This window comes from Clytia hemisphaerica, unplaced genomic scaffold, assembly GCF_902728285.1.
Source record: "Clytia hemisphaerica strain Z4C2 unplaced genomic scaffold, Clytia hemisphaerica genome assembly, whole genome shotgun sequence".
Lineage (NCBI taxonomy): Eukaryota > Metazoa > Cnidaria > Hydrozoa > Leptothecata > Clytiidae > Clytia > Clytia hemisphaerica.
The window spans coordinates 241,926-354,619 of NW_027103289.1; the positions used below are offsets into that span (position 1 = coordinate 241,926).

Here is a 112,694-nt window from a genome sequence, read left to right on the forward strand (position 1 = left end):
GAAGAAAAAGACAAGGATCCTGGTAAGTGGAACTTTTACTATACAAATTTCCAATATTAATTCCCCTTTTTAAAATCACCAACCAAAGAGACATTATGGTTGGTAAGGACAGAATTTTCAATGTTTAATTTAAAGCGGGTATTCAAAAATAGACAATCATACTGGATATCACAAAAAAAACATACCTAGCTGCTGAATTTTTTCATCATTGAAATAATCAGATGAGTTCATGAGTCGATGACAAACACCATAATTATCCATCAATTCTTTAAATCTCTTGCTGATATCACATGCACGTATGTGGGCAGGGGTGTCGATCAAACCAAATTCATCGTAAACTAGTTTAGGAATGCTGTGACATAGCTTGCGAATGTTTTTTTCCTGAAAGATAGAAGTTTTAAACATTGTAAGTTGATTAAATTAAATTTGGTCTTACTTCACATCATGAATTTCTTAGGTACTTGGTAGGATATGGAAATTAGCTCCAAGCAAAATTTTTGATATTTTTCATGAAAAAGGGCATTTTTACGGTCTTTTGCATTTATAAAATTTTCAAAAGGATTTTTATCAATGTATCTTGGACTTTTGATACGTACATGCAACATTTTATGAACATCGTTTCCTATAAATGATCTTCCGTGATATGCCTGTCTTTGAACACCAACCGATTGTAGAACCTCGTCAAGTTTTCTGTAGCAAGGACCACAACTGGCATTGATTGTCAATTCGTTCTCTAACTCGTCAATCTCTGCAAGCTGAAAAGAAAGTTAAAATATACCTTTTTGGAACTAGCTTTTTTAGTGGTTGAAAAGAAAATCAGAAAATTGAATTTCCTAGGAAATAATTTTTTTCAATTTTGACCTTTTTCGGACCAACTTCATTTCCCTAGGGCTTTTGAAGAATTTTCAGAACATTTTATCTGACTGGTTCAAATCTCAAGGTTTTTTTTGGAAAATAAAACTGTGCAAAATGCAAAAATTAATTCCCCAAAAATTGTTTAAAATGTTATAATATAATTATAGCTTTTATTACCTTCTTACAGAGTACTTCATTCAACATGTCTATTCTTTCATTATAAATTGTTCTAATCCTCTCTTCTTCATCAGGGTTATTGCAAATATTTACTCTAATTGCTTCTTGAACAAGACAAATTTTGTCATGACAATCTTGGGCATTAAATTCAAGATTTTGGATTTTCTTAAGGATTTCCACATTTTTCAAAACATCTTCACGTGTGATTTCAGTATTCTCGTCTTTTTCTGCCAGGTCTCCAAGGATCTCCATGTCTAACAGTCTGCACTCATCTTCAAGCATGTTGAAAATTTTAAGATAAGTTCCAAGGCTGATGTGGAGTGCAGGAATGGCAACCTACAAAAAAAGAAAATAATACGTCTATCAATAAACATTGGTTGATCGGTTCCTGCGCTAATAAGTCCAGTCCCACAAATAATAATTATAAAAGATCAGTCTTATAATGAAAATAGAATTATTTGGAATTCTATACCTGATCAAGTGGAATATTTACAATAGGTTCATGAATAACATTGTCAAATTTCTTTGCGTTGCCAATGATCCCACCTGCCGCTTCAAATTCTTCTAATTTTGTTCGCAAGGTCTCAAGTGTTCGTTCTGTAATTAATTTTGATTGATCTGCAGGACATTTTTGAATTTCAGAGTAAGTTGCATTGCAAAACAAACAACAGTGACGCCCTGAAAAAGGATATTAGATGATTAAAAATTTATTGATACTTGCTTTTTCCTTTAGAATTCTGATTTCTTTCATTTAGGGAAAATAATCATAAAATAAACGACAATAACTTTTCACCAAAATTAATGTTGGTACAATTTCTTACCACTGGCTCCAGTAATTCCATAAATTGAGGATAGAAATTCATAGTCTCCAAATAAAAACATGCGGATTTTCCTTCCTCTGAAAATAAATAAAATAAAATAATGTTTAAAAAAATATGAAAATTTATGATCGAAAAAAAATTTCACGTATAAAATTCAAAATGATCTAATTCTTGTTTTTATTTAGGTGTTGAATGATCATACTGATGATGATGATGATTTTGGTTTCAATACACTCAAATAAAGAAAAATCTGGTAAGTCACCTCCATTCCATTTTCTGGATTTCATCTATTGTATCTTTGTAACGATCCATTGATAATTTGATGTTTACACGATAGTCCTTCGCCTCAAAAGTATTGAATACGATTGTATTCTTTCTGCTGTTAGGACAATCAGTATTGCAGCATTGGTAGGAGAATTTGAAGGAACCACCACCATGGTCACCTCCAATTTTTAGGTGAAGCTCATCTTTTATTGTTGGTTTCTCGACGAATAATGATGTACTGTATGGAAGAAAAGAGAAAATAAATTAAATTGAAATAGAATTAGCTAAAAATTTTTTACTTTGGTATTTGTAAAACAAGTAATATTTTTGTACAGCCAAGGTGCACATACCTTACAAGAGATTCAAGGTATGCAAACAAGTGTCCTTTCAGGTCATCAATGTATGCCCATGCAGCTTCCAATTGTTCATATTTGCCTTTTAAAATATTCCCAGTCTTCTTGCATCTTTTTGGAAATTGGAAAGGGGCTAGCTTGCAAATCACTACAGCAGCTACTATTGTGTGCATAATCTCTCTCTGTTTGCGTTCCGATTCAAATGTTATTTTGCTTTCCCTCATCCACCTACAGTATAAAAGCAAAAAAGATAGAAAAATTAATTGTTAAATTGAGAAAATATTTCCAGAATTTTTCAATTCAACAATTTGAAACTTTTATGCACCCATGGGGTAATCTGCTCTATGTTCTAAACATGACTTTAAACAGGGATACTGAAATAATGTGTATATGCTAAAGTAAACTGATAGATTTCTATCCTGGTTGTTTAATGTTACTGATATATAATGCTAATAAACTGGGAAATTCAGTAACCTTGCTAATTTCCTCAGTGTTGCCCATGGTATTTCTAAATCAGCCTTCATAGCAACAATTGTTTTTGCATCAAAAACTCTGTTACCAATGATCTCTTTTTGTTCAAACAACGTTAACGAATTGACAAAATGTGCTGTCTGATTTGTGCTGTCTCCATTGCTGACAAGACTCAGTAAAGTTTTAATTGCTGCATTTCTAAACTGGATTGCACGACGACAAACATTCTTCTTGATTGCTACCGGGGTTGATACAAGAACAAGAGGCTTAAAAAGAAAATAATAATCTATATTAAACAACAATCCACATTGAATAAATTTTTTTACTTTCTCTTAATAAAGCTTGAAATTTTGTCCCCATTTATGTCATGACATGACAAAAATTTTGCAATCAATAGAACTTAAATTATCAAACACATTCTCTTTTTTAGATTGCTTACCCTTGACCCACCAGTGTTGAACGATATTGACTTGTCACATGATTGGGATAGTTTGGTTTTAATTATGTGTACTGCAGCTTCTTCATAATCTCGTGGAACCTTATCACCGGTAGTTAACGAGAATACATCCTTCAGTTTGATTTCAGTAGTTGATGTGGCTGGTTTTAATCTGTTTATGATATCAATTGTTTGTTGAGAAAATATGACACCTGATGGGGAGACCAATGAAGTACATGATTGACATGGACATTTGCATTTTTCAAGTTCATGACCTTCAATGTGACTCAGTAGACACATCAAACATACTACGTGCTGACATGATGATACCAAAACTGGCTTATCAAAGAGTTTTTGACAAACTGGACACTTAACCAAATCTGTGAAGTCATTTTGAAGAAAGGAAGTCAAAGGAATATCATTGTAGTCTGTTTCTTTCAGAGAATCTGGAATCTGCTGGATCAAAGCAAGACTGTTGTTACGTGCCCATATCGTGGGAACTGGCGATTTTGATGGCCGTCCACCCTGCTTTTTGGTCTTCTTTGGGCGACCTGGACTATTTCGTGAAGTATCAGCTCTTGAGCAAACCCAACAACCATCATCAGAGTGCAAGGGCCAATTTATGACTTGATGTTTTACCGTAGAACCCCGCTTTTTGATGGCATTCAGCTGGGCACAGCACTTGAGGCATATATATTTTGGATGTTTACGATCCTCATCTTTTCTAGTTTTAAGGTAGAAACATTCCAAAATATCTTCGGATTTGCTATCCACCAAAACTCCATCATTAAGAATATTTTCCCCACAAATTCTACACAGTCTTTGTAAATTTTCTTGATGAGGATCCACCATTTTTCCGGCAAAACGAAAGTGAAAGTATGGGTTTTGTTTTGGTTGATAACTTGTCTAAAAAAAATGTTAGGAATATAAAATATATATTTTTGAAAAGCCAAGAGGTTGTTCTTTTCATCTCAAAAAAAAATTATACAAGAAAAATTTCCTATCTTTTGTTTTTGAGAGTTGAATAGAGTCAATTTTGGGCTGTCAGAGTAGGTAGAGGAATCAGGCTTGTATTTATGTTTACATAATCTCTAGGATACAAAAAGTTATATAAAAACAAACCTTGGTCAAACTGCTTCAAATAAAACCATTAAGAACTTGAGCTAAAGCTAATAAAAACAAAATCAAGGCTGTGAAACCACAGATGTAAACAAAAAAATCCAGCTCCCCATCGCTTCCGAGAAGGATGAAAACCACTTTCGTTTTCTCGCGCACGCGCAAACTGAGTTTCGTTTTCAGCGCCCAGCTTAACATCCGTGACCGCTGGGGGGGCCCCATCGATATAATATTTGTTTGGTAAGATGTCTAGCTCATAATACAATATTTTATAATTTTCAATCAGCTGAGAAAAATTACTATAAAAATGAAAGATATTTGTTCAAAATTTTACTGGACCCATTCCTAGAAGAAGTGCCCATATCATAGGATTAATTTTAAAACTAACTTGCTGCTTTCACGCCTGTTTATTGAAATGTGTAATCTTTGTTATAATGATACTAAATCGTCAATTTTCAATTTTAATGTTTATGTTATCCATTAATATCGATGAAAACTTTAATGGATATCCAAAATGGTTTGTGTACCAAACAATCGAAACAGAAAGAGAGAAAACACACATTACAGTAAATGACGACCAACAGCCGGATTTAGATATTGACAAAAATTCGACAAAGAAATTGCAGATTTGTTTACCTTACCAAGGAGAAAAGGGTGAACTCGTTACCAAGAAAATGAAAAACTATCTAAAGAACTGTTTACCTAACACAGAAACTCGCGTAACTTTCAAAGGTACACGACTCAGTTCTAATTTTTCTATCAAAGATAGAATTCAAAATCAACACAAACATAACATTGTATATGAGGGCCAATGTCCCGATTGTGACGCCAATTACATTGGAGAAACCGAAAGAAGATTCTTAATTAGAGCAAACGAGCATGCTGAAAAGGACTGCAACTCACATTTGTTACGTCACTCCAAACAAACCGGTCATTCACGCATAAGCATGCAAAATATGAAAATTATTGGCTCGGGCTATAGAAACAATTTTAAAAGAAAACTCTCCGAGGCATTATTTATTAAACAAAAACATCCCAAACTCAATGTTCAAGAGAAATCAGTTCCTTTGTTACTTTTTAAATAGAAACAATTAATATTTTATCGATCATTTAGCACCTTTGTATTTATTTTAATGACTTTTTGATTGACCAGATTTTTTAACCTTTTAATAAAATTTTTTGAAACGAATTTCATTTTAACTGAGGATGATGCTCGGAGAGCATCGAAACGTCTTATAATAAATTTTTAACAAAATTAAAAAATGCTTCTGTTAATTTTTATCATTAAGTTTCTGGCCCGATTGAACATATTTTTACTTATTTTTACTATTTTATAGTATAAATTTACCTTTAGAGAAGAAATTTTCAGGTTTTTTGGTGTCAACAAACACAAAATCAAATTCTGTGAAACATAACGAACTTCCGCTTGGAAATTTTACCCTTTAAAATTTGTATTTTGAGGCCAAATTAGGCAAGATTTTGGACGAAAAATGCCCTCAATCGTGAAATTAAATTCCACGAAATTTTACATTTGGAGGCCTGAACCGCGAAAATCTCTTCCCATGAAAATTTCTTCTCTTAAAAGGTAATTTGTCGAATAGTCTAACTCTACTTTTTTCAATTTTCAATCTGTATAAAATACGATACTAGAAGTTGTAAATTAAACAGCCCATAGGAGTAATTTTCCGTTTCAACGTATCGAGTTCCTTTCTTTCTAACTTTATTGAATTCGGAAATCCATCATTCGAGATGTAGAGGGTTCAGTTGGATTCTGTAACGAATAAAAATGAATACTAATTAGTAAGTAAAACAGGTCCAAAATATAGCCATTTACAGCCTTAAAATAGCCAAATGCGCGGAGCTTTAAGGGGCTTCGCTCCCTGAACCCCCACCAGGGCTCTGCCCTGGACCCGCAGGGGGGCTTACAGCGCCCCCCAGAGCCCCCCTGAACAAAAAACGCCTACGGCGTTTTACACGCCTTCGGCGTGCGGCTGACTTGATGTTTCCTTTGGTTTGGCAAGAGAGATTGATGCAATCTCTTCTTGAAAAACAGGATATTTTATCAACTTCCACAACAAACTAACTTCAATTTTGCCCGTATATTTACACAAATTCTAACAAGGCAGTTGACTGAATATTTGTGGATTAATCTGACCACGCTATATTTGAAAAATTAAATACTTGCGACATCAAAAAAGTTTGAACTCACTTTTTTATGATGGTCAGATGGTAGATGCGTCACTCAAAGATTGTTGTGGTTGGATATGAACTGGTTAGCTTTAATGTAAAAATTTAAACCCAGAGCAAAATTTACTGATTGATGATTTATGTTTTAAAAATGCAACGTGGAAAACTTTTGGTTGTGAATTTGGACATTTTCTTGCACGTGCGTTTAAAATGTGGAAATTTTTGCTGTGAATTTGGACATTTTCTTCTACGTGCGTTTAAAACGTGAAAAACTTTTGGTTGTGAGTTTGGACATTTTCTTGCACGTGCGTTTTTTTAAACGTGGAAACTTTTGCTGTGAATTTGGACATTTTCTTCCACGTGCGTTTAAAATAACGTGGAAAACTTTTGGTTGTGAGTTTGGACATTTTCTTGCACGTGCGTTTTTTAAAACGTGGAAAATTTCCATCATAATTTTCCCTACACTCCAGGTGCACCAATTGAAGCTTGTAAGATAAAAGATCACTTATCCATTTATTATAATGAACGTGGCATATGTGATGAACTCGCCAAGAGAGAAAACCTACAAATTCCACAAATGAAAATATTATGGAATAGCTTCCTTGAGTTTATGACCATCAAAATAATAGGCTGCGATACCGGGCTCAATGGACTGATACGATACTCAACTTGCACTGAGATGCATAAACTATGGGACGCACATGTTTTGAACACGCAACATTACAGAACATTCATAGCATTAATCAATATTTGGACCCTTCTATTGAGCACGCCAATTCGACTGAAGAAACCAAGAAGGGACAAATCCAGAATACGAAAGAAGCTTACAGGTAAAGCTTTTTAAGTCGTTTTGTTCGCAAAAAATGATAACAAATGCAACGGTCTTGAAGAACTACCCCAATATTCACAGTTTCTGTTACCAATTTATCGTTGCATTGCTTCATTTTTCCATTTCTAATCTTTGGGTTGAATACTCTCTGAGAGCTGATTATTAACCTCATTTTCATTTTCAGTGATAATGGAGATTTAACATCCAAAAGTAGCAACCTGACTATGATCCTGCCAATTTTGCCTTGAAATAGAGCATTTTGAATATGATGACTTTGGTTACATCTTTATCATTTGTATGTTGATTTAATAAAGTGAAAACTCTACTATTAGATTTATTTAAGACTATCAAAACTAAAAACAAGGTTACTTGTTCACGACTTTAATCCCCTTCGAAACAGTGATATATATATATATTTGATAAAGCTGCTAATAACGTTGCATTTATTTGTAAACGTTTCTATGTTGAAGTAATTTTGAAGGAGATTGGGATTTTGGGTGCAGGAAATGAAACATACATTAGAGTTAATCAGAATAAAGCAGAAATGGTGAATGAAAATGTTCGTTTTTCTAAACGTTTTGGTCTTGCTGTTTCTGAGAAGGACTTGGTCTCCCATGTATCATTGGACTCCAAAGAAACACAAGACTCCTACTGGTAAACGTTTCATTATCACTTCAAAACATTGTTCCACCAAACTGATTTCTAGATCTGTCAGTCTAGTTTTTAAGCTTGTTTACAGACAAGTTGAAAATTTCCATACAAAAGCAAAGTTTTTGAGCAATTATAATAAATTTTGGGTACTTCAAAATTGTGATCCATTACTAGATTCACTCAACCGAATCAATAAAAAGAAAAACGCCAAATCTATTTCCACCTTTGACTTTAGTACATTGTACACAAAGATTCCTCATGACAAACTGATTAAAGAACTACCAGAGGTCATTGATTTTGTATTTGATGCAGGTAACTGCAAGTTTATCGCTATTTCTAAAAATGATAAAGCGTATTGGTCAAAAACAAAACCCAAATCTTCTGTGTCTTTTACACAGAATTCTTTGAAAACTGCTATGAAACATCTGATAAAAAATTGTTATTTCAATGCAGGTGATATTGTTATACCAATACGAACAAAGGTATATGAGCAGGGTCATTGAGGAAAATAAGGTTAAGGCTCGCCATTTTCATTCGACTAAAAGATTCATTGATGATTTGTGTGCTATCAATGACGGTAACTTGTTTCAGTCTGTGTATGGGAGGTCGTCAGTAGTCCGACACTTTCTAGTCCGACAGTAAAAATGTCCGACGTTGGGTTTGACGAATGCGTCAGTATTCCGACAATAATTTTGTCCGACAACGAGTCAAAAAAAAACATATAAAAAACGTAATATGAATCGCGGAAGAGGAGTCACATCGTTTATAAAAATCCAAAGTTCCAATTTTGAGGTTAGGCCCCTGAACCCGACTTTTCTTAAATTTTGGGAAGCTTGTTAGGATTAGGGTTAGGCTTTCAAGAGTCAAGAAATTGGATTTAGCTGTTTTTACGACCCTTCTTTAGTGATTTACAACCCTGATTGTTCCTTTATTTCTAATTATGTCAAAATTCCGCCAAAACGAACTTTTATTAATATTATCTCAGTGAAAAACCCTTATTCAACATTCGACACTCTAAAATCTTTCGTTTTCGGACAAAAGTGACGTCGGAAAAAAAGACTTCCAAATTTTAAATTTATTTTATAGACTCGGACTATTTTACTGTCGGACTAGAAAGTGTCGGACTAGTGACATGCACCCCTGTGTATAGAGATATCTATCCAGATGAGCTTGAACTCAAAATTGAGCACTCTGGTAATCATGCTTCTTTTTTAAACCTGGATATTACCATCAAAGACGGGATATTTATTTATAAGTTGTTTGATAAACGGGATGCGTTTCCTTTTTCCATAGTCCGAATGCCACATAAAGATAGCAACTTGCCAGAATCGATTTTTTATTCTTCTTTTGTTGGTGAACTTCTCAGGATTGCTCGTTCTACGTTACTTTTCGAGGACTTGAAAGTTAAAGCCAAAGTTTTTATACAAAGAATGCGATGTCAAGGTGCTGAAAACGCAAAGTTAGATTGCAGTCTTCGACGGGTTATAGTTCGTCATTTTTCAGAATTTTCAAGATTTCAACTCTCTCAAGATTCACTCGTTCGCCAGCTCTTGCGGTGAGCGGTCACGGTGTACGGGGCTTCGAACCGGGTTCTAGTCCGATTTTTTAAATTCTCATTCTTTCCCCACTCTTTCCATCTTATTCTTTGAACTGTAAAATGTGTGTGAGAGCCACAGGGTTGGATAGTGGCAATCCAATCCCAGTTCCTTCTCTTCTAGTATGCTTTCTTCAACGTTGTGGCAGAAACGTGTCAAAGGTGTGGCAACTTTGTCTAGTAGAAAGTATACTTCTTTTCTCATTGTTATTTTAGTTTCTTCGACTGGTTCCGTGGATTTTAAGTTTTAGTATATTTTATAATTGCGCGCGTTTCATACTTTCAATAAACACATCTTTTTACATCTTTTTATCTGTGGTGGTGTCTAATTAACACTACTTGGCCTACCTACACAACCCTATTTCCATCATATAGGAGGATATTTTCACAAATGGCCGAAATCCTGTGTAGGTCGAAAACTGAGGAACAGATAATGTGTTTTCTTGAAATATTTTTTGACTCATATTGAGTTACTTCTTTCCATCTTAACTCATATTGAGTTACTTTCTTCCTTAAAGTCATTTTAGATCACTAGTTTTATATTGACGGATTTCTATGTCATCATATTTTCCTTTTTTATTCCAACCTGATTGATTTTCTGTGAATGTTCATTCTAGATGTTTGTTGTATTTGTATTATTGTCTTTTTGTTTTGTGGGTTTTTGTCTTTATTGTTTCCATTTTGAGTAGTTGAAGGTTTTATACTTCTAGACTATATATATAGTATACTATATATATATTGAGTTATCTTGAATCAATTACATGACTGGAAAGAGAATTTAACTTTTGAAAGGTTGTGAGAAAATGAAATTAGACATCATACATGAAAGGATTTTATTGATAAAAATGTAACACAAATTGGAATGTCCCAAAAACAACCTCATATTTTTGAACATGTTTTGAACAGCTTTTCTCAAGATTGGTTCATTTAATTTTTCAGATTTAGTACACAAAGATGAATAAGCATAACTATAAGCTCTTAAAGGTTTTGTTTTTAGATATTAAGTGATGTTGTTTATGCTTGCTCATCAATTTTAATTCACTACACATTAGCGTTTTTACATTGTATTGACACAGATGTGGAGCAAGAGGTTGGTCAGAAAGAGGAAAATTTTTGAAACAATTAAAATTTTTGAAACATTTTTTGCTTATATCAGTATAATAACAATAGGTAGACACTGTCCCGATATGAAATAGGTATGTGTCTGATATACAACGGGAACACTTATGTAAAAATAAAACCTTTAAATTTTAAATGTGACAGAGCCTGATTTTTGAGAAAAAAAGTTTTTAGGCAAATTTTAGTCAAAAAAAGGATTTTTTGATCATTAATAATAAGTAGGGTGCCATCATAGATAAAAGATGGCTCAAGAAGATCTTTGCAAAAAGTTTTTTCAGCCCAAAAAACAGATCTATAAGAATAGGCCCTACTTGGCCAAATAATTAATTACTTAATGTTAATGTTAATGTGTATATTCTTTAAAGTCGAAAAAAATGTACAAATATGTACTAGCTTTAAAGCTAATAGAGTTCGACTGCCTATTTACAAAATGATTCATTCATCATCATCTGTAGACGAATAGTCTACATCATCTGTTGATGCCCAATCGCTGACGATTTCTTCTGTAGTGTATTTTTGTTCATTATAATTTGAAGATATATTTGTTTGATTTTGTAATTTTTTAACGATTCGTAGTTTTGTTCTTGGGCTCTCTCTAACGCGCCAGTTGAAGTCTTTATTCTTATTGTCTTTGTTAAGTTTCTTTGCTTGTTCGTGCATCTCCTTTATCTTTTTCCGTTCGTTAATTGTGAAATCTTCCGTGATACTTACCTGAAAGAAACAAGTTTCTTTCAGCATGTGTAAATTCTTCATGATAAGATCTTTGTCATGCTGACTTTGTAGGGTGACTTTAAGAGGACGGCCGTTTTTTGTTTTTCTGTTTCCTAATCTGTGGTGAGTAACATTTATTTCTGGAACATTGATGTCCTCCAGGAGTTCTCGGAACCGAAATATGTCATATTTTCCCCCATTTTCTTCTTTTTCCTTATCTGGGCCTGAATATTCGAGAAACCCGTGAACGATGATATTCAGTTTTCTAGAGTCTATGTCTTTCTTTTCACTTTCTTCCTTCCGTTTTTGTTGTTCGGCAGATCTTAAGTCTTCTTTGTGCTTCTTAGTAATTCGTGTATGTTTTCTTTGATGTCTCCGTCATTATTTCTGTTGTGTGCTTGATTTCTTCCTTTATCATGGTTCTTGTCTTTTCTTCCATTTCTTGTAGCTTTCCTGCCAGAAAAATTTTGAGATCATTTTTGATGGAATCACGGGTTTTGGTGTTGGTGTTGACCTCGTTGTTCAGTTTTTGTATGACGTCGTCTTTCTTTTTAAGTTCATTTTGCATCATATGTTGAGTGTTTTTTCCCACTTTATTTCTTAGGTTCTTCGTTATTCGGACGCAGTTTGAACATAAGTAATGATCGTTATAGGATGTCACGAATATTTGTAGTTGATACAAAGGTAGCTGCGTACACTCATAATGAACTGATCTTTTACATTTTTTGCATTCCAAGCGATCCAGGTCTTCATCATTGGTACATCTTGACGGCGTGCAAGCTTGAGGTGGTGAGGCTGCTTCGAAAGGCTGATCTTTATCCATTTTGATGTTATTTTCATGAATTTTGATGTTTTTGTTTGTTTTCAGCCATTTTTCCGAAGAGCGTTGCAAAAGCGTCTCATCTAATCAGAGGAATGTAAAGAGATGGAAAAACAGCTTTTCTGATTACTCAAAGTTAAACGATCACTTCTATTGAAAATTCTATTGTAAAAAAGTTGATTAGGTCATTAAATGAAAGTCCAGAAAAGACGGCTCGCCATACAAGTCGGACGGTTTCTACATGATTTGACGATAAAAATGAAAATTTGTTTTTCCTTTTCTACCGATTACTAGTTCAATTTTTAAAAATAAGGACCAATATTTTTACCAATGTATAGCAAAAGAAATTCTTAACGCAATGATATTAAATTGGTTCTTGTAAAACTGTCAGAAGTCGAGTAAAATCAAGATGAAGTTATAATTTTCTCGAGCTCTAGCTTTCCATATTATGGTGCGGTCATGATGCGGTTATATCAGTAGAATCGCTAGGAAATTCTGAGCAAGAAGATATAGGTACCTTTTCGTATAGGAGAGGTGTACCCAAAATATAAGCCCTAAAAGTTTGCGCATAATCAGGCTCGAAACAAAAGAATTTTGTCACGACACGCTAATTATGCAGATTTTTTATAGCGACAACAAAAGAAACCTATTTACTCGACATAAACTCCCTTAAGGGCAAGAGACCTGGTATATGACGAGCCGTTTTTCCATTGTTTTCTAGAAGCTGTTTTTCCATCTCTTTACATTCCTCTGATCTAATTGACGTCGACTTTTGATGATTTTTTCACAAAATTTGGACAGTGACTAAATCATGGATTGACACCTCACAAAATCAAAATTTTGTCATCAAAATTGGACCCCTCTCTAACTTTTATTTAATTTCGCGCTTTAGAAGATATTTGATTTGACATATCTTTTTGGTGCAGAGTATCGATTTTTGCCACCTGTATTTTACAGACCATCCCAAATTTGCTTATTTGGCCTAAATTAGCCCTATACTTTTATATCTTAGGATTGAAAAAAGCTATTGACTTGAAATTTGGACCAATTTCAGCGAAAATTGATGTGTAAGTTATGCAGAAGGTGTGCATGTTAGGTAAAATGCTGGCCATTCAGGTGGCCAACTTGAAATATTACTATCCCATTTATTTGGAACCTAAGCGTAATTTCAACAAAAGTTTAGAGCAAGGTGGCCAATTCATTCTTGCAGCCAATTTGACATTTTTGTCTGTAAAATACCAACCAACCTGAAGTTTTGATATCATTTATCGATATCCGTCACTTGTGAAAATTTCAAGTCCCCAGCATTTTCAATCCCGAGATCCGAGGCTAAATTACAAAGCTTGTAGACAATTGCTGTAAAAATTTTCACTAATTCGCTGGGATTCGCCTAATAAAAAAGATTGGGGTCCAAGATTGGTATAATCTGCTTCCCGAAACTTTTTTTCAGTGTTCTCCTCCCATCTTTTTTTATTATTTTTTTTTCTGTCATATTTTTTTATTTCTTTTTTTCAACTTTTTCAAATTTTTTTCTTTTTTTATGTACTCTGCTGGGAAATGGTGTTGCCCCTGAAAATTATCATTTTCTTCATAAAAAAAATTGTAGCATTAGTATTAATTTTACTTAATCTGCTATTGAGCTGTCAAGACTGGCGTTTTAAATTTCGTTAAGATTTAAGTTTAAAGTGACTTTAAAATTGTCGTGCTAGAAACTATATCAAATTTCTCTATTTTTCTTTAATTAATATTCTTTTAATTATGATGTTTTATTAATAGTAAGTAGGACTAGAAAAAAATCATCAAAAAAATCTAGTTTTAATAACTACTTTTTTTTAATTCCAATATACATATAACTAACTAGACCTCATTGTAGACAAAAATTACACCCTTTTTTCTTTTTCAAGAATACGTTCTACAAGAATGTCTACGTCTACGTCTGTTTCAAGGAGAGTATGATAGTAATGGTTTGATGTATAGAGAACGCTAAGTACGACAAGCACGCATTTTTAAGGTGTCTTTAATCTATATCGTATATATTGATATCATCCAATCAGATTTCAGCTTTATAATGTTCACCACTACTCGATTTTTTTGCGCGCGCGCTTTTGTTTGTTTGCGTTTGTTAGTATCGTATGTTCCGACTGAAATGATATCCCGTAAAGTTGGCTTCCCGGTAAAGTTTCATAGCTTTTCCCTTTTAGCATGCACGGCGGACGCTTTTCCTTGCTTTAACTATTAACTTTCGGTAATTAGTTCTTACAAAATAAACAATGGATGGCGAAGAAGATGATTATATTTATTTTTCTTATTATAAGTATCTACTTTTTAAGAATCAAATCAATAACTCTTTATTGAAGGCAATACATCTTTCGGTAATTAGTTAACTAATAAGGTATATCTATTTCTTTTTTAGCTTTTTTCGGAGATTCGAATACATTTACTTCATCTCAAAACTCATCATACAATTGGCGAAATTTTCGACTTTAAGTCACTTTGTTAAGCTTTGTTTTAAATACGTGATCTTTATGAGAGCGGTGGCAGTTATAGTCTACACAATAGACAGATCCAGGCTTTTAGGCCTTACTCTTGGTCTATATGCACTGCTATAGGCGGCCACTAGTGACCCCCACCGGGAATTGCTTATTAATATGTTAAACATAATAGACAACATTCACAAAAGACGTTTATCAATAGAGATTTTGAATAAAAGAATGTTTAAAAGACAGCTGATTGGCTTAGGCTTCGAAACTTTCTATTGTTTCATTAAAATCTCAGTGCTCATGCGATTTATCTGGAGAATTTCAATATTCAAAACAAGAGCAGTGCTCATAGCCCGAAGAGTAGGAGTTTTACGCTCGTAATGAAGGAAGATATGACGTAGCCTATGGCAGTTAGTGCAAACTATGACCTAGTATAATATACAACTATGTTATATCGTAATATCATAATAATATATTACACAATATGAGGGACCTTTTCTTTGACAGCTGAAAATATTCTTAAAAATTAACAACGGGGGGAGTGGGCGTTTATTTGGCAAAAAATGCAAATTGTTTTAAATTGTTTTGTTACGCAAAGCCAGGTTAATCCCCAGTCCTTTTAGACGAACGCGGTCCTTTACGATTTCGAGATTGCATACTCGTCAGATTGTATGTTTCCACCCACCGCTTCAGCGTGGTTGGCAGAAAACAACCACAATCTGATCTCAGGTTAGGTTAACGATATTCAACTTCAGAATTTGTCAAATAATTCGACAACTTTTGTCGAACAAGTGGGTCGTCGAACAACTATATGATCAGTTGTTCGACAATGTAATTGCTCGACAATACAGTTGTTCGACAATAATTTCGACAATAAATAATTGTCGAACAAGTGGGTTGTCGAACAACTATATGATTAGTTGTTCGACAATACAGTTGTTCGACAATACAGTTGTAAGACAACTTTCGTCGAACAACTGTATTGTCGAACAACTGTATTGTCGAACAATTACATTGTCGAACAACTGATCATATAGTTGTTCGACGACCCACTTGTTCGACAATTATGTATTGTCGAACAAGTGGGATTTCGAACAACTGGGAAGTCTGACAATTGATCTTCCCACTTGTTCGACAATACATTTGGCCGACAATTTTCACGATTTGTCGGCCAAATGTATTGTCGAACAAGTGTACTGTCGAACAAGTGCAGAATCCCCTAATTAGTTAATGCGTAAACTATATAAATATCTTCTTATCATTGTTTTGAGTTAGAATCAGTAGAGTTTTTAATTTCCACTCAACATAACGTCACATCCTCCTACAAATGGTTATCAATTTCATAAGTGAGAGGGGTTCATTTGCATGTATTTTGAGAACACAAAGAGAAATACCACAGGCCATATCACTTTATTTAATTTGACATGACTCTAATCAACACCACAACAAAGAATCTCTGCCTATCCCATACTCTCCTACTTGATACAATTGATAGTAATTGAGAATATCAATTTAATAATTTTTTTTCATCAATTGCCTATTCATTGTGACCATTCGATCATGCATGTTTAAGAGTAAATTTTTAATCAATTAATCAATCAATCAATCAACAAAAGGCAATCAAATCGAATCGAGTCTTCTCAGTCCTGAAAAATATCGATTGTCTATGATATTGATCTATCTATTTGGTTAAGAGTCAATTTTTAATCAATCAATCAATAATAGGCAATCGAATCAAATTGGATTAGGAAGAAGTTATAGGTTGTATTGATTAGGACATTCTCATTCAATCTCTTAGTTGTATTATTGTAAAATTGGCAAAGAAAATTTTACCAGGAATGAGAAATTTTAGCTATCCCCCCAGCAACAGTAGTAGTCTGGGAGGTAGAACCCCAATGGTCAAAATGATACGTTGCTACCAAAATGCTGCTGATGGGCTAGCTACACAGTACAGTAGGTTTGAGCTGCCACATTCACACACTGCTTGCTCTGCCTTGTAATACAGATATGTGACTACTAGTCTAGTACACTTGCATCAGTGGAGGGAAACTTGCATAGCCATCAAATGACTGACCAATCAAAGCAGCAAAACTTCAAAGCAAATGAACTACGCAGCTCCGCTCGCAGATCTACTCTATATACCATTTTTATTTTTATTTAGCCTTGTATTTTAATGACCAGACAGGTAATTCATTTGATCGGGCTATTATGCATGTTTGTCTCCACTGATGCTAGTTACCCGATTTCATGGTAGATAGATATTATACAGGAGATAAACTTTTCTGCATAGCCATTTAATGACTGACCAACCAAAGCAGCAAAAAAAAAAGAACCATACAGCTCCACTCGCAGATCTGCTAGCTCTACCATTTTGTTTAGATTTAACTTCGGATTTTAATGACCAGCCAGGTCATTCATTTAAGGGATACATGCAAGTTCCCCTCCACTCATGCAAGTTACCAAACTCTTAAACCCCTCTTAAAATCCAGTCCATCTGTGAGATCAGAGATTCCGTACTTGTTCGACAGTACATTTGTTCGAATCATGAAAATTGTCGGCCAAATGTATTGTCGTGGGAAGATCAGTTGTCAGACTTCCCAGTTGTTCAAAATCCCAGTTGTTCGACAATACATAATTATGTATAGATCTTTTTTTAAAGAGGCAGCCACGTTGAATAATTATGTACTCCAGCATAAAAACCATGATACAGCCATGCCTAATTTTTAAAATATGCATGATACAGTAATTATGCATGGTTGTATCATTGTTTTTATGCTGGAGTACATAATTATTCAACGTGGCTGCCTCTTTAAAAAAAGGTCTATTGTCGAACAACTGTATTGTCGGGCAATTACATTGTCGATCAACTGATCATATAGTTGTTCGATCCCAGTTGTTCGACTTTTATTATGTCGATATATTGTCGAACAAACTGGGATGTCGAACAAGTAAGCATCGACCAACTGGGAAGTCTAACAACAGATCTTCCCAGTTAGTCGACAGCCCAGTTGTTCGACAATTTTGCTAAAATGTCGAACAACTGAGCTGTCGCCAAAGTGTAACTGTAGTGACCTAGGACCCAATCTGGAAAGTAAGGCATGTACGCCGGATATCTCCGGCACAGACTTTGGATTTCATAGGCTTACACAAAGGCTACGCCAAGAAATCTCTGGCGTAAATATTCTCTTCTTTCCAGACTGGCCTAGGACCGTGGGATCTGTCCATCCATCATCGCTTATCGATAATATAATGGGAATCAATCGATATTATCCAATCCTTAATTGGTTATAGATTGGTCTTTGATTGAAAAAACTTATCAATTGTATTGAGTGGGAGAGTCTGGTCTAGTCTACCTAACCTATTATAATAGTAGTGTAAATAGTAAGAGCATGTCAAAAAGTAAGCATAATAGTGCTAAGTGGGGGGCGTACGAGATTTCGGTATTGCGGAAATGGGCCTATTTTTGTGCGGAATTTCGGTAATCACGTCAAAACACTCCGGTATTTCGGAATCCAAAAGGACTTCGGTTCCGGAAAAATGCATATTTTTACTGCGGAAATTCAGTCTGAAGAGCTTTAGTTTCGGTTTTTCGGTATCCGATTGTGTGCTTCGGAAATAATTTCTATCCACAAAAGACGCTTTTTGAATCAATGACGTCAAGCACAAACGCGCGCTAGAAGCTAGCGGCGTTCGCGCGCACATATGATGGGTATAGGTAGGTATGGATTGCTCCACAGTACAATCTTATTTCTTGCGCGGACCTTTTGTAGCCGTGCTGTCTTTTATAAATTTAGTTGCTCAGGTAAATCATAATTTGAAGCTTTTAACTTTCGAGTCCAGATTGAAAATGAACAAATAAAAACATGCGTGCCTTTTCTATTCAGGAAAAGAAAGGTAAACGAATCTAAATCTTTTGTTTTTTTCAGTTCAAACTTAGCATTTTTATAATAAGGCGTTAATATTTTACTTTTAGTCATATCATCACCTATCATTCGAAACGATTGAAAGTCCAGTTCTATAAGCTATATAGCTTCGGTTTCAAGGTCAAGATTGTTTTTATTGCAGGGGCCTGCCTCAAGGGTCTCTATCTAATTACAATTTTTTACTCTCTTCAATAAAAGGGTGAAGAAGAATAAGAGGGTAGACAAATTATTGAGGCGATCTATTTACATTACCGAGGACAAGTATGAGCTAGATTTTTTCACTTTTCCACAGAAAATTATGAGCTGAAGTCGCTTCCAGAGGCCAGTGCCGTAGCAACTGGGGGGGGGGCAAGGGGTGATATGCCCCCCCCCCCAATAATTTTTTACAAAAATGGTTATTTTGCAAAATGCAAAGTTTTTCTTTTTTAATTTGTCATAATTGGCTTTTATGTGCATGTTTTGAGTGTATTAGTAAGCAATCTAGAGCTCAAATTTTCAAAATTTCCCCCCTCAGGCCAAACCATGGTTGGCCCTCGCGGTGTCACTAAACTTCAGCCCCCCCCCAATATGAAAATGCTTCCTACGGCAGCACATTGGTATCTGCAGCATTAACCTAAAAATTAACATAGAAACCCTGGCTTCCCTAACTGGTGTTCATGGTTTTGTTCCGACCAAATCATTTATCTCACTTCTGAATGGTCTTTAAAAAAACTTAAAGAAAACACCCACATGTTTAATTTTAAAAGCACTACATGTTGAGTATATGATGACGCTTTCGGTAGAACATTTCCACTCAACTACACACACACAAAACAAGTGCTTATGAGCCAGCTACAGTACTCGCGTGAATTTATGAGGCCCGTGAAAGAATCTCTTAAACGTTTGTACCCATGGTCGGCTCACTATTTTACCAGCAGGAAAGGTAGCTGGTATGATCGAAAAGTTCGATAAATTTCAAAGAACTTTTTCGTGTTTTACCACGAAAAAACGATCAAGTCACCCCAATCTCCAAAACCGACGAAAAGAAACTACGAGTCTGGGCAAACAGATATACTTGTGCCGTTCGTCAACGCACAGTCCGCCAAGAGACAACTATGGCTAAGACGGGTACACTTTCCCACTATTTGTATTCGACCAAAATTAGTGAAATTGCAGATACCACTGAACTCAAATCAAGATGATATTTGGTGACAAAGATAAAATGAACCTGAGAAGGAACCCACAAATTTTGCCAAAGACAAAGATGAGAAGGAACACGAAGATTCTTACGATCTTGAGAGTGGAGGCAGTGAAGCTGAGGACGGTCACAAAGATAATTCGGAAATTTGAGGCTTAGACCAAGCGTCATTCTTTATGATTGGTCGATCATCAAGATTCGGTCGTGCAATCAAAAACAACTCAGTTCTTCACCCAATTTTAAATTGATTTGATTTTACTCGATGATTTTAATTAATTTTGTAAAGCGTGTTTAATTTGAAACTAGAATTATGGTGTAATAGTTGTACTGTATCTGGTTTTATGGGGGTATAGCAAAGGTTTTTCTTAGGTGAAAATTATCTACAGAAAAAAAATTCGGTATCGGAATTAGTGAAATATTTTTGCGGAATATCGGGAATCAGGTCAAAAATGCTCGGAATTTCGGAAATCAGAAACCCCGTACGCTCCCCCCTGCTAAGTTGCTGAGTGAGAATCTTACCTGCTGTGATGTGTAGCTGTATTGTATGTCAGCCCCATCCTTGACTGCTTGATGGAAGGTTAATTTCGTTCGTTGGTACAGTACATCATGCCTTCCATTTCTTCCTTTAGGAGAGGAAGAGCTATATCCATATAATAAAACACACAAAAGGACTGAACCTAGCTAAAGCGTAAACAGCTTTTCACAACCTCGGGCAGCTGAGGCTACCATTTTAGCTTTCCATGACCACAGCGAAGCGAGCGCAATCATTTGCGGTTTTAATGTTGTATGGGCATATTCGTGGGCGAAGAAAATATCCGAGCCAAATTATTATTTTTTCTAAGAAAAGTTCCAATTTAAAATTTTTCTTATAAAAAGTTTATGATAACTTTTTAATTTTTTATAAGAAAAACTTTGACTTTTGTGTAAGAATCTTTTTGCTTTCCTATAACTTATTTCTATTACTTGTTACGGAGAAAGAAAAATGAAAAATAGAACATGAAGGCTGGACATTCGTTTCATACTTATATCTAGCTTTTGTGTTTATTTTTTGTAAAATTCGTATTGAAAATAGTAGCATCATTTTTGGTGATGCTGTATTTTAACGTTTAGTAGTAGAAGTAGTTTAAAGTAAAGTTTTTATAGGCAGTCTATTTGTAACATTTTTAGCTATAATTCAAAATTACGTAGTTTATGAAATTTATCAATAGTACACGTGAATTTTTCACTTTGGAATTGATCGCTTATCTGTACATTTAATTAAGTAATTTTAAGACTTGGTGAATCCGTAAAATGGATTAGTTATCTACACCTAATACTGGTAGTTTTTTAGAATATGAAATAAGTTTTAATTATCTACGTTTAAAAAGTGTTATTTCTATTGTATGAGTTCTTTACCGTGAAATTTATCAAGTTAATTGCGTTTTTGATACCATACCTTTACTACTGGTAATATTTTCGCCTTATTTCATTACGTAGATTCAGACATCACGTATTAGCAATAGTTAACTGGTAGTTTTTGAACACGTGTTTTATATAAATTTAGTCACTGTTCCGTGTTCTTTTCCAGAACTTCTCACTCTGAAGAGCTTATCCTTGACCTATAAAATAAATGTAGCCCATTTTTTACTTCTGAAATTTCATCACACACAGCACATTTTTCATAAAACTCATTGCTAAACATTGCTAAGGGTATTTCTCTCCAAGTTCCGAGTGACTGGGAGATGTGCTTAAATTTAACCCAAACACGAACAATTAAAAAATATTTACCCCTACTAGCCTTTTGATGTAAAAATAACTGTTGTTACCTCGTAAAGAGTCTTTCTACAGTGCCAGTCAGCAAACTGAGGTTCGATACCTTCAAGTCGTTCGATGTCGGTGTGCCCGTCTTGTACTGCACGAATGAAATTAACAGCCCGTTCTTCGGTTAGTTGATCTCCCTCAAATCTTATAGGTTTCAATATCTGAAAAAGAAACGAGATAATGTAAGATGTTTAGCATACTCCAGGTCACAATGCTGTTTGTGAAATACCTCCAGTATTAGCTAGAATTACTACATTGTCGATTGTAGCTGTGCGGCCAAATGAAGTTTCATGAGTTTGAAATTAATAATGTAAATGTAAGATTTTGGAATATGAACTACCTTAGAAATACCTTACTTTTTTTTCGTCGTCTTTGACAACCATTGGCACGTACTTTTCTTGGATTTCTCTCAAGATTTTAGCTATACCAGCAGAAGTGTTCTCGTTTTCGAAAATCAAGCCAAGTGGTACAACTGTTGATTTTTGAGACATTTCCTTCACAAATGGATGATGAATATGTCTTGAAATGTGTTTCTTTAGTGGTCCAAAAGCGGGTAAGTATGAGACGATTGACTTTGCAACAAGAAAGATGAATTCGTCTTTGAGTCGCTTGCAGGTGTCTGAGTTTGGTAGTACTCCGAATCGAGTGTAAAATTCTTCGGGTCGAGGATCTAAAAGAAAATGTAAAATAATCCGATTGGGATATAACCAGTCTATTCATACAACCAGACTCCCCTTTAAGTCGATTATAGAATTTCATGTTAACAAAGTATTAAACTTTCAAGTACCTTGTGAAGAGAGAACTCGATCTAAGATAGCATATGATGAAACCAGTGATGATCCTGATTTAATTGATCATTCCCCTGATGCCGTGCCTCTACCTTGATATCAAGATTATCACCAACATCCTATGATATAAAAGTTTTAATTATTTTAACAAATCAACTTTCTAAAAGATGTTCTTACTCTCAGGTTCTTACTGGTTCTTCCAATTCTTAAAGATAAAAACCCCCTCAGTTGAATATGTCATTCAAAAGATTCTTACTGCATATTCTAATGTTGCTGGTTCCTCTTCGGGTATGGTTTCTAGCGTCATTTTCCATTCTTTCACTTCTTCGTCATGGTTTTCTGCTAGTTCTTTGTTTTTTTTCAACGCTGTACGATACGAATTCGTAACGTATAATCTATTAAACCATTTAAAAGATTTTCTTTTGATTCCGGAGGCAAAAAACAGCTGGTCGTTACGGTGACATATTACGTTGGAACGGCAATAAAAAAATCTGGCTTTGAAAAGTATTCCCAGGCATAACGCACGTGCTCCGATATGTCTTAAAAAAACAAGAAACAAAAATTACTAAACTGAAGATTGTCCGGACTAACAAATCCTATACATCGCTCATTACTTTCCCATACTATTTCCGGTATTATCAGAATGAATAAAAGGTCGCGCTCACGAAAAATGAAATAACTAAAATGAAAGAAAACAGAAATAAGAAACATACTTGTAAGGTGCGTCAATGCATTTAATAGCGCCGTTAATTGCATGCGTTAAGGTAGGACATATCTTCTCTACTTCTTTGTAGAAAGCAAGGTCGTTGAATGTTACCAGGGATTCAACAGAAGCATCCTTCATGAATTCGTGTTGTTCGAGTTTTCCAATCTCATATGCGCACAATTCTGCGACTTTTTTATTGAAATCATCTGCTATCTTTGCGTTCGTATTTTCTTGGGTTGCCTGATTTAAAATATCAAAATTTAAACTTACTATAGCTGTAAACTATAAAAATAGATTCTGGAGTTTATAGCTTCGTACGGACTTTGGGCGGGCACAAGCAGAATGTCATACTGTAAAACATGCGTTTTTATATGGGAAAAACGAAGAATTTCCGTTGCTCGTAATTTCCAGTCTTTACCCTTTGAAAATATTTCTGTATATGTAAAAACATACCTGACTCTCCGGGTGATTCTTGTCAGTGGCTGACTCATCAACGTAACAATCATCTGCTGTATCTTCCAAATCAACATGTCTTCTTTTTTGAGAGGTAGAATTTCTCCATTTACTTTTAAGTGAATCCCCTTTTTTAATATTTTTGAGCCCATTAAAACAACTTCGGCAAACTGTCGTTGTTTCATTTAGAGCAGAGTCGGTCTTAAATTTTATTCCGCATGCATCTAAACGTACAATGAAATTATCTGTGATCGCACTTTTTGGATCTTGATTTGTTTTGTACGGATTCAAACAGAATTTACAAAATGAGCCAGGCATTTTTGTAAGTCGCTTATCGTACTTCTTCTCATCGTTAAGTAAGCCAAGCAGAAAATGGGAACGAAAACACATGGCATGGAATTTCATTTTTCCTTCGCATGCAACTTAGTACTCAGTCTTTTTCTTGTGGCTCTCCTGTATTTTTAAATGGTATACCCAGTGAATTCCAGTTACTGTATCAATTAAATTATGAAAAAGACACAAATAAGGAGAGCCATCATTTGACTTCTCACTTATGTATGTTTTTTTTATTTGTCGACCAATTAATTTATTTTTTCACACAAGAAAAAAAGTAGAGAAGCGGGCAAGCGTCGCAGCTTATTTTTTCTCCTCTCTTATTACTCAGCTGCTCCTTTATTTTCACTTGCGCCTTTCCAAGGCGTTTTAATTAAACCTTTACGGAGGAGAGCTTTTTTTCAACAAATACGGCAAAAATCCAGTAAAAAAATATTAAACCTTTCCGTTGGTGAAAAAGTAGAAAGAAAGAAAGAACCTTGGTTACACGCGCAACTCTCATTTTCAAAGGCAGTGAGATATAGTACAGTAAACCAAGGGAATGTAAATAAATCAGTTCTTCAAAAACAGAAATGGTAGACCCGAGCTATGGCGAATAGCTATGGCAGAATCGAAGGTTTTGGTTGTGGCTGAGTTGTGGAATGTAGAAGGAACCCCAGTCTAGAGAGTTTATTCAGTGTTTTTTGGTTGTTTTCAGTGGTATTTTAATATGGATTCTAAAGGGAGAAACTTATTCGGTAAGGACAACTTTTCTTTTGAGAATTTAATTCAAAAAAAGGGGAAATAACTTAAGATTTCTTTTTTAGAAGTTCCTATTTTCTCATTTTTAACATAATACACAGTTTTCAAAAAAAAAAAATTAAATCTTATGTTTACATTTTTTCTGCCATTTTGAAGTGAATAATTAAGGTGTTTGCATCTTTAATTATGTGAACACCATAGTTATAAATTAAAAAAAGAGGGAAGTTTGATTGGTTTTAAATTCAAACTTGGTGTGACAGTTGATAATTTCAGTTACATAATTTGTGGGTTCCACTGGACTCTCTATTTTTTCCACCATCAGATTATCAAAGGCAAAAAATAGTTGAGCTCCAGACCCTGGACTAATCTCAAAGTTGAGTACCATGGAAACCATGCATCGTTTTTAGATTTAGATATCACCGTTGAAAACAATATTTTTAGATACAAACTTTTTGATAAGAGAGATTCCTTTCCCTTCTTCATTGTAAGGATGCCACATGCCTACAGTAACATCCCATCGTGCATTTTTTATGGATCCATCTTTTCAGAAATTTTAAGGATAGCACGTAGCACACTCATGTTTGAAGATCTGACTCCTAGAGTCACAGAGCTTTTCATTCGAATGCGAAACCAGAGAGCTTCAAATGCTTTCTTGAAGAAGCAAGTTGTCAAATGTTTTTCGAGGTTTCCGGATGTGAATTTTTTTTCGTGTTTTTTTTTCTTTTTTTTTTTTTTTAATTTTTGTCTAAGGAATTAGCATCAGCATCGGAGTTATTCATTTCCTACTTTTTCTTACCCCGTGCGGTCGTCCCGACGCCGAACCGGGTTCTTGTCCAACTTTTGATTCTGTATTTTTCAATTTCTGTGTGAGAGGTTGTTTGCGACAAAGGTGAACCGCGACAAATGGTTTTTCACCTGTAGTGTATGTGGGATTGTTATTACTATGTTTTATTGCGCTTTTGTACTGTATTTCGTTGTAGTGTCTGTTTGTTGCTTGTTATTTATTTGGAAGCTGCTGGCCAGTATCTTTTTCTGTTATGTTTCCTGAAGGCGACTGAGTGTGGGCCCTTAAACACGTGGAAAGTCACTATGCCAGTCACAAGTCTGGGACTTTGGGGTTTTGTTTTGTGTTTGTATGTTTTTTGATGTATTTGATGTGTTTGCTTTTGTATTTGTCCCCATTTTCAAAAATTTTTTTTGCAATTCATTGTTTCTCCACTATTACTTTTCTTCTATCTTCATTTGGATTAGGTTTTTCTTTCACATACCACTGTTTAAATTCCCTTTAACTTTTTGCTAAATTACCCTCTGTTTCGGAATGATTAAAAAATTAAAAATACCAAAAAAATCGTAAATATACATAATTAACAAAAATATTCTTAACCTTTATTTTAGAAAAAGAAAAGTATTGATATATAAATAACTAAATTTTTTTTTAGAACAAGGCTTTGCAGACTCTAAAACACCCGATTTTTTAGGAAATTGGACAGGAATGCTCACAAAACATTGAAAATGTTGATAACATTCTTAGGCTTCAAACTCAAAGTTAAGAACATTAATTGAAGGTTTCAACAATTTTGGATGTTCTTATAAAAAAAACGTGTATTACTTACCTCTTCCTTTCATGAACTCGAAATATTCATCCAAAAATACTTTTCGGTCAGGGTCACCATCGATCTCGTATAACTGAAAGTTCAAAGTAAAGATGATCTGTTATTCTGATATTCTTTTCTAAGAGGCTACCTAATTTTCCGTCTTAGCCTGTTTGATTCCTTGGATTTTACTGGTAATATTTAATCTAATATTCTTTCGAAGGCTTTACCTTGATTAGATTGAATTCGGCATGAATTAAAGCTCAACTACTTTAGTTAACCTATATCGCTTTGATATCCATTATTCTTATAAAACTTGGACTTTTTAGAATTGATTGATGATTTATAAATTCTGCACTTATTTTGACCCATGTGGAACAATTTCGTAGGGATTTTAATGTTAGGGCTACTGCAACTAACAGAAATTTTGTTGCTAAGATACTGAAATTACCTAAGTTTAAAGAAACAATTTTCCTTATCAAATTTATATTCATTTATCAAATTAATATCTAGTTTGCACATTTCATTAACTTTATTTGCATGGTGCCGTGTTTGTTTAAAATGACTCCATAATCGAATAAAAATAAAATTCGATATTTAATTATCATTTTTTTGTGAATTTCACATTTATTCGTTGACCGTTTTCTTTATATTATGATATCAAATTTGTTTCAATTTTAATTAGAATCCCAGATATAAAGTTGTGTTGTTAATAATGATAATTTATGTTACGAATTCAATGTCGCAAATCTTGAGAAGTTCGCATCTTTCAGTTATCATGTTAGTCATGAAATTTATTCCAACGCTATGATTTTCAAACACTGTTGGCTTCTAAGCCTCAGATTTATAAAATGACAAGATTATGTTGATTTTAAAGCTTCTTTAAACTAATAAATGACTAAAGTAAGCATAAAAACAATATCAGAACATTTAAAAACCCAACCTCGTCCCCGTGTATCCCAGGCTTTATTTATGTTACTGATTGACGCCAGAGAATATTATCTGGTGCTATCAGTAAGCATAAAAAAGCTGATAATACGCAGGGAACAAGGTTGTTAAAAACCATGGAAAATAAGAAATACTAGCCGGTACCCGACGTCGCACGCCTGTTAAACTGAACGCATTAAAAGTCATTTGGATGTTGAAGCTCGCTTGAAAGCAAGATCAAATAAAAAGAATTAAGGAGACATTCGAGTTATGGAGACTTCACTGTACTATGGATAGTCCATTTGGGCGAGTTTTTTTTGGGAAAAGCTTTAAGTTGTGTCCCCTGTAACTTAATTTTCTTCAAGCCGAAGTGAAGCACGACGTTATTAGAATATCAATCATAAATTTAATGCAAATCTTAAAGGATGGTCAAGCAAAGACCAAATAAAGCGCAAACAAATTATTAAGGGTCAGGCAAATCGGAAAGTTTCTAAAAATACCGAGGACTCTCGGAAATACCAAGTAATCAAGTAATTGCATAATATTAGCTAAGACAGTGTTATATAATCGAAAAATTGAGAAGTTTCGCCGAGATTAAATTATTTGGCATTTTCCCAAAATAACCCCTAAGTTCATCCAAATCCTTTTAAATGAGTGTAAATTTTAAATAACTGTTAGTTCTCAAAGTTAAAAATTTGACCATCGCTTATAATAAGCTCCTAGAACGTTTTAGGTACATTTTAAGAGGCTCATAACAATGATTGGGCAGGTTGTATGTCAAAAGGATAAAATATCATTATCTGTAAGTTAGTAAATCTTCTATCTAGCTTTGGCTGTAAAAATACATTTAAGAAAAAATAAATAAATAAAAATTTAAAAAATTTAAAAAATAAATATATTGTCTGGATAATTTTCTTTTTTACGATGATAATATTAGGAATAAGAATAAAATTTTGATAAAATAGAATTCCTTAAACAACTGTTTATATTCTTAGCAATGATTGAATGTACAATAAATTTAGCCTTGATCTTTAATTTCTATGACTATATGACTATACATTGTTGTGACGTGAAGTCTCCTTTCTACAGAAGACGGGAGAACAGAAATGAATGCAATAATTGATTTTGAAATTCATAAGGGAATGAGTTGAATTGAGCTAAAACAATTGGGGTAGGTTCGTTAAGTAGTTTAGTAAATGCCACCTCAGTGGTTCGAAAAATAATCAATTGAGGAGGAGAGTAAGGCATGATACCGTAACGCAACGCTGTAGATTCTTCAGGAAGAGTATAAAAAATTTATAGAAAAAATAAAAATAAATACATAGAACTCAAAAAGGTATTCTAACATTAAACAAATCAATCCTTTCATACAACTTAAGTGTAACGTTTATAGTTGACAGAAGCTTCATGTTCATTTTGGTTAAATTTATTTCAAGTAGACGTTTCGGCTTCTCAACAGAGAACCATCCTCAGTACAGTAAAATTAAAATGAAAGAAATGCATTCTAGTTACAAATTCTAAAAACAGTTTGAAAAAGAGAGGTAATTACCTTCATAAAATGCATTAATAAAATGTCGTTAAAACAATAAAACATTATCAAATTTCTAAACAAAAAGTATTGACGCTAAAATCTCAAAGGAGAGAATAATTAATTATAACAATTAATATACAAAGACTCTCCAGACCCACTCCACCGTTCAAGTAATGAGATCCTCTTCAGATTAGGAAAAGGATCTCATTACTTAAACAATAGAATAGGTCTAGAAAGTCTTTGCATATTAATTGTTGGCTTTTGTCTTTTGATATAAAATGCCTCACTAATTTTTCTTTGTCCTTCGGTTTTGAAATTCTTTCCCAAGAGAGAAATGTATACATGTATTCTAACATGTACTACAACTATACAAACAATCCAACGAAACGCAACAAACAACCAAACAAATACGACACAAACGATCATTTTCTCTCCTTCACCTTTGTGTATGGCGAGAACCGTGAAGACGACGACGATGAGGCTCGGGCTCTGGAATTGTATGCGCTCACTAAAAGAAAAGTATGGAGTACAGTTTTATTGTTGTAAATTTATCACAAGATACTGTAAAAGCTAATGAAAAAAATGCCAGCAATAAATGAGTTTTTGAACTATTTCATCAATTAGTCAGTGGGCCATTTGGGTCGTTTTTCGATGACTTGTAACAGAAATTTAAAGTTTAAAATTAAACAAATTTTGCAGCGAAAATCAAACTTCAAACTTAAAAGATATCTTGCATCCCTTCTATATGCAATATGCAAACCCACTTTTTCAAACTGCCCCACAACGTCCACTCCCATGTCGCCACGCCACTGTCTGACTGTGCACTGACAAATTAGATAGATATGAACGAAAGAGAAGAAGATCAAAAAGTACCAAAAATGAAAAGATTGATTATATATAATGGAGGAGTCAGCAGAAAGTTTTTTTATATATCATCCGAGACATTACTTATTGAACTAGACCATACGTATGCTAAAGTGGATGAATCAAACATTGATTTTGGTGTTGTAAATAATAAACCCTAGGCTGTCAGACTGAATTTGAAGAAGATATAGAAAGTATATACTTAAACTTGAATTGATTATGTTGAGGAAAGACAAAAGAGATTGAGTTCTTCAGTCAAAATTAAAAAAGTTTAGAGAAACAGGAATCGTTTCAACTCCAGGGCCGCCAAGATTCATCCGAATTTCATTCAACTGATTTCCTCTTTCCTTGTTTCCAAATCTCATCGGTCCTCTTACGAAGTTGAAAGTGCTTTCGCCACCAAGGTGTGCAATTGATGAAAAAAACTCTATGACATCTTTGTCATAAGGATGTTTTGTATCATAGTAAATCTGCGTGACATCGTTCAAATATTTGTAGAGAATTTGGTCTTTAGAAATCCAACCATCTCTAATTAGCTTATCCAATCGCTTACAAACTGGATCAGCTTCGACGTCAGCGATACATAGATATCTCCAGTTTTCGTCAAAGTCACTGGGTTCTATGATTTCAGCCTCAGAATCGCAGATTGTACCAGAATCACTGTCACTCGAAAAGACATAGGCTCCTCATAATCTTGTTTCTCGTAGTCCTCCCAATCTGTCACTTCTAGATCCGAATCTGGCCTGATGAAAGACAAAAATTGTTAAATGTTTTGATGAGTTTATTTCATGAAAGTAGATAACCAGAGTTGACTAAAATGATGTGTCTTACTCTATTTCAATAATATAAATATAAAAACTAGAAGATACAGCTCTCGCTACAAAAATAAGATTCAATATAATAAAAAAGTTTACCAGTTAAGGAAAGGCTATCTGGAAAATGGATAGAAATCTTTTAAATGATCTTTCTCTTGTCCTTTATTCCAAAATTATTGTCCAAAATTAGATTATAGAGCAATGCAGCTGAAATATGAAAAGGGAAGTGGAGGTGCATTAAAATCCAAGTAATCGTATTTATTTACTTTTCAAGGTATTCAGTTTGTTCATCCCCACTACTAACTACTACTAACTACTAACTAAGATTATTGATCATTGACAATATTGATATCTCATGAAAAAATTTAATCAATAACGCCCGTGAAACCGGATTCGAATCTTGTTTTTTTTTATGTAAACCAGTCATTGGCTTTCCCAACACTTCTCTCTCTATACCGTTGTGCGAACGATTACTACCCTAGTCTGAATCGCAGACCTCTACAAAACCGCAGGTAGTATAGGTCTGCTTAATGATCGACAACCAGCTTTCCGATTCGGGTAATTTATCGTGCGTGTATTTCACGGAATGCTGGCGAGTTACAATAGAGAAGCGAGTTGTTCGAGTTGAAAACGTTACGTCATCTTTTATTTGCTCAGTACGTTTGAGGACTATGAGTTTTAAAACAAGGGAGCAAGTTACAAACAAGATGGCGGAGAACTCGCCTGTGCCTGAGGTGGTTGAAGCAATAAAATGCTATTTATGTCTGAAACAGTCAAAAAACACTTGGGACAGAAATAGATTCACTAAAAGCCTTCAAGACACCATCAATCATACAGGGGCCAAATATTTTGTCAAGGTGGCGGAGGAAACTTTTATATGCCAGTCATGTAAAAGAATGATGGAGAAACTCAAAAACCTTCTCAAGTTGAGGGATCGTATTGTTGACATGGTCATGGATGAGCACAAGACTCTGGTATGAATAATAGGCTATTATATCTCATTTAGTACTTTGTCCTGTTCTAAGTTTATTTTGCTGAAACTACTTTTTGACAACATGCTTTTGGAGTTTTTATAATATAGACTGGGGTGAGTGATAGAGCCCATAGAGACTCTCTCGGCTCTTGACTTGATTATTAATCATCAATGACTTTATTCTTCTTTCATCATTTGGCCCAGGCTCTCCCCTACCTGCCCCCACTCATACAATCAATAATTCCGTTAATCAATATCAAATCCATCATTCCTTTATTTCTCAATTGGGGAAGTTATTGGTTTTATCACGTATATAAACAATAATCCTTAGCAGTTCTGTAATTTTACTTTGGCATAGTGTCTAGGAAAAATGTAGATAGCATATCGATACTTGCACATCATTGATTAACGACCAAACTCTCTCACTAATACTATCGATACATTTTTTTCAAGTAATTTGATATCGATGGATTGGATATCGACTGATGATTGAGTATATTCCAGTATATTCCAGAATCTTGAATGATATTAATTGATCATTGATATACCTTTTGCTAAGGATATCATGCTAGACAATTGAAATTTGATAATTATTATTCATTAATTCTTAGCCTATGTCATGTTATAGGCGTTTGTACCTACGTATATACGAGGGATGCGTATATGCGTCCTGAGAGAGAGTCTTCTTTGAGCTCAGATTCCAAGCTATGTTTTGATACTGTAAGGATCAGGTTATGATTTTCGGGAAGAGAATAAAAAGTACTTTCCGTATAGTGGTCATTCTAAGTGGTCATAGGGTTTGGATGTAAGGAAATTTCAAAACAAACGTCTGAAAACAGTAAAAAATGGTGGCAAGGGAGGTTCTTCTATGTGGTTTAGTAAGGAATTGTCTTTCTTTAAGTGTTTTAAAGTATTTTTCTAGTTTTTCTTTTGATATTTCTTGACAACAAAGGTATTTTCTAACTACCCTGTAAGTTTTTACCTTTTGATAACTGATTCAAATCTCCCTTTGATTATTTGGCTAATAATATTGAGTATATAAACCTTTTTTGGTTGGGGGGGGCCGTCCACATAGGAGGGGGGGGTCTTCTCAAAAGCGTATGTTTGCGTACAGGGGGAGGGGAGGGGTCAAAGGAAATGCAGAGAAAATTTTGTTATAGCCACTTTTATGCTTCTTATATGCATCAAGGAAGAAGAAAAAGTTTCTTAATAAACATTGAGTTTCATGTATGAAATAAAGGTCCAAACCAAATAATTTGATTTCGAATTTTTCTTCAACCGATGGGGAGGGGGTGAATGAAAAAGTACGCACTTACCAGGGGGTATAGCCATTTGCGTACAGGGGGAGGTTTTCAACATTTTCAACAGCATACCTTAAGTGGATAAATTTTGGCGGGGATTAAATTTGGCGAATTAAATCCTCACCAAAATTTCCAAATTCAGCAATTCGCCAAATAAAATCCCCGCCAAATTTAACAAAATGAGAATTATGTGAAAAGTCATAACTGTTTAGTATATTTTTGAGTAATTTTCACCCATTTCAGTGTGACAATATTTCCAATTCGCGAAATAAAATCCTCGCCAAATTTTACTAAATTGATCTATCGCCAAATTAAATCCCTGCCAAAAATCGTATTTTGGCCAATCGCCAAATTAAATCCACGCCAAAATTTATCCACTTAAGGTATGTACTATCAGGTACTATGTGGACGACCCCTGGAATAGAAGTTTTAGTAGCTGAAAATTACCAACTAAAACCTTAATTTTACACCCGAAAAAGGGTCAAAATTTTCATTTTTCGCTCAAATGTAAAATGTAATATTTTCAAAAGTAATCATACAATTTGACTGATTTTGGTCTTATTTGAAGCCAGACTATATAAGGAATAATTTTTATATTGCCGCACCATTTTTTAACCAAAATGTTGGACGTGCGATAGAAAAATTGCGAAATTTTATGAGGTTTTTGAAGGATAACAAGAAAATAGATTCATATGGTGTATGCTTAGTTTTTCTTGCACTTTATTACTGCAATATTACAGTTTAAATTCCTAACCATTGTTTCCTTTTTTCCTTTTATTCTTGAATTAGAACTAATATAGTAATAACAACTTTTATGATTGATGGGGGGCAGAGAGATTTTTGGTGGCAAGATGTGGAAAATGAGAAACAGACCCTGATGGGTACTATGGGTAATTGGGCCTTTGGTATAGATTTCTACAAGGTAGTATTTAGTTAGAGAGTTGGGAATGTTATTCACCTGATGGACAATTGTAAAAACTTCACTTTATCTACAACGATTCTAATAGATTGATACCAATGAGGAAGAAGTAGACGAACCAGTGTCTGTCCGATCGTTTGCTTGCCAAACCGAGTTATCTTTTGCTGTTTCGAAATCAGAGGTCACCCGAAGTTTTGTTTATGTCAGCTGGCCAAGTGGATCCAGAATTACAGAGGTAAATTTTACTTATGATCATATAAAAGAAAATGCAATTGTATTCGTAACAAAGAAAAATTATTAGAATCTTTTGGGAAATCGACATTGGTTCTTTGATTCGAAATAGTAGACTGCAAATGATTTTTTTTTGATTTTGATAAGTTTTGATGTTTCATATTATTTTGATGCTGTAAACTGTAGCAAGGTTCTTTTAAAATTCAATTATTTCACACCGCTAGTAAATAACAACCCTGGGTTTACAGACATCTAGAAAACGAAAAAAAATCGTGAAAATGATTAGTTTAGCTTGGATATCCAGGCTAACTGCTTTAGTTTTAACTACAATTTAGACGATTTTTTATTTTATAGCTTAAACCTCAGTTTAATTCATTGGCAGTAAGACTACTCAGAAACAATCCTATCGGGTTCTGTGTCCTACACATGGAAGACACCAGGAAAGAAATTTTGAGTTATTTACAGAAAGACATCAGAAAAGAATGCCAAAGAATATGTCTTGAAAAGGTATGATTTTTTTCTGTGATGTTTTACATTCAGTTTGTTTTAGCCAGATTCTTCAGTTGAAAACATACAGAAACATCAATCCAATTTTGAGGTTTGGAAGCTGCTATTGTATGTGCATCGTCAAATTTACTTTGATTATGTATGTATTGTAGTTGCTTTTTGAATCAGAATCTGGTTTGTGTTTTCTCATGTTATTCAATAATCACGCATGGTTAGAGACAGACAAAATTACAAACATTTTTATCAGGAGAAACTAGATCAAACAGGTCCTAAAGACGTGAAGTAGGGAGTCAATCTTGTCGGTAGTTCTGAAAATTATAAGAACATTGAAGTTCCGTTGTAACTTTAATTTCATTTATCATTCTTTTTTACATTTTGGAGGTTGAATAAATCTTTGAATTTTCAATTTGAACTGTAGTAGTTTGGAGTGAAGTACTCTTGGGTACCTAATAGCCGTCCCCCCCCCGCTAATTAATTTTTCAAAAATTTTCCACCCAGGACATTTTTATTCCAACCCCCCCCCCGCTTATTAAGTTTTGAGATTTTTTCCAACCCCCCCCCCGCTTATTCCAACCCCCCCGGCTATTAGGTACCCGAGAGTACTTTATGATAAATTTTTATTAATATCTAGGTTGACGGTGAATTTTCTCCAACCATTTTCAAAAGTACCCGAAAGGAAGACCTCTTAGGCTTTTCGTTCAAAAAGGCACATAAGGAGCTGAAAACACTGTGTCCTCTTTTGGAGAGTTTTTTGTCTGTTGCTGCCACAAAAGATGTCACCAAGCTATCAACTATGTCAACCACAAATGCAATTGTAATGGCCGCTGCTGTCATGTTTAAAAACAATTCAAGAAGAGTCACTACTGTTCAGCTATATTTGACACTGATGCAAAATCACTCATCATACACCGTAAATCATTTAAAAATAATCTTTCTACCTAATTTTTTTCCAAAAGAAATCTCCCCCTCCCGCTAATTAATTTTTCGAAAATTTTCAGCCCAGGACATTCTTATTCCAACCGCTCCGATTAATAATTTTTGGAAAATACTTTTTAAAGTTCCCTCCTTTGCCACAATTCTGCTGCATTAGCCTCCTTTTCAAAAATTTTCATCTGGCTAAAATTCTTTCAGTAATTTAAAGGCCCAAAAATGTCTGACGGGTCGCAAAATTGAAAATTTTATCTGGCATGGTCTACATGTGATCATTCGAACCTTTTTTCAACTTAGGTTTGGAAAAAAATCTATCAGGGTTCAAATTTTGCCAATCAAGAGAAATTGAGACTCGAAACAAAGTAGAGTCTTTTTTTATTTTTCAAGCGAAAAATATTATATATCTCTCTATAATCTCTTTCAGTCTTTATTAAAACGTTTCGGTGCCCTTAAACTTCTTGTGAGTAACCCTTACATTAATAAGAAGATGGACGAATTTGGGGAAGGTCATGACGATATGGTTCGGAGGCGTATTTTTAAGAAAGAAGGTGTTAAAGAGACAGAGGTCAAAGTCGTGAGAAAACCAGATCATTTGGACGAAACAGCGAGATGGGCAAAGTATCGGAAAATGGAAGATATAGGCCCAAAGATTCCTTTGTCAGGTAAAATTTCTTAATACTTTCGAAAGCTCTATCAATTCCTCTAAATTAACACAATTTAGGCGTACAAACTTTCGCGAGCAAAAACTTTCGCTATTTTCGCGAATTTAGGCCCTTTCCGAAATTCCAGGAAGGACTATTCGCGAAAGTTTATGCTCGCGAAAAATTCTTGAAAAAATTAAAAATCTGCAAAGCTCCAAACTTTGAATAAAACGTAACTTTTATGGCACTTTTTAGCCTGCTAAAAGACTAATATGTCAAAGAACAAATGTTTCAAGCTAAACGAAGAAGAATTTGTTCCTGTAAGCTATTTTTTATGTGAAAATCTCAATTTTAAGTCTTGATTCGTAAAAGTTTATGCTCGCGAAAGTTTGTACGCCTAAAATATATCTAAAGTTTTTCAATTTCTCTAAATTAGCACTCATTATAAAGTCCTAGTTAAATTTAAGACAGTGTCTAGTTTTGGTTTCTTATTCTTCAACAAATTCGAAGGAACTATTAAATATTACACGAGAATCATCATTTAGTTAAAAAATGTACAATGACTATGAAAATTTACACGAATAGACCTTTTCATAAATTACGTCACGAACATCAATTGCCTCGTATTCACACAAATTTCCATGGTGATCATATCCCTTGATGATGATAACCCTTGAATGATTTTTTTATAAATAGAAAGTAGCTGTAATAAAATCCGCTGGGAGTTAATCACCATGGCAATAATTTCAAAACGAGGCAAGTGATGTTCGTGACGTTATTTATGAAAAGGTGTATTGTATTATGTTTAAAAAATACATCATATTTTTAGACATTCTCAACCAAACTAATTTGGAGATTTTTGAAAAACATGTCGAGAAGAACACAACTTTAGGTAGGATACTACTTAATTTTCACGCTAATTTCTAGTGCTACTAATTGAATTTTGAGTGGAATATGATGAAACGTGAAACGTGATTATTAAAGGCAGTTTACATAACTTTAAAATGATTTAATTTTGCAAGGGCTAGATTTTGCAGATGACGCTTTTTGGGATAATATTTTCACGATTTCGTGGATTTATACTGCCAAAATCTACATACTAGTTGTTTATATATACTTTCTAACGTTTCTTTAACGTCAATAAGGACAATTTTAGAAATTTGTTTATATGATTTTAGAAATGACGCCTTTTCAAATTAAAAATTCAGCATGAATTCACGAAATCTGCGAAAGTTAGCCTTCACAAAATCTAATGCTATTAGCTTTATTGGTTCGTTTAGAAACTAACACACAAAACGAAGAATCCGTTATTGAGAAAATGGTCGCTCCACCAATATCTGGTAACAATATCATTTAATTTCAACTTTTTCCATAGTCAGAATAATTTTAATATTTATCTACACCATTTCATAAAGCTACGTACGTTGGAAACCCTTTTCTTATTTACACAGGTTCTACACCCAAAAGGTCCGACGCCAATCCCAGAATCATCAGGACTGAACGATCTGGCGATCAATCCAATTCCGTCGCGGCTGAACAGTCTGTTGTTAACTTTGAAATTACCACGGTTGAACGACCAAGCATTTCCAATACTGAAAAGTCCGCTAAAAAATCCTTGGAGTTCAATTGTACGTCGTAAATCAATCTTTCTTTATATTCATCACGGGAGTTCTAGTCTTAAAAAAGTTTTGTTTTCGAGCATTATAATAGTTCCGTTGTAATGTATTTTATGTAGTAATCTTATTTCTTTTCCACAATAGTCACTGAAAAAGATTTCAAGGCTGTTATCGACAATTTGGATACCACCCATAAAGTGTCAGACATGGACGAGAACAACCAAAACGTCAGCACACACCATACTGCGAAACTTGCTGTTTTTGATAGAGTCACCCCACCTGACGAATTAAGCGGAACGCACCCAAAATACACCATTGACGAATTGGATAACAGTTCGTTTCTTTGTTCTCCAGCCGAACATGTAAAACAACGTCTGAACTATATTGTGTTAATATCGAGAATCTTGACTGAACACGTAAAATGCTTGAAACCATTCCAGTCTGAAGTAATCCGTCACATCCGCCACGATCATTCTAAAGAAATGAGAAAAAAGAGTGACACTGTAAGTCTAAGATTATTCACAAGATTATTTATAAGGTTATTCACGTTTCAAATTCAAATCCTGGCTGGGACAATAGACGATATCGGATTTAGATAAATGCAATGCATTCTGGTTTCTAGGGACTCTCAAAGGAATTATAATAGATCAATTAAATAGATTATAATTCCTTTGAGAGTCCCTAGAAACCAGAATGCATTGCATTTATCTAAATCCGATATCGTCTATTATCCCCGAGCAATGGGCTTCAGATCATGATATTTCAAACGTTAAAAATCCTCCAAATCGTAAAAAGTATGCATTGTGTGCAACTAAGAATACATGTCTTTTACGATGTTACGATTAGAGAAGCAGACATTGCAAGATATATCTTAAATTTAAAACTAGACTTTTTTATATCTGTAAATTTCAGGTTTTCTTGGGGATAATATACGAGAATGAAAATACAAATGAAGGGTGTAGAAAGGTTCTCGAAGATCTCCAACAATACCAGTCAACTTCGGGGAAAGGGGACGACATAACATTTACGGAAAAAGCAATTGTCGGAGATCAGCTAACCATTGAGCGATGTATAAATGTAATGTTTCAATCAGCTGGCGCATTTGACGCAAAAGAAAGATTCGAAGGAATGCACTGTGAAGTGGCTGATTTTCATTTCGACATGAAAATATTGCAGGTAAGAATAGATTTGGGTATTTTAAATGGCTCTTACGGTTTTCTACTAATTCTAGCAGAAATATGAATATCTTTACTATTGATTGCGATAACATTATATTTTAGTATGCCATGGATCATTTCTTCAAGAATTCCTTCCCGGACAAATGTACCTTGGGGGCTGATAAGTCCTTCATCAACCGTAGAAACGTGGCAACAGAAGTCAAAAAGCATTATTCCGCTGTGAGAAGCTTTCTTGACGTCGAATTCAAAGCTAGAGTTATCGCAGCCGGCCTTGATATACTCGAAATCAGTGACGTCGACGAAATGACCAAATCTTTTAACGTGGATTACTTTGAAAAGTTGGCTTCGCCAGAAGAAAAAAGGAGGTTAGATTTAATTATTAGAATATTTTCGCAAAACATCTTCTATTTAAAAAAATGTTTCACTGATGATAAATTATCATTATCATTACGATTATTCTTATTATTTCTACAGAAAGTTGGAGAGCATCTGCACAGAGGTTGTTGACAACTACATTCTACGTTCGTCAACTGCCGAGAATTATCTTACAAAGAAGCAAGTTGAATTCATTAGTGTAGAAGGGAAATTCAAGTGCAACTTGTGTGACAAACTCTTCGAATTCATTGGAAAATCTCTTCGCACACATCTACAGAAAGAACATCAAGTAGAAAACGTAAGTCAAGATATCTTTAAAGGCTAATCCTTTTTAAAATCAAAAAATGATTTAATTTAAATTTTGAAATTAAGGTTCACACGTATGAGACCTTAGCTTAGGATTTTCTTGTCTTTCAGATCCAAGATGACATGTTGAATTATCAGATCGCACTGATGGAGTATTTAGCTCTGTGGGAAAATTTTTCCGATGCAGTGAAAGAAGGAGATGGAGACAGAGTGATAAGGTGCTGGAAGTTCCTGTTCCCATACTTCTTCAAAGATGGACTACATAGCAAAAAATATAACGTGGAGGCGTTTTATTTGATTTTGCAGCTTAATTGCCTTTTAAGTGAGAAAGAAGCTTACAGCCTGATGTGGAACCGCACTTGTAGAAACAAAAATGGGAAAGGTAATATAATCTACCTGACTGTTCCTTTTGCAGGTGTCTTCTGTTTCCAACAAACAAGTTTTCGGTCCATAAAATGAATCCTTTCGATTTTTGCAAATGACCTGAAAAAGATAAGGAAACTAAACAATCGTCTGCTTTGTTGGATGATGGAAAGAAGATTAATATAAAAAATATAGCAGTATTTGTATATTTATGTCAATCACTTTTACTTTCAGGACACAACATACCTTTGGATTTGCAATGCGAGCATTACATCCGGCTGGTGAAAACCATCAAGAGAAAGTTAGGTCCAAATGCCATGGATGAAAAAGTGATGACAAGGTAGCTATTATAAATTCATTATTTCTTTTTATCTGAAACGATACTTTAAGGTTATAGGTTAATGTAGATGTTTTTCGTCCCAAGTTATTTCTATTCCATCCCAACAATTTCAGTAAAACTAAGACTTGAAATAATAATTTACATAAACCTGGGTTTTATACAATTTATTTATTTTGTTTCAAGGTACGCAAAAGCACTTCATTTCAATAAGGAGCTCCTAGAGAAGTTTGACGATGAAAACGAATTGAAAAAACGTTCAGGAAAACATACAAAGAAAAGAGATGACGGAGATCTCATTAAATTAGTAAAACAAATTGTGGCCGAAAAGGCACTTCAATCAACTCCTGGACGAGAATATAAATACTTTTCAAATCAAAAGGAAAGCATGCTCGTCAATTTTGACATGACGAAGTTTCATAAATGGATCGAAACGCACAAACATCAGATGAAAACCCTAAAAACTGTTCGTTGATTTTCTAGTTTTTGGATTTTTTTTATTATTTTGTATTATTTTGTATCCAAACCATTTTGTATCTGAACCCTCCTTTATATCTTAACCCCATTTTGTATCTTAACCCAATTTTGTATCTTAATCAGTTTATATTTTGAATATCTCAGTTCATTATTATATCATTACATTATTATTATATATTATACTTGCATGAAAATTAATAAGTGTCTAGAACCTTACTCAAAGTAAAATAGTCTGATAAAAACGTTGAACTTGTATATACTTTACATCTAAAAATTTGTAAAAAATCTTCTAATCAAAAGATTTGCTACAACTTCTGAATAAATGTATTATATAATATACCATAATATTAAGTACTTTTGCCATTTTCCAAGAATAGACTGCAATAAAAGACTTGACTATAATTTTCACTGACAAAATATAACCAAAAATTCTACATAAAAAGAAAATAGAACCATACACGCTTTTTTTTTATAAGAATAGTGTACTTTGGTTGAGGGTAAGCATTATTCTTATTTTTCTATTGTTCTAAACAATAGGCCTATTGTTTTAAACCCGAAATCTCACCCTGATATTCTTATAGAAGTTATTCTTATAAAAAAAAAAGCGTGTACATTATTTAAAAACAAGAGAAATTTAAAGATGAAGCAAGCACCTAATGTGGGGTTAGTAAATACCTTGAAAAGAGACCAAAGAAATTTGAGAATTCAATAATTATATTTGTCTTGACTTCAATTCTATAAATGCAATTTAACACCTTTTTTCAATTATGTCATTAAAACTCATGAATACCATAACTGATATCAGTAAAAGAAAAATTGTTCACTTGAAGCTAATCAATTTTTTACCCAGGAATGCCAGGTTTTCAAAGAAACTAAGGATATCAAAAAATATTTTGGTAAACTGATATCAATTTTTTTCAGAATATTATAATAATCAATATCATCAGCCAAAACCCAAAATTTGCTGTTAGTTGTATATATAGATTTGAAGACATCTCTCTATTTCCAATAATGACAATATTGAATTTGTCTTTATGATTTGGACTTTCCTTAACTATAACTGACCTGATAATGGGTTGGTCTAAAAAGGAGGGTAGCCAAAGATTTAACTTGAATTAACACAACATGGTCAAAATTTGTTTTTTCTACTATTTGAACTTAGACCTTTTGATTACCTATAATTAATAAATGTATCCTTGATATGTAATCCTTACAACTACAAGGTGTGAATCCCTAAAGTTATCATAGGTATGAGGTAAATTATCCATTGATGTTATGAGATAACCCATTGGTCTGATTTTCATTTTGAGTCTGTTTTAGAATGTTGGGGATTTTAAATTTAAACCAGATTTCTGTTAAAGGTTCTAACATTGTATTTTAACAAATTAAAACACTAGCCTGCACTAGCCTTCAAATATTTGGGCAAAAAAGGGGTACCCCACAAGCTAACCCTGCTTTTTAGACCAACCCCCTGATAAAGGGGTGCACAAAACATGTAAGTATAAATTAAAAGTCTTCATCTTCAAGAGTTCGTTTCGAAATATTGCCATCAGTGCAATCAGAAAGAAGATAGCTATTGACTTGTGAGTCTGTCACAGATTGATATCTGGTATCATTCATAAAACTTGCATCATCAAGCCCCAGAGGCTCCTCTTCAAGATTTAGCTGTTCCATTTGGTCTATTTCAATATCATGAAAAACAGAGTTTATAATTTTTAAGACTTCGATTGCATGTCTTGTCCGCCAGATCTCAACACGAGATTTAAGATCTTGGATGTTGAAAATTTTTGTAACATTTACCATAACTTGCTTCACATGGTACTCTGTGAACTCATGGAACAAGTTAGGCAATGATACCTGTTTTAGATTTTTCTTTTTATTGAAGATCTCCATACGGAAATCATTCAATAACCCCCTAAGTTCATCCCTTTCAGCCATTGATACGTTTCTTCTACGCTCAGTTACAGGAGCTTGAGCATTCACATTAAGTTGCTTCAATTTCTTACAACAATTTGGTTCCTTACATTGACAGACATTTGAACAAAGATCACAACAAGTACAGTTAGAAAGAGACGAGTAGGTCCCTGGAAACTTGACCATCAAAAAATCCCGCCTACACTTAACATGGCTTCCAGCATACTCAACCATATCAGACGATGCATGGGTTGCCAAACTTTTATGGAACATCAAAATACTTTCGCTTGGTGAACCATCTCTACCAACTCTGCCAACCTCCTGAACAAAAGATTCAACCGTAGAGGGCGGTCCAAAATGGATGCATCGGTTAAAACCTTTAACATTGACCCCCATACCAAAAGCTGATGTGCATATGATGACACGTAGATGACTTTCAAGGATTGAAGCTTGGGCAAGGACATGATTTTTTACTGACTGTGGACTATATGCATGGAACTCTTCAACAAGGCGGTACCTTGGATTACCCTCCTTTCCACTAAGAAAAAGATCAACTCCGAGTTTAGAGGCCATTCCATTATTTAACAGGTTGACCTCCTTTCTTGTGTTGACATATATAATGGTTTTGCAGGTATGCTCTTTTTTGGCAATTATTTCTTCCATGATAAAGTCAAAGAAATTGACAAGATACCTGCCATCCTCTTTGCCCATTGAAATCTGCTCGACTGTGAATCTATTGACAAAAAATGATGTGATACTGATAGCCTTATCATTGTACTTTTTCTTGAAGTCTAAAAATCCTTGTGAATAAAAAAATTTCTTTTTAAAGATTTGATTTGAAACCTGACAGACAAAGTTTAGGAATTTCTTCTAATAACATTATCTACTAAGAGAGCTATTACTAATTTTTTATAATCAAATATCTATTATCATCCATCATAACTATAATTTTACTATACTGTAACCACAAAATGTCAGATCAGAAAATTAGTTGAATATTTTGTATATACCAAAGTTAAATAATTATTACCTAACATTATTTTTGTTAGGGTGATATATTTCACAGTACACATCGTTTGATTGAAGATTTAGCATTGAGAAGATGGTGGCCTGAGTAGCAGAGGTTGCAGTGGCAGTGAACAACATGAACCTTGCTTTTGATGACAAGAGACTTTGCAGCTCAACAATCTTGGAATAGCTTTCTCTGAATGCTTTTGTGGATTCATTTGATGACTTGCCCCTATGGTTGTTAAATATGTTTTAAGTGAAATCGTGTAACGACTGGTTAGTTGACATATAATATATGAAGAGACACTCAAAAATAGAAAATTAGTAGTGTTAGAGAGCAGGAGGTTTGTAAAATTTTAGAAGACAAAAAAATGTGGTTCATTAATGTCATGAAAAAAACATGGTAAAGCCTTTCCGAAAGATTAAAATAATCTACAAACCATTCAACCATTACATGTGCTTCATCAACTACGACTCCTATACAACGGTCAACAAACTCAGAATCAGAAAACAACATTCGCCAACGTTTCGTCTCCAACACTTCTGGACAGGCATACACCAATGAATATGTACCAGCTTTGATATCTTGGAGGGAACAACATTGAATTCAGATAAAACTTTTTAAGAGATATTATAAAATGAAACTGCTGTACTATCTGACAGCTTACTTAATAGTACATTGCTATTGCTCTACTCTTTGGTGTGTAATAAACAAATGACAGTTATTGAGGGTTATTTGCCAAAATGTTTAAGGAAACGAGGGGTTATTTATCTGAAGTCGCCTGAAAGTAAAGCCATGTTACTCCATGCTAATTGTTACTGTGAGATCGGGTAACTTTCATCAGTGGAGGATAACATGCATAGCCCTCAAATGAATGACCTGGTCGGTCATTAAAATACAAAGTATATAAAATCAAAACAAAAATTGTAGAGTAGAGCTGTGAATGGAGCTGCGTAGTTCATTTGTTTTGAAATTCTTCTGCTTTGATTGGTCAGTCATTTGATGTTCACGGTAGGGCTTATATGAATATCAATTTAGGACGAAGTATTAATTTATTACAGTAGGCCCCTAAGTTAAGAGAAGAGTACTTCTTTGTTGATGAATCTAGAGTCTATACTAACAACCAGACTTATCTTAAGTAAAATAATTCTAAATCTAAATAATATAGACATACCTTCATAACACTCATCAGTTACAGTCTTGTCTAAGGAAATAGCCATGATACAGCTATCCCCAGCAGCCTTGATCTGATCGTTTATCAAGGCTATGAGTGGTGAAAATACTAGAAGCACTGGATTGCTAATCTCTGGACGTAACTCCTCAAAGTACCTCGGCACTGCTTGGAAAACAACTGACTTTCCATAGCCTAAATGACAATAACACAACTGATTTTTAATTTATGACTACGTTAAATTTGTTTAAGCTTTCTTAATTTTTTTAATTTTATTATAGTATAAACACACGTACGTTTGATAAAATTGGAATCTTTACCCTGCTGTTTTGATGGGTATAATTCAAAAACCATTTTTAAGTATGATGCCTGCCTAGTAGCCTAGATGGTCAATCTTGAGAAGTTGTCTCAAATAAAGTAGAGTTTTTGGGAGAGATGAAACTACTATAATGACTGCCTGTCAAATCAAACCTGTTGGGGCACTGAAATATGTGTGTTTTCCATTAAAAAATGCCCTCAGAACATTAACTTGGGGCTGGTGAAAAGCTTCGATACCAAACTGGAACGCCAAATTCTTCAACAAAGTTGATTCATCCATGCTATACAAGAAAATAAGTAGCAACCAAGTCCAACAAACAACCACCGCTTCAATTTTGAAACTCATGAAAAAAATTTTAAGTCGCGCCTAATTCGTATCGGGGAGAGTTCAATTTCGAAAACATTACGTAATGTCTGGGGCTTCACTTTCTAACCTCTCGCCAGCTAAAAACTGTCTTTAGCCGATATATAGCCTGTTAGACGAAAACCGCTTTTTTATCGCGATTTAACGTCTGTTACTTTTTGCCGTGGAATCGAATGTTCTTGGACGGGAAAGTCCGTCCAAGATTTTCTCTTCGGCGCAGCTCATTTTGCCGTGACTTTGGACAAGCTGCACTCCATCGCGTGTGCTTTTTTCGTTTTTTAAGAAGTCGCTGCATTGCTTCGATCGGTAAAGTTCAAATAGATTTTCGAACTTTCGAATTTTGTAATTCGAATTTTGTGATTCGAATTTTGAAATTTTTTTTTGAGAGAACCAAAATCATTTGTTTTGAAAAGTTGAAAACCGAACGAAAAAAAACAGTATCAGTGGATGGAGGAGAAAAGAAGATGGAAATCCTTTTTTTGCATCAACAGCAGCAGAGTTGTTGGGTTATTTCCATAACAGGATTGAAGAATCCAGAGACTGAAACTTGAGAATGAAAATTATCAAATCAGATTAGATCCTATCCTACCTAGAACCATAAGTGCTGCAATCCAATGATGATTGAAAGGAAGACGAACTTGTACTTTTTGTATGCTTTGGGATGGCACCGAATATCTTTTGGATATGGCATGAAACCAGGAAGAATTATTTTGTTTATTCCAGGCCTATTCCAGTGGAAAAAGAAACTGTTTGTTTGTTATTGTTTTTATTGGCTGTTCGATGTGGTCTCTCTATCTGGTCGCTAGTTTGAAAATATTTCATTAATAAAATGGTGGAAAGTAAATTGACATATGATTGAAAGTAAAGTGAAATTTGTTGTATTCGATTCGAAAGTTTGCTGGGAATGGAAATGAAAAACTTTCTTCACAGCTGTCTTCACCAGTGACATAGACAAGTCTTGACAATTCTGGACAATTGCCAAAACTTGACACTATTTTCATGATATTATTCTAGAATTTTTTACATTATAATGTGAAGAGTTTGGTCCTGTATAATCAGAGTTAAAACTACTAATTAATTTTGAGATCTCGAGCAGATTTTAGATTTGAATTTCTCAACTTTGGAAACTAGATAGTAAGCCAGTAAAATGTGGAGGTTTTGCTTCGAATTGTGAGAGGAATCTACCTAAATTTTATTAGTTTTATCTAACTTTCTTATAAATTTATATTTTTAAGATGTTATAGTCATTGACATAGTTTTATTACAACTTTAGAACTTTGCTAAATTTTTTGGTAAATACATTAATGAATATTTCTATTATTTGTACCTCTTAATCCTGAAATTGCACGAGATCGACTCATTTCCATCAAATGATAGTCTTGGAATCCTCATTATTTTACATCCCTGTTTCAAAAACTGGCTATGGCTGGTGTTGAGTTTTCTTTTATTTGATTTTGGTTGCTTTTCTCTACAACTTACAAGGAAGAAAACCTTTTGAAGAAGTGGGATTATCTCATTACCTTTCTAAATTAAGAGCCTGTTGACAATACCATTAATTGGAGCTGCTTGAAGACCTTTGGAAACTTTTTTGCTTCTATAGTTCTTTCGTTATAATAGGGGGGTATCAAAATAATTTCAAAAAAAAACATTTTCAGCTCACCAAACTCCATCCCGATCCCGAGGATTCTTTTGTTTCGATTTTAATGCACGGAACTCAAAAATTGAGACTAGATTGAACATCAACGCACATCCTCTCCTACCTATTCGATTGTCCGTTCCAGTCTTTATTTTCGAGTTCCGTGTTTTCCCGCCCTTATGCACTCCGCACGGGATCGACGTCACCCTCCACCACAGTGCGATAACTTTCGACAAACGCTTCAAAGTGTAACTGACCATAAAACAAAGAAAAAATTTGGTTTGTGGGAAGGTACTGGCTAGCCGATATACGGCTAAGAGCGGCAAATCTCTGGAAAGAGGATTTACCGACTATTAAGCATCCTCTAAAAGAAGCACGAATTCGTTAGAGGATGCAAGCAGCCTAGGTCTTCATCTATTGATGAGAGCAGATGTGCGCGATCGCATGACTTATGTAAAAACACTGGATAAACAACGAGCTAGACGATCATATCGTTTACACAAGATCATTATAAAAAGCGAACGAAATAGGCAGGATAAATTTGAAAACGGTAGTTATTAGCCCGAAAGGAGTCAGCAGTGGCGAGGTGTTCTACCGCCACTTTTTTTCCCCGTAAACCGCCGTAAAGGATGTAAACTCTGCCATATATCTTTTGCCACATTTACTATCCCATTTACGGACGATAGCATCTTCTAACAACAAGCTAGATTTACCGTGATCAGCACAGTTTAGTCTGCAGTTTAACCTATTTTATAAATTGAAAAGGAAAATTTGGGAACTAGTTGCCCTTTAAACAGCTTCAAATGGTATGGTGATGCTTCCGTTAAAGGTTCATACTTCCCGGAGACTTTTTATTATGAAACCGTTCCAAGGGGCAAGCATGATCATCTGCAAGGTATTCTTGAAAATGGTGGAAACCAATCACAAATTATTATTCCGACATAGATAATCCTATTGTTATTTTCTCGAAATGACATCATCACAATACAATAAATTCCATAAAATATTACTTATTAGTAGCATGATAACTTAAAAGTTGGATTTTTTGACTAACGCTTGTAAGTCACGTCTACAAACAAATAAAGCAAATAAACCAACTTAGCGTTTAGCAAAGCAAAATACTGGCTGATCAGTGTTAAAAATCTGTGAAAAATACATCTACAAGTGCCTCTCCAGACTTTATCGTTCATGACTTTTAGCAAAAAGAGCAGTGAGCAACAAAAGAAATATGATTGAGTGCGTTGAGTAGTGAGAAAGATACCAACAATACCCATACCCATGAAATACCTTGGTCGAAACTTCTCTCGAATAAGTCAAAAGGGAGAAAGATAAAATTCATTCACATATAAACAAAAATAAAGGATAAAGTTCTAATAAAAATGAAAAAATACGAGAAAATAAAAATCTTGAGTGGCTAACTCAGGTAAAGCTAATTTAAACGTTGTGTCAGTTCTTTATGGTGTAAGTCGATCCAGGTGCAACCACCATTACTGAACAGAACGCGCAAGAACGCGTACCCAGAGATGAATTTCTTGACAATCCAGTTGTTGATGATGAGAATTGAATTTATTTGGAGAGTTCATTGGAAAGCCAGTCCAGACCTTCGTATAAACCATTTCCTTGTGTAGCGCACGCCGCTTGGACGTACCACTGAAAAAAGAGAAGAAGTCACGAGTTTATTATTTTTAAATTGCATAAGAGATTTTACCGAACCGCCATGCAATGACATAAACCATTAAAATACACAACTCGAAATCGCACGGGAAATTTGTTTGAGTTCGAGTTCGAAATTTCGAGAATATATCACTTAATATCACTAAATAAAAAATGTTTTGCATCTCATTCTCAACATGAGGGGTTCAAGTTCAGTCCCTTTAATTTCAATAGGGCCTAAAAATGGGAGTATGATTTTTCAAAATCTCCGGCTCATTCATTTCTTTTTATCTATTTGATAAATTTAGGTGAATACATCTGAAGCGTCAATTCTTTACAATAGTTTACAACCAAGTTTTTAATTGATTCGTTATTTTTCATTATTTTGTCATTTCTATATGAAGTAAGCTCTATCGTAAAGAGTTTCCCAAAATTACCCAGAAAAAAATAAAATCAACGAGATACTGCAAACATTTCATCAACAGAATGATATGGTTTGGCACAGATAAAGATAAAGGGTTGAAGCAGGTTGAAGAAGTATTTTTTATCTTTCCATAAATCCCAGACCGCTGCCGCCGAGGCAAAAGATCCAATGTCAAAATTAGAGCATGGGAAATCTAATTATTTTCGTGATTTGACGACGGCCAACTTTGAGCCGCTTTTTCAGATATTTTTGCAGATACATTTAGAAAGTAAATACACTCTTCTCGAGATGCATAAATTTATTGTTGTCCTCGTTTTCAAACATATTTCATTGCTATGAAATTATACATTTAAACCAATTTAAATTCCCAAAAGGCAAACATTAACTCTAAAACAAAAGTACTTGAAACTCAAAATGTCTCATGAGGTGTAAACAACACAATTATCATTGTGAATATGTAATTTTATAGCAATGAAATCTGTTTGAAAACGAGGACAACAATAAATTTATGCATCTCGAGAAGAGTGTATTCATCCCAGATAAATTTCCAACATCACAATGAAAATTACTCTCGGGTACCTAATAGCCGTCCCCCTCCGCTAATTAATTTTTCGAAAATTTCCCACCCAGGACATTCTTATTCCAACCCCCCCCCCCGCTTATTAATTTTCGGGAAAATGTTTTTGAAGGTTCCCTTTTTTGTCCCAATTCTGCTGTATTAGCCTCCTTTTCAAAAAATTTCTATCCAGGACGTTTTTATTCCAACCCCCCCCCTGCTTATTAAGTTTTGAGATTTTTTCCAACCCCCGGCTATTAGGTACCTGAGAGTACAAGAAAGTCATTCATCGATAAAGAGAATATAGTTCACTGCTACAAAACGTCACAAATTTAATAATTCCTTAAATCCCAACCTTAATCATTGTTTACTCCACTACCGCTTACTTAAATGAATTGATTTACCTTGCGGCCGCGTAGTTGATGAAGTCCGAGTTTTTCAGTCAGTTCACTGGTGGAGAGAGCGTTAGGCAAATCTTGTTTGTTGGCGAATACAAGAATGAAGGAGTCTTTCAGTTCGTCCTCGTTGACCTGCAAACAAACGACATGCATTACAACACCATTGCTTCAATCTTCCCTCCCCCAGTCTAAATCAACTCCCTCACCCTAGGTTGATCCCCTTTTGAAACTTTATTTGCGTATTTTATTTCAAGTTCATGTCAGCCCTCTTCTTATTGTGCCATTCTATACCAAGCTTGCTTATTCCGCCTCTTCTCTCTCCATCTACACTTCATGAATCTTCCAAATTATTAATTTTAATAGGGTAAGCTCCTTTAGATACACGAAGAGTTGAGAGCGAATAGAGGCACAGAGAAAATGTTTCAGAAACTTGTATGTAAGATGCAGAGATAAAGTTATCAACAGATTGAAAGACAGTATACCATTTTATTTAATTCAGCAGCAGCTTCTTGTATACGCTCTCTATCGTTACTGTCGACGACGAAGATTAGGCCTTGTGTATTGGTAAAGTAATGTCTCCATAATGGACGGATTTTATCTTGACCTCCGACATCCCATACGGTGAAGCTTATGTTTTTGTATTCAACTGTCTCAACGTTAAAACCTTAGAGAAAAATAAAAGGATTGACAACGACAATCAGAAACAAAGAGACTGCTTATACCTGAACTATTCATACATGCGAGTATTTCTCTGAATTAAACCACGAGGAACCACAGCTTAAACTTAAACTTCAAACCTGGTCAAACCCACAATACAGCTTTTAACCGTTTTGAAATGATTTGAAGATTATAACCCAAAGCCTTGTCGTATTTAAATATTTTAGGCGTACAAATGTTCGTGAATTTTGGCCCTGGTCTTTAAAAATTCTAGGAAGGGCCATTCGCGAAAGTTTATGCTCGCAAAAAATAGAAAATCTGTAAAACTTCAAACTTTGAATGGAATGTAACTTTTATGGCACTGTTTAGCCTACTAAAGACTAATAAGTCAAAGGACAAATGTTTCAAGCCAATCCAAGAAGTATTTGTCCCTCTAGTCTAAGCCATTTTTTCATGTGAAAATTCTCAATTTTACTAAGTCTTGATTCGCGAAAGTTTATGCTCGCGAAAATTATTTTTCCGTTAAATTCGCGAAAGTAAATGTTGTGAATTTCGCGATTTTTCGTCCTCGCGAAAGTTTCTGCTCGCGAAAGTTTGTACGCCTAAAGAATCGCAGAGTGAAGTTTTTCAGGTTATAGCTTTTTCAGATGAGTTCAAATAATTCAAATATTTTGCAACTAAATTTTGCAGGTTTTTCTCATTTTTTGCAGGTTCTACTACAATTTTTACAGACTCTTAGAAAAAAGGAGAAAAATTTGTTACCCGAAAATTCGCTGACTAAAAAGCTCTCCCTCTCACTCAGTTATATCATATCATGATGATCTAAAGATAACCTACCTATAGTGGGTATGGTGGTGACAATTTCACCAAGTTTTAATTTATATAAAATTGTCGTTTTACCAGCAGCATCCAATCCCACTAAAAAGTAAAGAAGACAATATGAAGATTATTCATAAACGTAGATAAGGCGAGACTTTAATTTATTGTTCTAAGAGCGATCGAAAAAACTATCGTATCGAAATTCGTGCCATTTTGAATGTGATATCTTAAATCCATCTAAGTTCTTGGATGAATTCACGCTTTTTCAACTTATTCAATTAAGAATATCTGCAAAAAACGAAATAATCCTAATTTGCAAATTCAATAGCATTAGTCACTAACTTTTGACTGGCTACTATGAGCAGGGACCTACCGCGAAACATGCACTATTTGACAGCATCCATAGAGTTAGTTCAATCAGGCAACGATCTCCAATTGCAATTAAGATTGACAGGGATGCTACAAAATATATCTTTCTTTTCAAAGTTTAAAGGGAATTCTGAAGGATTTCAAGGTTTCTCCAAGAAAACTTTTTAAGGTTTCAACCTTGATTGAGGTTTTCTCAGAATCATGGAATTTTAAGGTCCATTTTCTGTAAGAATCGGTCCTTTCAAATCTTATGAGCAATTTTTATGAGAAATTCCATATTGTATCAGTTTGAATGCTATGTACAAAATTTTAACCCCATTTTTATCAGGGGGTGTTTTCCACCACCCTGGTACTTTATTACTTATAGTTCACTGAAACTTTGACTTTTAATATAATCATATTAGCAACATGTATCCTGATGTATCCCAATTTTTACCATCATAAGCCCACATCAGGTGTACAAGTTCTTTGAACAGGTATGTCATAAAATCTAGCTAAAACCCTGTAAAATCTCAAAATATTAAAATTGGCATAACTTATGATGTAGTTATCAAGTAAACTTCAAATTTTGAGGTTTTAGGTATCATTAAGATATTTCTAATTCTTTTAGCTAAGTAATTAAAAGAAACAAGAAGCCTGTTGGCTTGAAGGCCCAGCGAAAAGTAACGTGTTGAAAACGAGCGTGCAAAACAGCAAATGTATGACCCTGTTGACATGGATCAAAGTGAAGACAGGGAAAGTTTTTCCAAAATCACCACTGTACTTCTCATTGGTTAGACGCTTGAAATTTTATTGAAGTTCACCCGGTTGAATACTCTCAGGTACCGTGAGATTGGGTAACTTGCATCAGTGGAGGCTAACATGCAAAGCCCTCAAATGAAAGACCTGGCTGGTCATTAAAATACAACTACGCAGCTCCGCTCGCAGCTCTACTCTACCATTTTTGTTTTGATTTAATTTTGTATTTTAATGACCAGCCAGGTCTTTCATTTAAGGGCTATGCATGTTAGCCTCCACTGATGCAAGTTATCCAATCTCACGGTACCTAATAGCTGGGGGGTTTGGAATAAGTGGGGGGAGGTTGGAAAAAATCTCAAAACTTACCGTAAGTTGGTCTAATCTCGACATCCGTCTTCTAATTTCGACACCCTTCTTTAGAGATAGGAATAATATGAAAGTCGGAATCGGTGATTGAAAAAAGATTTATCCTCCCTTACCACTAAGCAAATAAAATAATTTACACCTTTTTTTAATTTTTCAGCTCTAGAAAAGGGTGTCGAATTTAGGGGAGGAATGTCGACATTAGATCAAGTTACGGTAATAAGCAGGGGGGGGGTGGAATAAAAATGTGCTAGGTGGAAAATTGCCATAAATTATGCGCGCCCATAGAAAAATATTTTTAAAAAACCGCGAATATATAGTAAATGGGCGCTTTTTAACCAATTAGGTGCACTCACATATTCAGGAAGAAATATCCCTGCAGGCATGTTAGTTGGACCTGACTGTAAACCAGAAGAATAATCTTTAAAAAACTAGACGATGAAATAGTTTACGGTCTGCATATCAAGGCTAATAAAATTCATGTGATTTAATGTGAGTTGACAGTTAAATGTGACAGATCCAAAAATGACCATTTTCACTGTTCATGCATTGTAACCATGAAAAATGTTTCAATCTAGTTCAAATTTACCCATGAGCTGCATTTTAGTGTCCATTAACAGATTCCAGAATCAGTTTATGCTTTGAATGATTATGTGAGTCGAGTTTGAAAAATCAAGCCACCGATCGTTTAATGCGACAGATCCAGAAATGACGATTTTATTCAATATACGTGAAGAATCATGAAAAAAGTCCCAATCTTGTTCAAATTTACACATGAGCTGCATTTCAGTCTCCATTAACATGATTCCATAATCAACTTATTTGAAATAATTCTGTGTCGAGTTTGACAAATCAAGCCACCAATCGTCAAACGAGACAGATCCAGAAACAACCATTTTCACACGTAACATCATGGAAAAAGTTCCAATCTTGTCCCAATTTACACATGGGGTCCATTTTAGTGTCCATTACCAAATTCCAGAATCAGTTTACTTGAAATAATTATGTGTTGAGTTTGAAAATCATACCACGTCCCACCACACTGACCACCGTGGTTTTGTTAACAGCCTGAATCATGAACAGCCACATATCCAGAAGTGATTGTTTTCTTATGTAGCATCAAGAAAAAAGTTCCAATCTTATTCAATTTTACACATCAGCTGCATTTCAGTTTATTTATTTCTATATCAGAAGCCATTATTTCCTAAAAATTTGTAAAGTCTTTTTGAAAACAAGAAAATAAAAATGAAAGTGATTTAAGGTAGAATTTTTACTCATAAAACTTTATGAAAACTTGAGCAAAGACATGGCAGAATGTTGAAAAAGGTTTATAAACAAAGACAATTACAAAATATCTTGTTTGAAAGTCTCTTGACCACTAAAGCAAAGAAAATGTTCAAGAAAGTATGAATCAACCTCCTCGCTTCGACCGCCATCTTGCTTTGTTTTGAAAATTGTTTTTGAAGGAGCGCGGAATCAGAAAATATATCTTTTATAGCCAGTATCCGACTTTAGCAAGCTTTTCCCTCTCCAGATGGCAAAATTAAAAAGTGTGTTACTGGTTTTAAGCGCCGTTTCTACCAAAACGGACAGACAGATACACGGACGGAAGGAAAAGTGCTAATGAAAGGCCCTATCGCTAGCGCTGGGCCAAAAATATTGTGCTCACAGCTCTAGTGGAGATATACATTTTACAATTCCTAAATCTTGTAAATCAGGTTTGTTTTGTTTTCTCTGGTTTTCTTTGTATTTTGCTGCTTTGATTGGTCATTCATTTGAGAGCTATACAAGTTTCACTCCCCTGATGCAAGTTACCCGACTTCTGGGATGGCTTTTTTTCCTCTAGCTCTTCTTTAAACAAAACAAATAACACTGATTAATTAGACTGAAACTACAGGGATAATAGCATTTTAGCTATACTTCACAAGAACACAACAGATACAGCCCCACCCCCTGATCAGCAGAAGAAATTGCCTTTCTGACGCAATTTTCAAAAACCCGGAAAAAATCTTTTGGCTGTCTGCCCACCTACATGTATTTTTAACAACCGCGCTGCGACGCAAACAGAACAATTTTTTGATTCCCGCCTAATGTTTATGTCGCTAATAATAACCGGAGATAAAATGGTATTTATGGCAAATAGGCAAAGGTCTATTAGACCAAATTACTGCACTAGATGGTAACACAAATAACTTCATTTCATGTCCTCGTTGGGTCTAAAAAGTGAGTTGATCGAATGTCAAATTTTTTAGGTTGTTCAAAATTTGGTCTGCGACCCCCTTCCCCCTTCCTCTTAACAGCCAAAAAATTCTTGAAAAAAATAAACTTTTGAAGGCCTGAAACTACCTTTCCCCTACATGTTCTTTCACATTCTTTTTCTTTGCTAACATTGAAATGCTTCTTTATTTCTACAGGAAAACATTGGTTTTGAGCTGTGATCTTAGGATTTAACCCAAGGCGAGTCAGGGCGGGATAGGAATAGCGGTTGTTACTATGAGGGCGGGATGAGGTATTGCCGCATTGGGTTACGTGACAAATTATATTTCTCAATATACGAGTGAAAAGTATGGCGGAAGTGATGGATTGTATGGCTTCTTAGTATTTTAAGACTTAGGGACACTGCGAGGAGCTTCTATTTTAAGTGAGATTATCTGTCTTTTTTAACTATTTTTGACAACATACCATCAACTGCCTTAACTTGGGACGATTGGTCGAAACATGGGACTGTTGATATCTGGCCTGTATTTTCACTTACTGTTAAATCTCTGTTGACAAAAAATTTGCTTTGATAACTCCACCAAGTTTATCAATCATACTTTCTGTCATAACATGTCACAATAACTTTTAGTTTACTGATAGCGCGCCCTTTTTAAGGGTTTGTTTTCATTTAAAATACCCGGACACCGATTGGGATTGACAAATAACGAGTGTTTAACTGGCCACGCGAGTGACCTCAAACACTGATTGTTTTGCCACTAATTTGGTCTTTTTTGTTCCAGACATTTGCGGGTGTTCCACTACGAATTGTTCTTATATTTCGATTTAAAAGCCTACTTTCAAGTGGGTAACTTGCATCAGTGGAGGGAAACTTGCATAGCCATCGAATGACTGACCAATCAAAGCAGCAAAATTTCAAACCAAATAAACTACACAACTCCGCTCGCAGCTCTACTCTACCATTTTTGTTTTGATTCAACTTTGTATTTTAATGACCAGCCTGGGTAGTTCATTTGAGGGCTATACATGTTAGCCTCCCCACTCCTGCAAGTAACCCGATCTCACGGTACGCGGTGCGAAAGAAAATCGTTCATTAACTCAAATCAAATGACTTTGGAGGTTCGGTGAAATGGTGGCCAAATTGCCTTCCCATGTTTTGTCAGATAGTCCTAAGTTAGAGCAGTTAACGGTAAACGTTGACCCTCTCCCCCCCTTATGCCCTGAAGCTGTTGAAAAAAGGATTGTCATCCCTAAAAGAGCATTAAATAAGGCAAAGAAAAATGTTCCATAGTCAGCCAGCCAAAACGACTGCACATTTTGTGTGGTTTCAATTTATGAACTCCTTTGAACACTGTGACCTTTGACACAAAACGACCCTGGACACCGCCATACATTGTACGGTGTTGTTCGGTGGGAACAAGTCAACCTATTTTGACCACCGTACAAGGTATGGCGGCTACATCGTACAATGTACGGTGGGAGCTATTCCTCAAAGATTTATTTCCACCGTACTCGTCCGGTGTAGCCGCCTTTGATTCGTTATAACGCCATATAACACTTCCGCCCTCTTTTTAAAGATTTGTCCCTGCCACATATTTGTTTTGGTAAATGAGTCTAAGAAGTTGTTTAGTTTTAGAATTGAATACAATACATGAATTCCATATGTGACTAACGGACATTTCCACTGTTTAGCAGGCTAGAAGTCAAGCTTGAAAATAGGAATAAAACTTCTTTTGGTGTGGTAACTATCAGTGGGGGTCAAAGTTTCAAGAACCATATAAAACTTTTTCTCTTGACATTCACTTGGTCAGAAATTGCAATTAATAGGCCCGTGACTAACGGACACAAAAATTAACATCTAAAATGGGACACTTTTACAAACAGATGTAAAGTGCTGTTCCTAAAGCTACAGGTTAGGTTTTTTGCTTAAATTCACTAGAGGAAAGGTTGAATTTTATGTTTCAAAATCAATTTTGAAAAAAAATTGTCAAAGTAAGAAAATATGACAAAAATTGGGCAAAAAATGCTGTGACTAACGGACATTTAAAAACGTGACTAACGGACAAAACGGTTTTTTAATGATTCTGACGAGGCAATCCAACCATTCCTATATTTGGTGCTTTAGGGGTGAAATGTTATATCAATAGAATGACAAAAGCCTAAAAGAATAGAAGAATTCTCATTTTTCTCTGTGTGGTACCATTCCTGTCAAGTGCATAGATCCCGAAAATTTGAAAATTTTGAAATATAAAGATCTGTTGAGTTTTTATGGGTGTTTTTTGCACTGCATTGTTTCTTTGTTGAATCAGGACAAAGACAGACAACTTGGGTAAGGGTATTTTATTTATTTACTTCGGAAAAGGATTATTCTCCCTATTATGACAACTAGTCCGTTAGTCACGGAATTGTAAAATGCACACACAAAGAAAGGATTGACTATTTTACATATATCTATGGGTAAAATGGGTAAATATAGTCAAAATAGCTTTAATAAGAACAAAATACATGGTTTTTTAAGCGAGTGCCGTCATTATATTCTCCGAACTCTGAATTTTAAATCTATTTCGTGACTAACGGACAATTGCCATGTTTACTAACAGAAAACAACTTTTAGTGGAAAAATACTTCATTTTTGGTAAGTTTAGCCTCAATTTGTTTGCAATAAGGTGTTAGAAACCAACCATTTTGAAAAAGTGATCTTATGAAAATTTCATCTCAGGTAGGATGATTTTCGTGACTAACGGACACTTCTTGATGAGCCTCTTGTGAGTTACCCACTCAACCTTTAGGGCTAAAATTTTGCACTTCTTTTATGGTCATAGTACTTCTGTTTTTAAGACAAAAATAAAAGAAACATGCAGCTTCCCTTTGCTTTCATTGGAACTTTTCTTCTTATCAGTGTGACTAACGGACAGTCGGGTAGGCATGCATAACAGCCAGAAAAAAAACAAATAGGAGTTAAGCAAAGCAGATCTTGATTATTGATATGTTTTCTATAATGGTTGTCAGTACTCTATCACAGATTTGTGTACTGATACAATCATATTTGGATGAAAAAAGTTTCTGGCAAAGTTCTTGGTTTTTTCAAACAATTTTGTATTTTTTTGTATTAAAGGCTTCACCCCAGCACAGAAGCGTGAAAAATGGACTTTAAAGAAAGATTTTCTGGATTCTCACACTTCAAGATATGTATATTCAAGAGAAAATGAAAACTTAAGTTATTTTTGACTTTGAAATTTTGACCTAGATGTTAATTTTCTCATGGAATTCATGAATAGTATAAAAATGAACACACTACTTTCAATTTTGAAACTAGAAAGAAACTTTGGTCTGAGAAAACAAACCACGCGAAAAAAGATTAAATGTGATCAGACTTACTATGTTGTTTCCTGAAACAGATATGGATTTGTTAAAGACTGCAGTTGACCAGGGACGCGCGTTTTTACAAGCGATCCAAAAGCGCTCTGCTTGGCCGCCTTGAAGCGGTAGAAAAACGCCACTGACATCGTCCGGTGGGAAAATTAATGTACGGTGGGAAAATTAATGTAAGATGGGAAAATGTAGGGTGTTTTGGCATTCTAACCTAATATCCGACCATATATACATTAAATAAAAAACGCCCACCAGACAGGCGGTGTCCAGGATCTAACACAAAATGGTGCCTATGATGATTATGATAAACAAAGTTAAAATGCTACAAATGCATTAGAAATTGCTTGCAAAATATCAGCAATAATAGTTTTTTTGAGCAAAGGCTATATAGGCTATATGTCGATTTTACCGACTCCCCCTGACCTGACACAATTTTCAATCAAGCAAGAGTCAATTACCCGGGGGGGGGACTTAGGCAAAAATAGGTGCTGGGTATGTGCGGACGGTAAGGGTCGGGTTTTTCACCTTTCAAAGTCTCTCTAAGGGTTACAAAAATCAGGAAATTTCATAGTAGTCTCTCTAAGGGTGGGAAAAATCATGATTTTTAGACAAAAATTTGATTTTGAGAGAAAAAATTACAAAAAAGTCTCACTAAGGGTAGGAAATTTTTGAAAATCAGGGAAAATTTTTCGAAAAAGTCTCTCTAAGGGTCACTTTTTCACTAAAATTTGGTCTCTCTAAGGGTCGGTTTTCGGAGGTCCCGTCCGCACATACCCCTCATTCACCAACCCTAGTACCCCCCCCCGGGGTCAATTACTTGGGCAACGTGAAACGAAGATATTTGAGATTGCTGTCATTTCCAATAGACCTTTTTTCAAAGAGGCCACCCTGTTAAATAAGTATGTAGTCCAGCAGAAAAACAATGATAAACCATGAATAATTATTACAATATGCATGATACAGTAATTATGCATGGCTATATCATTGTTTTTATGGCTGGACTACATAATTATTCAACATGACATCCTCTTTGAAAAAAGGTCTATAGAAAGATAAGGATGCAATTACACAGTTACCACCAATTCAGATCATTCAGAAATATCCTGGAATACAGCATCTGACCTCAGGTTACTTATATGCCAATTCAATCAAATTCTACATGTTACAAAATAGAAAAGGTTGATTGTGTGACTTCTAAAAATTAACTGATTTGAAGTGCTTTTTTAACCAAATCTAAGTTTCTTTTCAGGTAAGACTCCAAAAAGCAATAGTCTATTAAGAAAAATGCTAGTCCTGTATTCCAAATATTCTAGTCATAAAAATTGTGGATTTTTATAAATATGAAACTCACCCATCAGGATTCGCATATTTTGTTTGCCAAAAAGTCTGTTAAAAAGTGATGAAACTGTCAAACCCATGTTGAATATGTTTGTTATACCTAAAGAAAGTGAATGATAAAATTTATATGAAGTTTTATAGAATAATTTGATCCAAAAATAGTGTGTGGAAATTTTGTGTTCCCCTTTTTGAGTCGTCAAAAGCCACGTAGACTCGATTTAATGATTATCGACCATGTTTTTGATTAATCGAGGTCATTTTGCGACTTCAAAGCTTCCATCAAGAAAGATTCAACGAATGAGATTGCAGTATTTACCAATTTGCGCTACTTTGTATTGTTTAAATATTACGTAATCGAAAATGGCAGAGAAAGATACCAAAAAACAAACGAACGGGAATTCCAAAGCGGGAATATATTTTCGCCGATGTTTTGAAGTAAGTAGGGGATTTCCCGGGCGACGCCCTTGATATGGGATATTTACTATCGTGGTGAGTATCACACAGCTCGAATGAAGTATTTTCTCTATGAAAACCTTGGCCTCTGGTACCTAGGGTACTTGATATTGGTACCCAGTGGGGCTTCCCTGGGTATAGAATAGGTAGCAAAAACGCAATCCGAGACGCATGATATTATACGAATTAGTCTTATCTGATATTCCGATGGCGTATTGGCGGCCGCCCACGCTAAAGCTCTAAAGGGAGCGGGCCAATATATGCCCGAACTTCAGAACAAAGCGTGTCGTAGCATATCTCCACATCTGGTACCAGATAAGAATTAGTCAGACAAGTAGTGACCAGTGGTGGCAAGTTGTGATCTCGCGGTAAAAATAACGTTTTGTAAAAAATATTATTTATTCAGATGAAAGTGGACGTAAGTGGACGCGGTAGTGGAAGGGCATTTCAGCGCAGATTTAAAATCTTAGTTAATCTACCGGGAAAAGCACATGCCGAAATCATATATCGACCTGTGCCGACCACCAAATTCTATTCACTATTCAGAGCGCAATCAACGCAGAGAAAAGTAACCAAGACGACAATCCAAGATCTTGGATTAAGTTCAAATTTGATATTTTTATTCCTGTTGTTATGTTGAACACAATTAAAAATGTCACCAATGCTTTTTAAAAAGAGTCAGTGATAGAGAATCATAATATTGAAACTCATTTCAATTACACTTGGAAGTTTCTGGGGAATTCCTAAATAGCAAACTGCATACTGATACAGTCTGCTAGACATTAATATGGTAATATTGACACATGCGCGATAAAATTTCTTCACTTGGTCCACAGAGGTTGATATGTTGTTTGAAAACTCGACCTCTGATACTCAGGGTATAGTTAATCGGCATAGGTTATTTTTCACGAGTACACCAATCATGCTTCCGAGATGTTTCACAGGTACCCTTTTATTTTCATTCATTTTATTTATTTCTTCACTGAAAATCTTTCCAACAAAGTATTAAAAATATACATTAAGTATTAAATAAACAATATTTACAAAATAATATTCTTATATCAATCAGAAAAATAAAATCGGGCTAAAATCAAAAAACTTTTCATTTTGGTTAAAGTTGAGTATTTTGAGAAAGTGAGTAATATGCACCTTTCAACGCCATTAATTCGAAATGGCTGCCAATCTCCATGATTTTGCCATTCTGTATGACAGCTATGACGTCAGCATTTTGGATGGTCGATAGACGATGTGCGATGACGATTGACGTGCGACCTTCCATCGCACGATCGAGCGCCTCCTGTACTACCTAATGTGTGAGTGAGATGAGAATTCGTTAAAAAACTTGTTGATTTAAAAGCCGATGGCTACGAATGTTACAAAGTTATTTCTGAGGTTATTTTTGTAAAATCAATGAAAAAGAACAGAAAAAAAATAAAAACGCTAGGGAAAAACGAAACCTGATAGAGATAGCTGAAATTGACTTGCGAAACCCATTTTTATTTATCTTGGGAATTTAGTATCTATCAGTGAGCTAACTGTTTCTGTACCACCCTTTAACTTTTGATCTAGTGGGTATTTTTGGATCAAATTTGCCACATAAGATCCTTGCCATATAAAGTAGTTTTTGATGACGTCACTTATCATGCCCAAAGTGAGCAAAAACTGAAAAAAATTTTTGCTCTTACAAATAGATATTGTATTCTAACAAAGGCTTTAGAAAAAAGTTCCCTGAGTCTAAAATGCTTATTCTATCCTAAATATTCAATAAATTACGGTTTAAACGATATATTTGACAAAAAGTAAATTTATATTGGAAATGTGTCAATTTTTGTGACACCTTTCTGTCAGAGATGTTATTATGCTCAAGGTGTGAAAATTATTAAATGTTAATTTGTGTTTTCGAAGCTAAATAAGAGGTAGGAATTTACAGAAAATTTCATGCCATAAGCTCTATTATTTCAGGAGCTATTAACATTAGTTTTACTCCCGAACAGAAACAGCCCCCACCCCTAGTACGAATAGGGTTACATAAATCTTTTAAAATATTTATTTTACCTTTTCGCTTTCAGAATCTAGCGCTGATGTAGCTTCATCGAGCAGTAGAATCTTTGGATTTCTAATGAGTGCACGTGCAATGGCAATTCTTTGTTTTTGACCGCCAGATATCAATGTTCCTTTGTCTCCTACATGAGTTTCATATCCCTGAAAATAATATACTATATCGTGATAAAAAGGAAACCTTTAATTGAAAAAGCAAGTTTACTGCCCCCAATGAAAACCTTCCCTTTCCTAAATAATTCTGCTTTTCTTGCTGAGTCTAAATTCTAAATTTTATCAGATTCTTGTATTCGAAAGTACCTGAACCAATCTGAAAAGTGGGATAACAAATATATAAATCTGGAGTAGATAGCTCCAAAAAGGTTTTTCTTTCTAAAAATTTAAAAAGGAGACCTTTTTTATGATGATAAAGACCGCTTTAAAGTAAATAACATTAACCCTTTAAGTGCCAATGTCGAGTATATTGGTCATGGGCGATGTAGGAGGGCGAAGCCCTCCTGTAATGCCCAGTTTGAGTTAGAAATCGTCATTTTTGGTTTAACTCGTAAGAATCGGATCGGGCTTCATGGTCAAGCAAAAAAACTCAAAAGTGAGTCTTTCCAGCGAGATTTTAAGCCAAAAAGTCAGAAAAATGCGAAAATTTAACAAAAATCCACATTCTTAAGATTTTGACCATTTTTTGACCATTTTTGGTCAACGAGTGATCCAAGAACCTCCAAATTTTTCCCTGCTTTACTTGATTCTGTCCACTAGCGAATTAATTTGAAGTTTTACTACTGGGCCCTTTTCTATCATCATTCAGGCAGGTCCGCGCAACGCCTTTCCGAAATCGGGCGTCGCCGAAGGCGCCTAAAAGAAATTAAAACTCGCGAACACGCGTGAGATTCCTGATTCGCGAAATTAAATCCACCACAAAACTTTTAAAATTGTATTTTTGGCGGAGAAACTAGTTCCAAGTCGCCATTCATGGCAAAAAATGGCTATTTTCAGCTGTTTTCTGGCTTTTCGCGAAATTAAATCCACGCGAAATATTTCAAAACTCTGACTCGCGAAATTAAATCCAGAAAATTTCGCGATTTTTTTAGCTCGCGAAATTTAATCTCGCGAAATTTAATCTGGTTAAAGTATAAACGAGCTTCTAACTCCTTCTAAATCCGGAGATACAAGCCTTTAAAGTTCGAAGTAGTGATTTTCTTTAAAAAAACTTTAAAATGACCGTGACACTTAAAGGGTTAATACTATCTGTCTTCTTTCCAGCAGCGTCTGCATTAAAATCAATTACCAAAGAAGAAATCTTACGTTCGGTAAACCCATAATCACGTGATGAATATTCGAATTTGTACAGGCTGTTTCTATTGTTTCTTTTGTTATTTGTGATGTATCCTCTATCCCATACAAAATGTTATCCCGGATCGACCGATCGAATAAAACGGGTTCTTGTTGAACAATCCCGATTTGTGAACGCAGCGATCGGATATTGTAATCTTTAATTAGAATATCGTCTATGAGCTAGAACGAAGAAAGATAATTATTATTTCTATGATTATATAAGCTATGAATGTAAGAAGTTTTGGGTCGGAGTTTTGAAATTATATTACGATGATCAAATTTTTGGCTTCATTGCGTGGAATTGCTGCACGTTATTTTCAGTTAGAAATCAAAGAAAGCGTTTCTACGTTGGACCTCCTAAAAAGGGAAATTATGGTTTTTTTCCAGAAATAACCGGTAAATTACAACGAGTACTAACTACTTTTCCTCCGGTCACATCGTAAAATCTTTCCAGTAGAGAAACCGAGGTTGACTTTCCACAACCACTCGCTCCAACAAAAGCCACCGTTCGGCCGCATGGGATAGTGATATTTAACTTTTGAAGAACTTCTACGTTTTCTCTAGTTGGGTACGCAAATTCAACATCTTTGAAAGTAATGTCTCCTTTAATTACGTTCTGTAAAATACGAACAGAAAGAATGATGATTAATGACCCACTTAATGTCATTATAGATGCATAGTCATTATGTCATTGTGATCGTAAAGCCCCAAATTAAAACCATATCGAAATCATTTGACCAGCGACACCCTAAATAAGCCTTAAGTACAAGCTTCAATTACGAGCACCTACTTTTATTTGCTTAATGAACCCAATGTTTGCTATTTGTCAACCTTTCCCCGAGCCTTAGTACCACAACTCCCCGTTTATTAATTTTTGAAAATAATTTAAGCTGCCTAGAGTAAAATCCTCTTTATACCCTAATTTCACTCGATATTCACGAGCGACCCTTCACCTGGTCATTAAGATTAGAAAACTATTTCCACTTCTTCAAGGCACCTGATAGTACTTTAGGGGAAAAACTCTCGCGAAAAAGACCGTTTACCTTTTTATAGGAAACGTATTTTTTCGAGAGAATAAATTTGACGCTCAAGTAAGTTGTTAAAACATACTTTCATGCCTTCACTGCTATATGAATCAATGACCGGTTCCCGATCGAAGAGAGCAAGTATCCGTCCGGCTGCCGTTTTGGCTTTGACGTAGTCTGGCGCGTAAGAGGCGGTTTGACCTGCCGTCATAGCACCGAACTGAATACCAATTATGACCCTGAAAATAGAACAGAAAGTGAAGCTGTTTACAAGTGTGCAAAGGGCGGAAAAAGCAGTCTTGTGTCATTCCAAGCTAAAGAAAAACTGTACTTTCTCGTGAAGACATACACCTAGCGTATGCTTTATTCCCCTCGCCCGTTACAAATTACACTTGAAGAGGCAAACCGTATCTTCATATATTCATTCCAGGTTAATGAAAATCAAGAACAACGTGAGAAACACACTTACTTTATGATGGCAGACAAAGGCAGTCCATCTTTTTCTGCCAAATAACCACCCAATCGGAAACAAGCACCGTCTGAAAACATCATCACACCAGTCGAAAAACCATATGCTAGACCGTAGATATGGGCACTTTTTAACGACCCTTGAGTGGGGCCTGACAGTAAGGATTTGTACTTCTCAATAAAGTAATCTTCTTTGCCAAGTGAAGCGACTGTACGAATCTGCATGATAGCCTCTGTGGAAATCTGACAAAAAAAATATAAAGTAAGTCAGATATCTGAGATACAGCTCGGGTTCCAGCATTAAAAAGGGGTCAGAGAAACCATTTGGTAAAAGGAAGTTTATTGATTTAAAAGGAATGTTTAGTATATGATACTATTAGCAGATACTCAACTCTGTTTAATTGAAATATGTAAAACAACATTCTCTGAGTTCCCTTGAACAATTTCTATTGTCCAAAGGTTTTTAAAAAATTGTGTCTTTGGGAAAATTTACAACTTCTAGGGGTAATATTTAGTGTCTAGGTAAAACACGTGTCCAGGGGGTGAAAATCGTAATGTCTAAGGGTACATTATTGGAAAAGTATATCCTCCAAGTCCCATGAACGCATTTTCTTTTGGAACGTGGAAGCCCACTTTTTTTTCAGATAGTGTAAAGATCGATTTTATATTACCGCTCCAGCTTGGGATAATGTCTCCTGTGCATTTCCAGCAAAACTTGTATTCAGGCTAGTCTGGATACCACCGAACATAGCAATGAATGGAACGAAGGCTAGAACAAGGAGCGTCAATTGCCAAGAGTAAGCAAAAGCGACAATGAGTGATGAGAGACCAGAGACCACGACTTGAGTCAACGTGTTTAAACGCGTACTTGTAGCCTGTGAAGAAAAGAAGAAACCGAATGGCTGATGGAATATTCTGTATATTTAGACTTAGAGTTCATTGTTTGTAACTTTCAGACTTTCAGGTCTTATAGATTGTCTCAACGGTATCCTTTTCAGATATATAAATTTGCAAATAATCAAATCTTAGAAAACTGACATATGGTATTGCACGAAAAGAAACGTTTACTCTCGCAACTAGGGCACTGTGAAATTAAAGATAAAGGGAATTAAAGATCTAAAAAAGCTATGGATATAATAAGTCCCGATTTCTATAAACTCACGCCTTGAACTGCAGCAGCGTCCGCAGAAAGCCTTGCAGAGAGAGCACCAGTATTATGTTGCGGTAAATCGAAAAAACCGATTTCTTGACGTAGAAGTGCAGTGAACGCCATCTCGCGGAGTCGTGTAGTGAGCGCTTCACCTGCTTTCGAGAATAGGTATTGCTGAAAGGTAAAAGATGATCATTTTCATTCAAAATAAAGTTCAGGTCGTAAAATTTGAAAAGATTCATCTATCCACTATTAGTAATACCCAGGAGATCCCGAAATCAAATAAACCTTTCCTCGCAGCATCATTCTTTGAAAAATGTTTTCAATTTTAACTAACTTTGGATGATGATTTTGGTACTATTCGGAAAGTTTTAAAAGCATGCGGTATATTTCCTTAAAAGAATTTAGAATTAAAGACAAAATCAAGTAGAGGAGTTACGGACTTGATCCATCATTCGGACTGGCAGAGTCAACTTACAGCGATGAAGAAAGCGATTGCGATGACGAGTCCGAGCACCATGAACATAATGGACCAGAATTCCATTTTCTTCTTCATCTCATTTGCATCCACTTCTGCAAACGACTGAATTAATGAATAAACAAAAATATATCCGCCGATAAGTCAGGTTTAGGTTCATTGTTTTCATTCTTACAAATCACCACACACGTGTTCCTTGTAGCACACGCTTATGGTAGCGTAGTATGGCAGTCAATTTTGAATTGTTCGCAGATATCGGTTTGAAAGACAACTAGGTATAAGAATCTGTTGAAAGATAGTTGGATGGGAGGTTGTGCTAATTGCGCTTGGTTTAACAAATTTACACCATGTATCTATACTGCTGTTTTATGATTCTGATAGCGCCTGCAGAACAAAGAAAACTAGCGACGGTGTTTCCCTGAACGGTTGCACCAATGTCCATGAGTAAAATAAAGAAGTGGTGCTGGGTACGAGATTGTTTCACTTTGAAATAGATTGCAGTATTTGATAACGAATATATTTTTCTATTTTTTAAATCCTAAAACAGTTGTAATCAGCTGTAATGTAACTAAAAGAGAACTTAAGATGTATACCGAGTTTATCGTTCTACATCTGCAATTTGAGCTTTACTAAGCTCATTTGACGTCAATCGATCGCTGAGAGATAATGACATGTGAATGAAGGTAGAGAGTCTATCACCATATTTCCAATTGGCCAATTGGTAGTGTGAAGGTTTCGATCATAGACTTTCACCACAATGGATTGTGTTCGAATCCAAGCACTGCCAGGCAGGGTGTTAGGGAAATATGATGATGGACTCTCTACCTTCACTCACAGAACTTAAGATAACTACCTGTAAGATTTCGGCCATGATGATAGCAGCGACAACAGGCATAGCACCAGCAATAGCACTAAAGAAAACTCCCAATAAAATATACGGCCATTCGTTTGCATTCAATTTCAAGATTCGACCAAGTGGTGGAGTTTTGACCGACTCTTCGGGGGTTTCTTTTTCATCCTGCCGAGTCTATTATTTTTAAATAAATTGATGAACTTTAATGGCTTGGGATCGTTCTTTATTTATTAAAATCAATAATTTAAAGCAGCTAAAAGCTTTCTCAAACTTCGCCAATATATTTAAGTTCTCAACAAAAATAAGTTTTACCCATAACCGAATAACCCCCAATTTTTGCTTCGCATATTCAAACAATTGACAGTAAATTAATGAATTTTCATTTCTTTAACGTTACCATAAGCTTTAATTCTGAAAATAATGACAACAGAAGCCTGAATTTTTACCTGAGAGCTTTGAGGCTGTAATTTGTTGGATGTTTGCCTTTTCGCACTAGTGGTCGATTCGACATTTTGCAAAGTATCATGCCTAGACTTCTCATGAAGCGCTGATTCCTTCAAAAGCTCTTCATCTATGTCTGTGAAGTCACCAAGGACCGATGAAGGTTCATTGCTGTCCTCTTTTTGAGCTGCCAAGTTCTGCAATGTGACCATTTTGAAATATTCGCCTCGTTTATCTATTAGTTCTTTATGTGAACCAAGCTCGCAGACTTGACCATTCGAGACAACTGCGATCTGGTCAGCATTTTTAACAGTTGATAATCGATGAGCTATAATGATTGTTGTCCGCCCAAAACTTGCCTGGAAAAACACAAATCAGTTAAAGTAGTTCATTTTTAAATCTATTGAGGAATATTAAGCCATTTTGGGAATCGATATCTTTTATGATGATAGTTTCTATCCTGGCTATTTAAATCACTCAATAGTAGAATTGATTGTATACCTTATCCAGAGCCCCTTGTACGATCGCCTCGCTTCCAGTATCTAGGGCTGATGTCGCTTCATCTAAGAGTAATATCTTTGGATCACGAACCAAAGCGCGTGCGATTGCTATACGTTGTTTTTGACCACCACTGAGTTGTGCACCGCCTTCACCCACATTGGTATCATAACCCTGGAGAATAAGTTTAAAGTGATACGTGTTATTTTCATTCTAATGTATCATTTGATACTAAATGGAAAGAAGCTAGACAAGGAATAGATAAATCTAATCTGCTAAACGAAGGTTGTTCACAGTCAATTTCTAACAATTAAACTTTAAAATTATAGCTTTTATCATTTACCTGTGGCAGTTCAGTAATGAAACCATGAGCATTTGCATTTTTAGCAGCCTGGATGACCATTTCCTCACTAGCCTCAGGATGACCCATCAAAATATTTTTCTTGATGCTGGCGTCAAAGAGCACCGGTTCTTGAGAAACAACGCCGATGTGTCTACGCAAATGTTTCACGTTGATACTTTTGATGCCAACACTGTCAATTTGTACCTGAAAAGTTAGTTGTTACAAAATCAAAACAAGCATATCCTAATGATGTAAAGGAATTTGGTTAATAGCCTTTAAATATTTTTGGTTGTGACTGAATAAATTTTAGGAACGCCAGACTAAAAACCTACATTTTGGGGTTCGACGTCATCTTTGTGGTTCAAACAGATCTATCTAATCAAAGAATATGCGGACTAAGTACTCGAAACAGTTGTATATATCTTCAAATTTCTCACGAACTTCCATTGTAGCATGAAATTGAAAGTATATATAGCTAGTATCAACCATTCCAAGAGAAGAAAATAAGACATAGCGTTATGGCACCATACTTACGTCACCCCTAGCAACATCATAGAATCGTTGAATCAACTTGACTGTTGTCGACTTTCCACAGCCTGATTCGCCAACCAAAGCACATGTTGTTCCAGGTTTGATGTGTAGGTTGAATCCACGCAAAACCTTAAAACAGAGAAAGTCAGGTTACATCAAAACCTTTTTTTGGGGAGGTCTTGATGATGAATTATTCTCAACAAACCTCTTGAAGTTAGATTGTAATAAAAACATGTCGCTGCAGTAGAGGCTAGAATACTCTTTTTGGCTAACCTTGAAATTTAAGATTGACCTTTTTTGTAGTTAATATGAATGCGAAATACTAAAATTCTCCTCAGACACTAAGAAATTCTTTATTAGCTCTTTAACCTTGATAGCAGCGATGTCCGTCAATGAAGATTAAAAAGTTAATGAGAGAAAAAAATTGAATTGAAATGTTGAAAAAGTAGAGGACGGGTATATCAAAATATCAAAAGTGCTATGATCCAAACCGAACCTGGACATTAGGACGACTTGGGTAGGCGAAATCACAATCCTGAAATCTTATATCTCCTTCAATCTTGATCATCTCTCCACTCTCTGACAGTGAATCTATTTCTGGTTGTCTTTCGATAAGCTGGTAGATCGGGTACGCGGCTCCGCGGGCCGACGAAAACACTTCCATGTTTGGGCCGACTTGACCGAACTGGCTGGCGCCCATTAGAATTGAGAAGAAGACAATGAGTAGGTTACCAGCTGTCATTTCACTTTCACTGATCAACGTTCCTCCATACCTAAGAATTTAGAGACTTTTTTGAGAGAGGGTTTGAGATTAGGCTTAGCAAGATTATTTAGGAAGAAAAGGCTGACATTTAAAGAGAATTCTACTATCACATGCAAAAATCAGTAAGTATGTCATTATTTTTACAATCGAAAATATCGGTCAGGGAAAAAAGTGTAATGCATCAAGGTCCGTGTTATGTAATAACTGTAGTACAGAAGAAGTAGGTATGATGAAAAAAAATTATTACTTACCAGAATCCAAGGGCCATGCATCCAAACGTGGTCAGATTGAATAATGCGAACGCAAATCCTGTTGATAAACCTTTCCTGATACCAGCTCTCTCAGCATCTTTCAAGTGTACACAATATCTGAGAAAGAGGCAAGAAAATTAGTACAGAGTGTTACACCTCTGTCTCACTGTAATGTTAGGATAAAATACTTTATGAGGGTTACGTAATTAGCGAGTCACAATATTTTGCCGTAGTGAATAAATTTTTTTCCAACAGTAAGTTGAAGATATAGAGTCCTGATAATGTCTTGATAAGGTATGGGAAATATATAGTCTCTCCATGGTAATATCTATGAGTTGGCTCAACCATAGAAAGAAAAGGATTATCTCATGAAATCTTATGATTGCAGCTCTCTGATTTGTTTTGGATTTTCACCTGTCATTTCTTTCTTTTCACTTCCAAAAGCCACAACAGTTCTGATGGAACTTAAAACTTCTTCTGCTATTGAACCTGCTTTTGCGTAAGATGTTTGTTCTTGGCTTGTGATGGTACCTATCACCTGAAGGAGACAGGAGAAAATAACCTTTTTAAAATATTGTTTTGACATCCCTGTCTCACCATCCCAGTGAGAATTTTTCCCATAGTAGGATGAAATTTTCTATAGAAATCTCAATGAGTATAGAAATCCTATCATTCTTTAGTCTAAAATAAAGTGGACATTGTTTTGAAGTCCATTTTTTTCACTTGAATTTTAAATGGGATGAAATCAGCAGGGTGTGTTTTTGGACATCTGTGGAATAATTGGGAAAGACATCGTCGGATTCATTGAAAGATTACTAAGATAATATTAACCATATCAGTGACCAGTTTCTTTGAGAATCTAGCTGGTCATACCTTTCCAGTAGCAAACGCACCAATAAACAACAAGGGTGACATGGCAATGATCACCAGGGTTAATTTCCATCCATAGATAAACCCAATGATTGTTCCTCCGATTAACATTGCGATGGCGTGTTGTAGTGATCCGATTTTATCACCAATACCGTTCTGAATCTTTGTTACACCACTGTAAAACGAAAGATTGTTTTCACTTTCCTGAATATAAAAATGACGCGCCTAAGTCGTCAAAGACCACAGGAATCTAACGTCGTTCAGTCCTGATAATTTTTCTATTTGGTTGAGTTGCAGGAGGCTTTGCGGGGCTTTGAGGTCAACTTTTGCACCTACATAGCCGCATTCAATGGGCGCCCCGGCATCGATTGATCCGGTTGAGGGTCTTTTACTTGACAAATTAACCGTTGCAAGTGAAAATCGCTTTACCACAGCGCAGTAAACGCAATTTAAACTAACTAATCTTTTTGTGATCATAGGGTTCAGTGTTATTCGATATTTGAAGACTTATAGAAACATTTGTAAGAGACCTTTAAGAATTCCACAAAAATCCCCTTTCGGGAAAGTCCTACAGAAATTACATTTTCTAGATACTTCATGCTCAGAAGACGAAAGTGAAGAAGTTTATAGAATACTCTGCAAGTCGACTGGTCAATTCGCCGGCATCATTGGTATCGAAAAAGCCAATATCTTGTCTCAGGATGGATTCAAAAGCCAATGTTCTGATTTTGAAGGCTTGGTTAATACTGGCTCTCAACCATAACATGTTTTGGAAATATCCAAACACGATTGCACCAAGACCAATGTAAACATAGTAGATTCCGAATTTCTCCATTTCTTTGTTGAGGTCGATCGTTTTGCCTAAATTAGTAATACCATGTATTATATATAGCTCATAATTCTTTATAGTACTTCCAATGTTACCATGTCCTTGAGACCGGCGATAATTAAATGTTTGGACGGACGTTTAAATGATTCCCCTATAGAAATGGTCTTAAAATTTTTTTAAATCGATTTGAATTCGAAACGAGAAAATGGATAAATGTAGTCTTTCTCACCAGCATCTTGTTCTACGAAATCGTCAATCAATTCGCCGAATAGAATGAAAGAAATTGGTTGAAGCATTCCATTAATACACGCTGATATCGAAGCAAGAAACATGAAAATCCAATCGTTTGTTGATGCATAACGGAACTGAAAAAGGGTCCGAAAAAGGATAACAAAATTATCAGGTATATTACTCAATTTGATCAATAACAATTCTTTAACTATAACTAAAAGATTACTAAGACAATGCATGGAATATTACTGAAAATAAAGAATATGGAATATGCTTTCAAAACTTTATTTGAGCTTAAAAAATCCCTAAAAAGGGTAGGACAAAGTCAAACGAAAAATCTAACCCAGTTCTTTCCGGTGTAAAAACTATTATAGCTGATGCTAAGAAGATACTGCAATTGTGCCCTCTGGCGGGTGTTCCTAAAAGATAGGGTACCCCAATTTGGGCCCCGATTGGGCTACTTATTGAGGTACCCTTTTTGCCCTAAAATTTTACAAACTGATGCTTGAGTTCATGATAAAATGATACTAAAACCTTCGATTGATAATTTACAAAAAGCAGATTTAAGACAATTAATTTAAAAATTGAAAAAAAGAAAAAAAGAAAAAGAAAGACAAAACAAGAATTCGTACCAATTGTCGTACGCTTACGACAGGTTGCCGCTTGACTTCAATTTTATCAGTGTTTGAACTGAAAAAGAGAAATCTGTCTGTAAGATTCAAATGGTTGAATGAATTTATTTAGATGGGATTTCATATTGATAAAGCTAGTCGCATACCTTAATTCCATTAATTTCCGCGCAGCTCGTAAAATAGATTATTAGCGTATCCTTTAATTTTCACGCATCTTGCAATTTTTTGAGTATTTTTGACAATTTAAGTGTGTATTCAAGCTAGATTTTACATCCAATAGGCCCCATTTTATTGAAAGAGCCCTAAGATGAGATTTCTACACGTTCAGAACGATCACTAAAGTCTATTCACGATAAGTGTGCACTCTTTTTTCTTTTACCTATAACTTTTGAAGGAATTCTTCAATCTTTATAGATTTGGTATCATTTTAAAGATACCGGGTGCGCCACAAAAAAGTTTCTCTCTTTAAAACTAATTTTCTAGAAATCTAAAAAATTTTAAAGAACCATTTCTATTTCATTGGAAAGAAGAAAGATAAACTTAAATTTTGATGGGTTATTTATTAAATTCGATTCATTAAATCAAAAGTTATGCTCAATTAAATAAGAAATTTACTTTCTGAAAGTGCTCAAAAACGTTAAAAATTGACCTATCAAATTAAACAGAAGCATAATTACATGATACATCATTATCTTCGTTACAGTCATTAAAAATGATAATTAGCTGTCTAAATGACCTTTTGTTATGTAAAAGAAGGTTGAATTTCAATACAAGGATGAACATTTGTTCAAAAAGGCCAAAAAATCTGGTAAAATTCCCTTAAAATTCATAAAATCCATCAAATATGGGTTTCGAGATATATCCGGCCTTACATAGACTTTATCCTACCAAAAACCGAAAATTGGAGGAAAATTTCGGTGAAAGTAAATTAAAGTGATTTTGATGAAGATTTTAAACCCTTTCGGCCTTTCAATTTCGAAATTTATGTGTTTAAATTACTGAAAAATGCTTTTAATTATGTAAAGACTATTGCGATTGCCAATTTTAATCTAAAAATTTGATAGGTCGATTTTCGACGTTTTCGAGGACTTTCTGAAAGTAACTTTTTTATTCAAGTGAGGATAATATTTGATCTAATGAATCTAATTTAATAAATGACCCATCAAAATTTAAGTTTATCTTTCTTCTTTCCAATGAAATAGAAACTGTTCTTTTAAAGTTTTTAGATTTCTAGAAAATTAGTTTTAAAGAGAGAAACTTTTTTGTGGCGCACCCGGTATTAGTGAGTGGAACAATTTGAAATAAAAAAATCTTTAAAACAATTATAAAAATGAAGATGAAAATGAAGAAGAAAAAAATGAAGATCTTGTAGAAAATTGCTATAACTATCATTTTCACTGGAGTGAATCCTTGATCATCGAGCGTCATCACTGTGAAAAAAATTCTCAAAAATATTTATTCACTCAAAAGATATTAAACAAAGTTATAAGCTGATTGACGTCTAAAAACACTGTTTTCTGCAGTTTTTTGCTGTTTTTTTGGGGTCAATCACTTATTAACTTTGTATCATAACTTTATATTGAATAAATATTTCAATAAAATTTCTTCACAGTGATGATCTCCTAAAGAATCTCTCCAGTGAAAATGAAAGTTATAGGACTTTTCTACAAGATCTTCCTTTTTTTCTTCTTCATTTTCATCTTCATTTTTAGAATTTTTTTAAAGATCTTTTTATTTCAAATTGTTCCACTCACTAATATCTTTCCAATAATACCAAATTTATAAAGATTGAAGAATTCCTTCAAAAGTTATAGGTAAAAGTAAAAATAGTGCACACTTATCGTGAATAGACTTTAATTCGCGCACCTTTTATTTTCGCGCGGCCAAGTGCGTAGACTGGAGTCGTTTATAATGCGTTTAATACTAATAATACCAATACTAATAATAATACGGAATTTAGGTTCCTTATAAGAGACATTTTTTATAGGAATATCGATTTTTTATAAGAAACACTACTTATAAATATCGATGTTTTATAAGAAACATTTTTTATAAGAATATCGATCATTCCAGTTAGGGTTAGGGTTGGAGCCCGAAATAATAGCATAATTATACTAATTATGCTATTAATGATGTAATCTTTACTATACGAGATTTTTCATTGACCGCCCTCTTTGTATAAACGACTGGAAGAATCCGGTGTTCCAGCCTTATAGATACCCCGGCTAGCTACGCAGAAACTTGCGTAGCGAGAAAACAATTAGGCACTTTCCGCAATCACAACGAGTACGACAACGAGAACGTGAAAACATCAAATTCACACCTGTGAGCTGTCTAAACTTGTCAAAACTGTGAGTAAACCCCAATTAACCGTTTTCTCTTCTCGTGCCCGACGGCAAATCACTCATTTTGGCGTTGTCAGACAACGAAATCTTTCTAGCATAAAAATCAACATCAAGCAAAAAGTAAGACAATTTTGGAAATTATATTTCAGAATCTTTAAACTTTTTATCATTTTTTAGCTTTTTTTTTGTGCTAGATGTGTAAGTTTCAAGTATTGAATTTTTGAAATCCTGATTTTAAATTTGTTCAGTTTGTTAATCTCGTTACTAATAACATTACAAAATAATTCTGATCATTACAGTATTTTCAGTTTGCATTGAAAATGAAAAGCTTCGAGATTTTCTCCAGGTTTTTTGTTTTTCATTACTTAAAAAAAAATTGATAGACGTTGTCGTCGTGAAAAATAATTGCGGAATTAAAAATGAGCCACAACGGCAACTTCTCTATTTTTTCACACCTATATGTTATTTCACAAGTTTTGCCGTTGTCGTTGCCGTTGTCGTTGTGACTGCGGAAAGTGCCTATTTATCAAGCAACAACAAACTCTCAAAACGAAATCAACTCAAATGAAAAAATTTCAATACACAAATCCACACACATTTTTTATCTAAAGAATTATTTTGAGCGGGAAAAAATTATAATTGCAATATTGACACTTTTCTTTTGTTTGGAGTTTGTGCACAAAGGTTTCTAGACGACTAAAATTGTTCCCTTCATTACTTTTTGCTTTATTTCTACTATGTATGAATTAGTCGTCTAGCTTGCTAGACTACCAAGTGCGCGAAAATAGGCCTACAGTAGACTCCCGGTTATTCGAACCTGCACTAATTCGAATAATTCGGTTATTCTAAGTGAGTTGGCGTTCCCCTTGGATCTGTATACTCAACCCAGACAAAAACACTCTCAGTTATCCGATTTCTTTTTCCCTTTGGGCCAATTATAGGCTAAATCACCCTCAGTTATTCGAATTTTTCTTATTGGGAGATCGTAGAGTGAGAACATTGATTTTCTGCGATTAGAATACTTTTTTTCTTTAAGAAATCAGGTTTTAATATTCATGGTTATATATCGCCATTCAAGCAATTTCTTTGTGTTTATTACGCTCAACTGAACAACAATGCCTCAATTACTTCAGGAAAATCCACCCAATAAAGGTTCAGTTGAATCTGGCGTGAAAACAAATTTTTTATTTATTCGAACTCCCGGTTATTCGAAGTAAATTCTTATCCCCTTGGAGCATCGAATGACCGGTCTACTGTATTTCGAGTGCCTTTTATTTTTGCGCACGTATTCCAGACCCCCTAGCCCAAATGTAATTCAGGTCTATAAAGAATAAATTGTAGCAGCAAAGTCATTGACATTTAACTCCTCAAAAGTCTCAAAAGACTAATTAGAAAGAGGGTCACTAAATTCTCGAGTCGAGATTTACACACCATCCCCCAAAACAAAGTAACCATGGGAAGGATTTGTGTTTTTTAAGAATTTAAAAATATAGAGTCAATACGTGCTTCACTTATAGGATATACTCACCATTCTGCAACTTTCACCGCACGACTTTTTCCATCATTTTGATTCGCTTCTTCGATTGGTTGGATATGGTCTTCTATACAGACCGGTGTAACAGCTTTCGTTTGTTCGTCTGATCTATTATTATTATCATTGATTAGATCGTCTGACCTAATGTTAGTATCGCATTCATTGGACATCGTCAATTTTCATCCATCATTACGTAATTCTACCCTACAAGAAAGTTTTAAGAGGTCTGCATATACTTTACAGTTTTGTGATGGATATATTTCAAGTAAACACTCAAAAGACATCCAATATTTGAATTTGCCTACAATTTTGATGTTGAATTTAGGGAAAGTTGGCCTAAAAAATAGCGAAATTAAGTACCCGCGAAATTTGTAACACGTGAAATATAATACCAATAAGGTACATAATATAATAATACCTCTCCTCTTTTTCTCTGTCTCTATTTTTGTCCTCATAGACTCATAGTTTTATCAAAAATCTTTATTATAGATTATTTACGAACCATATCCAAGCCGACTTGTAAGCCCTTAGGGTTATTTTGTGTTAGGAGTTTTAAATGTATATACATAGCAAGACGATGTCAATCGAACGAATCGAACGCCGAATCAATTGAACGCAATCGAACGCAATCGAATGATTGAAATTCGATTGCCGAACGCAATCGAATGCCAATCGAATATTACCGCGATTTTCTCGATTGATTCGATTGCGTTCGATTAGTGCCTGGATTCGATTGATTCGACCGTGTTTGATTGATTCGATTGCGTTCGATTGACTAATGTATTCGATTGATTCGATTGATTCGACTACGTTCGGTTGGCTTATGCATTCGACTGGTTCAACTAATTGATTATGTTGATTAACGTTGATTCTCGTTCAACATTTGAAGAGTTGAACGAGATGATATGAATCATTTTAGCCTGGATTCTAGAAAATGCAGATCATGCAGGCCCACATGTTTACTGAAGGTTGTGTGTCAAAGCCCGTTCGTTGTGTTGATTTATCTATCGTATCGATACTTAACCTCCCTAATAAGAGGGCTCAAAATTGAAAGGAATTGAGGTAAATTAGAATCTAATTTAATCGACCACCCGTCGAACGCAATTGAACGTAATTGAATATCAATCGAACGTAATCGGATATCAATCGAACGTAATCGAATATCAATCGAATCAATCGAATTTTACCCAGAATTTTACGTTCGATTGATATTCGATTGCGTTCGATTGGAATTTTCGTTCGATTCCGTTCGATTGACATCGTCTGGACATAGTTCATAAAACCGAAAAGAAACTTGAACTTGAAACTTAAATAGGAGGTGCGGAAGTTCTTTTTAGACGGACGGTGGTTAGTCTAAATAAATAAGTTTGGACATTTTCAAAACCATATTATTGATTCAAAAAATGGATTATAACGATAACGTAGACCTAACCGAAAACCTCATTTTTTCCTCAACCATAACAAGCCGAACCTGATGGAAAGATAAAATTTCTTATTTTCAAACTTTCAAATTGGTGTAATTGGTGTAATTTGGGTATTTTATAGGCCAAGTCAGGCCATTCCATATGATTGGATTGGATCCTTGGACCTTGAACGCAAAGAACAAAGAATTTTCAATTCTACATAAAAAAAATATAATATTTTCGAAAAAAAACAACAATATATTAGAGGTTATCTGTGTAAAACATATTTTATCACAATCTGACATTCTACCATTCTTGTGCTACACACAGGACCCCATATTGTCCATTCCTAAATCATTTCTCACTACTTTTATTTGTTTTGAAAGGAATTCTGTTTTGAAATGACGACCGAAAATTATATTTGTAAACATTCGAAAGTACAAAATCGAACCATAACATTCGAATATTGACGCGTCATTTTTCCCTCGTGATCAAAACTAAATTTGGTTGTAAAAAAATAGACTCTGTTGTGGATTTGTGGCGGCATAGTCGCTGAAATCGACTGAAATAGTTTTAGTACAAGATAATCTTTTATTGCCACCCTAGTGAATATTGTCGAAGCTCCGTTATGTTATTATCTTCAGGACTTTGAGTCTTAAATTACAGTTGAGTCTCTATAACTCGAACACGCATGAAGAATAATACAAATTTGTTCCAATTACGGAGTAAGATTTATAAGGGCTTTTAACTGAAGGGGCTAAAAAACTTATTCGACATCGAGTTAAAGAGACTCCACTGTATTCAAAATATTCTGATCACTCTATTTTTTAAGAACAATGACAGGCTCAGAAATACCAAAAAATAATTTAGGACTAGGAGAACAAGATGCGATGAGACCAATACTGAGCCTCAACCTTATGCCCGTGTATCCCGAGCTTCACTATTTACGTCACTCATAGATTTCCAAAGAAGTACTATCAGTATAATCGTCAAATGCTGATAATACGCAGTGAACGAGGTTTAAATAGCGAGTTTATGTATTTGCACTTTGCACTGTGACTGTAGCGATTTGGAATAACCCGCAGTTCTGACCCGCAAAATCGAGGACGGTAAAAGTGCTGATTTACCGTCGTCCTCAGTTGGTCATTATCTAGTCAAATTAGAACCTTACCGTCTCCGTCGCTGAAAAACACACATACATAAACTCGGTAATGAGCCTGTAATAGCTGAATTTCGAGAACATTAAAGGTTAAAACAGGTAAACCGGGTAAAAAAAGGATACCTAAGTTTTGCTCAAGAAATTATACACCAGTATTTTTGATGAGGCTTGGCTCGATGCTCGGCTGTACTTATTATTTTTCTTCTATTCTTATTTCTTAAAAAGACAGTGCAGTGCTTCACGCGTCGTCAACTAAACTCATTATTTGAAGAAGGTCCAACAGACGAACACCACTTTACAACACTATCAATTCTCTCTATCTTAGCGGAATACTACTTCTCCTCCGTCCGTTATTGTGATACTATAATTATTCAACCCTCATAACATATTATAACGTAAATATGAAATATGAAAAGGAAAACATTTTTCCACTTATAAAATATTGAATAGGCTATCAATTAAAAATGAAAACTGTGGGTACATGCTGAACATCTAACCCCAATGGATATTAATTCTTTTTTACCGACTTGTCTTTTTTAAAGCGATTTTTATGTATTCTGAAATCTATGGCGTATGGGTGTTTTTCCACCGGCGGCTTAAGCTAACAGGTAACAGGATTAACAGAACGTGTAATAAAACGCTGAATAGCCAAAAACTATTCAAGTAAGTTGTAGATGAAAAGAGATGGTTACACGTTTACGTTTTCTTTTGTAAAAAGTAATTTCATCTCCCAATCTTGTCTTGTATTTGTATTTCCTGATCCGCCTATATTCTCATACATGCCTCAACCATGTGGCTACTGTATTCATCCTTTTATGAAAAAGTTAATTAATTAATCCAGTTAGCTTAAGCCGTCAGTGGAAAAACACCCTATGCAATTTGTTTGTTGCGATCATTCTGCTAAAGCTATTAAGTCCATTCCCCAGCGGGGGCGACGCCCGGGGCCTTAGCCAAAATGGGTGCCGGGTATGTGTGAGCCAATATGGTCCCTTTTTCCGAGGGGCAAATCACTAAAATAAATCTCGTACAAAATTTAATAAATCAAAAATAAATAAATCATAAATCAAAAATAAATCAGAAATAAATCATAAATCAAAAATAAATCAGAAATAAATCAATAAATCAAAAATAAATCAAAAATAAATCAATAAATCAAAAATAAATCAGAAATAAATCATAAATAAATAAAAATAAATAAAAAATCTTTCGAAAAAAAATTGACTTTTCAACTTTTTTTATTTTTTTGACAATCCGCGACCCGAAAGTATCATTTGATTTTTGATTTAAAATCAAATCGAATTTCAGAAGAAAATTGATTTTCAATTATCCCTCTCAACAATTAAAAATCAAATTTCAAACCAATTCTTGATTTTTGATTTTTAAATCAAATATTGCATTTATCTGAGATGAGAGCCTGTTCTTGGGAAGCACACTTGTCCAAATAGGACTCGGTTATCTTTCCATGTCACTGACACACACACATGGTACATGAAATTTTGTCCGACTAAGTGTTACTCTGAAGCAAGCGTACAATAATGAATTTCAAAAATCACTTTAAATATATTAAATTAAATTTTTAACCTCTGAAAAGAGGTACTTTGCGCATAGATACCGGGTGTTTCAAAAAGTGTGATTGTAAAAAAATGAGTACAATTTTTTTTATAAAAACAATTTTATAAGAAAAATGAGGCTCAAAATCGCCAAAAAATAAGAACAATTTAAGAACAATAATGAGCGTGAAATTTTCAAGCAATTTAGGGGAAAAGTGGTAACATTTGGGTATAACGTCTAAAATACCTCAAATACAGCCTAAAAATAAGAATAGAATAAGAACAATTTCAGGCTCAAACTGTCAAAAAATAAGAACAGCCGAGCCTCAGAAAAGTTTTACTGGTTCTTATAAAAAAAAGTGTAGGAAACCTTTCAGATTTTTTTGAAATTATACGTTTTTACCGTGGCTGAATTGGACCTTTTAGTTTCGGTTGTGTTTCTTTTGTAACAGGCGGCCGCACGTCTTATATAACGCGGTCGCATGTTAAATGTGCGGCCGCGCTATTCAGCGAAAAGACGCGGCCGGATATCAAAAGATAAAAACGCGGCCGCACGTTTTTGTCGAGAAATGCGGCCGCGAAGGTCCAGCATTGTCAGTAGTGTCGACATAGTTTCCGTTGCAGAGTCGCCATACAGCTTTATAATTTATATGAGTGAATTCTTCGATACAGAGCAACTCGAATCATACAAGAAATTAATGGAGAGTTAATTAGGTGCTTTAATAACTTATTTGAGAAAATTATTTCGCAAAATTTAGAAGGAGAGATTTGAGATTTGACCATATTACTCGGATGCATTAATCGATTGTGGTTTTTTTTACGCATGTGCACAATAGCAAGTTAGATAAACGATTTTTTAGCATGGGCTCGTCAATTGATAGTTGCGCGCACAGGCCCCGACAAAATCAAATATATTCGATCAGTTGCTTTTTAAAAGCCCATTCCGCTGCGCACGCTGGGCCAATAAAAAGCCGACCCAGTGGGTAAAAAAATATCTTTTTGAATGCCCTGACTGGAGGGGCGGCTTGTGGCGAATATTCTCTCTCGTCCTCCTTCGTCCCCTCCCGACCGGAGACTATTCTTTAAGGGCTCTGACCATAGTCGGAAAATTGATTTTAGTATTTGAACATAAAAGTTACGTTTTAGGTTCTTTAACACTTTTAACAAAGAATTGCCTTTATAAATTGCTTTTTAATCAAATCCCTTCAGAGTAATTAAGAATTTAATTGCAGAAATGACGTTATGAACTTTAAAAAGACGTTAATAATATGTTGCATCCCCGTTGCATCACCTTATTTTATAAAAAGTGCTAAGTTTTAATGGGTAATTAACCTTTTTGTTTCAAAATTTCTTTACACAGTCCGCAAAGAATTAAACTATTTTAAATTTTGCGGAAAATTTTTCTAAAAAGATGTGTCAAAAGTTATGACTGTTTTTTTAAGCAAAATCCAGATGAAAAATTGATGAAAAACCACTATTTTGAAGATTTCGAGACAAAGAAGCATTTACAAAAATTTTCCGCAAAAATTTTTATTGTTCGGTAAAAGATACACCATCTACTGCCAAAATGTTTTCAAAATGTTTTTTCTTCGCCGAAACTAAGCTCTTCAAAGTTGAAATACTCTTCCTCGCAAAAGTCTTCATTTTCTTCTTCATCAAATTTTTTCATTGCAATTTTTGAATTTTCAGATTCAGGAATAGTTTGTCTAACAGAAAATGTATAACATGCCATAGTTTTGTTGGTTACATCAGTCAGAAAACACATTTTAAACACGGCAATTATGGAAAATTCACTATGGTCAGAGCCCTTAAAGCAACACTTATTTTGAATAAGAACTTATTTATAAGAGTACCTTCGACCAAAATAAGATTTAAAAAGCCTACCCTGGCCCTGGGTAAAAAAAACGCTTTAGTAGCATTTACTTATGGCCCAGAAGGCTCAAAATAGACACTGCGCACTTCTGAAAAAAAATTTTTTTGAGAGTTCTAGTGGACAAATGTATTCTGCTCGTCCAACTCGAATATAGTTGAGTTATCGAGTAATTCAATTGAAGAGTTGCATTATCAGTTCTGCATTTCTTACACGACTCATTATTGGCGTGAACATATTATTTCGCTCGCTTCGTTTCTCATTCATTCCACATTCCGCATTCATTACACATTCCTCGATTATGACGTCATAAATAATGACGTCATAATCACGTTTTTTTAGAAAAACTCAAATTTAGCTGAGAAAAAAATTAAGTTACACCGAATCCGATATTCTACATCCAGCTACGCTTCCAAAAATGTATAGTTTGTTATGTTTAGGGACTGGAACTGGGGTGGCAAAATTAATGCAATTCTGGGACATGCATATATCTGGGACATGCATTAAGTTACCCGAGAAATATCGGAACATGCGTTTTCAACCGGCATTACCGTCGTTTGGTATAAGTTTCACGCGTTTCCGTACGATGGCCCCTAAAGCTCACAAGACACTTCCAGTTCTTATAAAATTTGTGTACTGGAACTGTCTAGGCTCAATGGCCAAGAAGGCTCAGGGGCTTAGGGGCCATCAGAAGGCTCAATAGACACTGCGCACTTCTGAAAAGAAATTTTCAAGCAAGTGAAAATTCTTAAACATGATCTTCATAAAAAAAATTTTTCTCGATTGGAAAATTTAGGCCGAGTTATGGTTTTTGAGTTTGCGATTTTTGAACTATTACTGAGTGATTACTTAGTCAGTAAAATACATTTTTCAAAAATCTTTATCTAGCCTGGTTACCAAACTGGGAAATAAAATTTTCACGCCAATAATAAATCATGTAGGTAAGAAATGCAGACCAGATAACGCAACTCGATAGATAACTCGATAACTCAACTCGTCTCTTGTGACTCGGACTCTAATTGAGTTAGACCAGAATATATTTTTCCATACAGGTATGGTTAAAGCTTCACGAGAACTCTCAAAAAAAAAATTTTTCAGAAGTGCGCAGTGTCTGTTTGAGCCTTCTGGGCCATTGACCCCAGGACAGTTCCAGTTCTTATAAAATTTGTGAACTGGAAGTGTGTCAGAACTGAAAGTACTCCGTGAGCCTTAGGGGCCATCGTATTTCCGCACAGAGATTCTTGTCCCCGCTCCGGAATCTTTGTAATTTATCTTTATAATATGCACTGTATTTTTGACGACGGATTGAATCTAGCAATTCCTTTGTTTTCGATAGATATTTTTTACGGAATTCGGTGGTAAATTTTAGTTTTAATCTAGTCAAAAGCACGCAACTTTGATGAGATTTGCTTGCTTCAACTCCCATTCAAGGAGATTCTAGTCCTTCGGGCTTATACTTCGTTGGTGTTTACTTGATGAAATAGCCTAACTTTCCAGAACTTATTTCTCATCTACCCGAAGTCCTGGTCTTTTACCGCTAGAAAGGTGTCAAAAGAATCTTAGTGCGGAAACTTATATCGAACGACGACTTATATAAAAAATGGCGAAAATAAAAACATGTTAAGAACATTTTTAGGCTTAAAACTCAAGAAGTTAAGAACATCCCAAGGCTTCAAATTAAAAAAAACCTTTATACCTTGTTTCAACGATGAAAACTCAAATACACGCTGAATCTGTTTTTGTTTACTGGCATTTTTGAGCCTTATTATTCTCATAAAAATGTTCGTTAGAAAATTAGAAAATCAAAAATTAAAAATCAGAAATTGAAAGTGATTTTCGAAAATCATTACAGTATGTTTGCCTACGTACTTTTAGTCGGACAAAATTTCATGTACCATGTGTGTGTGTCAGTGACATGGAAAGATAACCGAGTCTCATTTGGACAAGTGTGCTTCCCAAGAACAGACTCTCATCTCAGATAAATGCAATATTTGATTTAAAAATCAAAAATCAAGAATTGGTTTGAAAAAAGATTTTTAATTGGTGAGGGATAACTGAAAATCAATTTTTTTCTGAAATTCGATTTGATTTTAAATCAAAAATCAAATGATACTTTCGGGTCACGGATTGATTTTGAGTATCAGTTCGTTATAATTTGAAAAAAAAATCCATAAAATTACTCCTATTCATAAATTAGAAATAAATCAAAAATAATTCAAAATTAAATCAAAAATAAATCATAAATCAAAAATAAATCAAAAATAAATCATAAATAAATCAGAAATAAAAAATAAATCAAAAATAAATCAAAAATAAATCAAAAATAAATCAAAAATAAATCATAAATCAAAAATAAATCAAAAATAAATCATAAATCAAAAATAAATCAAAAATAAATCATAAATCAAAAATAATCAAAAATAAATCATAAATCAAAAATAAATCAAAAATAAATCATAAATCAAAAATAAATCAAAAATAAATTATAAGTCAAAAATAAATCATAAATCTCGTACACCATTTTTTGAGTGATTTGCCCCTCGCCTTTTTCTGTCTCTCAAAGGACACTAAAATTTGAAAATTTTGGCTGAGATTTAATGAAAATAATCGGGTGGCAAAAACGTCAAAAAAATAGACAAAATTGGAAAAAATGTTTTTCAAAGGGTCGCAAAAACGTCGAAATGCAATCTCTCTTAGGGTCGATTTTGGAACTTTGATTCGGACATACCCGTCATCTCGCAAACCTAGCTATTTGTAGGATTGTGCATGTAGAGAAGAATTTTTCAGGCAACATCAAACTCTAAAAACAAAATCAACTCAAATGAAAGATTTTTAACACGCAAATCTACACACATTTTTTTCAAGATTTTTTTTTGAGTGGGAAAAAATTATAATTGTAATATTGACACTTTTCTTTTGTTTGGAGTTGGTGCAAAAAGGTTTCAAGACGACTAAAATTGTACCCTCCTTTACTTTTTGTTCATTTCTATGTCTAAATTAGTCGTCTAGCTTGCTAGACTAAGATAAACGTACAAATGTCAAAAATTTACGGCAAGTTCTCGGGTAAGTTATGGAATGTCTTAAAATTACCATAATTTTTAGATCGCATTAGCCGACAGAAAACAACCAAACAGATGACTGAACATGAAGGGTACTATGATGTAGTTTCTAACCTGATGTGTAACTTAATTGTTTTTTCGCTCTTATAAAAAGAAACGTATAATCACTTTCGTTAACATCCTGCTCGGATTTTCTAGGTTAGCTGAATTATAAGACTGAAAGTTCGCCTCTACGCTTCGATTACCGAAATTATTCCAAATTACTTGAAAATAAAAATAATTCCGAGTTCTTATTATAAGGTACCTTATGTCTTACGTCTTCATGGCAACGAGTAATTACTGAAACATCAACATTTCGAATCATGACTTAATGACCCCATTAATTACCCTACGAAGAGAGCAGAAAGATATCGGACCTTTAATTATCTTTGCTGGATATCATTATGATTGATTTATGTGTGCAGTGATCCATTAGAAAACTGTGTTTTGACAAAAAAACTTTCTTGAGCAGATGTTTGGTTTGGTGTTTGGGTGGTTGATGCCAAGGATGGAGAAAAAGAAAAATATGAAGAGGTGATTTTTTGTTTTATTTTTTTGGTTAGAGTTTATTGTTCAGTTGGATTTTTAGGAGTAAGTTCCAGAGGCTAACAAGTTTTTATATACATTTGTTGCTTTTAACTTTTAAGGTGTCGAATGACCAAAAATCGAATATTATACTGCTTGTATTCAGATTTCTAGAACCCATTACTAAATTTTCAATAAGCTCCAGTCATTCATGTCTTCCGATAAAGGGGGATATTGCAGACCGGTATGCTAAGCACCAAAATTTCACTCTTAAATCATTTTCTCAATACTTACTGCTTTTGGCGAATTGATTCAAAACTTGCATCAGCAGTGGAAATAGTCTTCGCAGCTTCGCTCGCAGCTCTACTCTACCATTTTTGTTTTGATTTAACTTTGTCTTTTAATGACCAGCCAGGTCATTCATTTGAGGGATATGCATATGTTAGCCTCCACTGATGCAAGTTACCCGATCTCACGGTACCAAATCAATGATCCAATGATCCATTTTACAATCTTGTCTGTAAACTGGAAGTCCTGGTGGTCCTGTAGACGGGGTGAAGGAACATTTGCTTACCAGTGGATATACCCCATTAAAACCTACAAAAATAGAGGTACCCTCTATCTGAAAATTTATGTGGAATTAGAGGCTGAAACTTTTTATGTTGAAAGTACACTGCCAATTGTTTTCTTCCCTAGAAGCAATGTTTTGTAGAAAACAGTTTTCATTTTTTCACGAAAAAGTGAAAAAATACCTTTTTAACTATTTACCCCTTAAAACCTTCAAATGGTTTTTCTCGAATAACTTTTTTGGTCCCCAATTTGGACAGTCATTCACTGCAAAGTTACTAATGTTACGATTAGATCATTGGTAACCTAAATATTTTCCAAACTGTACGTTAAAATCAACTTACACCTTAAATTTGCGATCAATAGCACCCATTCTCAGAGATTCACTTATGGATTTTTAGTTGACCTATACCTTAATGTTTCAGGATCCGTTTGTGACGTAAATAAATAATAATCTAAAAATTAGTTATTAGGAAAATGTGAATTATGACGTCAGCAAATTATGACGTCATAAATTGTGAAATACCTTATCGGCCAAAACTTAGTCGGTGTTTTGGCTAATTAATGATGTTGCGTTGGGTAATTAGCATTTTAGTGTTATGTGTTGTGCGTATCGTCATGTGTATTGTATCGTGCGTCTTTTGTCTATTTTTAATTAGTTTTTTACTGTATATATTTTTTCCATCGCCTTTTTTTTTTGCACTTCACTTGAGAAACTTGTTGAGATGAGACGTGTCAGAGAAAATCGTTCTCGAATTTATTAACACAGAAATGTTTTGAGTTTCGTTCGAACTTTGAGATATTCTTTGGGATTTTTGCATATCGTGCATTTGTTTTGGCATTCAATCGTGAATATATGTGACGAAATTTGTAAGTATAGTTTTGTATTGTACATTTGTATATTTTTGATCTATCGAGATTTATCGAGATTTATCTTAGCTTAAGCTTTCGAGTTTGTATATAGTTCTAAATTAGTTTGTGTTTTTCCTTTTCTAGCTTAAAATATATGTGTCAACCGCATTTATTTCAAAGACTTCGTCTTCGCCAAAACAAACTTTTAAGAAATTTCGCTTATCGTATCCTACCGTGATTTATCGAATCCTTAGTCGTGATTTATCGAATCCTTAGTCGTGATTTACCGAATCCTTAGTCGTGATTTATCGAATCCTCAGTCGTAATTTACCGAATCCTACGTAGACACGTGATTTATCGAATCCTAGTCGTGATCCAAGTATGGATCTCTCGTTTAACCGTCAACAACAGCTCTCGTTCATCAACAAGTATCTCAGTCGATTAGATCATCTTATAAGTGTCCAGGCTACACGTGAAGAAATCCTTAAGACCGGAAGACAGTTGAGTGACACATTTAGAAAGTTTGCAGCCCAGGAGGAGCTCTTGATTGAGGCAGGGGCTACTGATGGCAAGTTGCTTGAAGAATATCAAGAAAGGGTTGAAAATAGACTAGATGGAATGGCCACACATATTACTCAAAGGAATTGGGTCAACAAACGAGAAACTTTATCATTACCAGATCTACCAGACACCCAATTTGTACTTCCAGTCGCACTTTCAGCCCCACCATCCTTGAGTCGCTTCGTAACAGCCCCGTCTTTCATCGACACAATTGATCCAAGTCCTGAATTCCACCAGACACCTCCGATTCCATCACACCTAGAAACACCTCTACTGCCTCAAGAGACATCTGCCAAACCTTTTTCTACTTCTTCACAATTTGAAACGAAACCACGCCCATCTCAGCTTTTCTCTCAATATGAAACCTTATTTCGAGACATCCCTCTGGCATCATCACAACATAGCAGCCAAAGTTCAGTCAGTTCATCAGGAAAGACTTCGTCAACAAAGTCAGACAAGCTGAGAGATGTTACCATGAAGAAGGCCAGTGAGATCGCCAAACTAAAACATCAGTTTTTAGAAGACAAATTTAAACTCGATCTTCAAATAATCAAGTCGAACGCCAAACTCGAGAGAGACCAGATAGAGAACGAAGAGGAGGATAGGAAGTCAGTCATTTCTCACCACTTTCCCATCAACCACAATCAATCAAAGGAACTTCACACTCGTTATGCTTCATCTCGTGCATCTTCAGTTTCATCCTTTCGCCACTTACTCTTACCCAAGAAACGCTCTCCTGAAACCAAGATTCATCACACAGCCACTGCCAAAAGTTGTCATCAGAAGCAACCAGACAGTCAGCCATTGGAACAACCATCCATCAAAGCTACAAATAGTCAGCCATTGTCTCATCAACAACCATCGACACAGTTAAAGGCAAGTCACAGACAGGTCGAGCCTTGTGATGCATTTATTGATGAATTGATTGAATATAAAGAGACTGAGATTCCAGTAGACAATACGTTGGCATCTAGGGTGATCCAAGTAGAGTGCGAGTCAAGACACCTGCCACCTATTGAGTTGAAACGATTTGATGGTAGTTCGTTGCAATGGCCAGAATTCATACAGAATTTCAAGTCCAGGATTCATTTGAAAAGTAGTTTTAATGACACTATTAGAATGGAAAGACTACTTAGTGTACTGGACGGACCAGCAAGATCTTCTATTGAATCGATCGGAACCAATTCTATCTTCTACGCGACAGCACTGAAGGCCTTAAAACGTGATTATGGCAACCCTTACGTCATCGCTCATCTCAAGCTGAAAGAAATGTTTGACAGACCTCAAATCACCATAACCGACCATGAAGGATTGAGAAACTTCTACCAACAGTTGAAGACAGCAATGGCATGGTTCGAATCCATTGGCAACAGTAGCTACAACAATCCAGAAACCGTCGCCAAAGCAGTATCTATCATTCCAATACAACACAAGTTCCGATTCTTTAATAGATATGGTAACGATCAACCCAAATTGACTGACCTCTACGTATTTGTCAACTGGCTCGAATGTATCGTCAAAGAGTTGTTCAATCCCATTGCCATGATCATCAGTGATGAAAAAACGTCGAAGTCACCGAAAGACAAAGAAAGTAGAAACCCAAAATTCGAAACAATTTCGTCGGTAGGCAATTCAAATGCTGGTTGTGCTCCAAAGACCACAAAATATCAAAATGTCCAAAGATCCTCAATGCATCTACAGACGATCGACAGAAAATCGTGAGAGAAAAAGGACTTTGTTTCAACTGTCTCTCTAACAATCATATCATTAAAGAGTGTCCATCCAAATTTACATGTACCAAGGACGGATGTGGTAAAAAACATCACACTTTGCTTCACAGAGATACAGCCACTACCACTGATACTCCTGGATCAGCAAAAAGTATGCAATGTTCTACTACCAACCAGACCTTCCTTCAAATTGTCCCTGTCGTATTATCAAATGGTAAATACAGCATCAAAACCAATGCAGTCCTCGACTCTGGATCTGATAGTACCTTGATTCGTGCTGATACCGCCGAGGCTCTACACCTATCCGGTAAGAAAGAAACTCTTCGAATGTCGAACGTATTATCAAAGGAGACAAGTCTGCAATCAAAGAGAGTCTGCTTCAATCTTGAATCACACGACAACAAAACCAAAGAGAAACTCGACAACGTTTGGGTAATTGAGAACCTTGACGTACCAGTAAATAGGTACGACATCAATAAAGTGAAAACAGAATTTCAACACCTGAAAGACATTACATTTCCAACACCTCATGATTCAGACGTCACAATCCTCATTGGCGCTGACTTATCATATCTTCTCGTGCAAGAACAATCAGTCACTGGTACAAGAAATCAACCATCGGCAGTCAAGACAAAGCTCGGCTGGATGTTGTTCGGTGGAAAAGCTTTCACTTCGCTAATCGTCACCAGCAATTTTTTGAAGAGATCGAAAGACGAGATTTCCGACAAAATCGAACGTTTTTGGCAGATGGAATCTTACGGTACTCTACCAGACTGGCACAAGAGCAATCTTGCACCTATCGACCAGCGAGCCCTCGAGAAGCTGGAACAGACATCCAAAATCATCGACAATCGTATGGAAGTTGATCTACTTTGGAAAGAAGACCATCCAACAATGCCTTTCAATAGAGATTACGCAATGCAGAGACTCAACTCGTTAGAAAAAAGGCTTGCCAAGGACACAACACTTGCTCGTATGTACGACACTGCTATTCGAGAATTCATCGATCTTGGTCATGCTCGTATTCTAACCGATTCTGAAGTCAAATCTCGATCTGACGTTACCAATTACATACCACATCATGGAGTGACACATCCCAACAAACCTGGAAAAGTTCGTGTCGTATTCGATGCTGCTGCAAAATTCAAAGGGACATCTCTGAATGACAAACTTCTTGCTGGACCAGACCTGCTGAACAGCTTAGTGGCCGTGCTGCATCGTTTTCGAGCTGGTCGCTTTGCAGCATCAGCAGATATTGAGAAAATGTTCAACCAAGTCAAGGTATCACCGAAAGACAGTGACACCTTGAGATTCCTCTATCGCTTTGATCCTGGTGGGGAGGTTAAAGATTGTATATTGTTGTTTCACGTGTTCGGAAAGAAAGATTCACCCTGTATCGCAAATTTCGCTCTCAGGTCGTGTGCTGAGGAGACAGACATCGAAAGCATCCGTGATGAAATCCTCCGTAATTTTTACGTTGACGATTACCTTGGTTCGTTCTACACCATTGAACAACTCATCTCAGAAGCCACACAACTCAACTGTGTTTTATCAACACGTGGTTTCAACCTTACGAAATGGTCATCAAACGAGATTGAACTGATAAGACATCTGCCAGCCGAAAAGATATCTCCTAAAATTATCGACATCAACAAGCAAGTTCCTCGACAGAAAACACTTGGTCTCCTCTGGGATCCGAATCAAGACTCATTTATCTTCACCGTGAACCTGATTGATTGTGAGCCAACAAAGAGACGAATCCTCTCCCAAATTGGAACCATCTTCGATCCACTTGGATTTCTCACACCAGTCGTCCTAGAATCAAAGCTTATCATCCAACAGCTTTGGAAACGTAAATTCGATTGGGATGAGCCATTACCACTCGACTTGAAAAAGAGATGGTTTGACTGGAAAGCCAAGATCAAACAGCTTGATGGTGTTACAGTGCCAAGATGGTGTGGTTATCAGCCAGAAGTTCATAACGCACCAGAATTACATGTATTCGTTGACGGTTCTGATGACGCTTATGGTGCAGTAGCCTACTTACGTTTCGTAACTCCAGAGTCAGTTCAGTGTTCATTGGTTATGTCGAAATCAAGACTTGCTCCACTCAAAAAGACCAAAACGGAATCAACTACTACGCCAGCATTGGAGTTACAAGGTGCAGTTATTGGAAGTCGCATGAAAACAACCATTCTGAAAGAAACCAAGTTCGAGATCGTATCAACAACATTCTGGGCAGACTCTGAATGCACTCTTAAATGCATCAAGAACGAATCAACAACCTTCTCCAAGTACGTGATGAACAGATTGGATGAAGTTAGAACCAACAGCGACCTTAAAGATTGGCAGTTCATCTCTGGAAACGACAATCCAGCAGATGACTGCACGAGGTACGTATCACCATTTAAACTTACCTCTGCTGGACATCGCTGGTTCAATGGACCTCCAATTCTTCATGAAAAAGGAGACATTAGAGCCAACGATGTTCTGGCCCTTCTGTCTTCTACTGTTTCAGCTACGTCGAATGACATCATCACAAACAAGATGACAACAACCAATGAAGTCACAACCAACGACAAGACGAACGAAAGAAGCAACATTATCAAGTGGGATCACTATTCATCTTGGTCGAAGCTCAAACGTCAGGTCGCATGGCTGTTGAAGATCAAACGCAATTTTCGAAAATCAAAGACGCAACCAATCAATTGGAAGATTCTTACATCAAACGAATTAGAAGAAGCTGAGAAGGTCATCATCCAAATCGCACAAAGAGAATCATTCACTGATGAAACGACTGCTATGAAGAGCAAAAAACTTCTTCAACTCAAACCGTTCGTAGATGATGATGGCATCCTTCGTGTTGGTGGTCGTATCAAGCATGCAAAAGTCGACTACACTCGTAAACATCAAATCGTCATCTGCAACAAACATCCCATCGCGAGAATCCTTACACTGCATTTCCACGAATCAAACTTCCACTGTGGACGTGAAGCAACACTTGCAATCCTTCGAAATCAATTTTGGTTGATATCAGGCAAAAACTTTGTAAGAACTATAATTAGAAACTGCAGTGCGTGTAAGATCATCCGAGCGACGACAAAATTCCCAATGATGAGCGATATTCCAAAAGAACGTCTGGCAACGAACGAACATCCATGTACGTATTGTGGTGTCGACTACTTTGGCCCGATGATCATCAAACTCAATCGCTACGCTACACGTTCGAACGCAGCAACCGCCAAACGATGGGTATCCCTAATGACATGCCTGACGACAAGGGCTGTCCACCTTGAGCTTGTACACGATCTAACCACTGATTGCTTCCTCCTAGCTTTTCGACGTTTCATAGCTAGAAGAGGCAAACCAAAGAAGATGATTAGCGATAATGGTACGAATTTCGTTGGAGCGATCAACGTTTTGAATGATCACAAGCTTTTGAATTCCCTCTCGAATTGGTCGATCGAATGGAAATTATTACCACCTGCTTCTCCATGGATGGGAGGCATATACGAATCCATGGTTAAAATTGCCAAAAAGTGTTTGAGAATGGTTATCACTGAGAAATTGTTCGACGAAGAATGCTTAAGAACATTCCTTGTGGAGGTCGAATCTTTCATGAACAGTCGCCCACTCACCTCAACAACCGATGACCCAGATGATATTGACGTCATCACACCAAGTCATTTTTTAACCGGTCAGGTATCCGTTCCTGAAGAGATTGTACCGGAATATGAGTTAAGAGTTAGAAAAAAGTGGCGAAAAGTGCAGGCTGCAACCTCGAAATTTTGGCAGCTTTGGTTGAGTAATTATCTACCTCAACTTACGAAACGTCTCAAGTGGTTCGAAAACACCCGCACGTTACGCGTAAATGACGTCGTTGTTTATATTGATAATACGGTCGAGAGACAGAAATGGCCGATTGGAAGAATAATGAAAACATTTCCAGGAAACGATGGTATCGTGAGAAAAGTAATTTTAAAAACAAAAAACGGCGTCCACACACGCCCGGCGGCTAAATGTTACTTATTGGAAGGTGCCGATTAAGAATGGTCCCAAATTCTGCCGGGGAGTGTTTTGGCTAATTAATGATGTTGCGTTGGGTAATTAGCATTTTAGTGTTATGTGTTGTGCGTATCGTCATGTGTATTGTATCGTGCGTCTTTTGTCTATTTTTAATTAGTTTTTTACTGTATAGGTTTTTTCCATCGCCTTTTTTTTTGCACTTCACTTGAGAAACTTGTTGAGATGAGACGTGTCAGAGAAAATCGTTCTCGAATTTATTAACACAGAAATGTTTTGAGTTTCGTTCGAACTTTGAGATATTCTTTGGGATTTTTGCATATCGTGCATTTGTTTTGGCATTCAATCGTGAATATATGTGACGAAATTTGTAAGTATAGTTTTGTATTGTACATTTGTATATTTTTGATCTATCGAGATTTATCGAGATTTATCTTAGCTTAAGCTTTCGAGTTTGTATATAGTTCTAAATTAGTTTGTGTTTTTCCTTTTCTAGCTTAAAATATATGTGTCAACCGCATTTATTTCAAAGACTTCGTCTTCGCCAAAACAGTCGGCCTTAATTTTAGTCGGCCTTAATTATTAGTCGGCCCTAATTTTAGTCACCTCGTCAAAATTTAGTCACTAAGGGCTGACTCATATTTAAATTTTGGCCATTTCTAAATTTTTAGTCGGCCCAAATTTTAGTTGGCCCTAATTTTAGTCACCAAGCCAAAATTTAGTCACTTAGGGCCGACTAAGTTTTGGCCGATAAGGTAGCTCTAACTTAAGTACCAGTGGATACCCCTGCTATGCGCAGTTTTGTAATTTTGACAAAAAAACGACCAAATTTTCCTTTAAAATAGTAGATAAAAATCCTAAAGATTTGTTGTAACGGAGTTAAACCGAATTAATCCGAGTTTTAAGTTTTGAAATGTGGCATAATTAGTTTCAGCGTTCTTTATTACAAAATGAATTAACTTTTTGCAAAGTATACGTGATGTGTGACGATTAAGAATAATTCATTTCAAAATTCCGAGTTGAAAGAGTTATAACTCGGCATTACGTTTTTGGGTTTTGTTATCAAATTTCTCAACGAAAATGAACATTTTAGCCAATTTTAAAGTGCAAGGAAGCCAAATAAACAAATAAGTCGTGAGCAAGGGGTCAATTTTTGTAGGTTTTAAGGTGTAATAGTGTAGGTTTGAAGGTGTAATTTGATTTTAATGTACAGTTTTGAAAATATTTAGGTACCAATGATCTAATTGTAGCATTACAGTAGTAACTTTGCAGTGAATATTGCAGTGACTATTTTATAAAAAGTTATTCAAGAAAACCATTCTGTAGGTTTTAGGGGCGAATAGCTAAAATTGCATTTTTTCACGAAGCAATAAACCATACCCAGGGAAGGAATTCTAGATGAAAGTTTCATTCCTTACTGTTTTCTCTATCAGGATATAGGGGCTACCTTTTTTGTTGTAGGTTTTAAGGGGTATCCACTAGTAAAGGAATTCAAAACACTTCAAATCTCATAACCGATCTTTTGACTATTGTCAGAGCCCTTAGATAAGCTAAATTGCTTTTTCTTTCGAATAATTTTTGTAATCTCATCGTCGTAATCGCGTGTTTTGGGTTTTACCATAGAAATCACATTAAATTTGAACTTTTCTTATTGATTTTTTTGATACAATATCTAATTCGATGCTACGTTCGTTTAGACTTTTTAAAATTAACACAGCTTGGATATGATTGAATAATCTTGGGTGAGAGTACGGGTAGTACACGCTGAGATTCACTGTCTAGATAAAAACATGCTTTTTGGTACCCGGAACTTTTTAGTTTTAGTTTTTAAAGTGTTAATTTTTGTTAAAATGTTTAGGGGAAACTAGATTCTCTCCAAATCAGCAATATAGAAGACAAGGGGAAGAAAATTCTCACTTGAAACTTTACGTTGAAAGTTTGAAAATTGATTTACTCTTTTTATATTTCACAGGTTCAATCACTGAATACAAATGATTTCAACCCAAAGCAAAAGTGCAAAATCAAAACGCAATGAAACAACAACAATCCAAAAAGGTTGACAACAAAGTCACCATCCGACGAAAAGATAAACATGTTCCAATTCTGATAGAGGAATTGATCGATTACTACGGCTTCGGTAAACACACCATCAAAATGGTCTTTCTTTTGAGTTGCGTTTGTTTCGCATACGGAGCTCTTACTAACATTCTTGCCAACGTTATCTTAATCAATTGGGCGTGTGAACCGGGCGATCGGGCGGATGAACCGCAACTCGTATGGGCAACTTTATGTATTGGTTTGGCCCTTGGATCGTTTTACTTTGGCTGGTTGGCGGATCGGTACGGGCGTAAATTAATGATTGCAGTTACGACCACACTCAGTTTATATTTCACACTACTTTTATGTGCTTCTGAAAGTCATTTCGATGCTTTATTAATTTTATTTTTCACAGCGTCTGGCTTGAGTGGCGGAAGAATCATATCAAACTATTCTGCAGAATCGTTCCCTGTCAAACACCGAGCTAGAATACAAACCGTTTTAGGATTATCATCTAGCCTTGGTTCAGTTGTTTATTCGTATCTAGCCTATACTCAGAGACTGGGCTGGCGTCATTTCACCCTTACAGCAAGTGCACCGTTGATTGTTTTTATTGTTATACCGTTTTGGCTACCCGAATCTATACCGTATTTACAAATGACCGGAAATGAAGACGAACTATACAGAGTGTTCCAACATTTAGCAGAAAGTCATGGAAAGAATTTAAAACGAAGAACTTTATTAACAGCGAGAACCATCAAAAATAGAGGCAATCTCCCGACCTTGTTTTCAAAATCTACAATTTGTGGAACTTTGATCGTTATGTTGCTATGGGCAACGAGTCGTTTATCCATGAGTGTTTCGACTGTGCTTCATTACAACACTATAGTGTTTAACAAGACAACATGTCCAGAAAACCAAGTAGATATTCTACAAAGCTTGTCATTCAAAGAAGTACTCAACTGCAAACACAGTTCAGATGTCTTTTACGTTTCGTTTATTGGCTCTCTTGCAGAATCAATTGGTCTCGCAATCACTTTTATTTTTATCAATCATGTCAGTCGAAGATTTGCTTTTATATGCTTGTTACTCATCAATTCGGCGGGATTTATTGCTATGAATATTTGCAGTGTAGCGACCATTCATACAGCTCTGGTTTTAATAACTATGGCAACAAGTGCTAGTTTCTTTCAAGTACTTTGTATTTTCACCAACGAATTTTACCATGCTTCAGTTCGTTGCACTGCAACTGGGATGTTCAATTTTATATCTTTATTAGCCTTGGTTTTGATCCCGATTTTGATTAGCCTGAGTTTTGCATTGACTCCGATTGTAGTGACAGTGTTTTTTGTATCCTTTGCTGTACTTTGTTGTTTTGGATTGTGGTGGACCCGAATCAAAACAACATGAAATTCAACGTGTTTGACTTGATTTTAAAACTATTTAGATTTATTCATTGCCATCAAAGACTTAATTGCCATGTATAATTAGTGAAATATTCCAATATAAAAAAGTTTCAGTTTTTATGATATTATATTTTAATATACTACTTTAGGCGTACAAACTTTTGCGAGCAGAAACTTTCGTGAGCTCAAAAATCTCGAATTGCGAGCATAAACTTTCGCGTATCCAGACACTGTAGACTCCCCGTTAATCAACCCTGCACTTATTCAAATAATTCGGTTATTCGAAGTGAGAAAGCGTACCCCTTGGATCTGCTTACCCAGCTCAGGCAAAAACACTTTTAGCTATTCGAACTTCAGTTATTCGAAGCGATTTCATTCCCCTTAGAGCCAATTTTAAGCTAAATCACCCTCAGTTATTCGAATTTTTCTTATTGGGAGATCGTCGAGTGAGAACATTGATTTTCTGTGATCAAAACACTTTTATTCTTCAAAAAATCGGTAGCAGAATTCATTTACATGAACATTCTCCAACATTTTCTTTATAACTTTCATATTTTAAGACCTGTTAATAATTTGTTCAAATTTATTCTCTCTTCAAACAGTAAAAATTCTTTGTCTTTATCACGCTCAACTGAACCACAATGCCTCAATTACTTCAGAAAAGTCCATATGGTTAAGTTGGTCAGTCAGGAAGAAAGAGACTTTTTTATTCTGCTACTGGCAGTTTCATGCCACTTGGGTGACAATCTTCAGGCATATGGTTAAGTTTAGAATCTGGTGGGAAAATGAATTTTTCAGTTATTCGAACTCCCGGTTATTCAAAGTAAATTCTCATCCCCCTTGGAGCTTCGAATAACCGGTCTACTGTATGTATATTTTCACACGAAAAAAAGTAGCTTAGAGGGAAAAATACTTCTTTAACAGGCTTAAAAAGTGCCATAAATCTTACATTTTATCTTCAGTAAGAAGTTTTACAGATTTTCTTGAATAAGACCATGGAGGTATAAAGAAACAGGAGAAGTATGCTATTGTAAGCAAGCTCGCCCTACGATTAAAAAGTTACGATGTATGTATGCTCATAATCTCATATTTTTAATGAGCTCTTTTATCCATTGGCGAAATCTTATGGGCTCATTGAAGCTTTAAAAATTAGTTGAGACGAGATTCATTGTTTCTGACATCAGTGTAAGAAAATATTTGGACTAAAAAAAGGCCTGTAAACTTGGCAATCCCTCGTCAAAAAATAAGATTTTGTGATCAATGTTTTCTTTAACCCTATTCGGCCTAGGGGGGGGGCTCTTTCTGTTCGGACGTCAAACTATTGGTAATAGCTCCTGAAATAATAGAGCTTTTGCCTTGAAATTTTCTGTAAATTCCTAACTTTTATTTAGCTTCAAAATAAAAAAAATTTGACACCTAAAAATTTTCACACCTTGAGTATGATGACATTTCTGACAGTAAGGTGTCACAAAAATTGACACTTTTCCAATACAAATTTATTTTTAATGTCTAATATATCGTTTAAACCGTAATTTATTGAATATTTAGGATAAAATAAGCATTTTAAACTCAGACAACTTTTTTCTAAAGCTTTTGTTAGAATACAATAGCTATTTATAAGAACAAAGGAAATTTTCTGTTTTTGCTCACCTTGGGCATGATGAGTGACGTCATCAAAAAAATTTTTTGTCAAAAGTTACCTTACGTGACAAAGATCTTGTGTGCCAAATTTCACCCAAAAAGACCAACTAGATCAAAAGTTAAAGGGTGGTACAGGAAAAGCCCCCCCTAGTTCTGAACCGCCCCTAAAAGCCTAGGTTGAATAGGGTTAAGGTGAACTATATTGCTTGATACTTTCCTCCAATATTCTCCAGCGACTTTTATGTCTACAAATTGAGTCTTAAATTGCATGTGCTTATAAATCTAAGGAAAGTTTGAAAATCTCTCATGGATCAAAACACTACCCTCAACATAATCTCAGCAAAAGCTGAAGCATCATCACACCCCAATTGCTCGACCGACAATACCAACAAATATGATACAAAACAACAAAACATTCAAACAAACAATTATACAAAGAAAAAGAAAATGGCAAGATGAAGACAAAGCCTAGAGTCAGGTGTGGTACCAAGAGTAAGCACTCTCTGGCGCCCGCGAGCCACCCGTCATCTTTACCAAAGAAGAAATAGTGTTGATCAGACACTATTTCGTACATAAAAAAACAGAGAAGAGGGATTAAAATAAAACAAATTGTAAACAAAAAAGTTTAAAATTTCTGACCATACAGTGAAGTACAGCAGAAAGAAAGAGAAAAAGTTGAAAGGTTGACCGAGAGCCCGGTTCGGAACCCCGTAACCGAGTGGCCGTACACATTGGAAACAAAGAACTTTTTATTTTCTGGCTTGAGAAAATATCTTTTTAAAACAAAATTGAACGGATAACGAAATGGAACATAAACTTGTGTCATGGACGAAGTTTTGTTTAATTTTCGTGTATTAAAAGGCTAGAATCTTCAATACTGATAACTAGAATGTTCAGAGCAAACTTGAGTTCTACTAAAAAGTCTCATTTCATCGGGCGAGCTTAGAATTTATTTTGATACATTTTATAAATTTTAGAAATCAAAATACTTTAACGACCATTTACCGACACATTCAACTCCTGTTTTTCTTTATACCTCCATGATAAGACATTCATTTTCGCGAAAAAGGCTAAATTGCGAAAATCAAGATAGGTAGTTTCTGCTCGCGATTGTTTGCACGCCTAAAGTACAGCTTACAGGGCTTACGGATCCGTCTGTTTTTGAATACACTCATTTTTTTTATAAGCATAACGTTTATACAGGTTTATAAGCATACTGAAGCTCAAATTTCTAGAAAAATTAAGCATATGCTAAGCATACCTTGAGGCTCAGCCAAAGAAATTTTTAGAATCATAATTTCCAAAACTTCAGAAAATAACAGAAGAATGAAGAAGAGAATTACAAACAAAATTGGTGATTTTATTTTGCTTAATCTCTTATAAATAACACAACTTGGTCTCTAAAGAATGTACACTTTCTAAACTTACAATAAGCTTTTCGTTTTTGTGAACATTTCTTTCAAGATTAAAGAGAGGGGAAAATGCGCGAAAATTTTACCCTTTATTTTGTATCAATTTACGTTACAGTAAAAAGTTACACACCGTTGGAATGATAAACTCAAGGAAAATTATCAAAAAGATTGAAAACTTATAATGTCGAAAACTGAAAAAAATGAAGATGAAAAAATGACGAACTACTCTAATGACATGACGCTTTTTAGTCTGATTAAATGAATTTATGACTGATTTGTTCTTTTATATTTTTAGATTTTCACATCTATATAATACACCTTTTCGACCGTAGCCGCCAATTGACGTGAGGGCATTTTTACAACCCTAAAACCGTCCCAGTCTTTTTTTCACACCTAAAGACAATAGGAAAAAAGTGTAAAAAAAGGATTTGATCGAGTTTAGGGTGGTATTTGACCGCGCGACTACGATCGAAAAGGTGTTTAATAGCTTTTCTCTGCAGCATTTTGATATGTTTTAGATTTGCATCAATGTTTTTAGCTTAAACACGGATGATAATTGTAATTCTTGCCCCCTGATTAGTGTCCATGCCATTTATAGATTTTAACAATAGGCTGCAGAAAACTTACGCATTCCTCTGCATTTAATTTTGAGTGATCCGTCATCTTCTAAGTTTGTGGCCTCTATTCCTCAGATTATGAAAGATTATTTTGGAATTAGCCTCTGACTTCATTTTTCAATTTTTACGATAAAAATTTCCAACTATTTCCAACTAAAAGCTCGAGGTCAGCTTTTATGATAACAAAGATATGACATAGAATCGTCGATAAAGCACCAAAAAATTCCAGAAAAACAAAGTAATTATAATGTTGAGATAATTTTGATTTTGTACCAGCAACTAATTAAATACTTTTTTGATTAGCTCATTAAAACTTACAAATGACTTTTCAGTGAATCTTATATAACCTTTCTTGGCAAACATCAATAATATGACCAAACGAACAGGTTATAGAGCAGGAAGTACAACTTAGACAATAAAATTTTACCGTTGGAGTTACGAAAGTTTGATCCATGAGTTTAAAGCTAACCTTTCCCAGGCAAGAAAAAGTGAAGCCAATTATTTCCCATCAAGAACGCGCCTAGAACACGCCACAATCATGACGACGGATTGTATCTAGCGCTTCCTTTGTTTTTGAGGATTACACTTTTTGAAATCTAGCAATAGTTTTTACTTTCAATCCAGCGTTTGTGTAAATAACAGCTTCATTTCCCATCCAGGAGTCTCGAGTCTAGCCCTTCAGGCTTGGAAGTCAATGGTTTAAACGTTTTTTGAAAATATAACATGAAGTAGGGGGCCAACCCTTAAGATCTGTAGCATCTTTCTATGGACGCAACTGCATGTGATTGGTTCGAAGGTAGATAAGATTTTGAGACTTTTATAGAGGGAAACACACGAATTCGCAAATTTTTTATAGTAAAAAGGAAGTCGTTACACGCTAAGCTCCTAAACCCCAATTAATAAAAATTCAACGATTTTGAGAAGTCGAATTCAACAAAAAATGACTGTTAATCATCGAATGGAGCATGAAATTCTGAGCAAAAAGTATACTACAATGAACAATTAGTACTCATGTATGGTGTATTGTTTTTTGACCGAGGCGAAGGCCCTAGGCCAGGACTTATGGAAAGCAGCTCTTTTGTATTCTTTGCATAAGGGACATTAGAGCGTTTATTCGAAAGTGGCATTTATTTGAGGGGTGACGGAGTTTATTGAAAACAATTCCTTTGAGGAGGGGCATTTATTCCAAATGACGTAAAAAAAGGAGGCGTTTATTTGAAGGAAAGGGAAGAGATTTTCGTGGAACAAATTTTCGTGGAATTTAATTTCGTGGCTTTTTGACAAATCCGTGAAACATTCATACTCTCATATTGTAAAAAAATAATTCTCCAAACCGTGAAATTAAACATTGCATCTCGAGAAAAAAACATTCTAGAGTGTTGCACTTTACCGCGAACGGCTAAGAATCAAAATTCATTTTTTGTTGTTTCTCTTATATGATGTCTTGCTTTTTTAATAAAAGATGGGTAGAAGATTTCCAATTTTCTCAGTAGGAGACTAAACTCTTCTGATTTCGTAGCCATAGCAGAACCCGCAGACTAATTTTGGAATTGTTAAGATTAGTACACCGCCATGTTGTTAGAATGAATTCAATGCGGTGTTTTGATCGTTCCCATCCGTTAAAAGATTATTCTGCAGCTTATCCCTCAAATGTCGAAAAATGTTTGAAAAGAATACAAAAAGAAAAGAAGAATTCTAACATTTGATAAGGGCCTGTTTTAATGAAGGCGGGACAAGAATATTTCTTGGCTTGGTGGTTACTGGTGTGGCTCCGACGAGACTTTTTTACTGGGTTGAAAGTTTAACCCGTGTTAACTTTGCAAAAGAAGTGGTTGACCCACACTGTTTTACCAATCATATTATTATCAAGCCATGGTGAATAAAGTTGAATCCAACAGGCAGCTAACGGTACAAGATTGTGTTTAAACAGTGTGGCAAGCTAGAAAGGTATACTGGAGGTTCGTTTTCTCGAAATGGAAACAAAATTAGAAACAAGCTTCACGAGCAATAGCAGGAAGTCGTCGAAAATATAAAATGATGAGAAAGATAATTGTTACTACAAAATTCCCATTTTTCCTTTATATTAAAAAGAACATGAAAGCAAGTGAAGGAAAAGGTTCAGGAAATAAGCACTAATTGTTTGGTGACGTTTGAACATGGGAATTTTCTTTGTTATGGAAATTATTCCTTCTTGTTTTAATCACATGATCCAAATGCTCCACTTGCTGGAAAGGTATTGAATTGAATAGAGGTGTTGTTGGAGAATAATAGGACTTGTGTGTGATTGGAATCAAAACAGTAGTTTATTGGTAACTTTAAGTGTTCTGTCAGTTTTGATGTCGACTAGACTAGTGGAATGATTGGAAAAAGAAATTTTGCTTTGTTTTGCCGGTCCGGTAAAAGAAAGTTAACTCCAGCGGGATTTTAGGTCAGTGAATACTTAGATAATTGAGTTAGTTGAGCACCATCAATTTATTTCGTGTCCAGGACAGATGTGTATTCAAACCAAGATAAAAAAGCTCCTGTATATATTTTAGCTATCATTTTTGCAAAAAAATTAACGTCACCCTAATCTACACATACCCCGATTTCACATATCAATATATATAGTAGGGAGGTCAGTCGGAATTTTAAACTCATTTGCAAAATGTCAAACCAAGTTTAATAAAAAGCTTCAGAAAAAAAGAGGGGTCACTTATCTCTCAACCTTTAGTAGTCTTTCACACATTCCATTTTGAAGATTTTAAATACATATTTTAACTTCCTGAAACAGTAGGACGCTCGATTCAGTCAACATGGTACGTTTCGAAAGCCAAACTACTACGGGGGCAAATGCAAAAGATTCAGGCCGATAGCTATCTCCCGTGCCTAGCGCTTTTGATTCTAGTATCCCGCGGGAAAAGAAGTTCCCGTGCCGTGAACAAGAAGTTTGAAAAGGGGTTTGTTACTACTGCAGGCGCGAGCTTCGACCTCCCTACATATAGTAAATAGAGTTTGTAATATGAAAAAAGGCAATCATTTTTAATTTACTTCTGAAGATTGGAAGGTCATATTGACAAGGAACAACTTTTCGCCGAGAAGTGGCAGTCAATAATGCTTGTATATCAGAAAAGAAAAACCAATTAAAGTGTGAGCCAACCTCACTAAATTAAATTAGGTATTAAAATTACGATTGTCATTGATGTGCTATGGTTCAATTTCATTACGTTATGCAATGCGGTTTGAAAAAAGGAGATTTTTTCATTCGAAAGTTTAGGTCATCGAAGTTTCACCGCACGATTGGGTTGTATAAGAAGGCAAGCTAATGATAGAATACGCGATTTGTCACTAGATTGCCACAGTGTAGAAACTTCTTCGAGAGTTATAGCATAGTGTCTCCCCCTTTTTATATAGGGGGTACCTAAGAATTTTCAGTAAATTTTAAAAAGCCGGAAAGAGTGTAAACCTTTTGAGCAAAATGTGAATTGTGAAAGGGCTCCTGATGAGAGGGGGTCACTGTTGATGCGGGAATTCTACTAATCTTTGTTGCTATCCTTGATTTACTCTTAAATTTACTCTATAATACTCTACAATAAATATTCAACTTGCAACTATGTTTTCGACGACGGTAGAAATTCAATATCTGTAAAAAGTCGAAGCATTTTTTTTTGCGTGTTAGTGATCAATGTCGTTATTTTTGTTTTTATTGTTCATGTTCTACATAACTATCACTTTGCAATGCTCTTTGAGACTCGTAACTGCAATAATCAATATTGTTAACTGGTTACTTTCTCGAAGCGGTTCTTTTCGCATGACGACGGGCCTGCACTGCACAGAGTTGCCTGACGTTAGGTTAGGTTAGGTTTTAATTGGCGCGATTAAGTGGCCCTGTACTGTAGTATATGGTAATATGCTTTTGCTTAGGCGGACTGTATAACAGTCCACCAGATTTTAGCTGTTTTTAGAAGGTAAAAACAGTATGAAGCAATGTTTTTATTTGAGAATAAGGGATTGCAAATCTTTTATTGATGTTTGTTTCTCATTTTTTATTATATCTTTCAACTCCAAGTGGTTTTTTTGTTATTTGGATTTCAAACATTTTTTTCAAAATAGCAACCTCGTCAAATGGTCCTAGTCTACTTCACTGGACTCAGCGTCATCACAAATTATCAAAAAGCAAAGTTCAGCCAGAAGTAGACTCTAGTCTAGGTTTTAATCTGCAAAAGCCGATGTTTCTCATACGGACTTACATTCTGCAGATCTGTGCAAAGTAGTTTCATGTCACAAATAGCTGAAATCACAAAAGTTCACCAATGTATCAATATGATAAAAGTGACCTTTTGTTTTAGGTTTGTGTAGGTTGCGATTCAAACAAAAAATGCAAGATTTTGCATAAAGCGTTTTCGTTTTCATGTAATATTTCTTAAAGGAAACTCTTAATGACATCCGTTGACACTGATTAGCTACAACGTCTTTACATACATTTACACGCGTGAAACGAGTTTTCATATTTCCTGTGTTGAAAAGATCTGTCTCCATTGTTTTACATACAAATGTAGTACACGCCATAGTCCGTATAAAAAACCCTGGTCTAGAAGCCTATTGTTGTAACTTTTTGTTAACTTTTTCCTTTGTTAATAACGATTATAAAAATCGATTTGTTCAGTTTTTGATCACGTTACCAAATACTCCTTTTGGGATTGGTTCAAAAGTTGATCACATGATCAAAAACTGAGCAAAACAAAATCATTTCTCAACTCAAGTTCGAGTTCGCAATAATAGAAAGAAACAAAAGACATCCAGACCGGGCTTTCTCATACGGAGTATACACACACTTTGGTAGACGTTGAATCAGTTTAAGCTCTTGTGATAAGGAATCTAGGAGGAGAGAGTTATAGATTTGTCTAGCAGTAAACAATTCTGGAAGAAATTTATCTTCCAGAGTTATTCATGACCTGATATTGGGAAATGTGAAGAGAATTACACAGTCCGTGTAAAACACGGACTATGACCGTTTAGAAAAAAATGAACAAATATTGTATGTATTGTATAGCCATGTAGAAAAAAGCTGCCGCATGACAGCAAAAAGTTACAACATGTTAAAAAAGATCAACAGCTACGACTCAAAGTATTTTATCTTTAATTTATTGTTGTTTCAGATCATAAAATTTAAGGAAATGTCAACATCAACATCAATATTGTAAAAGTCATGGGTATCAATCTTCTCATCAAAAGCCTGACATTTTTTACGACCTGGTCACTATGCATGTATTGGTCCTTCACCGCAGGTCCTTCAAATTATGACAAAATGCTTGAAGAACAACAAAACTTTTACGAAGGGACCGATTCAGATTTAGAACACAGATGTCAGGTGGCTGATGATCAACCACGCATGCGTATAAAAAGAATCGAAAAAGATGGTAACCGTGGCAATTTCTTACAGTTCGAGTTAATTGAAAAGCTACCGACGGGACAACGAAACAAAGCACGGTTCAGGGATTCTCTACACTGTGTCCTGATATGTGAGGATTCCGATAAAATAGTTCTAGTGACACATCTCATCTCTTTAAAAGACCATTTAAGATCATTAAAGTTGAAGGGGACCATACCACGCATGGCCGACGTCTACTTGCGGTGGATGGAACTTTTGAACACTTTACAAAGGAATTTAAACCATCCACAAATAAAAACTATTGTTCTGCTCACCGAATCGAGATCAGTAGCCGAATACGTATTGACTTTAGATTTGGATAACAGCCATAAACTTCTAATACAGAACATCAACAAGGAGCTATCAACACCAGACGCTTTCGACCATGCCACCAAATGCTTTCAAGGTCAAACTGTAGCTATTGTCAATCAAGATATCATATTTGGAGACGGTTGGCAGAATCTAGACTACGAATACCTCAAAACACATCGCCACGCGTACGCTCTAACACGTCACCACTCACTGTTGAATCCCGAATGCTTAGGGAATCCTTCACTCGGGATTTGTATGAAGGAATACAGTAACGCGCATGATGGATTCATTCTCCACGTTAAAGAACGGATCCACAAGACGCAATTCATATCATTAGAAAAACACTTATATAACATCCGTGGAATGGAGAATGTTGTCATTTGGGTGCTACGAAATAAACTGGGTTATAAAGTGAGTAATCCTTGCTCTTTATTGCACTTACACCACGAACACTGTATCTCTATAAGAAACACTCTTGGTTTCCACAAGAAGTTTGGTAATGAGAGCGTTTGGGCGACTGCACCCTTTACTGATACCTTGTATTGAAAAGGAATTTCTCAAGAGAGACAATGACTGCAGTCTCTGCAGGAAAAATTACTGGAAAATTGAACCAAATCAAATTTTTAGGAAATTTTTATAATTTTGTAAATACTTTGTATAGCCATTATCTATATAGCCAAATGAAGAAGTGGAAACAATTTTTTGATGATTGTTTAAAAATGTTCTAAAGTAATTCTAAATATGCTTTGTTTCTACATTTAAGGCAAAAAAACAATACCTCCTAACTTTAAACCTGATTGTTCTTTGCTTGTTCTTAGATTAGTTTTCAAATTTTTAATCTCGCCCTATAGTTGATGTTCTAAAAATACTCAATATTGCACACTGCACTGCTATATATTCATATAATTTTATGTAATTATTTGAAAAGTTTTTACTGAAAAAAAATCAGCACCAGGTATAGCCAAGGAACATTCTCTCAAATTCTGTAGATGCAGTGTTCTCGACCCTGAGACTCTCAAGTTCTAGCTCAATCAACCTTAATTTAGGCCGAGCCTTAAAGTTTGCTCTTAAAAAGTCGAACCAGCGGGCACCGAAAATTTTTTAACCATTGTGCAAAACTCATCTCAGACGCTCACACATGACTAACCCAATAAAATGAAAAAAAAGGGAAAAATCAAGATAATCTTCCAAATGTGTGCAAAACTTCCCTAATAAGATCTTCCAACCGTAGTGCTCTTTGCTTGAAAACGAAAGCGACGGGGTTACCTTTACAAACTCTATTTTCAAAATAACCAATCTGAATGATTAAATACGTGTTCTGCGTGGAATAATCAGGATATGGACATGTTTTTTTTTGACTGTACCAAAATGCCGATTTTCAACCAACCCGGTTCAAATCGGCACTAACAGAGACAGCTGAACCCTTTCTGATCGTTATTCAAAAATAAAAAAATAGATTAGTAGCTCTGTCCGATACTTTTTGTCCGATCTTAATAGCTTTTATGGAACTTAAGATATTGCTTGTTGAATCCGGAGTATTTCAGGATGAAAAAAATCATAGTCCATTTCGGATTTATAAAGTCGGCTCTATATTTGGCCTTTGTCGTGTCCAATTTATATACGAAACTTATATCAGGGTGTAGCTAAAGGATTGAATTTTCACATCGACCTCTTTTTTTTGGAAAAAACCGGAGGAAAATGGGATCAAATTGATCATTTTTGAAATCTAGGTGCTAATTTCAATCGTATATATTTTCCTGACAAGTCTATCTATCGGGGAGGTGATTTGAGATTTTTGTTTAGTTGATAAGAAAGGAACAAACTAAAGAAAACAGGAATTGTTAAAATGAGTGAAAAATGATTAAAAAAGTCGTGATGATTGTTTTGATCATAACTCACTCCAGCCTTTAAAAAAATTACTCCTCAGGCTATTTTATGATTTTAGGCTACCTCAGGCATGCATAGAAACCTCCTCAGGACCGAATAGTGAGTCATGGAGTGAGATATGATACAAAACACTCCATGATTAATTAATCCTGAAATACTCCGAATTTAGAAATTTCAAATAGCTCATTTTAAAGCCCTTCCCAAATCTCAATACATATCAAAATTTTGGGAAAATTCATCATGCCAATGACGAAATAATTAAAATAAAGTGATATTCACGATTTTCGAAAACCTGATTTTGGTACAGTCAAAAAAAACATGTCCATATGCTTGGATATTAGCAAAACTTCAGCCAGTTTACAGTTCCGAGACTTTCCGCAAAGATTTTAGACAGTCAATCAGGCATTAAGTAGTTTTAAAAAAAGTGTATCAAATTTAACAAAAGTACTTACAAATGATCTTTGACTTTTAGAATGATTTTTCCCGAACAAGTTTTGCTTCGTCAATATCTTACATTTTATTCCTTCCGTATGTTTTGGATGATACCAACAAACCAAGCTTTCCCCTCCGTTCTTTCTTTCGTTTTCATATTTTTTGTAACTTGAACTAAAAGTATAAAAAGGGGATTTCAATAATTTACAGATCTCTGCTACAAACAATGAATGTACATAATTTAGACAAGCTTTGTATCTTCGTGTTTTGGGAGTAGAGTAGAGTAAAAAACTGGTACATTCGCTGGAGTTAGGTATTCGGTATTCGGGATTCGGGATTCGCATTCGGGATTCGAAAAAGCTCAATAAAAACTTAACGAAAAAAGATATTAACTTGAAATAAAAAACAGATGCAAGCACACATACTAAGGAATAAATCCCAATAAAAAAAATTCAGAATATGAGCTCAGTTGTCACGTGACTATGGGAAATTCCCCTATTCGGGATTCAAATCATGTCAGGGACCTTTCTTCAAAAGCTCGCCAGTCGTCAGTAAATTGGTTGAATTGACTTCAAATAAAAAACGGATGCAAGTTCACATGTCAAGGAAGATATTCAAAAAAAAAAAATTCAGAATATGAGCTTAGTTGTCACGTGACTACGGGAAATTCCCCTATTCGGGATTGAAATTCTTTCAGGGACTTTTTTCAAAAGCTTACCAGCCATCAGGAAATGGTTGGATTGACTTCAAATAAAAAACGGATGCAAGCTCACATGTTAAGGAAAATATTCCAAAAAAAAAATTCAGAATATGAGCTTAGTTGTCACGTGACTATGGGAAATTCCCCTTTTTGAGAGTTATTTCAGTTTAGGGACCCTTTTTGAAAAGCTCATAAAAACTCAAGGAAGAAAGGTATCGACTTCAAATAACAAACGGATGCAAGTTCACATGGTAAGGAACAAATTCCAAAAAAAATTATTCAGAATATGAGCTTAGTTGTCACGTGACTATGGGAAATTCCCCTTTTTGGTAGTTATTTCAGTTAAGGGACCTTTTTTGAAAAGCTTACCAGTCATCAGAAAATATTTGGATTGACTTCAAATAACAAACGGATGCAAGTTCACATATCTGGAAAAATATTCCAAAAAAGATTATTTAGAATATGAGCTTAGTTGTCACGTGACTATGGGAAATTCCCCTTTTCAAGAGTTCAATTATTTTAGGGACATTTCTTAAAAGATGATTTTATTGACTTCAAATAAAAAATGGATGCAAGCACACATACTAAGGAATAAATCCCAATAAAAAAAATTCAGAATATGAGCTCAGTTGTCACGTGACTATGGGAAATTCCCCTATTCGGGATTCAAATCATGTCAGGGACCTTTCTTCAAAAGCTCGCCAGTCGTCAGTAAATGGTTGAATTGACTTCAAATAAAAAACGGATGCAAGTTCACATGTCAAGGAAGATATTCCAAAAAAAAAATTCAGAATATGAGCTTAGTTGTCACGTGACTACGGGAAATTCCCCTATTCGGGATTCAAATTATTTCAGGGACTTTTTTCAAAAGCTTACCAGCCATCAGGAAATGGTTGGATTGACTTCAAATAAAAAACGGATGCAAGCTCACATGTTAAGGAAAATATTCCAAAAAAAAAATTCAGAATATGAGCTTAGTTGTCACGTGACTACGGGAAATTCCCCTTTTTGAGAGTTATTTCAGTTTAGGGACCCTTTTTGAAAAGCTCATAAAAACTCAAGGAAGAAAGGTATCGACTTCAAATAACAAACGGATGCAAGTTCACATGCTAAGAAACAAATTCCAAAAAAATTATTCAGAATATAAGCTTAGTTGTCACGTGACTATGGGAAATTCCCCTTTTTGGGAGTTATTTCAGTTTAGGGACCTTTTTTGAAAAGCTTACCAGTCATCAGGAAATGGTTGGATTGACTTCAAATAACAAACGGATGCAAGTTCACATATCTGGGAAAATATTCCAAAAAAGATTATTCAGAATATGAGCTTAGTTGTCACGTGACTATGGGAAATTCCCCTTTTCAAGAGTTCAATTATTTTAGGGACATTTCTTGAAAATGATTTGATTGACTTCAAATAAAAAACGGATGCAAGCACACATACTAAGGAATAAATCCCAATAAAAAAAATTCAGAATATGAGCTCAGTTGTCACGTGACTATGGGAAATTCCCCTATTCGGAATTTAAATCAGGTCAGGAACCTTTCTTCAAAAGCTCGCCAGTCGTCAGTAAATGGTTGAAATGACTTCAAATAAAAAACGGATGCAAGTTCACATGCTAAGAAACAAATTCCAAAAAAATTATTCAGAATATAAGCTTAGTTGTCACGTGACTACGGGAAATTCCCCTATTCGGGATTGAAATTATTTCAGGGACTTTTTTCAAAAGCTTACCAGCCATCAGGAAATGGTTGGATTGACTTCAAATAAAAAACGGATGCAAGCTCACATGTTAAGGAAAATATTCCAAAAAAAAATTCAGAATATGAGCTTAGTTGTCACGTGACTATGGGAAATTCCCCTTTTTGAGAGTTATTTCAGTTTAGGGACCCTTTTTGAAAAGCTCATAAAAACTCAAGGAAGAAAGGTATCGACTTCAAATAACAAACGGATGCAAGTTCACATGGTAAGGAACAAATTCCAAAAAAAATTATTCAGAATATGAGCTTAGTTGTCACGTGACTATGGGAAATTCCCCTTTTTGGTAGTTATTTCAGTTAAGGGACCTTTTTTGAAAAGCTTACCAGTCATCAGGAAATATTTGGATTGACTTCAAATAACAAACGGATGCAAGTTCACATATCTGGAAAAATATTCCAAAAAAGATTATTTAGAATATGAGCTTAGTTGTCACGTGACTATGGGAAATTCCCCTTTTCAAGAGTTCAATTATTTTAGGGACATTTCTTAAAAGATGATTTTATTGACTTCAAATAAAAAATGGATGCAAGCACACATACTAAGGAATAAATCCCAATAAAAAAAATTCAGAATATGAGCTCAGTTGTCACGTGACTATGGGAAATTCCCCTATTCGGGATTCAAATCATGTCAGGGACCTTTCTTCAAAAGCTCGCC

General features: G+C 35.1%; 9 protein-coding genes and 2 long non-coding RNA genes across 11 annotated transcripts in view; 5 read left to right on the forward strand and 6 right to left on the reverse strand.

Moving 5' to 3' along the window:
• LOC136809173 (uncharacterized) overlaps window positions 1-4,285 on the reverse strand; it is a 4,873-nt gene extending 588 nt beyond the window's left edge. Inside the window, exons 1-8 of the mRNA XM_067065694.1 lie at window positions 3,381-4,285; window positions 2,468-2,698; window positions 2,116-2,355; window positions 1,854-1,930; window positions 1,505-1,710; window positions 1,033-1,368; window positions 597-755; window positions 186-381 (exon numbers count right to left, since the gene is read on the reverse strand). Coding sequence (XP_066921795.1) covers window positions 186-381; window positions 597-755; window positions 1,033-1,368; window positions 1,505-1,710; window positions 1,854-1,930; window positions 2,116-2,355; window positions 2,468-2,694 — 1,441 coding nt within the window. The 5' untranslated portion in view covers window positions 2,695-2,698; window positions 3,381-4,285. The remainder of the gene's footprint in view (window positions 1-185; window positions 382-596; window positions 756-1,032; window positions 1,369-1,504; window positions 1,711-1,853; window positions 1,931-2,115; window positions 2,356-2,467; window positions 2,699-3,380) is intronic.
• A 29,580-nt stretch (window positions 4,286-33,865) lies between these two features.
• LOC136809356 (uncharacterized) lies at window positions 33,866-36,017 on the forward strand. Its single transcript, XR_010846971.1, has 3 exons — window positions 33,866-33,962; window positions 35,097-35,375; window positions 35,820-36,017. It is a non-coding gene; the product is annotated as an uncharacterized lncRNA (long non-coding RNA).
• Window positions 36,018-37,754: 1,737 nt separating this feature from the next.
• Window positions 37,755-40,803, forward strand: LOC136809338 (uncharacterized). Its single transcript, XM_067065862.1, has 7 exons — window positions 37,755-38,155; window positions 38,565-38,828; window positions 38,933-39,195; window positions 39,305-39,503; window positions 39,623-39,893; window positions 40,109-40,214; window positions 40,398-40,803. Exons 1-7 carry the CDS (start codon window positions 37,859-37,861, stop codon window positions 40,684-40,686), a joined length of 1,689 nt encoding a protein of 562 aa, XP_066921963.1. The 5' UTR covers window positions 37,755-37,858; the 3' UTR covers window positions 40,687-40,803.
• LOC136809348 (uncharacterized) lies at window positions 38,036-40,205 on the reverse strand. Its single transcript, XR_010846970.1, has 3 exons — window positions 40,121-40,205; window positions 39,908-39,994; window positions 38,036-38,126 (listed from the first exon to the last, which is right to left on the reverse strand). It is a non-coding gene; the product is annotated as an uncharacterized lncRNA (long non-coding RNA).
• A 516-nt stretch (window positions 40,804-41,319) lies between the features above and the next one.
• LOC136809183 (probable ATP-dependent DNA helicase RecS) lies at window positions 41,320-45,431 on the reverse strand. The gene is made up of 5 exons (XM_067065706.1): window positions 45,254-45,431; window positions 44,786-44,977; window positions 44,051-44,195; window positions 43,633-43,842; window positions 41,320-43,335 (listed from the first exon to the last, which is right to left on the reverse strand). Exons 1-5 carry the CDS (start codon window positions 45,378-45,380, stop codon window positions 42,195-42,197), a joined length of 1,815 nt encoding a protein of 604 aa, XP_066921807.1. The 5' UTR covers window positions 45,381-45,431; the 3' UTR covers window positions 41,320-42,194.
• Window positions 45,432-48,028: 2,597 nt separating this feature from the next.
• Window positions 48,029-60,136, reverse strand: LOC136809194 (ADP-ribosylation factor 4). Its single transcript, XM_067065716.1, has 5 exons — window positions 60,018-60,136; window positions 51,626-51,706; window positions 50,614-50,795; window positions 50,138-50,263; window positions 48,029-48,750 (listed from the first exon to the last, which is right to left on the reverse strand). Exons 1-5 carry the CDS (start codon window positions 60,082-60,084, stop codon window positions 48,667-48,669), a joined length of 540 nt encoding a protein of 179 aa, XP_066921817.1. The 5' UTR covers window positions 60,085-60,136; the 3' UTR covers window positions 48,029-48,666.
• A 1,284-nt stretch (window positions 60,137-61,420) lies between these two features.
• Window positions 61,421-70,758, reverse strand: LOC136809226 (ATP-dependent translocase ABCB1-like). Its single transcript, XM_067065741.1, has 16 exons — window positions 70,646-70,758; window positions 70,128-70,404; window positions 69,635-69,760; window positions 69,101-69,304; window positions 68,761-68,931; window positions 68,265-68,618; window positions 67,819-67,992; window positions 66,966-67,070; window positions 66,500-66,661; window positions 66,009-66,212; window positions 65,339-65,580; window positions 64,955-65,108; window positions 64,263-64,460; window positions 63,815-64,024; window positions 62,513-62,659; window positions 61,421-61,763 (listed from the first exon to the last, which is right to left on the reverse strand). Exons 1-16 carry the CDS (start codon window positions 70,660-70,662, stop codon window positions 61,569-61,571), a joined length of 2,940 nt encoding a protein of 979 aa, XP_066921842.1. The 5' UTR covers window positions 70,663-70,758; the 3' UTR covers window positions 61,421-61,568.
• A 263-nt stretch (window positions 70,759-71,021) lies between these two features.
• On the reverse strand, window positions 71,022-109,748 carry LOC136810115 (ATP-dependent translocase ABCB1-like). The gene is made up of 7 exons (XM_067066686.1): window positions 109,599-109,748; window positions 77,081-77,290; window positions 73,208-73,265; window positions 72,574-72,709; window positions 72,151-72,376; window positions 71,519-71,690; window positions 71,022-71,183 (listed from the first exon to the last, which is right to left on the reverse strand). The coding sequence occupies exons 2-7, from the start codon at window positions 77,254-77,256 to the stop codon at window positions 71,022-71,024; spliced, it is 930 nt and encodes a 309-aa protein (XP_066922787.1). The 5' UTR covers window positions 77,257-77,290; window positions 109,599-109,748.
• LOC136809244 (synaptic vesicle 2-related protein-like) lies at window positions 86,568-97,990 on the forward strand. The gene is made up of 2 exons (XM_067065765.1): window positions 86,568-86,700; window positions 96,397-97,990. The coding sequence occupies exon 2, from the start codon at window positions 96,456-96,458 to the stop codon at window positions 97,869-97,871; it is 1,416 nt and encodes a 471-aa protein (XP_066921866.1). The 5' UTR covers window positions 86,568-86,700; window positions 96,397-96,455; the 3' UTR covers window positions 97,872-97,990.
• On the forward strand, window positions 88,492-94,448 carry LOC136810126 (uncharacterized). Its single transcript, XM_067066696.1, has 2 exons — window positions 88,492-90,159; window positions 90,267-94,448. Exons 1-2 carry the CDS (start codon window positions 88,492-88,494, stop codon window positions 94,446-94,448), a joined length of 5,850 nt encoding a protein of 1,949 aa, XP_066922797.1.
• LOC136809254 (uncharacterized) lies at window positions 106,675-108,051 on the forward strand. Its single transcript, XM_067065774.1, has one exon. It carries the CDS (start codon window positions 106,726-106,728, stop codon window positions 107,803-107,805), a length of 1,080 nt encoding a protein of 359 aa, XP_066921875.1. The 5' UTR covers window positions 106,675-106,725; the 3' UTR covers window positions 107,806-108,051.
• Window positions 109,749-112,694: the final 2,946 nt, after the last annotated feature.

Coding starts and splice junctions, on each gene's coding strand:
- LOC136809254 (XM_067065774.1), top strand. CDS start 106,726: ATGGGTATCAATCTTCTCATCAAAAGCCTGACATTTTTTACGACCTGG.
- LOC136810126 (XM_067066696.1), top strand. CDS start 88,492: ATGGATCTCTCGTTTAACCGTCAACAACAGCTCTCGTTCATCAACAAG. Junction 90,160..90,266: donor CCAAATTGACTGACCTCTAC/GTATTTGTCAAC, acceptor CAAAGAAAGTAG/AAACCCAAAATTCGAAACAA.
- LOC136809244 (XM_067065765.1), top strand. CDS start 96,456: ATGAAACAACAACAATCCAAAAAGGTTGACAACAAAGTCACCATCCGA.
- LOC136809226 (XM_067065741.1), bottom strand. Junction 64,461..64,954: donor ATAGCAGTGAAGGCATGAAA/GTATGTTTTAAC, acceptor CGTATTTTACAG/AACGTAATTAAAGGAGACAT. Junction 64,025..64,262: donor ATGTGACCGGAGGAAAAGTA/GTTAGTACTCGT, acceptor TCTTCGTTCTAG/CTCATAGACGATATTCTAAT.
- LOC136809338 (XM_067065862.1), top strand. CDS start 37,859: ATGGACGAGAACAACCAAAACGTCAGCACACACCATACTGCGAAACTT. Junction 39,196..39,304: donor TCGCCAGAAGAAAAAAGGAG/GTTAGATTTAAT, acceptor TTATTTCTACAG/AAAGTTGGAGAGCATCTGCA. Junction 39,894..40,108: donor TAGAAACAAAAATGGGAAAG/GTAATATAATCT, acceptor TTTTACTTTCAG/GACACAACATACCTTTGGAT.
- LOC136809183 (XM_067065706.1), bottom strand. CDS start 45,380: ATGGATGAATCAACTTTGTTGAAGAATTTGGCGTTCCAGTTTGGTATC. Junction 44,196..44,785: donor AACTGATGAGTGTTATGAAG/GTATGTCTATAT, acceptor GTTCCCTCCAAG/ATATCAAAGCTGGTACATAT. Junction 43,843..44,050: donor GCACATGTAATGGTTGAATG/GTTTGTAGATTA, acceptor TAACAACCATAG/GGGCAAGTCATCAAATGAAT.
- LOC136810115 (XM_067066686.1), bottom strand. CDS start 77,256: ATGTCCAATGAATGCGATACTAACATTAGGTCAGACGATCTAATCAAT. Junction 72,710..73,207: donor TCGTAAGCGTACGACAATTG/GTACGAATTCTT, acceptor ACCCTTTTTCAG/TTCCGTTATGCATCAACAAA. Junction 71,184..71,518: donor GTGCGTTTGCTACTGGAAAG/GTATGACCAGCT, acceptor TGTCTCCTTCAG/GTGATAGGTACCATCACAAG.
- LOC136809194 (XM_067065716.1), bottom strand. CDS start 60,084: ATGGGTTTGACAGTTTCATCACTTTTTAACAGACTTTTTGGCAAACAA. Junction 51,707..60,017: donor AAATATGCGAATCCTGATGG/GTGAGTTTCATA, acceptor TTTACTTTTTAG/TGGGATTGGATGCTGCTGGT. Junction 50,796..51,625: donor CACCACCATACCCACTATAG/GTAGGTTATCTT, acceptor TTTTTCTCTAAG/GTTTTAACGTTGAGACAGTT.